Raw genomic sequence first — 144,179 nt, forward strand, 5'->3', positions numbered from 1 at the left:
CCGCTAGGCTAATTTATACAATGTAAAATGCCATAGGCTTGTGCTAATAACATTAGCATGTTGTATTTGTTTGGAAAATGTGTTTAGTATGAGACAGGTTGGGGAGACCTATGGGTCAAACAAACACAGGACTTTACCCCAGGAGACCAGTGATTGTGTCTCGTAGCAGGGCAAGTGCTAATGCAACTTTATACAATGCTGCTACCGTACCGCTGAAACCAGTAAACCTGGATATTCGAAGGACTTTTATGACAAATCAGTTTCATAATTATATGCACATTGTCCACAGAAAGTCTGAAAAATCGTGTCTGAACGTCAGCCACATCAGCAACAAATATGTAAAGTGTGAAGATGCACAACACAGCAGAGGGAGGAAGTTGTATGGGGTGGCTGCATTAAGAACCCAATAGTACTTTTTTGCCCTGGGGCCCACAAACAGGTTAATCTGGCCATGCTAGCAAAGTGTATCTGGAGTAGAAATCTGGCAACTGTGAGTGTAGAGTTTGATGACCTCAGGAAATGTACAGCATAGCTCTGCTCAATTTAAGAGGACTAGTCAGACAGAATAATTGTGAACACCTGTTTGTACATGCAGGACCTTTAATTAAGCTCAAAGCACATTACTACTGTCTAGTAGCTACAACTCTAAGGTTTTGTCCCCTTCTTGATAGAATAGAAAATACTAGACTGTTACTCCAAACAGAAAAATTTGATAACCTAATGTATATTAATACAAATATTTTTGCACATCCTGCACAACTGTACAGCTTGTTTATTCTGAAACAACTATATTGTGTATTGTTTATCTTAAAGTAATTTTCACAGTATTTTTGTTATTGTAAATTTTCTATTCTATATTTATGTTCTTGCAGTACTTTGCCTTACTTTGCTTTCATCTCGTTTATTGCATGTTAAATCTATTTAGAGAGAACCACACCAGATTCCTCCTCAGTGGAAACCTGCTCTGTAATAAACTTTATTCTGCTTCAGATTCAGAAAAGTTAAGAGTTAAGGATAACATTTGAGTGTATGATGAAACACTGCAGCCATGGAGGAAATGCTGAATGAATATTCAGTGTGTTTTCTAATGCAAACCAGCTGTTGGCGCCCTGTGTTCCTTTAAACTACCACATGGGGTCGCTGTTTGACACTACAGTGAGCGGTGACGCAAATCTCCTGCGACACCAGCTCGTGCTTCTTCTTGAGTCGCACGAAAACACTATCGAGTGTGAGCGGTATCTGGGAGCTAACACTGCGTCTGACACATTAAACACTGTGTCGAAATGACAGTGTGTAGCTTTTTCCTCCAGGGCCGCTGTCGGTACGGCGACAAATGTTGGAATGAGCACCCGAGAGGAGGAAACAGAGGAGGAGGTGGAGGAGGAGGATACAACAACAACAACAACAACTACAACCGCTCCTCAGCTCAGCAGCAACCCAGAGGAGGTGGAGGAGGTAACGACAAATAGAAATAAAAATAGCAAAATTTAAACTTAACCCTGTAGCTGCTCTCTTGTATTGTAAACTCTGCGTTTTGCTGGTTTAATTACAGGCGAAGTTACAGAAGAATTACCGTCGTCTTTCATTCACTTCACTGAAGTTAACTTTAGTTTGTGAGTCCTAACGTACATCAGCTAGCTAGTGACTGAAGATGAACATTTGGATACTTAATCTGAGCTAATTTATGTCAATTATATTATGAAAAATATTACAAACACTCTCGGCTTCAGCTGGCAGAGTCCAACTGCTTCCAACTGACAAAATTGCTAAACTAGCTTAGCTAGCCGTATACACTCACCGGCCACTTTATTAGGTACACCTTGCTAGTATCAGGTTTGACCCCCTTTTGCCTTCTGATCTGCCTTAATTCTTGGTGGCATAGATTCAACAAGATGCTGGAAACATCCCTCAGAGATTTTGATCCATATTGACATGATCGCATCCATGATCCACATCCATGTCCATGAATCTCCTGCTCCACCACATCCCAAAGGTGCTCTATTGGACTGAGATCTGGTGACTGTGGAGGCCATTGGAGTACAGTGAACTCATTGTCATGTTCAAGAAACCAGTTTGAGATGATTTGAGCTTTGTGACATGGTGCGTTATCCTGCTGGAAGTAGCCATCAGAAGATGGGTACACTGTGGTCATAAAGGGATGGACACGGTCAGCAACAATACTCAGGTAGGCTGTGGTGTTTAAACCATGCTCAGTTGGTACTAAGGGGCCCAAAGTGTGCCAAGAAAATATCCCCCACACCATTACACCACCACCACCAGCCTGAACCGTTGATACAAGGCAGGATGGATCCATGACGCCAAATTCTGACCCTACCATCTGAATGTGGCAGCAGAAATCCAGACTCATCAGACCAGGCAACGTTTCTCCAATCTTCTATTGTCCAGTTTTGGTGAGCCTGTGTGAACTGTAGCCTCAGTTTCCTGTTGTTAGCTGACAGGAGTGGCACCTGGTGTGGTCTTCTGCTGCTGTAGCCCATCTGCTTCAAGGTTGGACGTGTTGTTGGTTCAGAGATGGTCTTCTGCAGACCTTGGTTGTAACCAGTGGTTATTTGAGTTACTGTTGCCTTTCTATCATCTTGAACCAGTCTGGCCATTCTCCTCTGACCTCTGGCATCAACAGGGCATTTTCACCCAGAGAACTGCCGCTCACTGGATATTTTCTCTTTATGGGACCATCCTCTGTAAACCCTGGAGATGGTTGTGTGTGAAAATCCCAGTAGATCAGCAGTTTCTGACAGACCAGCCTGTCTGGCACCAACAACCATGCCACGTTCGAAGAAACTTAAATCACCTTTCTTCCTCATTCTGATGCTCGGTTTGGACTTCAGCGGGTCGTCTTGACCATGTCTGTATGTCTAAATGCATTGAGTTGCTGCCACGTGATTGGCTGATTCGCTGAGCAGATGAACAGGTGTACCTAATAAAGTTGCCGGTGAGTGTAACTATCTATTTAGAGCCAGTGTTTGGTTTGTACGTTCGGGGCGACTGTACCGAAACATGGCAGACTGTGTAGACAAGGACCGACTCCTTATGTAGCTGTAAACGGCTCACGCTAAAGTAACAAAATCCCAATGATTATATACCAAGGAAAAGATGGGTTTTATATTATATTCCCTTTGCACCAATATATCCCCCCAAAATCCTACACACAGGACCATTTAAGGGATTTACACTTTGTACAACATCCAGCAGTCTCTATCCTTTGACCCTCAGTTCTGGAGGACACACACACACACACACACACACACATGAACCCCGTTGTTTTAGCTGAAATAAGGGGAGACAGAAGGAGGATCCGTATTTAAGGACAGACAGCCATGCAACAGGTGTCATATGTACAGAGTAGACAGAAGTGACAGTAGTAGAATTATAATATGGACAAACAGGATGACTGTAAGTGTTGAACATCAACCTGTTTTTCCTCATCATATATGGTATTTGTATGCATGTTTGTTTCAGGGTTTGGAAACCGAGTTTGGGTGAATCCTTCCCAGCAAAAAGGAGGTTTTATCCAGCCTTCATCTTTCTCCTCTCATGGAAGTGATGACTGGGGTCGAGGAGGAGGAGGAGGAGGAGGGAATGACTGGGGCAGAGGAGGAGGTGGAGGGAGAAGAGATAACGTGAAGAGCTCCGAATTCAGCTTCTCTTCTCAAAACAGATTTTCAGCACTCAGTACTCCCAGCACCTTTGACAGGGGAGGTCGAGGAGGAGGAGGACAGCAGGTAACAGCTGGTGAGGAGGATGACGACAAAAAACTGTGAGTACACCCTCTTTTTTAAAAGTTGTGTAGCATTAAAATTACTGTCGTCATAAGGAAATAATCAATGTAACGTCTGTCTCACAATCACCCAGGGAGATGATTCAGATAGACATGGACATTTGGGAGAGTTCAGGGCAGTGGGGCTTTTCGTGTTACTCTAACTTCAGGACATCTTTATCTGGTCTGTATTACATACACATTTAATTGCATGATTTTTTTTTTTGTCATTTGTAAACACTTAGCTTTGAACATGTTTTGTATTTCTCATCTACAGGTTTCGCTGATCTCTCTCCAGAAGAGCTCAGGCTGGAATATTACTCCACAAGAGCTTCAGGAGATCTGCAGAGCTATGTAAGTGTAGTGACAATTGTCAATACCATGCCTGATATTTGTCCTTATATTTGTTCTTCTGATTAATAAGAATGTAAAGAGGATGAGACTTGACTCTCCTGCACTGGCACAAGTATTCTTTCATTGAAGATGATGGGTGATATCTCAGTGTTTTTGAGTCCAAGAAATCCTTGTTTCATGTGTGTAGGTGAATGGTGTCAATCAGTTGCTCAACCAGTGGAGAAGCAGAGTCCAGGAACTTAAGGTTATGAAGCCAGCCACGCGCACAGCGTTGGTGAGACTCAGACACACACAGTTTTTGTAACAGTACTCCCATGAGGGGCTTTTTAAAAAATACAGTCAACATGTTGTGATGTTTATTTTCCTCGCAGCTCGCAGAGATGAACAACCCAGATCCTCAGGCATCTTCAGGTGGCTTTGGTTCAGCAACAGTGACTGGATTTGGATCCTCAACATCCAGCTTTCAGAGCGGAGGTGAAGATTAAGTGTTGCTTCACTGTTACAAAAGAGGAGTAAAGCAATAGTTCAACATTTTCAGAAATGTTTTCTTTCTTGCAAAGGATCATAGGAAGTGTCTGCTCCTGGCCAGGAAATAGTCCGGCACATAACTTCTCGTCAAACCAGAAGTTGTTGTACTTACAGTTCGACTCTCTCAGGGTTTCCACGGTCATGAAATCCCTGAAAAAGTAATGAAATTGAATTTATTTAATTAATTTAAATGATTTGGAATTAGTGGAGCATTTTTGAAAAGTTTTGAGTATACATTGTTTTGGCTATTGTTCAAAAGATGTTCTTAAAAAGCCTCCAAACAACGTTAGGAAAACACGTTCCTTGTATATCTAATTCAAAATTGCCAAAAATGATTGGTGTATGCAGCTAGTTGGCGGCAGGAATGTGACAAGCGCGTAAAGCTCACATGGGAAGTGTGTGTTTAATAATAACGCCAAACACCTAATGTAGGTTGAAAATGATGTCAGACGGGTGAAGACAGGGATATCATGTACTGACGCTGAGTGACAGACCTGTCAGTCTACGTGTCATTCTCTTCTGCTAATTCTGATTTAATACTTTTCGCTATGTCTCGTGAAACTCTTGTGGTTTTATTTCTCATACCAATGGTAACCATGGCAACTGGAACAATCCCTTTTTGTTCTGGTTACATGTTCAACACACAGTTGCTGAAGACAAAAATTTAGCTTAGACTGGTTGTTAGTTGTTACAGACACGGACAGTGCAACAGGTACCAGAGCTCCGCAAAGACATTTTAGAAAATGCTAAGTTAACATTAGTTAAATATTTGTTAAATTACTTTTGAAAAGAACCAGCGTTGGCGGTTAGCCACGAAGAGTAGCCACTGGGACTAACCACAGACAGTCTATGGAACTAACTGGCTTACTGCTACTTCCGCTATCTCACTGGAAGTTGCGCACATAATCATTTCTACAGTAGTGCCCTTAGGAATAAGATGGGTAAACAAAAAGGCATTTCATTTCATATTCCATGCTGTATGTTTGCTACAATTTCTGTCTCAGCACACTGGAATATAGGGTTGCAGCTAAGGAACAATTTTGTATAATGCTCATAACAATTTCCCAGAACTAAAAGTGACATCTTCAGCTTGGAGAAGAGCTTTAGAGGTGCATCATCTAACACTCTTTAGTATCCTTTATCTCTCATGAATACAGTACAGATAATTTAACTACCTATCCTGTTTGAATATGTTGATCAGATAATCAGATCGGTAGTAGCCATTTCTCCGGTGTTAATTCTAAATCTTTCTGACCATGTAGGCTTTGGGGCTCCAGCACCGGCCCAGGCCAACACTTTCAGTTTTGCTGCTCCAAGTGGTGGCTTTGGTTCCTCCGCAGCACCATCATCCTCCACAGGTTTTGGCAGTGCCTCAGGAGCTCCTACACAACCTCCTTCTGGGTTCGGTTCCTCATCTGCACTTCCAGCTTCGTCTTTCTCCTTCGCTGCTCCAGCTGCCAACAATCCAGCAGCCACCGCAGGAGCTGGCTCTGCCGCTGGGTTCAGTTTCTCCTCGACACCGAGCACAGCAGGAGGCTTTGGGAGCGGATTCGGGGCTGATGCATCTGCTGCAGCAGGAAGGGGCAGTACTTTTGGACAGGCGAGTGGAGGGTTTGGGACAACCTCTGCTCCACCTGCAGCAGGAGCCGGGGCTGCTGGTGGGGCATCGGACAGTCTGTTTTCACAGGAGAGCGCACTGACTCCAGAGGAACTGAATCAGTTCAAGGCCAAGAGGTTCACTCTAGGCCAGATCCCATTAAAGCCTCCCCCAGCGGACATGCTGGTGTGATGACCCTACCATTGAATTTAATGTGATTTTTGAAAAAAAGAGATCATTTATACAAAGAAAATATTTCCCTTTTCAACCAAAGTCAGTCTACTAATTTTTAAGATATGGTAAATGTTTAAATACTTCAATTCCGGCAGGGAGAATTCACTTTGGTTCATTTAAGAGTTTTTCATATATGCAAGGAAAACTTTACTCACAGATGTCCAATACACAGTACCTATTTTTAGATGATGTAATTTTTGTCATATAAAAATGCAATTGTATTTTCAAGAGACTGAATGTCTTTCAGGATTATTCTGAATCGCCAATTTTACCTTTTCCCATGTGTTGATGCTGACAGGAAGCTTATCAGCTCATGAACAGATTTTCTGAAGCTTCATTTGCATGGTTATGTAATCAGACATAATCTTTATCACAACAAAACAATAAAACATGCATAGAACTTGGTTGGAAACTTTTATCTGCACAAAACTCCTCCAGCAGTTCAGACATAGTGTCTTCCTAGAAATCCCTCTTAAAAGGTGACTTAAGTATTTTCCAACCTGGACCTATTTCCAAGTGTTTTTGTTTCTATGTGACTAATGGAGACAAAAATGTTGGTGTAGTTGGTCCAGTAATGTTCATGGGTAGTTGTGCACCGTCAATGTACGTCAACTAAAAGCATCTGACAACATTATGGAAAGGATTTCTCCCGAGATATTACCCAAAATCGCTTTTGCCAAACCCACCAGATTCCATCGGAATAAACAAATTTTATCATCACAAAACACTCTTAATTTAAAGTTGACAGAAACAAAAAACGTCTTGGTTTCTCTTTCCACTGTTCCTACAAGTACAAACTCTGGTTAGGTTGAAATAAACCCTTATTTTACTCAGGTGTGAAAATGTGTTGTCTCTGTACACTAAAATTAATGTTTGTTCAACTGGAGTCTGGTGGGTTTGCTGATGGCAATTTTGGATCTGGCTAAACATAGGTAAAATGATCTTCCATCCATTTCCATCTGCATATCCAGGGTCAGGTCGTGGGGGCAGCAGACCAAGCAAAGCACCCCTGATGTCCCTCTCCCTAGCAAAGCTTTCCAGTTCCTCCTGGGGGACCCTAGGGGAATGATCACACCTACAGGTGGCGCTAGAAACGCAGACGCTTCAAAGACACTTGAAATGCCTGAAACGCCCTTTCAATGAGTGCTCCTATGAGGAGCGCCTGTAGAGCGAGGGTACATGAGCAACCGGGCGATCAAAACATTGAAAATGGACCCAAGACAGAGCTATGGTGCTACTGACGCCCAAAAGTTGAGATTATTTCAACTTTCAGCATCTACAAATGCGTGTCTAAAAAGACGCCAGAAAAACACTCGTCATAAAAAATGCCTGAAAACCAGTCAGACGTGCTGTATCATAGGGAATCAATTGTTTTCTGGCATCTCGTTTCTAGCACTTCCTGTAGGTGTGATCTCCCTGTAAGGTGTTCCCAGGCCAGATGAGATATGTAATCCCTCCAGCGTGTTCTGGGTCTGCCCCGGGGCCTCCTCCCACTGGGATGTGCCCAAACTCCTCCAGCGGGAGGCGCCCAGGAGGCATCCTGATCAGATGCCTGAACCACCTCAACTGACCCCTTTCAACGAGAAGGAGCAGCGGCTCTACTCCGAGCTCCCTCCAGATGTCCGAGCTCCTTACCCTATCTCTAAGGCTGAGCCCAGCCACCCCAAATGATCTTACTCTTTAATAATAAAAATGTCTGTCTCTATAGTGATCCCTTCTATAATTTTGTCAAACATGGGAAAATAAAAAAACTCAAGTTACCCTTTAATGATAAAGCAACAGAACATTTTCATGCTGTCGTCATACTGTATTTGTGAAAGGTGTAATTGCACAGTATGCCCAGGAGATGGTGACAGAATATCACCAAAAAATCCAGCCTTTTACCATTTTAGTAAAGCACAAACAGATAAGTGTAAACTTTGATGTAACTTGAAAAGAAGAGGTAGTTCAATGCCTCAGGCTGGGTATTATTCTCCCTCTGCTAATGCATGCCTCAGATTGTAACATGACAGCAAGGCCATCAGTCTAAAACCATCCGTCTCCATCAGCCTGCAGGTCTGCAGCCACTAAGAGATAGGGAAGTGGTAGTGTAGGGATGACAGTGAGTGAGTAAGCTATTCAATACGTATTCATTAGGTGTTGAACACCCGGTGGGACCACAAGAAGAGGAATACGGCGACAAAGAGACAGCAATAAGCTATTCTGCTGCTATAGGGGATTACGGCTCTGCTGACTGGAGCATATTTTCAGCTGACAGGGAGTTTGTGATATCGGCGAGAGGTGAAACTGAGCTGGAGCTGCCTCCTGTGTGTGTGTGTGTGTGTGTGTTTGTCTGTGTGTGTGTGTGTGTGTGTGTGAAATGATGTCAGTATCTCATGGCTAGGTCAGAGGCAGTGTGAATTATTCCTAATACTCCTCTTTCTTACTTCTCAGTCTGTCAGCAGTAACCTCCCACCCACCCCCCCGCCAGCAGATAATACATTAATAATTCAGCAGATAAATGAACGATTGAAAGAGGCTCGTATCATGAAAAGGCCCTTGCATGCTCATTTCAGGGAAGCTTGTTTAAATTGCCATCCGGTGGCTCTTAAATACATCTAAAAGAAATATAGGTGTTTGTGAATCCTTATTTCCCCAACAGCAAATTAAAGCAGATTTAATCACTAACTGCTGCGGCATCAAATTACCAGCCTGCCTGTGTTTATGTAATGTATGCATGAGCTGCACAGTGTGGATCAGGGCAATATTAAAGATGAGGGATGAGTGTGTGGATGCCTGTGCGCGCACACACACACACACACACACACACACACACACACACACACACACAGCTAGACACACATAACGTTATATCAAAGACCTGTATATGGTTATGGTCAATTGATGCTTGTTTAATAGCGAGGAATATCATTTGTGAGTGCAGTCACATCCTCCTCCTTCCCTCTTGGGGACTGCTCAGTATTCCCAAGAGGGAGCTTACATCTTACAGGATGACATACGAGTTAAAATGAGCACACACACATATGCACACCTGTCATGTCTGCACACACTGTCCTGCTTCTCCTTTAATCCCCAGTCTGCCCCACCCTCTTGTGAAACCACAGCTTACACATACCCGCTCGCATGACCACCATGTGTGCTGTAATTCAGTTGACCGTGACCTGACTCCAGCAACGTGGGCCGGTCATGCAGTACACGGCGCTCCAGTTTACTTAGCACACTTTTCCATAGGGGTAACAGGGGTTGCGTGTCTTGTTAATTCCCTGTTTGCTGGTGTCGTGAATGTATGTCAGAGCTCTGAAAAGATCAATCCTTTGAATTATGACTGTAACCTGCAACTATTAAATTTCCTTCTCCCTGGCTGCCTTCTCTGGATCAGATTTTTTTTAATGACATGCAGCACCTAAATGTGTGCATTGTGTTCTTTGCTATTACACAGCCATTGTGGTCACTACATCAGCTGATGACAGCAACAGATGCTACCACCACCGCTCGAATCCCGCCTCTCTACAGAATGCCAATGAGTTGATTCGGATTCAGTGCTGGTATTAATGTTTGATGGGGCTGATTCCAGTCGACCCTCCTTACTGTTGCAGCAGGGAACAAGAAATTGATTGTGTTGTGCCACAGCAGTTCGCCTATGGGAAACAGGGCATTGATCCAAGGCCTGTGATTTATGCCTATTTGAGTGGCTTGCGCATGGGTGACTGAGTGGCACATATTTCTCATGCGAGGCTCTGGACCCGAGTTTATGTGCTGCAGATGTTTATGGGTTCATATTAGGATCAGTGCACCATGTTCTTCTAACACACTGACAGTAATAATACACTGTAGTGGGTAAATACTGTCAGTACAGAGAACACACTGTGTGAGACATAAGTAAGAGAGGCCTGGATGATTTGAACTACAGTGGCACTAAGAGGCTGAGCTGATAATTAGGCTACATTACATTAATTTTATCTGTGTATGCAGATGGTGCTGTGTGCTCCCTAAGCTTATGCATGTTCTGCATCAAAGTGCAAAAGGCAGTGCATGTTGAAGCATATTTAATACAAATTACAAAGACTTTCAATGAGGATCATGTCTGCTTTTTTTTCCTTAAAGGAACATGACTGTGGTGAGGTGATGCAGTGCACACTGAGCAACAATAGTGTAACTTTGACAGCGACAGTGTGATGGATGACTTTTCTCAAGCAAGTTTCAAGTCTCCAAGTTGAGTTTTATAAAAAACAGAAATGGAAAAACACATTCAAAGATAACATATCCTATCCCTAAAGCACTGAACCCAAATAAGCTGCTGTATCCAGCCCAGCACAGGTTTGCTTAGTAGCTATCTGGGTACTGAATTTTCACTCCTGCAGATGACGACAACTACCAGAAATTTGCACAGTTCTTAACCGTATTACAGAATTTATACTTCTATGTTGAATTGACGCTGTAGCCTGACTTGCACTCCCCCAGAAATATAACTACAAGTTGCAGTGACGCAGACCTCCTGTCTATTTCTGTATACTGAAACCATTTCCCTCGGTGGAAACAAACCTTTTATTTACTTTAATTTCACAGATAAGAAACGATAAATTGTGAAGACAATAAAGCCTCCACAAAAATAACATTTTAAGTCTTGGGTGTGATTTATCCTGGCTTCATATGAGCAGAGGAAATCTCCTCTCATTGCTAGGCTAATTCATACAATGTAAAATGCCATAGGCTTGTGCTAATAACGTTAGCATGTTGTTTAGAAAACATATTTAGTATGAGACAGTTGTTTTGTCAGTGAACCTTGTGAGTTGATATGGAGCCAAATTTTGTAACGTTATCTTTGTTAAATGTTGCTGTTGTCCCTGGTTTTATATGAGAAGAGGAAAAGATCGCCAGCGGCTAGGCTAATTTATACAATGTAAAATGCCATAGGCTTGTGCTATTAACGTTAGCATGTTGTATTGGTGGGGAAAATGTGTCCAAATAAAGACAAGTGTTTGTCTGTGAATGCTGCGAGTTATAGTGAAGCTGATTTGTGTACTTGTGTTTGAAATTGTCTCTATGAAGTCATGTTTAATGTGTGTTTAATGTGTTTAATGTGTGTTTTGAATCAACTAAACTTTATAGCACTTCACAGAAATCTCCGCTGCCAAATAGTGTTTTGGAGGTGTAACTGCAGAGTGACACAGACACACCGCCGCACAAGTATAAATGTGCACAACGATGTAGGGTCTGCTGCACAAGTATAAATCCCACTTAACTGAAATGATCCAGATTATCAGAGTCTCAGTCCTCAAAAATGATAAATCCCTGCCGACACAGACTATGATAACATTATTGGATAAAGTAGCTTTAGGCCTGATGATAAACAGAACAAGATTTACACCTTTAAAATCCCATTAGTGTATGCTAATTATCAGTTGGCGCCGAGTGTACACCAAATTATGTGGCTTCTCTGTGCAAAGTATTCGTCACCTCATCATGGCTGGAATACCTATCAGGCAAAGCTGGCAAATGGCCCAGGACCCCAGACCTTCAGGGCCCATTGTGTGTCATTTGATTAATTGCAAGATATAGATTAAACACATGAGATATAACTGTTATTAAATAAACCTGAATTACATGTTTGTTTGTTTTTATGGGGTGCTGTTTGTAAAGTGGCTCACGCTGAAAATAACATCAACATTTTGCCACATTTAGCTTCAAACAATGTTTAAAAAAGTATTGTGAATTTTTTAAAGTCACCTTTTACCACATTTACAGCAATATTTGTTAACTTAGAAATATATTAAATAGTTAAATCTAAATATTAAATGTGGCACCTAAATGTTAAATCTAAATATTAAATCTAAATGCTAAATCTAAATCTAAATGTTAAATCTAAATCTAAATGTTAAATCTAAATATTAAATCTAAATCTAAATCTAAATGTTAAATCTAAATATTAAATCTAAATCTAAATCTAAATGTTAAATCTAAATGCTAAATATAAATCTAAACGTTAAATGTTAAATCTAAATGTTCTGGGTGAAACTAAATGTTTAGCTAATATGCAAATTCACACTGCCCGTCACCGGAAGTACCAAAATAAAAGCTCGAGATGGTCAGACTGTGTTTATAGAATCAAATAACGAATTAAAACCAACTTATTGGGGGAAATGAACACTTGAACATACATTAGCGTGATAATAACTACCTAAAATAACAAGAAACATGTTTGGAGAAATTTTATTTGACGTGTACTTTGAGTTTTAGTCCAAGAGTCGCTCTCTGTTTTTGGCCTTCACCGTCTGTGTTGCCAGGTAGTCGCTAACTGTGTCTGCCTGCTCTTTGGTGCTGAGCACATAAGAAAATAATTTGAGCCTTGAGACTGAACCACAAAAGTAAAGTTTGGTTGAACTGTTGATACAAGGCAGGATGGATCCACGACACCAAATTCTGACCCTACCATCTGAATGTGGCAGCAGAAATCCAGACTCATCAGACCAGGCAACGTTTCTCCAATCTTCTATTGTCCAGTTTTGGTGAGCCTGTGTGAACTGTAGCCTCAGTTTCCTGTTGTTAGCTGACAGGAGTGGCACCTGGTGTGGTCTTCTGCTGCTGTAGCCCATCTGCTTCAAAGTTGGACGTGTTGTTGCTTCAGAGATGGTCTTCTGCAGACCTTGGTTGTAACCAGTGGTTATTTGAGTTACTGTTGCCTTTCTGTCATCTTGAACCAGTCTGGCCATTCTCCTCTGACCTCTGGCATCAACAAGGCATTTCTGGACCATCCTCTGTAAACCCTAAAGATGGTTGTGTGTGAAAATCCCAGCAGATCAGCACCCATGCCAGCCCATCTGGCACCAACAACCATGCCACATTCAAAGTCCCTTAAACACATTTCTTCCTCATTCTGATGCTCAGTTTGAACTTCAGCAGGTCGTCTTGACCATGTCTACATGCCTAAATGCATTGAGTTGCTGCCACGTGATTGGCTGATTAGCTATTTGTGTTAAGGAACAGATGAACAGGTGTACCTAATAAAAGGGCCGGTGAGTGTAGGTGAATTTTACAGGACTGGTAGCCTATAGGTAGTTGGAGGCTGCCCATGAGAGGAAGAGGGCAAAATATGTGGACCTGGTGGCAGAGTGCAGGGAAGGAGGATGGAATGCCAAGCTCTTCCCGGTGGAGGTGGGAGCCAGAGATTTTGTTGGAGCCACAACAACACGGTTGCTCAAGGCTCTGGGGTGCCGAGGAGCCGGGCTGCATAAGCAAACCAGGGAGCTGTCAGAGGAGGCTGAAAAGGTGAGTTTCTGGCTGTGGATGAGGAGACGGGATAAGGGGTGGGGAGCAAACCCTGCAGGGAGTGTCAGGGAGACGTCCCTGTTCACTGCCCCGCCACCAGGAGATATTCAGGGTTAAGGGGCGAAACATCAAGAGCGGTAGTCCCTAGCTGATGACCATGCAGCTAACCAGAGCAGGCACCGGTGGAGGTGCAGCAGGCCTAAGGTCATGCAGGAAGAACACTTGTATAATGAATACCAAGCTACCACAATCAGGGGGTCCGGCCATGCACCTCTTTGGCGTACCTGACCTATAGGTGGGCTCTGTGGAGCAGAACTAGCTGCTTTACTTTTAAAGCTTTTTAAACACAGGCATCCATGTGCAATTAACCTGTTGATGTGAACCAACTCAGGGCAACATCCTGATCCCTCCATGTCTGTCACTACACATCCACAGTATTTATTCACGCTTCACTCACATGGCCACACGTTGTCGCTGTTTGTCATGCTGCTGAAAGCAACCAGGCCTAATCTCATCTCCTCTCCTCTCCTCTCCCCTGCACTCCCTCCTCTCCTCTCCTCTCCTCTCCTCTCCTCTCCACAGCAGCGCGCCTCTCACCGCGCCTTGGATGCCGTGTGACCAGCAGCCCTGAGCGGAGCAACCGTCCAGCAAAGCGCCGTGCAGCACAGCAAAAATAAAACCCAAACGATGACCTTCTTACAGATACGACAGAAGCAAACAATCATTTGACAACTTCCGACCCCACACCTTGCCTTCGCCGCTCCTTGCTGTAAGCGGTAAGTGCTCTGATTCCCCGTTTTTTTAATTGCAGGGCTCGCATTGCTCAGTTTCCGCACAGGGCAGTGATAGCGCCAATGTACTCATATTCTGAATCATGCAACTGATAGTAGATGATCAGTGATAAGAAATGCATGGCTCAAACTGGGCACAGTCATGTGCATTTGTCTTTATTGTTGCAGTGTATGTGCCTGGTGTAGAGGCAACAGCTGAGGTGATTAGTATCAGCTGGGTTCAGACTTGGTTTCTTCTTTCATACTCTCACCTTTTCAGCATTAGGAGCCTTACAATACCAAGATGCGCTTACAGGTTACAGTTTAATGCCCTCTGCTACTCCAGCTAATCACATTAACAGTTTAAAGGGATTGATGTAGTCATATGAGATGGTGTAAAGATAATGCACAGTAAGCCTGTAGGAGAGTGACTGTAATGTGACCTAAATACTCAGTTTCTTTTATTCTTCTTTTATTTTTGATAATGAGTAGCCTGTGTTTTGCAGTTTAAATGTGCTCTCGTGTAAAAAATGGAAAACTAATTGTCTCACACAGGGACAAAGTTCAGCATGTCAGTGGTCAGTTTTGCATTTCTGCTGGTGATGTTTATTAAGGTTGGGGTCAAAGGCCTAAAGGTGCCTCAGGGTACGACAGCTATGCACTGCTACCCATTTTTGATTGCGTTTGTATGTGTGAGTGCATGTGAGCGAGGGTGACAGCAAGGGGAGGAGGGAAGGGAGTGTGGGGGGAAGTATAAGCATATTTTGAGATGCCTGTCCTCTGCCAGCACTCAGGTCAGGCCAAGTGCACGCTGAGGTGTGAGATTATATCAGATGGCTTCACACACAGACACAAACACAACAGTGTCCAGATCTCAGCTCAAACTGTGTTCCCCACCTGTGGATGGGGGCAGAAACACATGATGGGGCTCCAGAGCGTCCCGTGTCTTTCTCTAAACCTTTTTATTTTGTAGAAAATCTAACAATCTGAAAGCTTTTTAGTGTTTCTGACTCGTGTAATTGTCAGTGTTAAGCACATTGTGTGAAGAGCGTTAACTGGCACGAAAGGAGTGTGCCCTCCTTGGCCCGTTTTAAGGAGAACGAGAATAATTATCCACGTGCTTAACTCTTGAAATCTTTGCCTGACTCACACCTGATCCTCTGAATAATCCATTGAGATAGTAAAAGCTGGAAAGAGACTCAACCCTGTCCTGTGGAAAGCCGTGTTTCTGTATCTCCATTTGCACAAAACTCAAAACATTTAAACGCTGAAGCCATTTTCCACAAATTCTACAATCTATACTAGTACAAAAAAAATTGTCATCCCATTTGACGTCCTCAAACAACTGTGCCACACAGCTCACATGACAGTTTATGAAGTATTTATGCGTTTGTGTCACAGTTTTGGTCACGGGTGTGGTCACCAAGCAGATTTGAGATGTGTGGCACACAAGTTCAAAGGGCAGACCAACCCCCTGTCCTCCTGAAATATTCACTAGGGTGAAATATATGTGCGTGCGTGTCTTTGAGTATGCGTTTGAGTCAGATTGTATCAAATAAGCTGGCTGCTCAAAAGGCCAGCCTGACCACTATGCACTGTATCATCTTCCATCAAAGAGTCTCTGCTCACACGCATACACACACATACACACACTCTTTTCAAAACTGATAGCTGGAAAGGGCAAAGGCAAAGTCCAGTGCAGCACACACCCACACACACTCACTGATGCACTGACACATCTGACCACACGTCAGATCTGTAGCTGGCAGCTGCTGGTCCTGGTCTTCTTTGAAATGAAAATAAAATGAAAACAACCAAGGGGCAGAGCAGACACTTATCATAGTAATGAGCAGGCCTCAGTGTGTGCGTCTATGTGTGTGTTGTTGTTGTTGTTGTTGTTGCACTGTGGCTGTGTACACTTGTAGACAACCATCAGCAAGGCACAATTCAATGGCCAGCTGGTATGTATCATCAAAGAGAGTCGCTGTGATTGGTTTACAATGAATGCTTGGTCGCTTTCGCGCCTCTCTTCCCACTTCAAATCCGACTTGCTAATGAGACACTATAGTATTGTGGGAGGTTATTTTTGCACAGTCAGACTGAAGAGTTGGGCCCATATGAATGTGGATGTATGGGCTTTGTATGGGCCTATATTTTTGAAGTGAGTATTTTTCATTACACATACTCAGAGGAGCATCCAGTTGAATGCCGCTGTACTTTTACCAGGCCGTATTGGACTCTGCAACAATGGTCCTCGGAAAATCAATTCCTCTCAACACCTGATACGTGTTTAAAGGCTGCTGCTGCAGCAGAGGTGACCTCCATCATGTGCACGAGTCACTCACTTGTTAACCCAAAGCCTGTCTCTGGGACAAAAGTGTGCCATGCTTCCTGCTAAAATAAATTCTAAAAAATGAAAAGAGATATGACAATAATCAGAAGACCTTTCAGCATTACAATATCTGTAGCTATGTGAAGGCAGTTGTCAATTTGTTTAGTTTGTTGGGTTCACAGAGGACTGCATGTCAGTAAGAATTCACTTTCAAATTATTTTTTAAAAATTTTAATTTTGAAAACATAATTGTGAATTGAAAACAAAAAAACACACAAAATGAATGCAGTGGTAGACAAAAGAGACGTTCCTAGCGACTAATTTCCCGTACGTTTAAACAGATGTTTAAATTTAGGACGCATTCACACTGGCGCTATTTGGTCCACTTTAAATGAACCCTGGTCCTCTTCCAAGGATAGTTTGGTTCGTTTGGAGTGGTGTGAATGCTCGAACTCTGGTGCGGACCAAACAACGAACCCTGGTCCTCTTGAAAACTGGGGGTCTCGGTTCACTTGCAAGTGAACCCTGGTGTGATGTGCTTCTAGTGGGAAATGCAAATGGACCATCCAGTGAACCAAAGAGAGGAAGTGAACCAAAGAGAGGAAGTGACGTAGAGCACAGTGCATTTTGGGTAGAAAAAAAACAAAACCAACACCGCAAACCGGGAGAGGCAGAGGTTAAAAAAAAAGAAAAAGTTGGAAACTGTCTCATGGGCAGATGTGGAGTAGTGAGGAGGTGCAGGCGGTTGTTGATATAAATTTGGTGTTGCTCCATTGTTTCTGTGGTGACCAAACTGGCTGAAGGGGATGGATTTCCGTTTTCGGTCCTGACCAATCGATGAGCCGAGTTTTCTTCTTCCTCATGCTTTTTTTCTTCCTGGTCAGTGGTTGTCTCGGGCAGTACTGCCCCCAAACGAGCAACTGCTGTAACTGCGTGAAGTTGTCCAAGCGGTTTGGTCTGCTTTAAAAAGTGCAGTGTGAAAGTGAACTGAACCAAATGAAGGTGTGAAATTTTTGGGCACTCCCCACCCAATAGAACCAAGTCCCTTGGACTATTGTGGTGTGAAAGCGCCCTTAGACTGTTAAACTAGGCAGCACAGTGGTGCAGTGGTTAGCATTGTCGCCTCACAGCAAGAGGGTTCCTGGGATTGGGGAACCCTTCTGTGTGGAGTTTTCATGTTTTCCCTGTGTCAGCGTGGGTTTTCAAGGGTACTCCAGCTTCCTCCCATAGTGCAAAGACATGCAGGTTAACTGGTGACTCTAAATTGTCCGTAGGTGTGAATGTGAGCGTGAATCGTTGTCTGTCTCTATGTGTCAGCCCTGTGATAGTTTGGTGACCTGTCCAGGGTGTAACCTGCCTCTCGCCAATTACAGCTGGGATAGACTCCAGCCCCTTGCGACTCCTAACAGGATGAGTGGTTACGGAAATTAATGAAAAGTAAAAAAGTAAGTAAAAAAATAAAAATAAAAAAATGGTTAATGTAAATATATATATATATATATATATATATATATATGGTTTAAAAAAAAAGGTCAGTGCTGAAATGTGTGTAACTTTGCACATTATCCTACAAAACAACTCATTCAGTAAAACATAATAAATAACATTTATTGAAGACAATATTCTTTAGGAAAATAAATCTTCAGGAAACACGTCCGTTTATTAAAATAGCATTTTACTTGAGTGAACACATAGTAAACAGCCTAAAAAAATTAGTCGTCAAAAAATGTCTATGTAATTTACATGTGTACATTATTTTAATAACAATGATTTTATTAATAAGGTTAACTGACTAGTATTTCTGGTGCCCAGCTTGTGAGAGTCGCAACGTTCTATTGACTAGTTGCGCATATCTCTAGTGGACACCAATGAAAGCTATTATTTTAATGGTAAATAACACAGACTAGTTGATATCCTGTTGTACCAAAAAACCGCGATCTGTCTGACAGATCAGCCAAACACGCAAGCAACCTTAAAAATGAGGTCACACATAAAAGCATGATAGGAGAGAAATGCATTAAAAGCCTATGTCAGAAGTCTTAAAAACAAAAGTGCAAGAGAGATAAATATACAGCTCTTATCTTGTCCTCCCTCAGGGTCTGACGTTCGCATCCCTTTCAGAGGTTTAGCAGTAAATAAGACAGAAAGGCGTGCTTTGGTTGACCCCAGCCGTGTCCCCACTGGACTGTTTTAGCCCCCACCTCAGCAGCACACAACCAATGCTGTGTAAGCTGGGACTCAGTGATCCAGACATGGTAAGTGGGGTGAGGTTGTGTGCTACTCTGCTCCAAGCCTGCAACCAGAATCCCAGGTGGAGTGGAGAGATGGGGCAGGGTGGCTGTGGGGTGGTGAGAGAGATGTCACTGACCACATTAGTCACCAGAGAAAGCAGGCCATGAGTCAGGAAAGCTCCCAGTCTCATCCATCACGCCCCTCTTAACCCACTTTCCTTCCAGTCCAGCCACTTCGGCTTTTTATTTTTCTATTTTCTGCTGGGTCTCCATCCCCCTGCTGCTGACAGTAACCTTCCCATCCTTCTTTTGATGGTGATGAAAAGGAGAAGAGGGCGCAAAGAGAATGGCTCAGTGCAGGACGGGTTGTGGCAAGAGATGAGAGGGAGAGGAGATTTAGGGCCAACCTTTGGAGTGCAGCAAGGGAAACAGTCAGGACTTTCTTTTTCACAAACAACTTTAACATTTGCGTAAAATAGATTTAAGTTTGTGTAATTTTTGTCACTGTAGGGAGACAAAGAAGACGACACAGTGACACAGTGTGTCGCATTTTCACACTATGGTGGTGTGTGGAGAGAGACCCTGTGAGCTGGTGAGACTGCTGTGGGTGATAAGTGATGATATGAGAGAAGTCTCACTTCTCCAAAAGGCTGCTGGCTCAAATCCTGGATGAGGTTTTTGATTCACTGCTGAGACGAAAACAATGTATTGCTAGCTCAGCTGTGGAGGGATTAGCGTGGAATGTGGGGGAGGCTGTGGATGAGTGATTGAACATTTAAAATGATACTCCAGGGCAGCGATTTGATTGTTATCAATGTGGCTTTATGCCAAAAGTATTTTCATATACAGGTAGCACCTACCTCCCAAGTGAGAGTTGGAGCTTGGCTTGGTGTTTTTGTGCAGCATGATGCAGAGAGAGTAGTAGTGTGCACCAGGAGTGGTTGCACATTCACACCATGGCTCTGTTACATTTCAGTATATTAAAGGTCCAGTGTCTAAGATTTAGGGACATCTGTTGGGGGAAATGTAGTTTATAATTACCTAAAATAAAAATTAATAGTGTTGTCTTGCCTTAGAGTGAGCTTATATCTACATACAAAGTGGATCCTCTTCGACAGAGTCCGCCATGTTTCTACAGTAGCTCAGAATGGACAAATCAAACACTGGCTCTAGATAGGGCCATTTGCATTGTTGTGTTTTCACATTGGCCACTGCAGCTCTGCTACATGCTTGGCGCATGGTAGAAGTTTGAGTTAGTTGCAATCTGCAACCTTACTGCTAGATGCTACTGAATCCTACACACTAGACCTTTACAAAATAATTTCAGTTTATTACAGCTCAAATTTTATTTATCTGTCCCTCATTTCAACATTGTAGCATACGCAGCGAGTTAAAAGCTGAGATCTTGGAATGCAGCAACTTTGCTAAAAAGAGGTCTGATAGGGTGTAACGTCCAAATTAAGTAGCATAGATATTTTTGTTCTAAACTTTGGTGAGTACAATATTTCATAATCGCCAGTGTTGAAGGCCAAAACTATGAAAATAAGTCCCAAGTTGCAATAAACCATTATTACCTCTCTCAGTGACAGCTCGGAACCGTAGTTGGAAACACGCTGGCTTGTGAACTTTAATTTAACTTGGCTCATTATTAGCTGGTAACTAGCTTCTAGTGGACCACTCTGCAGAGGGAAGGATAGCGAGGTGCTGTTCACCAACAATGGCTTTATTGTAGTCTTCACCACACAACAACAAACATGGCCTTCTCATGAGGTTGAGCAGTAGCCCTGAGCTCATCTAGACACTTGATTCTGCTGACTCTCATCACTCTTTGCTGCCTGCCGTCTTCACCATGACACAAAGCCACCACCTTTAAAGGGGAAAAAGAGTGAGCCGATAACATGATCATGATCTTTTAATGAATAATGTTTTAGCATGATAACAAATATTAGCATCTTAAAATGTTTAATAACAAGCAAATTTTTGTTCTGATTCCAAAAAGTAGCAATAGTAGCACACAAAAAAGTATGTTAGTATCATAGTGTGGAAATCATGATAATAATAATAACATATAACTAATAACAACATGTAATTGAAACCACCCATGTCTAATGTTTGTGCATGCTAACAAGTGTTTTTTTTTGTGCTCCATCTCTGCTGCGTGGAAGCAGGTAAACACAACCAGCAGAGGTTACAGTATAGTGTCACATGTAATTCAAGTACGCATTAAAAAAGTACTATTATAAATTCTGTTTCAATGACAAGCGTTCTGTAACTGTTATTTTCTGATAAGAAGTTGTACGTAGTGTAGTTTGTTATAGCTTAACGCTACCATTTACCTTCTAGCAATAGCATTTAAAGCCCTATTTGGATGGGATTAGTTTAACATGGAGACGTGGGGTAAAGTAATTATTACCAGGGATTTTAGTCCTGTCAAAACGTGCCATGTCTGTAATCATTACAGATAATGTCAGTAAAAATTCCAGCGACTTTTACTTTCTGTAAAACGGTCCTGAGAAAATACCTCAGGTAATATTAATCCCGTGCCAATGCGATTCTCCGTAAAAATGTATGTAAATATTTCGTCACGTCCTGTTTACAACCATTTTTCCGTGTTTACAACTAGTTTTCCACATTTTTTCGATGATGGAGGCGCTTGAAGAAGCATTTGGTGTTGTCGGCAGTCGTGATAGTGGACATTCTTCTAATGATTGCATGGCCCTACATGGGAGACCAATCAAAAAGTTCGGGAAGAAAGCACTTTTCAGCACTTTTCCCATTGTTCCGACCATATTAAACCCATTGTTCCTAAGTCCGTTTCGAAATCATCATGATGCCCTGTGGTTAAGGTCTGGTTAGGTTTAGGCAAAAAAACCACTTGGTTAGGGTCAGGAAAAGATCATGGTGTGGGTTAAAATGAAAAGGAAAGTGGCAAATACATAAGCCGTGAGCCTGCTCTGCCTCAAGCCGGTCGCGGCGCACCATACGCCCGCCGCGAGCCGTTCAGCACCGCGGACAGTCGGACTAATGGGCTGTCGAACCAATGGGCTGTCGAACCAATGACATGGACCCAAGCAACATAGCACGCACATGCCGACAGGGAGGTGACGCCAGGGTGCATACCGAGTTACCACTCCCATCTCTGGTAGAATTACAGAAATTTCTTGTCCCGTGCGAATTGGACATTTATATTACACACATCCTGTGGTAAACTGACATTAGTCCACATCCCTATGCAAAACTAATCCCGGCCGAATAGTACTTAAGTTAGAAAATTATAAACGTTGTGTTAATTTGTGAAGATTATCTTCCTGTAGAAAACGCGTTTTGTTTGGCACAGAGCTTGAAATGAAATCATTTTATGTAGGATTGTTTTTATTTAATAGGAGAGGTATCCTCATAATGCAATGTTTTAACTTTTAATTTCTTTCTCTCCTGTATTTTCTATACATGTAAGTGTAAATAAAATAAACTTATCCAAACCCTAAGGAAAAAATCCCATTGACTTTTTGACGAGGGAACAAAAAACACATCATCCCTGCAGCACTCGAAACTATATACTTTTCTTATTCAAGTTTTTATTGAGGTTTTGTAATGAACAAGTACAAGAGACAACAAAATAAATACATAAACGTGAACTGAAACATCTCAGATGAAACAAAAGCACGGCATCATCTCTGCAGTGTTCGTGCCATTAATGATTCAGAGGTCCGTCAGCACGGCACCAGTCCATGAAGGAGTCATCCAGTGACCCATTTTACAGATCAAACTTAGAAACAAAAGAAAAGTTCCAGTGGCACACCCTGAGTAGAAGGAAGTTGTTCATTCATTAAAAAGGACATATTTAATTAAACATGAGCCACACATCCAAAACGCATATCCTCAAAAGTTTAATGTCTTACTCCTTTTATAAGACATATTTCAATACTACATTTAAAACAATGTGAGACAACTTGAGGCTAATTTGACCCTTTAACTGCAGCTGTGACGGAGAAAATGTAAAGCTTTGCTTCTGTCGTGGCTGATTCACCATGATCCTGGCAATTTGTGTGAAAACATGGTGTGACGGATCGAATTTATGTCTGCTGTCAGAAGGTGATGTGGAGGGAGTGACTCAATGACTCACCTCATTAAAGACTTTATTGGATAAAAATTTTGATTGGACCAATGGGAGAGGCAACGTGAAAGCTGCTTATGAACTGCTTTTTCTGTTCATTTCATGGCTGTTAGCATTTGATTCAGATTTGTGTGTGTGTGTGTGTGTGTGCGCGCACCGGGCATAATATTGCTCTGCAAAGTGTGAAATGGGAAATTTGTGAATATCTTATTGCGATGTGACCGTATGTGGTCAGTTTTTTCTCTGACACATTGTACTATTTCGGGCATTGTGATAGTGAAGAATTCAAATCTGTGTCAGAGCGGAGTGTTTTACAGAAGACTTGGATGTTAATTCAAGTCCATCAGCCAAGACATCGGTGTCAGCGGCCTCTGTCATTCAACATTTGGGCTCTTTTCTTCTGCCACACTCTGGCTCGTACATTCAGTGCAGCATATGTGTGTTTGCACTATGCTGGGTTTCTCTGTGTGGGATTTTGTGTGTGATCCATTTGGCTCTCAGTCGTCTCACAGCCTGGCACTGTTTGCTCTGTCTGTGTGTGTGTAGCTGCAAAACCAGCCTTCTGTCTTCTCGCCTTAAGAGACCCCTTATGATCAGAGAGATACATCGGCCACACGCGCACACACATGCACAGGACACTAGGCCCAACACAATGGCAGCAGGCGCTGGTCCGACTCATACAGTATCATAACCTGGGACGTTTCCATGGTAGCCTCAACAGGAAGTGCATTACAGCTCCTGCCTGTCCGTGTGCACTGCCACTGTGATTGTTCATCATGAATTTCTTCTTTATTCCAGCTATTTTTCACTCCTGCAGTCTTTGCAAGCTGCATGAAAATAGCATGTCAAGGATATAAACTTTTTGAAGAAAAAAAAAATATTAGCAACGTACTGTTATACACTCACCAGCTACACCAATACAAATTATTTAGGAGAAAGAAGGACGCACACATGACCTGTTAGAACACAAACTCCTTAATTTACTTCAACATACTGTAATGTTTCAGCCAGGACAGCTTTTATCAGATTAAGAGTGACACATGGCAATTACACATGCAACATGAGGCGGCTGTTGTTCAGAGGTAGAGTGGGTTGTCCACCAATTGAAAGATCGGCCCCAACAGTTTAGGGTTCAGGTGCTCAAGGATACTTATGTCGAATTATCCTTGAGCACTTGAACCCCAAATTGTTCCTGATGGCTGTTCCATTGGTGTGTGAGTGTGTTAAAAAGCTGAGTAGCAGGTGGCACCTTGTGTGGTATCCTCAGCCTCCAGTGTATAAATGACTGTGTGAATGGGTGAATGTGACTCGTAGTGTAAAAAGCGCTTTGAGTGGTCGAATGACTGGAAAAGTGCTATACAAGTACCATCCATTTACTTAATAGACAAGACCAATGACGGAATATAAAGATGGACAATGCATCTCCACTTCCTGCCAATGTAGGGGTGAGTTCGTGTACAAAAATCTCTAAACGTTTAGAGTGGGTCATTTTCTTCGTGTACACGGGTTTCACTGCTGGGTGGTGCTATTGCATTATACCAGTAAAGCCCCAGTTATCCGAATACCAACTGAACGACCAACGGTTACAGGCCGCCACACCAAAATATTGCCATTCCGACGGTCCGCCATCCCGAATTCTGGTCCCTTAGACCTGACAGTAAGCTATGGCGAGTCTGTAGAAGCCGTATTTCCCATGCATGTCAGCGATTTTCACCAGGGACACACATGAGTAATTCAGGCTGACATTACCTGTTCTTCAGCGAACTCTTCATGGTAATTTTATTTAAAGACATGGCATATAGGTCCACAGTAACTTATTATTATTATTATTATTATTATTATTATTATTGGGTCTTACAAGAGTGGGCTACAATGAGTACTGGGCCATTAAATCACAGCATCCGCGGTGAGAGGACACAGAATTTTTTTAAGCAGCACAGAGATACATGGCTCGTCCGTTGGTCTGTCCATCCGTAGCACAAGTCATGTATGCCACTTCACCACCGACCCGTGCATAAAAGCGCAAATAATTCCCTGTTGTCTCCCCACGAATGCTGTGATTTGATGGCTCGTTGTAGCCCACTGGCGAACGACCCCCTTAATGAACACGCCGTTTTAATAGAATGGAGCACGTAGGCTACTGACCTGTTGCCAAACCCGGTCTCACACCATTTCTTGTCATATTCACAGTCTATCACAGTTAATTAACAATTAGTGTTACCCCCCTCCCCCCTAAAAAAAAAAAATAAAAAAAGTTTTTCGTGTACTAATTTTTCATAACCGCTTATGATCTCAAACACATGTAAACATGTAAAGGTGTACATGGACTCACCCCTATGCCGATGTACAAAAATGAAGCCAAAATGTCCCAGATGCGGCCGCCACCATCTTGCACTGGTGATGTCATTTGGAGCCAGAGTCTGCACAGTCACGATCTCAGCTGTTTCAAGTCCCCGCCCAAACACTGAACAATTGCGAGCAGTGCCATCGATCGCATGTGACGTGAACTTTGATTTTTAGTTCGGCCCATCCACTAACATAGAATGGGCGGGGTTTATGACCTATACTGCAGCCAGCCACCAGGGGGCGATCGAGATGTTTTGGCTTCACGTTTCAGGGAGCTATAATGTCGTTCATCTTTATATACGATCTATGGCCTAGGCCAGGGGTTGGCAACCTTTACAATCAAAAGACCAAAAATGATTTTAAAACAATTCTGTCTGGAGCAGCAGAACATATTTTAGCCTTATAATGGATGTAACGCATTAACACTATTGACTAAATTAACCTATTAATATTACTGATAGGCTACTTTGCCTTGGGCGATTTATAATTATTTGGAACTTTGACTTTGCAGAGTTGGCAGTGAAATCAAATCTATCTGTCCACACAATATTAGAGTTTTACTTTTTGGATTTGGAGTCCATAGCTAGCCTAACAACAGAGACTCTAGACTGATCACTGCTACTGAGGTTTGGCAAAATCTAGAGGAATAGGCGGCAGGCTATAGATGTATGATGCACATTTAAGTAACTTAAACATTTTTTAAATTTGCTGCACAGGTGCCTAATTTCTTTAGACCTACAACAGTGATACATAAAAACTAAAATGTTAAAAAACAACTGTAGTCCATTTTCATATGATTTTTTGTCAAAGCCACAGGGAGCTAGAGGTGCTATAGAGTCGCAGGTGGCTCCAGACCTCTGACCTAGACATATCTCTTTCAGTTGAATAAGATGCTGATTATTTGCAGTTTAATGTCTGTTGACATTTGACCGATGACCAATGGCCAGTGCACTGCTGAGACATATTTTTTTTCTGTTCATTTAGCTATGATTCAGCTCAGCTCACTCTCTACTGTCCCACATGGGAAACTTGCTGCTGCTTGCAGCAGCCAAAAGCACTTGGCAAAGCCACATCAAAACACACTCATCCAACAGCAAACACAGCAAAATCCTCAATTAGAAAAAAGAATAACATGCAATAGTAAAAGCAATAAATGGAGGCCATAGCAGTAAAAACAAATTAAAAAGAGGTAAAACAAGTTTTAAAAAGCCAATTAGACAGATGCTGCTGTTTATCGCTTCACATTTATGTTGATATTGACTCACCTTGGCTTTATATTGATTGGTTTCTGACAAGACACTCAGACCTACAGTATATCTTTACCATCTACTGTCCAGCTAAGTTGTAGGTTAATTAACAGACCGGCAGTGTGGCCTGCATACGAGAGCAACTTTAAGGAGACCATTAATGGATTGCTCAGCCATATCTAATTACAAGGTTGTGGCTTTTGTGTTTATGGGAGACGCTGAAAAGTGAGGTCACAGTTTTACTCTTTGCTTCTCTGCATCAGCTTTCACTGACTGCAGACGGTCATGCTTGGCTGAATCCAACTGAGGTTCTGTTTTGTGGTCTTCTGCGCTGTTAGTTTGCCAATAGAGTTTTCTGCTGGGTAGTTGGTGTAATATAAGACCAGCGAACACTCCCAACATTCAGGGCATTTTGTCATTTATACAAAGAACGTGTGGCTTCGTTCTTTTTCATTGACATGGGAATGACAAAAATTAACATTGTGAATATATCTTGTTATTGCATATTGTAGTCCTTGACGGTATCTTCACGCGGCACCCAGCTAAACGTAACTAGTGTCGCCATATTTCTTTTGTCAAGCTTGTCGGACCCTGCAACAGTAACTAATGGTGGTGGGACTTAGGATTGGTCAAGTGTTAAAGAGGTGCTTTCACATTTTGGGAAATAGTCACGTGAAAGAATCGTCGACACCACTCTAATATCTCTCTGTTACATATGAAGCTGCAGGCAGTTAGCTTAGCTTAGCACAAAGAGGTGGAAACAGCTAGCTTAGCTCGGTACAAAGGTAAAAACAATCCGCCTAACTGCCTCTAAAGCTCAGTAACATATTTTATCACCTTTGTTGATTATTTAAAGTTTATGGCCACAAACCTGAGTAAAGTGTGTCTTTGCATGGGTGCATCTGCAGGATTTAGCTGCTGCTCTGCTAACACGCTGCTCACACGACGCCTCCTGTGCAGACACATTGTAACAACATCAACAACACATACAAATTAAGAGGCCAGATCTCTCACAGCAGGGGTCGGTGTTGGGCGGAGACAGGTGGTGTTGAGGTGCGGCTGAGGGGCTGATGGCCACCAGGCTGGGTGGAGGGGGGGACAGTTTGCTGACGGGAGGAGAAATAAATGAGCTCTGAGATGAGACGTTAGAGAGCACAGAGACATATGGCAGGGGAGATGTCTGGCACGGAGATGAAGATAGATGGGCTCCTGGTTGTACCTTTAGGTCCAGCAAAACACAGTGCGGGGACAGGTACATGGCGACATCTTTAAAGATTGAAATACTCTTAAATGCAGGTGTGGGTGTTTTTTTTACATAAGCTATTATTCATGTCCAACATAACAACAGAGTTTATACCTACAGGCTGATTTTTCTTTATTTGAACTTAATATTGACAAGAGTACTCCATGCCCCACTTTGAATTAAATATTTTATTGTCCTCTGTGGCTTGATTCATAAGCTACGGAGTTCACACAGCACAAGATAAGAAACTCTTTGAAAACTTAGAAATGTTCTACCTCTATTTACTCTGCCTTTTTTGGCCAAGAATGAATACTTAATAATTGGAAATATATGGAAAATATTGGAAAATATGTTTACATGACGTACTGATTGTCTAACTAAAATCATACTCAATCGAATTTCTCAAAGTCGGACTAACGCACCGAGATAATGCGATTGGGAGTTGAATTACACCTGCTTGTATACAGTCAATCGAACCCAAACTGGCCTAGATGCTCTGCACATGCTCCACAGTTTACGTCCTGGGCTTTGACCTGGAAGTCAAACAGCATTAAATGCATAACAGAAGAAGACACCAGTAACAACATGGTGTTATCTACGTCCAGAGGTGTGCATCTTTGGACGGACGAGGAGACACAGTTCATGCTGTGTCAGCTGAAAGAGTTAAATATTTCAAAGTACATGGATAGAAGGAAAACACTGGTCTGTGATGTAATCGGTCAGCTAGAAAAAGGTACTAACAAGCTGAAAGGGGGCATATCGCCACCTATTGTAGCGGAGTCGGACATACTTGAGTTAATAAATCGATTCCCCTCTCGTGCATGTACACGGGGACAACGACAATAGTCCAATTAAATGGTCTAGTCGAGCTATAACCGTAGCTCGAGTTAACTGTGTAAGTAAACAGCTGACTGATAAGTCCAAGCAAGTAGACCTCAAGTCTGAGTGTACACTGGATCCTTTACAACCGGTACCTACCACACCAAATCACAATGCCGATTTCAGTGTCTCATTCCAGTGCCAGATAGTGTGCATAGCAAGTGTGAGGTTGAACAAAGAGAAAGCGAGCATGTGTGTGACGTTGTGAAGGTGGGGCTGCGGCAACTTGAGCAGAGAGAATGAAGTTAAATTTTCCAGGGAATGTTTGTACAGTTGTGGCTATCTGACAGTGAATAAATGCCACAACTCTTCAAGACCCAAGCTGTGTTTGTGTGTCTTGCTCGCCACCTGCTAATTAAAGTGAAGAGCGTTAGCCACAAAGTAAACAAACAAAGGTAGGCTGGATCCATATGTCCATACTTTGCAGACTCCCAGACTTTGCGGGTGCATTTAGACTGACTTCATTTGACTCCGATGCCGATTCAACGTGTTGAATCGACAGAAAAAAAGGCGACTAGTGTGGATGAGGGTGGCAGATGCTCACCAATGGCCGACCATTGTCTTGGTGTGTCAGGGCCTTTAGGGAGACAATTATTAATCCCAACTCAAAATGGATTTTGCTGTTATTAGTACTGTCACATTGTTATTTAGTGTAAATCATTGCAATTAGGTCAGGGTTTTTTGGCACTGGTATTGGAAAACATCCAAATGATACCCAGCTGTGTTTTCTGATTGTCCACCATCTCTAGCTTCAAAGTGTAAGTTAAACTATGCCTTTAACTTGCTAAATATCTGCACATCAAACTCACAACTAAGCAGTGAATCTTCAGCTCTGTGGATATGAAACCAACACAGCCACCAGTGTCACTTGTGTGTACATGTCCTCTGGGCAAAAACATATATACTGTACAGTATACACTTGAGTTCACTCTGTTGCACACACACTCACACACTCACACACACACACACACACACACACACTCTCAGACCGAGGATCTCATCATTAAGAGGAGAACAGGAATGGATGCATGTCTCAGTTGTTGTCACTATCACGTCTCCCTCTTCTTCTCCTGCTTTCACTCCATTAATTCTCACAGATCAGGCCCCAGCTTCCTGCAGTGTTTTTCTCTGTGTCCATTCATTATGAAGCATCCTTTCCTCCCACGTCTATCACCCTGTCCTTCGTCTTCCCCCACTTGTTCTTCTCGGTCCGCGTGGCTCTCTGAAAGCAGAGTTATTCTGTTTGTCCCCTTTCTCTCGCAGCCTTCTCTGTCCCTCCTCCATCCTCATTTTCTCCCGCTCTGCTCGAAGTACAGAGACCCCCCAGAGAGCCACAGAGAAGTGCACATGGGCTGGAATAGAAAAGAGAGGGTGAGAGGGGAAGAGAGGGAAGGCAAAAAAGACAGGAGAGGAAAATAAGGGCATATAGGCTCACCTGACGTTCAGATTCCCTGCCCCTACCTTCCCTCTCTCCCTCTTTCTTTCCCCTCGGTACCCTTTTCCACTCATAACAAATGTCACGGCAGTAGATCTTTACAAAGCACGCAGTCCACCACTTGGCTATTATTATGAGTTTCATTACAAAATGCCAAAATTTGCCCTTTGCTACATCAGTTCATTGTCCCTCAATAGCACCCACTTCGGTTATTGTGGTAATGCTAAATGAATCTCCACAAAAACTGTCGGTCAGCAACATTTTTTGGGCTGTAAGCATCATGGCTGTGTTTGTGTGACAGAGCAGGACGATGATGATGATGATTTACAGAGACATCTGAAGCACAGGGCATTTACGTCTTCAATCTGAAAGTCGCATTAAGGACAAATTCACTGTACTGCATATGTATTATTTATGACTGAGTGCTTTAAGGAAGTTGTGCAACATTTCGTGCGATTAGAGGCAGATTATTTAAACCGATGTCCTTTAGTTGCATTAGAGGCACATCTCAAGAGATGCCATCGCCAGTTGGGTGGGTGGTTGGTATTTTAACAACTGTTTCATGGATTGCCATGACATTTACTGACATTCATGGTCCCTGGATGATGGATGTTTTGGTGATCCTTTGTCTTCATTCCGTCATGAGGTTTAAATTTGCAGTTTTTTGTTAAGTCTCAACAGCTAGAGACGGGCATTTATTGTCATTGTTATTAAGAACATAATGGGCTTGCAACATTGTGTCATCAATGCAGAATTATTCTTCATCTTCTGAAGACAACATAGTAACACAATAAAGCTACAACGACCTGAAGTCAGCATCCATATGGTAGTCTAAAGACAACACCATATAACCGCGAATAAAGCTACGATGACTCGAGGATGTTATTAATACAATGGTCTAAAGAAAACAACATTTAACGGACAATAAAGCAATGATGACTCTTAAACATCTATATGATGGTCTGAAGACAACGCCATGTAACACAAAAAAAGCCTACATGGCATGGCAACAAACTTGCTATGGTAATATGAAAAATGCTTGAGTGTTGACATATCTGTTGCGATATTGCCCAAAAATTGCCTTGAGTATCCCTCAATATTTTTCCAATGCCTTTTAAATATGAAAAATATTACATCTGCTCTAAAGTGGAAGTCAACAAGTTTTAACTATCTAGAATGCTAGCTAGTTAGTTATTGCTGTCTGCTTATCAATTGCTAAAGGATAAAGCAATTATGACTTGAGGTCAACATTGATTTGATGGTCTAAATACAACATCATATAGACGAAAATAAAGTAATGATGAGTAGAGGTCAATATTGATTTGATGGCCTGAAGACAGACTGCTAGCTAGCATGCTACCTAGCTAGTTAATGCTTTCTACTAATCAATTGCTTGATCATTTTTTTTGCCCACTTCTCATTTAAAAAGGTCATCACACAGGTGTTCTTGGTTTATCATGCACTTTAGATTCATTATGCAATACTTTTTGACAACGGGCACAATCCTGAAAGAAAATTAAGGATACAGTTGGCGGGCTAGCACGCTAACGCTAGCGTGCAAATTCTAGCATGCTAATACTAGCGCACTACAGCTAGCTCACAAACTCTGGCAGTCAGAAACCAACATCTATGACTCCCTGTCCCTTTGACAATCCAATTAAATAACACATTTTCTTGTAGTGGCCGTTCTAAAATGAGCTGAAATAAAAGTTAAAGTTAGAGCATTCTGATATGATCAAGGAGTTAATACTAAGCAGCTAGCGTCCTAGCTGGCTAACTGTTAGCTCACCCTTGCAAGGTAATGTGAGCTTACTTCCATGGTGGCGAAATACTAACAATTAATTTAAAAAGCAAATATAACTTTTAATTTCTGTAGTAGCAGACTAGTGTAAACTAAAGTAAAACTTGCAGGTTGGGTCAACAACCGCTTGGCAAAATCAGGACGCACATTTGACGTCAGTGTAGTGGTAGGGAAAAATACATTTTTATTTGTACAATGCTTCGGTGTTCACTGTAGTTGTCAGCTGACATTTCACAAATTTGAAATATGTTTGCAGTCCCCCTTCTGCTACATAGGCAATGGTGACCCTTGAGGGTGAGCAGTGTCCAACGTTCCACACTCCACCATATGGGTACTCATAGTGCACTGTGAACACGCTTATTTATGCCCTAACAAATCACATGTACAGAAGTATGTGATTTGAGCCACGGCATTAGTCATGTTAAATGCCAATGCATAAAACGCATGCTGGTGTGTTGAAGCATATAAACCACCTGAGCTTTTGCAAGGCACTTACGTAGGTTCTGAGACAGGAAAAGACTGCATTGCTGTACTTTCTGTGTCAAAAAAAAAAAAAAAAACAGGAGAAGAAAGAGGACAAAAAAATATAGCGGGGGCCATAATGATAAAGCAGGTGGCAAGAGAAGTTATATGGAAGAGGAGTAGTGAAGAACGAGAACTATTAAAAAAGCAGTGTGAAAACACGATGTTGGCCACAGTGCATCTGCATATTTAATGTTCCCTTTGGCTGTCGGTTTAGCTTCAGTATAATCACTCTAAAGTTAGGGGAGAGAAAAGGAAAGGACAGACAGAGGACCGTAAAGGAGAGCGATAGAGATGCTGAAGGATAATAGTCCTTTTTTCTACAGAAGACATTTTGACATGTCACATTAGTATAAGCACAGGGGCAATAAAATTTAACGATGGCTGCTTCAGTTTCAGATTCTGGCTCACTGTCATGCTGTCAAAGCTGAATAGAACGGAGCCATCAATAAGTTATTAGTAACACAAGTGCTTTTCCTACTATGACATGTCAAAATGTCCACTGTGAAAAAAGGCCTGTTGTAAGAGCTGTACCTGTGCGTGCATCAGTGAGATTTATTACGAAGTTTATCAAAGTAAAGCAAGAGTGTGTGCACACACACTGTTGTCCTCCCAGGATTCAGCCAACCAGTGATGACTTGAGCTGTAGAGTTTATCATGTGTCACTGTTTAAGGTCAGACACAGAATAAGAATCCAAAAAAACCCACACAAGACAAATACCAGCTGACAGGGTCACCCCTCAACAGCAGGCCAGCCCTGACATTTGTGTGCGTTTGTGTATGTGTGTGTGTGACTTGAGACATTTCTTAACTCACTTGAACAGTCTGCTGCCATCTGCACTGTCCTCGTCTGCTGACCTTTGTGTTCTTTGTTTCCTCAGTTTGCAAAACTATTTGAGATCAGAAAGGCTTTTCGGAGCTTTTCGCTTTTTATTTGTCTTTTATGAGATAGGAAGTCATTTCTGCTGCCTCGGCAAAACACGGCAAATTTTATTGAAAACCAAACTGTGGTTGAAATTCAAACTGGGCGTCCTTCAGCCTCGGGGAGGTGCTGCAGCTGTAAGACAAGCTAGTATTCTATATTTCATCAGACACACTTCACATCAAGTTGTCCTTTTATTTGAGCTGTTACACGCCTCCCACCTTTAACGTCTCCTCTCTACTTACACCCTCTTTTTTATCTCCCTTCCTCAGCCCGCGCTCCAACTTTCCTCCCCCTCCCCCCAGCCTATTGGCCCTCCAGTCCAGCGGGACCATGATGCTCAGCAGCTCTGTGGAGGTGCCCAGCCCGGGTGGGCTGAGCGGCCTTAGCGGGCTCAGCGCGGCAGCTCGGAACGTGGTGCGCTCTTCCAGCATCTCGGGGGCCATGTACAGCCTGGAGAAGAGTCCGGGCAGCGGGGGACCGGACTCCGCATCGTTGGCTGGCAACAAGAAGCGGCGCTCCAGTCTGGGTGCCAAGATGGTGGCCATTGTGGGATTGTCACAGTGGAGCAAGAGCACACAACAGCTCAACCAGCAAGGTCAGTTAACAGTCTGAAATGATTCTGATGGATGTAAACTCCTTGCGTTAAACTTTACTGCCAGTGCAAGTGTCATTTTGACCTTTGAGTCCCGATCAAATACTCCCAAGATATTTTTCTTTCTTGTCCTTTTTGTGCCATTTGTGCGAGGTCATTGTGACATCTGACACCTTTTGTCCCTTCCTGCTTCCTTTCCTCATCACCCCTCTGTCCATTCTTCTTATTCTCAGCCTCCACTGTTTCCCCTGCCCCTTTTTAGTAGTATGGGAATATCAATCTTTTGTTTCAATTTGGGTTCAGATGTGAAGCTGCAAATCATATTCATATTCAATTCTTAATTTGGTAAGACATTTAATAACCATTCTGGCTTTGCTTTTACATTTCAAAACACTGATGCTCTTAAAATGATTAAAAGCTTTCCTGCTGCAGTTTCATTGTTAAACAGAAGCCAACACTGGTCTGACAGAGCAGTGATTGTTTCACTGTATGCACAATAACATCAGCATAATCCACTCCAAAGGGCATTTGATGCCCTGCCTCTGTTGTACCTGTGATATGTAATTCAACAAGCCCTCAGTGGCTTTACCTTTTGTTGTAATGTAATGAGTTAATTTTAAAAGCCGCTAACACCAGCGAGTGTTGGAGGAAGCAGTGGCACATAGTATGTATGATGGCAATGGTGGTGGTGTTATGTGTCCTGTGGGGTATAATTACATATACTGTGCAGCAGCAACAAACATGTTTGTTGCTTTGTGCCTCGGCAGCGAGCACAAACCCTCTTGCTCCTGGTGGGAAATGGGGAAAAACAGGTCACACACCGAGGCTTGGTACAGGCTGAGGGGCAGGGCCAGGAGGGGGCAGGGGATGCAGCTCATTTCAATACAGTTAATTTCTTTCTTCATTCCTCTGTTGATAAGAACCACACCGTTCATTTCCCCACATCCTATTAGCACATTCTGTTTCTCCTTCCAGTACATTGAACTGTAACCTTTTCAGAATGCTGTCTGCATGTGTCTCTCTGCTCGCCTGATCGCTTTGTGGTAGTACAGTGTGTACGTCTCTGTGAGGACACTCAGTCTTCTTACAACATCTGAGGGTTGTTGCTTGTCTTCGTGTGGCAGACTGGGGACCTTTTTAATCTTTTCATTAGTTTCTGTACCAATGCTAAAGTTATTTCCCTAGTTTAAGCCAATATACTGTTAATATGTGTTTATCCATTTATTATTATACAAACCTTAAATAACTCCGTAATTTCTGTGAAATTAAAGTGAATATATTTGGGTTTGTTGGTCACACCAACAAGACATTTAAAGCAGTCACCTTGGGAGCTGTGTAACCAGTGGACTCCAGTGTTGTCTGTATTGTGTTGATATGAAGAGGCCCAGACTGTGGATATCTTTGGAGGCGATCTTTGTTTATCCCTGACAACAAGAGGTAAAAATAAAATCCTCTGTCAAACACGACCATATAAGTCGAGCCCCTACACAAATAAAGTGACACAGGATTATGTTAGCATAAAATGAACTTATAAACAGCGCTAAAACACGGAAATTACCACAAGAGCAATGTCACTTACCTCTCCCATGGAGCGAAACAGAAAAAGGGGAGAGGTAAGGCAGGAGACACCCCTTTATAGGTGGGATACCCCCAAAGGTGAGTGTAGGGGTGCAGAGTATCAGATGTTCCACATATTGACTATGGAGGCCTAAGTGTCAGGTAATGGTAACTGAAACAAATTTTGTGTAATTGTAACACTTAATATTACAAATGTGCATTTGACTTTGTTACACATGTTACTGCACTATAATTGACCCTGTAACAGTTGGACTCTGGGAAGTTGTGATGACCATTTTTCACTAGGGAAGCACCGATTTATTGGCCAAACATCGGTATCAGGGTGATTCCTGCCTTGTTAGCTGCCATCAGCATATTGGCAAACAAGATGTTGAATCACATCAGTGTTGTGCAGACTAAAAAGCAGAGCTTGATGACTAACTGTGTCCCTCCATTCTGGGGACAATAGAAAACCTGTTTTGGATGAACAGAGATCTTCCCCAGAACAACAAATTAGCGGGATGTTCAAATGTAATCTTGAAAAATCTAGTTTTTGGTGAGAAACTTGAAAAAATACAGCTGTTTGAAGGAGAAATGTATTTATTTATACAACAATATACATTTGATATTAGAGAATTATTATACATATAGTAAAAAGGCCTTTGAAGCAGTTTTTTAAAGATGTTTTTCATGTGAAAGAAGGTTATTTTAAAGGTTTTATGAATTCTGTACGTCTGAATTTGTGCTCATTTAAAGCGTTAAGTGTAATGATGGACTGTATGACTTTAAAACAGATTCCCCTGGCACAAAAGGGGAAATAAATAACAACAAAAACACAGTTATTTAAATAAACATTGGTATCGACCAAAAATTTCCACAATCGATAAATAAAATAATCTTTAGGTGCAGCATGAAATCACACACAGCTGCAAAAATGTCAAGAGTGACACCATAAATTCCAAGGCTTATTGTAACAGTGGTTCTTAATGTAAAGAAAGTAGAGATAACATAGCCCAGACAACATTTTACTATCAAATAAACCACACAATAAATACAATCATGACTAAAATTGGTCCAAGTGAAATAAATTTAAAAACAGTCACATACAAGTTATAACTGTAACAGTAAAGTTAAACTTCCAAGTTTCCCATTAGAGCTAATATATCTTTCTAATTGAACCCACTTAGAAAAATATGGTAAACCACACACACCAATGCTGAATGGTGTCTTTACAGAATCAGCTGCATTATATGACACATAAAATAAAATGAGTGACTGGTGTCCGTCCTGTCGAAGCAGCTCTGTCCTTTCTAATCTGAACTTTTTGCATAACTTCTGAAAGATTCGTGAGAGGAAAGAGACCATTTTAGAGGAAAGGAATGAGGATGAAAACATTAAAAAAAAAAATGTGTGTGCTTACTTGAATCATACATGTTATCATGCCAGCTCTGACATGGCCACCATATGGCTAATGGGCAGTGTGCACAGGAACAAACACACGCAGCCGATCACATGCGCACACACACTTACCTAAATCTTGTATCATTATCTTGTATCATTACCTGTTTTTAGCTCCCATCAGTGTGAGATGGCTGTCGCTCTACCACTCAATACACACACACACACACACACACAAACAAACACAAAGAGCTCAGTGCACTGAGGCACAGCTGACACTTGTCTGACGCAGGGAGGGCTGTCGATATTTTCACCACAGGGGCTTTCGTGTCTCTGTGTTCGTGGTGATGAGGAGAGCACAATGGAGGGGAAAGTGTGGATGAGGAGGCTAGGAGGGGCTGAGGATGTAGAGAAGAGGAAGGGGAGATGAGGGGTGTGTCTAAATTTAGATGTTCCCAGCTGCCAGAGGAAGACATCGCGCCTGGAATGAAATCACAGTATCATGCACCGCTCCTTCCTATTCCATCCATACCACATCTCTCCTTGTTATAGCCGGATCATCTTCAGCTTCCTCATGACAGGTTTCTTGGGAGAGCATTGGTATTCTTATTGGCAGGCAGCCTGAGTTTCCGTATTGGGGAGAAAAAGTCAGATTGGCTCATCCTTATTTGGCATTATCTCAGGTAGGCTAAAAAATAATGTTTCAATTGATTTAGGTTAAATTGAACCACATACCTAAATGTTACGTTAATTATTTTGCGTCACAACCCAACAACACATTTGTGTCACTGTTGTACTAGGAATTGACCATGTCCTCACAACTTTACAAGGCCGAGCCAGGGAATCTGTTCCCGGAGACAAACAAGGCTGTTTACTCAATGACCCGGAGAGGCCGAAATGGGCTGCTCTATTCTGCTGTTTTCCCTTCCTCATAATTCATACCAGCTAGAGGCAAAAAAAAGTGTATAATTAGTTGGGTGGCCCACACAACCAGACAGACAGACAGAAGGTCACACGGACAGACGAACAGAACGACACAAATATACCTCCTCACCGGGTCGAGTTCCATTAAGATCCTCTTTGTGTTCCTTCCTGGCAGTCGTTAATGGCCCAATCTGGTCAGCTGTCGCTGCTCCATGTTCCGAGTGACACGTGCATTGATTGGCTGATTGACTGGCCCAGGTGCCGTCACCACGCTGTGCTCGGTTGGTCACCTAATAGGCGATAAGCCACAGGTTGAATTGGTCCACAGAGACGAGGTGTGTGAGGGAAGTAATTTGGACTTTGGATGGGAATAGTAAAAATAAATGGAATGCAAAACAGCAGAGACCGACCGTATGTCTTGTGTCGTTAATTACTTTATTGGTACCTGATATTATTGAGTAATTTGTTGATGTATGTTATGGTGGTTGCATCAGGAGAAGAGAGACTCAAAGCACTCCACTAAGTCTATTAAATGCCTTTATTCTGTTTTTTTTATAGTTATTCTAAATGCATTGCACCCGTTTCATGACTCTAAATAAGTCGTCTCTACTAAAAATCGTATTATTTGTTCTTTCTACGTTAAATAATAAGATTTATAGTGAGTGACTAAACAGAATGAATGGGGAGGCACAGAGAAAGTGACAGAACACTGAGGCGGCTGATAGAGACGCAAAGATGTAAAAAAGACAAAGTGAACGGAGACAGTGGGAGAATATGTCAGCGTCTCACCATTAAAGCGCTATTAGGAGATAATGTGGTTATGGTGTTGTTATTGTGTCAGAGTTCCTGCAGGGTATGTTCTAGCCGTGATCCATTTCTTGAATTAGATCCAGTCAATTTACAACTATCAGCAGAATTTGTCCCAGTAAGCTCTTAGGTAAGCAAAGCAGGGGGGTTTGTAGAACTGTAAAAAACGCAAGTGTCACATTTATTTGAACTCTTAAGAAGGAGAATTGTGTAGTTACATTTTTATATTAAAGTTTATTGCTTTAATTTATCATTATGAGATAAATGTTGATTACACTATGTAATGGCTATACTGTAAAGACACCATCTGTGTTTTGATTGGTTCCCTATAAGCCTCACTGTCACTGTCACTATGCAAATTTGTCTTCCACCAGGGACGGTCTTACTGAACATGATGGCTTGGTTCACGGCACAAAGGAAGTACGTCAGTCATTGCAGACAGAACGAGGACAGCACTTTTGTTTTTCCCGGTAACTAGCGCAGTCATCCCCACTTAGCAATGAAAGTTCTTTGCTGTTATTACCTACAGTAGAGGAACACCTGAAGTAACTGCAGACTTTTGTAGTTGCTAGGCTATGAGGAAACCAGAAAGTGATCTTGTTGTCTTTGCGGCAATGATAAAACCACTTGAAAACGCCAAAAGGGCAGAAGTTTCCACATTTAGGCCCCTTCCATTGGAGGTTCTTAGTGGGCTTCAAACATTTGGCAACTGTGGCTTGATTATAGTCCAGTACTCGTTACAGTAGTCCTTGTTAGGGGTATAGTGGCTGTTTGCTCACACCAAAGTTCCTAGGCCACTTAGTTTGTGAGGTGTCTCGGTTTGGACTCATGTTTCTGTTCCTTTTCACAAGATCCACAGTATTCGCATGAGGCAGGGAAAAAGTCGAACAAAGTTTATTGAGAATACAAAAGTAGAAAAACAAAACAACAGGCCAAGTCCTTCCAAAAGTTGAGCATAGTGTTCGTTGAGGCAGGACACAATGTCAAGCTCAGCTCACATCCCAGCTACATCAGCTGATCTCAAACAGACCAATCAACAGATGGAGCAGCTTATGGATGGAAGGGAGTCAGCTGATAGATCACATGATTCCTTTCTATGCAACCAATTGGCGATTCTCATTCATGGCGCCCTATTTAAACTGCTCTGGCCTGCCTACTGTTGCTGCTTCCTCTGCAAGCTGCTTTGCAACCCTCCTCCACCCCAGCTCCTCCTTTTCATGCTGTGTCTGACTTATCAATGTCATTTCTGTTTGTCATTGATGCTGCTCTGTTCTGTTCCCGGGGGGAACAGAACTGCCTTAGGCCTTTCATGTAGGCGCATGGAAGGGCAGGGAGGTGTGCTCTCTGCCTCAGGCTTTCCTCATTTGCATGTGGAAGGGCAGAGAGGTTTGCTCTCTCCGCCTTAGGCTTTCCACGTTGGCGTGTGGAAGAGGCTTTCTGCCTAGGCCCGAGGAAAGACAGAGGGGCCCCAGAACAGAGCCATACCACCAAATATAATACTGCAAATGGAAATAAAATTTTCTCTGACAAAAGTGTTCCCGGCTGAAATACATCTCGTATGGTCCACTACCAACTCTCCTTTTTGTCATGTGCACTAAACTACCTTACGACACCATACCTGGTGTAAATGTGCCTGTATTCTAACACATAAATAAAGTAAATATAAACATGACTTTAGTGCAGTCCACCACCATACACTATTCAAAATATACAGAAACGGTTGTGTAAACTTATGACAGCAGAACCTATATGATACGTCATATCAACACAGACATTTTTACTAAATATAAATATAATAAATAATGCTTAAATAATGCTTAAGTGGCTCTCACAAGGGGTGTAACAATATTTTCTATCTATAATGAGCTCCTTCCAAAATGTTATATTCCACTGTAAAAAGTAACATTGCAAAAAGCATAGAGTAAATGTCTGAACTGATGTACGGCATTCTGCATGTGACAATGGGCCACAAACTCCAATTTAAACATCTTCTCATCCACTGACTTCAGACGTCTAAAGTAGGACAAGGACATATTTTTTTTTTAGACTGCAGCCTTGTCAACATTTTCAGACAGCAGCTGAGACCTGTGACAGTTGTTAGTGTTAATTGTACCCTCTGGTGTTTCCAAACAAAAATGAGTAACTTTAGAGAGTCATAACTCAGATTTATTCCTTATTATGAATTCATTTGGCTCCTCAGAATGCTTATTTTAACTTTTTATAGTTCACATGACTCTACACTTAAGATGTGAATTAAGGTGCTGATGAAAGAGTAGAAACACAGGCTAAAGAACAAACCCTACGAAGATGAACACGGATAAAATACAGACAGCATAGAAGATAAAGTTACATTTGATTTTGTTGTATCGACACACTTTCAGTATGCTTTTCACAACAGTGTTGTTGTTATATAAGGTGTGCTTCCATATTTAGATCCTTTGATACAGACTATTTTAATGCATTACTACATACATGATGTATGTTCCTCTCCCATGGTGTAACTCCGTACATAGAGCCGACTCCCACTGTGTCATTGTCTCATTATTCTGGGTTTTGTAACAGGTGAGTGTTGAGGATGGCATTTCGGGTCTGTCTGTGTTCTATTTATTACCTGCTATTATTGGTATCGGTGAGGAGAGAGCACACACACACACATACACACACACACACGCGCGGTTTCCCAGGTTTAATGGGTGAGTCACTCCTCCGCTGAACACTGTCTTATCTCCTGAGCAGGTTTATCCGTGACTGTGAAAACAGGGCCAGCAGAGCGTCTCTCAGCACACTGTCAGTCTGCACAGAGGGACGCAGAGAAACAAGCGCCTCTGATGAGATGCAGTGCACCAGGAGAGTTAGATTAAAGGACACCAGGCGTGGATGTGTGTCTGTTTGTGAGAGGCTTCAACTCTGAGCTTCCCGTCTCTGGTTTATATATGTGTGTGATTGGCTGGTGCACATTCACACTCAATCACCTCACTCTTTTCTGCTCCATTTAGCTCTCACAACCCACTCAGCAGCCATCCTCTTTATTTTCTCAACCTCGCTTTGTCAGTTCCTTTTTTAAATGTCCTTAATTTAAATCTCTGTCTTCTGCGTGTTTATTTCTGAGGTGCTGTAGATACTGTAGGAAATAAACCAGAGACGTGGAAAAGACACAGAGGCAGGGACGGAAAAATGTGACACAGGAAGAGAATACTTGTTAGTTTGCTTATTGAATTGATTCCAACTTTGTTCTCAAGACCCATAGCAGCCACATGTCTGGGTGTACTATTGAGTTGGCTGACTGGAACTCTAGCTCCAGCCTGGGAGTGAAGATATGTGAAGGGGCTTTCACCACTGCCAGTAATGTTATGAAACCCATTTTCCAGGTTTCTGACTCAGTTTTATTTTGTGTTGCAATGAAATAAAACAGGTGCCTTTGTTTTTATGCCAAATACTATAATTAAATCCTTGTAAGCTTTGTTTCTGTGTGTAAAGCACATTTAAGGGGTGTCTGCAGGTCCTTAAAGAGCCGTAAAAATAATACTGTCCTTTCACTTTGTACTTGCACTTACCTGTTGGCAAAATGTAGATTAACCTAACTCAGTACTACTTATCTTTATACTTACTGTACATCCATCCGTCCATTTTCATCCGCTTATCTGGGGCCGGGTCACAGGGGCAGCCGGCCAAGCACAAAACTTCAGACGTCCCTCTCCTCAGCAACACTTTCCAGCTCCTCCTGGGGGACCCCAAGGTGTTCCCAGGCCAGATGAGACATGTAATCTATCCAGCATGTTTTACTCCGAGCTCCCTCCGGATGTCCGAGCTCCTTACCCTGTCTCGAAGACTGAGCCCAGCCACCCCACGGAAGAAACTCATTTGGGCTGCTTGGATCCGCGATCTCATTCTTTTGTTCACTACCCAGAGTTCATGACCATAGGTGAGGGTTGGGACATAGATTGACCAGTAAATCAAAACCTTTACCTTCCGGCTCAACTCCCTTTTCACCATTATGGTCCGGCGCAGTGCCTGCATCGCTGCATCAAGCCACACCAAACCGCCAATCCATCTCAAGCTCCGTTCTACCCTGATTCATAAACAAGACCCTGAGATACTTGAACTCCCTCGCTTGAGGCAGTAACTCTCTTCCAATCCAGAGGGGGCAATGATCCATGCAGTGCTGGAAACAGCGTTGGAAGCAGGACCTTGTTCATTACTATAAAAGGTGCTTAGTGACGCACAGAGCCAAAAACATTCAACTGCTTTATATAGAATCACCCAGATGAACGGCGCTGCTTCTGCATCATTTAGCCCATAGACAAAGCGCACCGGAGACTTCCAGTTTAGCACTGCGCTAACTTTGATGAGGATAGAAGTATGTTATCGTGTTGGTCTTCTAGACTCTCCAGATGTTATCGGACCTAATGGATCAAAATCTGAAAGTAAAATGAGTCATTTCGTATCCACTGATTTATCCATGTCTTTTTCCCAATGTACGTCTATGGGAAAGTGTTTTTGGGCCCCATGACATCAAGCGATGGGCTCGGAAATTTTAATTCTACCATTCCACTGTAGACCCCCAGATTCAGTGAAGCTATGCAGCTTTCACAACTATAGAAAGTCCTCCTAAACTGCTTTGGAAACCGTATGCTCACAACATAAATCTTGATATATGACTAGCTTTAGTACGCCTTAGCATCCAGTGAGCATTTCCGTTTTCTGTCCTTAGCTCAAGTTAGCCTGCAGTTCTGGTTATTATTACTGATAAGCAAAGCAGTGCTGATACTGTGCGGAACTCTGTTGATAGGACAATGTTTAGCTATGGCTCTGTTTCGATCAGTTTGCCTGAACTACAGTGTACATAAAAAGGTCTTTGTAGTTTCCTAAATACTTGCAAAGTGAACATTGTGCTCCCCCACATCGAGATAGCTCCACAGAACAGGATGATGTAATGCAGATGGGAGATAGCTGAAGAGTCTCTGTTTCTATCCCAAATAAGTAAAAAGTGTTGGGTAATCTCTTCTAGATAAAGTCCTGTACCATGTGTGTGCAGAGCTTCCCTTTATTCATTGTCATGACATGTTATATACTGTGGCTGAAGGTCTTTGTCCCCTGTAATACTCAGATTTACAGCTGCAGCTTATTTTCTGCCTCATTACTGAAGATGTTGTGTATCGTGCACGTCCGACAGGGAAGTTGCCATATCTCGATAATCCTAATTGTAATGATTGAGCAGCTTTGTGATATTTAAGCATGATGAGGGATGATTTGGCAGGAGAAAGAACCCCAACAATAACACAATAAAAGACCACAGATTACAGTAGTATGTCCACAGGTTAAAAGCAGCCTCTACGTGGTCTCCTACACCAGAGAATAGACCTGGCATTTTAGTGCTCAGGGTGTTTTCGGGGTGACTCACTCATGCCCTACTTCTAGCTCTGTTTCTGAGTCACAGTTAGGAAACACACTGTAGGAATTTTGGCAGAGATATTTTGGAGAGCTTACGGTGATCAGATCCTTCGAGGGAAAATTCACGCCTAAAGAGAAATTCTTACATATCAAGACGGCTCAGAAAAGGCTCGTGAACAAAATGAGCAGCAGTGGGTACAAAGCTGTGAATTCTCAGAATAGGAACAGTGGAAGTTGAATCACTGCAGCATCTGACCTGTGGTAACCGCGCTTTCATAATAACTATTTTACAGGATGACTACACTTGATAGCTATTCATATTCTCTATGACTAACGGAAAAATCCTCCTTGAGTCTATTGAGCTGCTATTTCAGGTGAGACTGCTGCTCTGTTGTCTCCCTCAACCCCCCTCTCGCTCCACCACCTCGTTTTTCTTTTGAAGCATATTGAGTCACTGGCTCTCCTGACACATACAAACTGAAACCTCACTCGTGGCTGTAAAAGCTTTCTCCTCCCCACTGGTGCTTTTAGAGGTTACCAAACACCAGCTAAGCTTACCGGCGATCACTTTCTCTCCCTTCTCTGTTTCTCATCTCTCGGCTAGCGGCACTCCCTCGTCGTTGTCTTTGTGTTTCTTCCAGCTCACTGACATCTTAATTTTCCCTCTCCTCTATCTCTCATCCCTTCATCTCCATCTTTTTTGCTCTCACTTTCAGTCACAGCGTCTATCATGTTTTCCCAATCTCTCCCACAGACTCCTCCATAGTCCGTGCTCTATTCTTAGCCAGACAGATTGGTGAACCAATCGACTGTGAATCTCTCTTTCTTTATGTCTGTATACCTGCTATAGTGTGCAAAGGAATGTGTGCGTCTATAAATAGCTTATGCATATGAAAACACTGCCTCTCAAGAAAGTGTTAAACAACATTTATATAAAGGGATAAGTTGCCATTTTGGAAAATATACTTATGGTTTTCTTGGTGAGAGTCACATGAGAGGATTGGTACCAGCAAATATGAAGAAACCGCAGCAGTTAGCTTAACAATGGCTGAACTGAAGCAAGCCTGTGATCAATTGTGCAGGCCACAGTCATTGATCACACATATCAATGCACACCCATGTGCACTAAGCATGATGCATGGACATACATGTGCGGACATGGACACACACAGACCTCATTCTTATAGTCATTGTTGATTGTTTTTTGTCTCTGGTCTTATTGTAGTCTCCTCTTTGACTTAGTCTTTGCCTGTATTCTGCTGTATATGTTGTGTTATCTTGAATTACTCCATGCTCAGTAGTCTTACACTACACTAATTCTAAAAGCCAAACCAGGGACAGATGGCACATATGCTATGGCTAGACACCTGCATGCATTGCATCTACTTTGTGTTTTACGTGTGAATCAATGTCTCGTGCATTTGTTCTTGTCAAATAAACAAGTAAATAGATTAATTAATTAGCAAATGGAGTGGAAACGGGGGGGAACCAGTTAGCCAGGCTATGTCCAAACATAACAAAATGCACCTACCAGCACCTCCAAAGCTCAAGAGGTGACTTCCTGGAGTCTGGTTGTCACTGTGAGGATGCCAGGCAACCAGCAGACAATTCAGAAAGTAAAGGCCTGGCCACACCAGCGCTTAAAATAGGAAAAGTTGAAAGAAGTTGCAGGAACTGCCATTTGTACTCCGACTAATTAACAATTAGCAAGCTCGTTACCGCCGAGAGATTTTGTTCCCATCTTTATTAAAACTCTCAATTAATGAAATTATGTCCTAGCCCTAGCATGTCCCAGAAGGCTAGCGTGTTAGCGGTCAGCTTGCCAGGCATAGTTCCCCACATGTGAGTGGTCTCTGCATCACCAGGATCAAGATCCACATATTTTATGTAGCCTACTTTTCTTCACCTGGCCAAGAAATAGAATCCCCCACAACAGAACTCCCCGCAAAACCACATTTTGTTTTACACTGTGGCTTTTGTATGTAACAAACGAAATATAACATGTTAAACAGTGAGCTTTCGAGATGCTGGTTAGCAGATATTTTTTTGTCCTTTGCACAGAGCCACTGTAGCTGTTTCCACCTGCTCCTGGTGTGTGTGCTAAGCTAAACTAGCCTGCTTCTGACTGTGGCTTTAATTTAAAGATTTTTATCGGCTGATATTCGCCTTGTTGACTTCTGTTGGCCTATTGGTAAATAAGATAGCATTCATTAGGGGTGGGAGGAAAACTCCATACAGTATAATATTGCGATATTTTTGTGAGGCAATATCGTATCATCAGTGCCAATGAATTATTAATGTTAGAAATACAAATTAAACTTTAGGTAGCCTACTAGAATAACATAATCAACTGCTTTGTCGGTCCACTAGGTAGAAAAAAAATGGTTGAAGTGAGATAAACAGACTGAAAATGTTATCTTTTTAGATAAAACAGATGTTGACAAAGTTTTCCTTTGGGGACAAAAGTTACAGTTGAAAAAAGGAAATAAATCGCAATATATTGTGATGTATTGTATCGCAATACTCAGCATATTGCAACAAATTCATGTATCATGGTATCATGATTATATCAAATGGTGATTTCCACCCCTAGCACTCACGATGCCAGTGACCAGTGTTTTTTCATTGTATCATCAGTTTTGCGCAGGCTAAAAAGGAGGGCTCAAAACTAACCGCTGCATCCTGGGGACAATAAAGAGTGTTTAGGATGAACAGAGATCTTACCCAGGATACCACTGGGACAAAAGAACACAGTAAACTCATTATCGAGACGTCAGGGTATGCACGTTATTGCCAGGAGAGCAAGTTAACGACGGCTGTCTGCTGACCGATGTTTCATTGAGTTATATTATGATGCGTTCAAGGTCTCTTCAATAAAAATGAGTAGGCTATTAGACAAAGGTAAATTAGAATGTTGTCATGAGGTGTTCAAATCTTATCTTGAATAAATACAGTTGTTTGAAGGAGAAATTTCGTACTGTTTTCACAGCAATATAAAATAGACATTAGAGAGGCAATTATGATATCATAAATCTTTGAAGAAGTTATTTAAAGAATGTTTTTTTATGTGGAAAAAGTTGTTTAAAGGTTGTATTTTAAACATAGGTATCGGCCAAGAATTTCACAAACAGTTCATCCCTATTGAAATTACTGTCTGCAAAGAAACAAATAAGCTTCAACAGTAATGCATCTCTCAACTCAAAGCTTGTGCTTCGTCGGAGCTCATGGAATTGCCATTTTTTTCTTATACTACATCATGTCAGGGTTTTCACACAGCCGAGCCAGCTGAGGTGTCATTTCTCATACGTTGGGGGCTTTTAGCTGATCTGGCAAACTGCGCTAATAGAGTAAGAGCTCTCGGCTTTAGCAACCCGCGTCGAAAATGACTAAGAGCACTTATTGGCTCCCCTGCAAGGCTTTAACAGGCAATAAGTCGCAGTGTGTGTCACAGAGCTCAAAAGTGTGTGGTGAGTCACCATGTTGTGTGTATGTGTAGCCTATGTATGAATGTCTGGGCGTAAAAGACCTATAATCAGGGTGTCATTACCACTCCTCTTGACACAGAGTGCTGTAAACACACGTATTCAGACCATACATAAGCCTGCTGCCGTCTGCCGTATGGAGCTGTAAAAAAAAAAAAAAAGGTGGACTGGAGAGCTGCTTTTGGTGCATAGGAGCAACACACACACACACACACACACACACACACACACACACACACACACACACACTTGTAGTTCTTTCTCAGCCAATGCAAACATACAGGTTGGTTTCTAAATCTGTGTCATGGCACAGGGAGGCTGCTGCTGCACTGCAGGAAGCATCGACTAAGAGATGTTGTTTGGTTTTTGAGAATTAGAAATGTGATTTGCTCCTAAATCAGAGAGCACAAATCTGCCAAGATGGTCAGATAATTTCCCTTCAGCTCAATATGCGTTGATTTGTCTGGGGGATTCTCTTGACCTAAGTGTAATTTTCTTTTGCAAAGTGTAATTGGCTTCATTATTCTGCCGACAGTTACCTGAAAAATAGATAAATTAGATCAGACGGAAATGGAAATACCTCAGTGGCAGGATTTCGATTTTTGACTTAATAAGACAGAGATTAACTTTTTTTTTCACAGTGTACCAGATATTATCCTGAGCTGTCTTTGTCTCGCCTGCTCTGTTAACAGAAAAATATGTTCAGTGCTTAATGGTAGATTTTGTAAAATATAAAATGTTTTTGTTAGTTTCCAGCCATCTGATGTCATCTGCACCTTCTTATCTGCTTCTTTCATTTGAATCGTCCAGCCATGTTGCATCATTTGCCCATCAGCCGCCGGGTTGAGTAATCAAGAGGAAATTACATCTGAATTAGATTACTCTTTTCCTCATTGTAATTAATTGTCATTAGACAGGAGCCCGTGTGGCATATTAACTCACTGACAGACATCCTGCCGTACATGAAGGTTTTAGATTTCAAGAAATCATTTCCTGTGTAACGTGGTGCTGAGAAAGGCTAATCGCCTCGCAATGACCACTCCCTGGCTTCTGTCCCTGCCTGAGCTGTTTATGTGACTCTCACACACACTGACAGCGCACACACACAAAGATAACACAGCAGATTAGTTTTGTTTAACTCCCATGCATTATCATTAAAGACTGACAAACAGTTTGCATACTAAGCTACACTTAACTCCGCCACAGTTATTTGTTTTTGCATGCTCTGTTAGAGTTAAATAACTGTCCTAGAGAAGTATACTGCTGGCAGCGTCCCATAAAGGTTGCATTTTAAAGAGCAAGGTTTTAAGAAGGGCACAAACACACACCAGGCAGCCAGGGAAGACAGCGCAGCCGCATGATTGCACATATACGCACACATACATAAGTACATAAAAAGGTTCCTTAAACTCTTTGCATTACTTTATATTAGCATATAGAGTATAACATGAGCAAAATCCAATGAGATTTTCCCATTGAATTTTGGATTATTGCAGAAAATAAGCTTTGTGGCAAACAAACGTTTATGATACTTGTACATGCAGTCAGTAGACATAAAAAGCTAATGAACGAACTTCGCTGCAGTTGAATGACTTTAACATCACTCACACCACAAGGCTTTAAAGCTGTTTTTGGCATGATTACATCCTGTAGCCTCATGTAATCACTTGTTAGCAACCGAGTCGGGTATTCATTGACGTATTTTATGTTGCAGAACAAAACATGAAAGTTGCTTAAGCTTGTGTTAACCACAGACTTTAATACAGGCATCAAACCAATAACTCGTTCAAAAAACATTTCATTTGAGACGAGGGAAAAGGTGTTCCCAGGCCAGATGAGACATGTAATCCCTCCAGCGTGTTCTGGGTCTGCCCCGGGGCCTCCTACCAGTGGGATGTGCCTGAAACACCTCCATCTGGAGGCGCCCAGGAGGCATCCTGATCAGATGCCTGAACCACCCCAACTGACTCCTTTCAACACAAAGGAGCAGCGGCTCTACTCCGAGCTCCCTCCTGATGTCCGAGCTCCTTACCCTATCTCTAAGGCTGAGCCCAGCCACCCCACGAAGGAAACTCATTTTGGCTGCTTGTATCCATGATCTCATGTTTTTTGGTCACTACCCAGAGCTCATGACCATAGGTGAGGGTTGGGACGTAGACGGACCAGTACATCGAAAGATTTGCCTTCTGGCTCAGCTCCCTCTTCACCACAAGGAGGAGCTGGTAGTTGATATTTTTTATCTTTCGGCAGTCAGGCTAACTGTTTCCCTTTGGTTACAGTCTTTATGCTAAGCTATGCTAACCGCGTGCTGGCTCCATCTCAAAAACTTAGTTAACCTGTTTCATCAGGACTGTATGGATGTGGTTTGGTCATATTTGATTTACAGTGCAGAGGATGCCATGAACAAAGATACATTTTATAGTGGATGACTCAGATATTCAGCTGTATTTTTTCAAGCCAGTGTACAGCAGAGGAAATGCACTGGAGAGGCCAAAACTGCGTCTGCGAGAGCATACAGTATGGCTGGTGGGGACCATCCAGAACCTGAGCTGCTGAAAGTAAACACCGACTGGTGGTGCCTGTGCTCAAACTGCCCTCCGATGCCAACATAAACTGAATCAGTCAGCTGTGATGGATTTCAGCATGGGCAGGTTTTGTTGGATACCATAGCAGATGCCAGGGCAGTCTGTGTGTGTGTTACTGTGCATTGAAGTTTTAATCCTCACTCTAGCACACACTGAGGAATTTATTGCTTCAATTGCAATCATCAGTGATTGGACATCCACATAAAAGGTGGCAAATTTCCCCTTTATGTGTAAAAAGTAGGGATTCACTGATTTACTGATCACGTGCTGAGGTATTGGCCAGTATTTGCCTTGTTTACTGTCAACGGCAGACAAGATGACATTCACAGATGGCAGGGGTTGATGCTTTCTGTTGTGTCACATCATTTTTGTACAAGGAAAAAAGCAGGGCTCAAGATGAATGGCCACAAACTTAGATTAATGAGCAGGTACAAGAGGAGTACAATGAAAGCTCTTTGATTTCACTGTTGTGTGACGAGTTGGCTTGTAGCAGCCAGCAACATCACCAGCAACAATAGTGAATGTATTTGAGACAAACAAAGATCTCCCCCCGGGACACCTTGGGACAAAGGACGCAGTAAACTCAAGATCATTGTGTAGGAAGACGCACCTTATTGTTTCCTTTATAATGCTGCATAGTGGACAAAAAATCTGTGTTAAAACCGGCAGAAGGAGAGCTAGTTAACGTTAGCCCTAAAGCAGGATTTATTTGTTGGCTCTAGACAAAACCTGTGCACGTGGCCTACTCTGTGGTGAGCATTTATAGTTGTACGATGGTGTGTCTGTGTGTGGTACACCTCCAAAACACTAGCTGGCAGTGGGGTTTCTGTGATACAACATGCTAACGTTATTAGCATAAGCCTGTGACATTTGAAATTGCATAAATTAGCCTAGTGGCTAGCGGACTTTCATCTACTCATATGAAACCAGGATAAATCACACACTAGGGGTGTGAAAAATATCGATATGGCAATATATCGCGATACTTGGCCACCCAATATAATATCGATTTTTCAGCTCCTAATATCGATTTTTTATGAAAATAATGATTCATGTTTAATTTAGATGCGCTGTGAATACAGTAGGACCTCCGCGCCTCCACTCCAGTAGATGACGCGGAAGAGCCACTGCTGTGCGGCGCAGCACATTGCTGTAGTAGAGGCAGCGCGTGGAAACACTTTGGATTCCAAGTCAAAAAGGGGAGTAAAAGCAACGAGTTGGATAAAGAAAATGCCGTTTGCAAGCTTTGTCTCACTGCCATGAAATATTGTGGGAACGCGACAAACTTGAGAACTCGTCTAACAAGACACCACGCCAAGGTAGTAGCACAGAAGCAGCCGCAAAAACGTGTTCAGCCAAACCAAACTACGCTGGAAAACTATGGTGTAGGCTACGGCCTAGGCTACACCTCGACACAGGGCCTACGCTGTTGGTTTAAATCCAGCTTAAGCAGCTACTGGCCACGACTAAATGCTGACAGAGGTTGCACTGAGTTGCATTATGATGCGTTCAAGTACTACTCAGTAAAAATGACAGTTGAGTGAAGATAAATTAGAATGATCTCATGATGTGTTTAATGTGATCTTATCTTAAAAATTATTGTTTAAAGATATTTTTCATGTGAAAGTTTATATTAAATTTTGTATGTTTTGTAAATTTGTATGATTGAATTTGTACTAATTCAGAGACAGTGTAATAAAGGGCTTAATTACTTTAGAACAGTTCAGTTTTTTATAGTGTAGCTGTCTTTCTGTTTCCCTGGCACAAAAGGAAGAATAAATAACAAATATAAAATACACAACAATATAAAAACATCAGCATTAGTAGAGTATTATTTTAAACATCTGTAGCAGTATTGGCCCAGAATTTTGAAAATGGTGCATCCCTAGTAAAAGGTGATATCCTGCCAGCTGAACTGTAGGCATTACTTTCTATTTGTAATATAAATGAGTTTCCTCAGGCTGTTGATGAGCAAAGCAGCTGGTCACACTTGTTGGTTAACAGGGTTATATTGTGTTTTAACCAGGAACGTCTTGGAGGGTTAAAATCCATATGCATGAGTTTTAATTTGTCAATATGATGCATGTAATTCCTTGTACCTGCCATATAAAGTGCTATAATCTGTTTAAAGTTACATGATGCTTTGCAAGATTATTGTAGAGAAGTTTAGTATCTATTTTTATACTATGATTCTATAGTTATGCTATACATATAGTTATACTCTACCTATCTCTATCTGTCTATCTATCTATCTATCTGTATACCCAGTGAATCACTGAATCACAGGCTATGCACTTATGTAACTGTATGATACGTGGATACGGCTCTGAATCACTGATTTATAAGCCGTTGTCCTACTTCTTCTACCTTGAATCCTCCTTTTGTCCAAATTTAGCAGGCGTCCAGCGGTAAAGATAACCACAACAGATCTTTCATCTCCAACACTCATGCCTGGTTACTGTTGCTATGCATGGTGGATCGTTGCCGTCACCGGTGCATCCAATAGGCATGTCAGCGCAGCCAGGGAGTCTAAAAACAGCATTCTATATTACAGCATATAATGAGAAAGGCTTCATCAGTGTTCTCTCCAAATGTCAGAGCAGCTTTAATGATCTACTGAGCGCGCACGCACACACACAGAAGCTGTGTATCATGTGCAAGTGTGCGTGCACTCGCAGCGTGTGGCTCTTTTCTGCATTGTTGGCGTTCTCAGTAATCCCACCTTTCTTTATTCTCTCCACTGAAGCTATTAATTCTTTCCATCCTGATCACTTCTGTCCTCCTCTCATCCTAATCTTCCTCCCTGTCACTTGATCTTGTCTTATCATGACTATCAAACATGTGGCTCGCATAAGTAGTTTCAAAGAATGCCTCAGGTTTTTAGACATGCAACAAAAGTTTTGTGCATGTGATCGCTCCCCTCACATTTCTGTGAGAGTCATGAGAGTGTCTTCAGGGACTGAGGTATTGCTCATTGTAGTGAAGCCAACAGGAGACACTTTTAATAGCCTTGTAGCGCACAAAGAACAAGAACCCCCCCTCCTCTGGCACGGTAAAGCACAACAGCTTATGTAATGTTGTTATTTTAGCTGCTCAAATGGCATATATGTCAAACCACCTCTAATTACTCCTTCCAGGATGTGTGTGCATTTGATGTTAACACTGTATAACAAAGTTAGTTCAGCAGAGGGAGAGGAGGAAATACACTGAATAATTTAGATGGGATGGACTGAGAGAAGAGACAGAAGTTGTGTGACAAAGACGGACTGTGGCCAGAACTATAAGAAAAGAGAGTGATTTGGGAATGCACATAAAGCAAACAAAGGAATCAGTGCATGTCAGCGGGTATGTATAGGAAAAGGGGGGGAGCAAGGATAACAAAAAAATGACAGCAAGCTAACAAAGAGCTTTAATAAATGAAAGAAAGGGTGACTGGAGATTGGATTTGAAGGCAGGGAGAGAAAGAGAAGTGGTGGCTGATTAAGGAGACTCATGGAGAGGACAATACGAGCGAGTAAAGACACAGAGAGAGGGGAAAGGCTTATGAGCGAACACGCCAGCCGGGGCTCTTGGTGCAATGCAGACGGCATTGCCATGGAAACGAATGGAGGGAAAGCGCAGACGAGGAGGAGGGGATTAAATAGGAAGGAAGAGATCACTGCTTCACACCAAGGTGTAGAGAGGAGGGGTGGACAAATGAGTAACAAGTGTGGATATAAAGTTAAATGAATAACTACTTGATAGCTCAAAGATGGGTTCACAGTTGGGGGATGACCCACACTCTTAAAGTATTGTGACAGATTCACCATCATTATAAACACATTTAACCATCATGACACTTAGATCACACACACTTGTAGCCGTAACTCTTCCTGAGCAGCGGGCCTGTGTGCTTCAATAACGAGCCAGACGGGTTTCAGGTTACTGTTGCAGTGATGGTGTTAGTTTGTGTTTCAGTCAAAAGTGCAGGAGTTTGGTGACATGTCGCCTCGAGAAATTAAATTTATAAAATGCAAAAAAAAGGAGACCGGAGACGAGCCTGTCGCCATGGCGCCATTTGTCTCAGGTGGCATTGTCTGGGTCCAGATCCGAGGGCGGAGGTTGTCATGGCAGCAGGAGAGCATGGAGTTTGTCTGGGTGTGATGCTGCAAACATACACACTCTTTCTCTCACACACACATGCACTGTGTGTTAGAAATACTCTTGACTACAGGGTTATAAATAGAAGGCGGCAGAAGGCAGCACCCCTCTCCTCATTTCTGCACCCGTGGGACCCCATCATTCTCATCTTCCTCTTCACCCGTTTCTCCTCGACGCTTGCATCTATTTGTCCTCTCTCTTCTGTTTCACTCTTGATCCCCCTCTCAAAGCCCTCGCTCCTCTCGTGTTAAATCTCCTCCTTTCAGCCCCCCAAAGTCTCATCAAGTGGCTTTGTTTGCTATCTGTTTATCTCTGTAGTGATGGTGATGATGCGGGGTGTCTGCGGTTGTCATAGAGATGAGATGGGCACGGCGAGGATGCTTAATGAGCTTGGAGTTGCTTAGTCTAATGAAGTGGGACGGCTGTACCTGGGTGTGCGCTTAACTGGCAACAATAAGCAAGCGCTTGTTAAAAGTCTCCTTTGGTGACTGCACCATTCATCTATCTGTTCTCCTACAGAGGAGAGATGTGCGAGTTTCTACAGCAACTGCAGTCATAATGAGCTGCACGGGTGCAGCAATAAAACACAGGAAGTTAGTCTGCTTTTCTTGTTATTGCTTTGTTAACCAGTGATTTATCCCCAAATTAACACATTGAAGGGGAAAAGATAGAGGTGTCTGTAAAAGCTTTAAAACATTTGCAAGAACTTAAACCCCTACTGCAGGACTTCAAAAAATGTGCCAGCATAGAAAGCTCCTGTCAAAGGAAAGTCCTGGGAAATAAGTCGGAGACTTTGTAGAGGTCTTTATAAAGCAAGCTTTGCCGACACGACGACTCACAGCAGCTTTCTCATCCCCTTGTTTGAGTAAACTGTCACCGTGTTGCCCCGACTGCTCACGTGCAGACACTGTGTGTGTGAGAGTGTAAATGTTGTACAGAGGTGTGAATACACAGACACTAGTGCTATCTAGTGTCAGCATGCACTTGTGTGTGACTGTGTGTGTGCGTCTCTGTAGATTATTGTGTTAAACAGTTTGGGGAATTTGAAGTTTTTATATTGTTTTATTGTTTACAGTTGTAGATGTCGCGGAAAATGAAAGTGTTTCTTTTTATTTGTCTCTTTTGTTTTACATCTTCTTCCCTCCTACTATCAGCTTCAGCCTTTACAGCTGCGGTAGACCGTTTTATTTAGGCGTCACTGGGCAAAAATCCCACAACAAACTTTGAGCATATTGTAATTCAAGTGGACTGGAAGAAAACTAGACTTCTGCATCATCTTTAAGCTCTGTTTTTTTTTTTTTCAGATTTAGAAAATTTAGCCCATGACCGGAGACTTTGAACAATCAAAGACCATTTCAGAGAGAGGTCGTTCCCGTTGTCTGTTTTACAAATGCAGATACGTTTGCACGTCCCATCAGTGAAAGCCTGATTCAGTCAGAGACAATAAAGGGATGAAGAGAATATGTTGCCAATACTTTAACCTTCTGCTAATGGGAGCCTAAAGCTCATGACTCTGGCATCAAGTTCACATTAATGCTAATGTTAGCCAGTGCCTCGCATTATAATGTGTCCTTCGCCTCACTCCCTGCCACAACAGACCACGGTGTTTCCCACAGAATAAGAGTGTATGTGTGGCAGTAGCTGACTCCAGGGGTGGACAACAGTCACCGACAGCAGCCTGTGTGTCCTTTTGTATCATTCTGTGTCCCGTCTCTAAATTAAGAGGTTCTTGTGGGTCCCTGAACGCAGCACAGGCAGATCTCCATCATTTCTTTTTTCCCTCAGCAGCAGTTTGTGACTTGCAGGGTGGATAATTGGTCTGTCCTTCCAGTTAGAGCTGATCAGATCTGATCAATCGATGAGAGGAGCAGCTGCTGTGAGTGAATGCAAACTTTTAGACCAAGCAGAATGAACAGTGAAGTTCACTGTCAATGTGCCTAGCAGTCTTCTGCTCTGTCTGTGCCTCGAGTGTGCTCTGCTCTTCGACGACAGTAGTGCTTTTAATAAACGGTCCAGCTTAAAAAAAAAAGACAATTTCTATGTGGCGGCAGAAGTTTTAATCATGCCAGGCCACCGAAAAATAAATGAATGTGTGGGAAAGCCTTGTACTACCTCTCCAGGAGGAGGCCGGGCCAGCAGCCGCAGCACCACAAATCCAGCTAGCGCAAACCTGCAAGCCACCACAGTTGCCGACCAAAAGTCCATCTCCAGGGCTGCTGCCCACTTTCCTCCCAACGAAGCAGTCCACAGTGGCTGGGAGTGAGGCAGAGGGACTATGGAGTGGCTAACTAGCTAACTCTCATTTTAGGTCTGATAAACAGAGAGCAAGAGAGAAAGGGGCAAGGAGGGGTTGAACAAATTATGTCCATGGTCATCTAGTGGGAGGGGCTTAGGACAGAAAGAGGAGAGCTGCAGGAGGAGGATGTATTTATTTATTTATTTTTTTTGCCTTTTACAGATTTCTGCCGACCCTAATGTTTTAACTCCAAATACCAATTTGCATCCTCTTGCAATGCACATACTCAGTGTGTGTATATACAAATGTAATTCATGATTCCTGTGATAAATGCACTCATTAGGGCTGCAACTTATTATTATTTTCATACATTTCCTTTAATCTGATTAGTATTTTCTTGAACAATCAATTCAGTTTTTTGGAATATAAAATGTCAGGAAGTATTAATTAACTCGTGTTATAATTAAATTAATAAAAGAGAATATTTGGCACTTTTGCTTGAAAAATTACTGCGATGATAACTTAAAAATATGTCAGTACCTCAGTGTGTGTTTATGTCTTTGTTGCCCTGAGGTGCATCAGTGAGCCTGCAGTGCCTCTTTGGACCCTGGGTAATGTTGCAAGAAGAATAGTGGAAACAAAATATAGGAGTGATGGCAGGGATAAGGGAAGGGCTGTCTGCCAAAACTGCACGAGTGTGCAACCTTACATGTCACATCCTGAACCCAAATCACATCGACTGTACCTTAGTACTTTGAACTCAGCATGTCAAGTCACACAGAGATACAGTGTGTCATTACAGGGGATGATGCCCTGAAAGCTTCTTTTGGGGTTAGCAGCTCGCCAGCTCGCTCCTCTTCTCCTAGCGTCAGCAGAGCTGTAAAGCCTAAATACCTTCGCCTCTTCCCCCTCTCAGCTCAGCCTCCTGACTTTCTCTCTACGCCACCGCTCGCAACATTCCTCAAGCTGCCAATTTGTGTGTGTTTCTACCTTGCAAGTCAGGCTCAGGAGTCCCCCTTTGAAGCTTATTGCCCCCCTGCTCAACAGCCATTGTGAAATGGGCTTTACGTGTTTAAAATGGGCTGTAGTAATACCTGCGAAGTGGAGAGATTTTCCAATAGCACAGGGACGTCCCAGTGGAATTTAGGTGAGATTGCCTTCTTGCTTGAGTGAACTTGTTTCAAAATAAATAGTAGAGAGATGGGTGTTCTCAAGGCTACACTGAATTTTCCTTATTTCTGGTGAGACGTTTTAAAAGCGAACGTAGTGGATATTTCCCTGTACAGCTTATCTCGCAGACTTAAAATGTTTGACAGACACATCCATCTTTGCTCTGTTTTAGGTGTGTTTTTAAAAACTCTGTACCAAAGAAAGCATTCACGGAACAGTATGAGAACCTCTCGCCTGAGGAAACATCTACTTTTATCTGCAGAACAAGATACGTAGGGTTCAGATCTTATCGTATTTGCGCCTAAATGTACAGGAAGAACATCCCTCATGTAGATACTGGCCCTGTGTAATACCTGACTTACTTATCAGACAGACTTCCTCTGATTATTACGCTTAGAGGATAATCCTGCTGAAGTAAGGGCACTTAAACCAGGAGCTTTGACCTCTGTTTTTCAGATGGTGGGACGAAGAAGCTTCGCAGCACCATCCGACGGAGCACAGAGACTGGCATCGCCGTGGAAATGAGGAACCGGGTGACACGGCAGGGCAGCAAGGACTCAACTGACGGCAGCACCAACTCAAACAGCTCCGACGGAACGTGAGTATCCGAACCGCAAGTCATCCACCCATCTGTGCACGTTCAGTATCCATCCGTTTTATCGTTATTCTGTTTCTTCTTGCTCAGGTTTGTCTTCCCTACCACACGCCTGGGGCCTGAGAGCCAGTTCAGTGACTTCCTGGATGGACTAGGCCCCGCTCAGATCGTAGGCCGGCAAACACTAGCTACACCCCCCATGGGTAAGTCAAGAGTGAAGTCGACCAACAGCGCCATCTTTTCCTGTTAAGTCCATCTCATTCTCATCTAGATTCCCTTTGTGATTTCATGTGATTCTTTGCACTCATGTAGAAGCAAGATTTAAGCGTGTATAACAACGGCAAAACAGCATCACTTTTAATGTATCATCAACCACACAATCATCGATAACTAAAGCTGTAATATGTGAGGATCTAATGTTGGACTGCAGGATGACAGAGAATCAAAAATGCAGCCATATACTAACACACAAACTGTTAGATGCACAGCAGCATCTAGGAATACTGCACAATACTCGTGTATTCACTCAGCAGGGATGAGGTTATTCTTGCATGAGGTATGAATCTTTCATGCAAAGGTCATTGCTTGTGAAAAACAACAGAGCAGAGCTCCGCCATACCTGGTTGTAAAGAGAGACTCACAGCACTGTGTCGCCCTCTGCAGGTAGATATTGGCTATTACAGCCTCAGTTGGTTCTGATTATTGGGTTGCTATAGATGAATTGTTTGTCCTCTACAGGGGATGTCTATGTAGGCATGGTAGACAGAGGAGGGCAGCTGGAGGTGGAGGTCAACCAGGCCAGAGGGTTGATCCCAAAACCAGGCTCCAAGAACATACCAGGTACTCTGAACTGACTTCACCCGCTGCATTAAAATTCAATTGGCTTTGCCCCTTTGTCCGATCTGTACGCTTGTGTAGGAGTTTCACTGTGTTGTATGTTGTCGCTTTGAATGCAGCGACTTACGTGAAGGTGTATTTGCTGGAGAATGGCGTGTGCCTGGCCAAGAAGAAAACCAAAGTCGTGAAGAAGAATCTGGACCCCACCTACCAGCAGGCTCTGTTGTTTGATGAGAGTCCTCAGGGGAAAGTCCTACAGGTATGAGATTTCTCTGCCTTCCTTCCTTTATTTCTTGAACATTTTTTTATTCCTTCTGAACATTTCTACACACAATACACATAACACGATCGAATCCTTCTGTCGTGGCAATTATTATCAGGTGTTAAAATATGTTTTTGCACCTGTTAAAAGATTTCTAGAAATTCGTGAAACAGTGGCGTTGTCACTCACTTTGTAGTAAAATGTCCCATGACATGGACTTGGCTTTTTCATTAGTGAATTTGTGTTTTTCTGCCCGAGTGTAGTCTTTAAATAAAAGGAATCGGAACATTTTATATTTGTCCCTAAAAACAAGGTGCACTCAGCAAGAACATTTGAATGCCTACAGGAAGTTAAGTATGAGAAGGTATTTATTTATCATTACATTTAAGATTTGTGACAAAGTAAGCAACAATCAAAGATAAGAAAACATCCTAATGTATTGTTTATGACAGGAATACTTCACCCCACAAATGACCATTTGTATACCAGTTACTCACCTCATGTTACGTTGAATTTAAACGAAGAATACAAAACTAGAGAAAATTCTTCATGAAGTGAAGTCAAAGGGGTGTGCGTTTAACACGAAACCTTTCCATTTAAAGCTGAGGTATAAGTGAAAGTGTGCTCTCTTCAAAGCCAGACTCCATTAAAAAAAACATACATTTTACCCCACTGAACACTGGTGAAATTACTGTTTTTGTCAATGGAGTCTGGCTTGAAAGTGCTGTCTGGTTGGGAAGCACTGAGCATATGACTGGATAAATGAGACTTGGATTTTACTGCAGGAGTTGTGTGGGAGTTTGTAAATGATTGTTTCAATGTGGTTTTGCCGTTGTTTAACATGGAGCCCTGTAACTTAAATTTATCAGCGATTAACTCCGCTTTTGGATCCTTCACGACTCACATGTGACCTCAACAATTCTGTAAGGGTTCACACTCACACAGAGTTTAAAGCCTGCCACTCCGAACCAGTCAGTAAGAACTGAGGAAGCTTCTTAGGTCCTGTTTATATGACGACGTATGGCGACATTTTGAAAACCGGTTCCAGATTGCAATTTTTTGGAAACAGCACTGTCTCCATTGTCATGTAAACTTGCAATATGCAGTTCCTCTGAAAACTGAGACTTTTTACGCATGTGCATTCCAGTCACTAAGCATGCGCAAGAAAATCCACCATCACAAAAACAATGGCGGACTCCTGAGCTCTGTTTGTGCTGCTCACCCTGTTGAATTTATCAACACTTCTCCAGCAAAGTGTAGATTTACTGTAGCAACTCCACCTTGTTGTCCGTCCAGTCAAATGTTCGTGTGGTCGTCGTTTTGTTTGTTTATACGTCACCGCTCTGTAGAAGGAAGCGCGTGTTGTTTGATTACAAAGTCACACCGCCAACTACTGGCCTGGCATGTATACTACAGCGGTTTTGGTCATTTTTGTGAATCCGTGTGCACGACAATTGTTATCAAAACGTTGTCGTCTGAACGCGGAACTTTTTTCAAAACAAAAATGAGAAACAATTCAGTTTTCAGCGGATCGCTTTCCTGTAAACATGGCCTCAGATGAGAGGTGAAACATCTTCAAGAAACGCAAACAAGTCCAGTTGCCTACGATATAGTACTTATGATCATGCAAAAATAACAAAGTTTTCTTCACAAATTTGACGCAACTCTGGGTGAGTAATTGATGTACAAATAATCACTTTGGTATTCAAATATTTTATTTATAATTGATAACTAGAAAAGAGATTGCATTGATGATTCAAATGTTGCTAAGTCCTGACTGGTGCCATAAGCATGTGATCAAACTCCCTTCAAACCAGTTGACACACAAAAAAGAAACCTCTTAGAACCTTTTCTAACATTGGCAAACAATAAATAATTAAACAAACCATATCTTAGTGTTACATGTATAATTTATTCTGGGCCTCTCTGTAGGTAATCGTGTGGGGGGATTACGGGCGTATGGACCACAAGTGCTTCATGGGAATGGCCCAGATCCTTCTCGAGGACTTGGACCTGTCTGCCACAGTCAGCGGCTGGTACAAGCTGTTCCCTACCTCCTCTCTGGCAGATCCCAGCATTGGACCCCTCACCAGACGCCTCTCCCAGTCCTCCCTGGAGAGCGCCACCAGCCCCTCGTGCACCTAGACATCCAGTAGACATGCACATGCACGGGCACAGGCAGAGTCATGCAGACACGGACACACGTACTGTATATACACAATGACTGTATTAGAAGTGCAAGACAGGTAGGCATACACACACACACACACACACATACACATACACACAGATAGATGCAGGTAGACACATTTGACATACAGGTGCAAATACCTGATCTCATCCACATGAATACACACTGACACTACGTCCATACTCTCACACACTGATCAGTATTTTAGTTGAGAAAACCGCGAGCAAATCCAACTTGAAGTAGACTTACGTTACCAGAACATGTAGCATTTCTCGCCATCCCATTTCGACATCTCCTACCATGACACAGCGATCCGCCGGGTGCCATATTCTGCATTCCAAGGTACCAGATATCCGTGGCACGACTCATCCCAGGGCCATCCCGATGCCAGTTTCTAAACTCTCTATGCCAAACTAAGAAAAAAAACTTTATTTTTTAAAACCAAAGCAATTGTTATTGTTGTTCTTATTGCTATAGGTCGTAGGTGAACTAGTATACAATATTAAGTATGGATATGTAGCAGAGTCAATGACTTAGATGTAATGCAAAAAAAAAGAAGATACACTCTACACACACGAGCTGAGAACAGCAGGCCGAACACAAACACACCTGGGCAACAGGCTTGGATGTTCACATAATGGCTATTATGTGAGGTAGCAGCACTGCTATTCTATAATTTTCACAGGGCAGAGTTTATATATAGATATACATATATATATAAATAGATAGTTAAATACTTATTTGTGTTTATGTATGTATCGGCTGCATTCTGCATGTTTGCTTGCAACCCTTGTAGAGACATTTTGGAGTGCTTCGATTTTTTTATTTCGCTTGCCTCGACCAATGTAACACGAGTATAGCGCCACTTTATTTTGCAAAACAGCACTGCACTGAGTTAGGGAGAATGATGGGTGACGGGGGGAGCGCTATCATCGCCATCTGCAGAAGAAGAGAACAAATTAGTCAGCCAGCTACCCATTCACTGATGAACAAAGTTTCTGATCCTGCCTTCATGTTTTACAGTAAAAGACTGTTGCACCACACAGAGCACGCAGCACAAAGGCAGTCTGGGATATGTGTTCGGCTCCAGTCTGGGGCTCTTGTGTTCCACATCCAGGGGGTGCCACAGTCACACTCTTTCTCTCTCTGTATACCAGCACCCAGACTTCCTGTTGATTTCCCTGTTTTGATGTCATTTTATTTCTTCCTGATTTACAAAGGGGGGCTGGAAGTTTGCCTGTGTCTCACATGCAAACACACACACACACAGCTGGTACCAACTTTAACCCTCCTACTTTCTCTTGGGTCACCCCTCTGCGTCAGACTGACTGTAACTAAACCTGTTGTAAATGTTGTAAACACGTATTCCAAATGAGTTCTTCTTTTTGATATCTGACTATATTACGCCAGTGTTACTTTTCTAGCAGGTCGATTGTGAACCTGCCATGTACGGTAGTTTCAGGTGCAACATGCTCCTCCTCATATATCCTGTCAGGCAGCATCATTGTGTTTAAGATAGCACTTTACTGTAATATCTGTGTTATGTTTATGAATCACAAACATGCAGAGGTCGACCACCTGTTTATTTATTTTTTATTTTATTTGGTCAAACTGCAGTGTGCATCTCTGAGTCTTTTAATCGAGTGCCAGCATGGAAATGTAACTCCAGTGTGAAGGACAGCTGAAACAGGTCAGTTCTGCCACTGATTTTCGACATCTGAGCAATCGTGATCGTAAATTATTTGCAAAAAGCTTCAATCTTTTACGACATAAGCTCTTAAAAAACACATTTTTGTGTAAATAGGTACATTTCACTCTTGAAAACGCATGTCTTGAAGGATAAGGACGTGTGTCCATAATTATATATAATTATATATAAAGAAAATTCTTGTGCATTTTATATATTTAAAGTTTCTTCTTTAAATAAAAAACAAAATGTTTTCGTTAAAGGTATTCTATGCAGGATTTTCCCTAGTAATTCCTTTCGATTATCACATGAACGACTAGAAGTGTGATGCGCTGTATTTCTGCCTCTGTTTCCTTATATTCTTCTTATTTTGCTTTGTTCAGGACATTGTTGGGCACAGCGCACAGGTGAGGTTAAAGGGAAATTTCGGTTTATTTCAACCTGTCTCCTATCGTTCTAAATTTATTTCAAGTGACTAGTGACATAAAAATGATAGTTAGCATGTTAGCCGTTAGCCTAGATACAGCTGGGGCGCATAGTAGCTTCAGACCTATTAAAACGTAAGTGAACGGGCAACCTTCAAGTGCAAAGTTAGTCCACTAAACAAGCTTTTTTTCCCCACAAAGACCGCCTCATATCATTAGGATAAATGTCAGGGAACATATAGAAAACGACATGTAAATGTGTTGTCTTACCTTACCGGTGTGCTGCCATGTTTGTTTATCATCTAGCTCTGCTTTCCAAAGCGCAGCCGAAATATCGCAAGAACAAGCAGCGATCTCACACTATGCCTGAAATCTCGCGAGCTCTAGATAAAGCCCAGCTGGATACTACTCCATAAAGCCCAGCTGGATACTACTCCAGGTGGAGGTGTCTCGTCCTCGGTCACATCCAGACCTTGAAAATAAGGCTGCAACCGGTCCCATTCCTTGCAACAGAGGCATTCCTCTTCTGTGGGCACTGGGGCACAGCATTCACAGATACACCACCAGTCTCCAGAGCTACACAGCCTTGCAGCAGCCATTCCTCCTCTCTCGTCCTCTACCTGTTGCGCCTCTCTCTCTCTCCTCCTCCGTTCTTCAGTTTCACGAAGTTCTTCGTCAGTGTATTCTGGCCCAAATAAATAAGGGCGGCCATCAAACTCTGCAAAATCAAATTCCTCCTCCACAAAGTCGAAGTCTAGCAAAAAGTCAGCCATTATTCTATAAATCTTTCATAAAATAAATGAATGAACTTTTCAGGTTACTGTCTGGTTCTGCCTTCCAGCTGTTGCTGCTTGTTCTCATGAGATTTCAGGCACGCTATGAGATCGCTGCTTGTTCTCGCAATATTTTGGCCACGCTTTGAAAAGCAGAGCTACATTGTAAACAAACATGGCAGCACACCGGTAAGGTAAGACAACACATTTACATGTCGTTTTCTATATGTTCGCTGACATTTATCCTAACGATATGAGGCGGTCTTTGTGGGGAAAAAAGCTTGTTTAGGTTCACTTGAAGGTTGCCCGTTCACTTACGTTTTAATAGGTCTGACGCTACTATGCGCCCCGGCTGTATCCAGGCTAACGGCTAACATGCTAACTATTATTTTTATGTCACTAGTCACTTGAAACAAATTTAGGATGATAGGAGACAGGTTGAAATAAACCGAAATTTCCCTTTAAGACTTTATAAAAAGGTAATGACCGGTGACATACCGTGAGGAGGAAGCTACAAAAATTGCGGACACAGCAAAAAAACAAACCACAAATACAGCGAACTCGTTCCAAAACATCAACTGACAATTCCTGTGTACTATACCTTTAATGTTTAACTTGCACAGTTACCAACATCACTTTTTTCTTTGCATTTAAAGCATATTATTTTGCATTTAAAAACACAAAACAAGGTAAAACTGACCTGTCGGCTGTTCAGGTAAAATGTGCAATGGTTGAGTCTTCACTGATGACAGAGGAGCAGCAGGGCAAACTGAGCTACTGGTGTTTACTGTTTTCTTTAAGATGAAAGCTTCATCGTTCTCTTCAGTGGTTCAGAGTGTTTTCGAATCTGTCTGTCTTGGGACCAACGTCCAACCTTGTGTACGGATAAACACACCAGAGTCATGTTTTAGTAGTGTTGTTAGCAGAGATGACAGTCTCAAGTTATAGGCTATTAAAAGCGTGTGCGTGTTTACGAGCTCACATTTGGTTTTATCACCGCCACATGTTGTGTCATCTGCTAAGAACTGTGTAGCTCATGCCTCTCTTCATCTTTCGGCAAAAAGGGAAACTCCGAGGCACTTTGTCTCGTCAGCACCTCAGACCAACAGAATTCACATTTCAGCGCTCTTTGAACTTTGGATAAAGGGATCTCTGACATTCTTGAATCTTTTTTGGGTTGGGGGGTGAAGGATGATGGTCATTTTCTTGACCCTCCCATCGTGTATACAATCCTTTCCCCGAAGAACCATCAAGGTCTGGGTTCCACTTTCTTTTTACCTTTTTGGAGCTATTCCTTGCTGATCTGTAACTGTATGGTCATGTATATGAAGTGATTTTATGTACCTTGTTAATTTGTATCTATCTATTTTTGTGGACAGCCGGCATGATGTAAAATAAGGACTTATACTCTTGGTATTTGCACACATTCTCTTCTGTGCGCGCCTTTTGTGAGGACAAGAAAGCTTGGTTGATGACAGAGAAATGGAAAGAATATAAAGAATATCTAAAAGAACATCCTATATAATAATGTTTAGTCCTTAGCAGACTCTTTAAAAATGCTGCCACTTTGAAGCTTATATAAGACCCTATATGTCCCTTTGCTGTACGTTGAGTAGCCCTAAACATTAAGAGTTCTAATGATTGAAAGCAGAAAAAGAGACAATGCAAAGAGATGTGAAATTATTCTGTAAGGAGTGTTTCTGCAGAGAGCATATGCCAAATTTGTCCAAATCTTTTAATTCCTGCAACCAAAAGGAAAAGTTGAAACATTGCCTTTATTAGAAGTGCAGTGTGGGTGTGTGTCTTTAAATGAGATCTATTTATTGTACTGTGTGATGCATAATAACTATCAGATAGATGTGAGTGAGAGAAAGATTTAAATGTGTAGATATTTATTAAAAAGCCACTCATACACTGATCAGCCAGAACATTAAAACCACTGACAGGTGAGGTGAATAACATTGAGCATTTTGTTACAACGCATTGTTCTGCTGGGAAACTTTTGGTTCTGGCATTCATGTGGATACCACCTGATGCACTCCACCCACCCAAACACCGTTGCAGACCAAGCACCCCCCCGAGCAATGGCACTCCACAATGGCGGTGGCCCCCTCCACAGCAGGACAGTGCTCAAGACATCGACCTGTCCTCCGAATTCCTCAGATACCAACTTGCATGAGTATTCGTGGTACACGCTGGTACAGCAGAGACACCACTGAACCACAGTGGGGCCCCCATGGTTCAGACTTGGCCCTGACTTGTCGAGACATGGACACAGGATCTCTGGGAGTGCCCTGTGGTGTCTGGCACCAGGGCGTTGGCAGAGGATCCTTTGAGTCCTTTGGGTTGTGAGGTGGGGTATCAGCATGTCCCACAGATGCTCCAACGGATTCGGATCTGGGGACTTTGGAGGCCAGGTCAACACCTTGAGCTCTTTGTCACATTCCTTGGGTCATTCCTGAACAGTTTTTGGGGTGTAGCACGGGGCATTGTCCGGCTGGGGGGCCATCGTCTTCAGAGAGTGTCATTGTCATGAGGGTTGGTACTTGATCTGCAACGATGTTCGGGTGGGTGGAGCGCATCAAGTGGTTTCTACATGAATGCCAGGGCCAAAGGTTTGCCAGCAGAACATTGCATTGTACCAAAAATAATGGATGTTATTCACTTCATCTGTCAGTGGTTGTGGCTGATCAGTGTAAACTCAAGTTGTGGACCACAGCGAGGAGCTTTTAAGGATCAGGGTTTTCAGATTTGAACATTAGCACCTCTCGTCATTGCATTGACCTTAGATTAGAACAAACTGACTGTAGTATTACATGATCAACATGCATTGTCTCATCACATTTGATTTATTTCAACACTACTGTTTTAAGGTTGCGTAAGGAGAGGTAGAAGCCTCACAAGCAGCAGGGTTAATAACGGCAGGGCGGAGTTAACGTGAAGGTAGCTGCGTGTAAGCAGGTCGCTGACTTGTTGGATTAATCAGAGTGTCCATTAAAGACACTTTGGCAGTTTGGAGCATGTAGAGCTTGATACACAGACTGGTAAATATAGTGTTAGCTTGGGTTAGGCAGTATCTGGCTCAGCTGAGGTGTGAATGTAAAGGCTGAGGATGCTTCGGAATGTAAACTCATACTCTTGCTTGCTTCCCTGTAAAATCCACCATCCAACTTTTATCGTGTGCAAAACTTTTTATACGTATCTTCAATCGACCTGATTCGTCTCTTGAGTGCTACGTTGGAAATGTATTTTATTTTTGTAAGGAGAGCGGTATTATTCAGAGAAGGAGGAGAGAGAGTCAGAGAGGCAAAAACCTGCCTTGAGATTTTCGCGAAAATGAGGGCTTGTTCATTTTACAATGGCCTTATTTTGTGTAGGAGACATTGCTTCACTATTGTAGCACACAACTGAAAGTTTTGACAAATGTATTTTGCTTGAAAATATTGTACCGAAGTTATATATGTGTATATGTATAGTTTTATGAATGTATTTCTTAATCCTTACACCAGGACTGAGTGTAATTTTTTTGTCATCTTGTTTGCTATACCGTCTCTCTGAAGACTTTCCAGGGACCTCGCCCGAGTTGGTTCGGGCAGCCCCGACTTTTACCGTGCTGTATACTGTATGTCTTATTCTTTGTGTGTTCATTTTAAAAAGAACAGCTCTGTGGTTGAAACAAAGCATGAATTCTGTCTGGCGAAATGCTTTTTTATTTATTGAAATCGCCATGATGACTTTCAAGCTGAAGGATTGCTATTCCCATCCTGTACCGATTAACTCGATTTTATCTACCAGGCTGATGGAATTGTTTATGATTTTTGTACTTTGAACTCGAAAACGTTCGCCGCATGGTTACTCTGATGATTTTCTTGTATTTAATCTTTACGATGGTATGATTATGATGATTATGATAATTATGATAATGACACGTGATGAGAGAGTCAATTAGACCCAGTACAATGTCATAGGGAAATCACTGAGATGCAAAAAAAAAAAAAAAAAAAGCTGTATCTTAAAGTAGCATGGACTTAGCTTTCCACCTTCTCTTCTGGCAATAACTATTGGCTGTAGCCTGTTGCTGAGGCCTTCACCTTTGGCCTCGGCCTCTTTCTCACTCATTAGGTCGTAGCAACCTCAGGTTGACTCTGCGTCAGCCCGCCACCACGACAAATTCGATAAAAAGTCAGATCACATTCACAAGCACTAGAAGCAATTTAGACTCGACAGAGCATGAGATGCATTGTGAATAACTGCTATTTGACAATAGCCCCCATGAGCAACACATTTTTATTTTTAAAATTTTTAATTGACTTTCTTTCTCTAATGAAGCATGCATTCCAAATGTCTGTTTGCCAATGTAGCAGCTGTCAACGAGAGCAAAACAGACGCTGATTGGAGTTTTTGCTGCTGAATATGCTAGTTCGTCTTCATCCGTGTCTATAAATGTCGGTAATCACAGCACAAGTCTCCTGAGTAGCCATTCTGTCCTTTTAGCTGTCTGTCAAACTATATTAAGGCCACTGTAGCTCCCCTCCCCACTATCAAGACAACCTTCATCTTATCAAGCCCAGCAAAGCACATTTGTAACGTCCAAAACTAAGGTAAATCTATGACGTGATTTAATGGACCACAGTGATACTCCCAAGCACACGTAGTAAATGGATGCAGTGGAATCAAATCTGAAGACGGATGGAAGCATCTGGTGAAATAAAACAAAACATTCAGCCCAGTTAAATTGGATTGCTGGTGTTGGTAGATGAGCGGTTGTCTTTTCTTAACCGGCCTTAACCTTTCCACAGTGGAGCGTTCACAGAGTAAGTTTTAAAGGGCAAAGCATAGCAGACCGTCTGATGAGAGGATGCTTATAAAGAGGAAAAAGGGAGCTGTAATTTTATACCTGTGCTTTGTAAATGTTTTCTATGTGCAGTATTTGATAATGTAAAACTGGTATTTTTGTGGTTTGTACGCTGCAGAATTGATTACTTAAGGTGCACGTAGTTTTCTAAGAAAATAGAACCAAATGGAGGAAAAAAAAGAGATAAATTTCTGATTCAGAAGCCTGTATTTGCATGCCCTTTGACATCTGGACGAAAAGTCAATAAAGTTTATTTGAATCACAAACATTTGTCAATCCTTATTTTGATCTATGTATGAAGCCCATTTCCAGCAATGATATTTAAAAAAACAAAAAAAAAATAGGTGACCTATTTATCTTGAAATAATGACTTAGAATTGCAATATAATGAAAAACATTCACAAAATAAAGAAAAACATTCTCATATTAATAATTTGTTATTCTGAGTTATTTATTATTTCGAGACAAGTAAGTAATTATTTATTATTTTATTATTTTTTTTAAAAATAAATTATTTTGAAACATTTCTCATTATTTTGAGATAAGTAATTATTTTATTTATTTTTATTATTATTATTGAAAAATGTCATTATTTTGAGATAAGTAATTCAGTATCTATTATTATTTTATTCATTATTATTTTTGAAAAGTTTCCCATAATTTTGAGATACTAATTCATTATTTTGAGATAAGTATTTATTTATTATTTCATTTCATTCATAATTATTTTTGAAAAAAGTTTCATTATTTTGAGGTACTAATTCATTATTTTGAGATAAGTATTTATTTATTATTTCATTTCATTCATAATTATTTTTGAAAAAAGTTTCATTATTTTGAGGTACTAATTCATCATTTTGAGATAAGGAATTAATTATTTCTTATTATTTTATTCATTATTATTTTTGAAAAAAATCTAATTATTTTGAGATACTAATTCATTATTTTGAGGTAAGTAATGCATTATTATTTTGTTCAATATTTTTGGAAAAAAGTTTCATTATTTTGAGATAAGCAATTAATTATTTTATTCATTATTTTTGAAAAAAGTTTCATTATTTCAAGATAAGTAATTCATTATTTATTATTATTTTATTCATTATTATTTTTGAAAATGTTCTTATTATTTATACTAATTCATTATTTCAAGGTAAGGGAGTCATTAGTTCAATTAAGTTTCTCACTATGACTAACGAGATCTTTTTTTTTCATCACACTGGTAAAAAATCACATACTATTCTGTCCAAGGACAAAAAGTGTGGTTTGTATTGCTTTAAATAATTGTTCTCAAGTCATGCATAGGCCTCACTCAAACAGGCGAAAGAATGTTAGTACTTGGGCGGGACTGATTGTGTAAAAATTTCAAATCACTACAATTTATAGAATTTAATCAAAACAATATTTATTTTTTATGTTTTCACAGAGACAAATATCATATGTTACATATTCTCAAATTGAAGTGACTAATCGTGTCGACATGAGATCAAAAGGGGGCGAAGCATGTGAAAAAAATGCAGAACTAATATACAGTACATGTTCATCCATCTTGTTTAAGAAACACAATATACAGAGATATTCTGATAAAGAATAAAGTACACAATATCTTGATTGACAAGTACATAAAAAGATACATTCCTTTAATTGCTCTTATTTCACAGAAAATATACCAGACAAAAAAAGGAACTGATCACAAGCAAACTAAAGTTAAAAGATGATCACAACGTAAAGAGCTCAGGTGAAGCTTCATCGCCCACAGAGACAGATTTCTACTGCTTCTCCAGAAACATCTCGTCATCTGCTGACAGATCTGCTGTTACACTGCAGAGATGACACATTGTCTTATGGTGATATTGCTCTCAGCAGAGAAAGTGACTGCTGCTGACACACTGTTGCCTCCATTGCCACCAAATGAGCTAAAATTGAAAGAAATACCTGGAAGGAATGGACGAGTTTCTGAGTTGTGAAAGGCTGTACTGCTTGTTTATTGGCAGCAGTTAGTTTGAATCTTATTATGCCAGAGTATGTTAATTTATTTCTCTTTTAGCTCCTACCCGTCACATTCAGAGTGGCAATTAACACCTAAGTACTCCTACGGAAAAACAGAAAGACAGATTATTTACACAATGGCTTCATGCAATTATAAGAATGAACATCTTTAGAAACGCTCTCAGAGAAATCAGGACACAGAGAGATGGCGTGTGTGGGCGAGGTGTAGAAGGGTTAACTAAAACATCGAGAGGTGACAGATTGTGGTCGTACAATCGCTTTTCGCTTCACAATGTGGTTTGGCCAAATTGTAAACGCCCCCGTTGAGTGACCTGAAAATGCGTCAGCCTGGTCACAGTTTGCTCCTAGTTTGACGATGAGACAGGTACATTAAAACTTACAAACAGGACAGGACGCTGTTGACCACAGGACATTCAAAAGACAGTGTACACGAGTCGTAGAATATCAAAAACAGACATTCATTCGTTTTGTGTGTATTCAAATGGAGTCCAGTTCAGTCGTGAAACACATTCAGGGCGCACATTCGTTGAGACATTTTGTTGGTCTTGGTCAGAGACTGATCAACATGAAGAGAGAAACATTCAGAGAGACACATTCGGATATCTTAATAAACATACAGTACATATAATCAGAGCTAGATAAACATTCTCCTCATGCAATTCAGTGGAAGAATCTGAAACGCGGCTGATCTGTACCTTAAAGTTTGTCTCTTTCCACCTCTCTCACAATCTTATTTACAGACATTCAACACGATTTGAGGCCTCTATTGTACAAGGTAGATTAACTCGAGGTGCGTGAGCGTTACCTCAACATTTACATGCATGCAAGTGACTTTGTAAGTGTCCCACCCTTGCTGAGGAAATAGCACAGTGAATTGATATGCCCAAACATTCATCGTGTAAGAGCAAGTGTGTACTGTTAAAGGACTGCTTAATTTGATTTCCTACTAATCACTAGTTGTGTGGCTACACAGATGTAACAAAGCATTGGAATACTGTACAACCTTAATAAAGCTAGCTTGATCTTTGGTCTCCCAAAATCCAGGTTAGGACTTTTGACACTTAAAGTCGGGATTAGATATCGAATCTAAAAGAAGCCCTCTGTAAACTGAGTAGAAGACATCATGAGTAAGGGCTGATTAGGTAGGTTTTGCTGCTGCTTTAACTTGTGAGAAACTGAGGCTCTACGAACTTATCAACAACTAAAGGGATTTCTTACATTTTACTATAGATGTACAGATAGGATAACTTAAGTATTTAGGATGGAGATACATTGGTTTTTGGAAGATTTTACGATTTTTTCCTACATACAGACCCAGGCTAATTCATTCCTGCTTTTCCCTACTTGCAGCTTGACATTGTGTGATGAATTAAGACACTAGCCTAGCCTAGCCTAGCTTGATTTACCTATAATAATATACTTTGAAATGATTGTCACCGAATGTATCAAACTCTTCACTGCTGTGCGCATGAAAGCTGGCTGCAAAAATATCTGTAGTTCCTCCTTCACAAAAATGGTTGCAGCTAAAATTAGGCTAATAGCTAAAAGGTTGATATTCCCAACGACCATATCTTTTTTTCTCTCTCATGTTGTCTTTGCATTTCCTCGTAACCTACTCACTAGCTTTCTTAGCCTAGGTGACCTCTAGAGTTCCATTTAAAGGCAGCAGTTGACATCACGCTGTGTTACAGGGGCGCCATCTTGCGAGGATAATGCTGTGTTACCTGTGGCTGCTACAGTGGTCAAGCAATGGCAGTTGAATAAACTAATGAGGATAAACAACATAGATCCATATGACTTGGCAGCCCAACACTGGATTACAGTCTCCGATGCACACACTAATCTAGAGATAACGGAGCATGTTCCTCACAAAATGGCGCCCTTGTCCTACACAACGTAATCTACGTTCACATTCTCTATCTTTTGTGAAGAAACATTTTTAATGCTAGGTTAAAAGAATTAAGAGAAGAATAAATTTTGGTTTTACATAAACTGAACGTTCATTTGCTTTCTTGCCAACAGTTACACAAGAGGTTACCACTCTTGTGTCTGCATGGTACGTGAAGCTAACACTAGCAGCAAGTTAGCTTAGCACAAAGACTGGAAGCAGAGGGAAACAGCTAGCCTGGCTCTGTCCAAAGCTAACAAAATCCACCTATCCACATATCTAAAGCTCATGTGTTTTATCCATACAATGCCTGGCAACCTCATGGTGACGGCAAGACTCCAGGAAGTTACTGACCAAAAAATAGTTCCCACATGAAACCCCAATGTGCCATTTTTACACTTTGGTTTTTGTATGGATTAAACAAACTAGATATAATGTGTTAATACCTTAACATTGCCTTTGGACAGAGTCAAACTAGTTGTTTCCCCTGTTTCAAGTCTTTACGCTAAGCGAAGCTAACTAGCTGCTAATGGTAGCCTCATATTTGGCGCTCAGACCTAAGAGTGGTATCAATCTTTTCATCTTACTTTAAGCAAAAAAGGCAAATAAACATATTTCCCACAATGTTAAACTATTTAACAAATTAGAAAACATTAACCCGTTAGCCTTGCAACACAGTATGTTTCCCTCATTTTAAGAGAAATGAGTCTTGATTCAATTAACGCCAATAATCAAGTACCTCTTCCAATTGAGTTAAGCTCGACTAAGCTGTTCTCTGAGTCCTGATTCTGATCAAGTAAGAAAAACGGTAAAATTCTCCTAAAAACTACTTTTAAGTCAGCAGTTAGTTGACACCCATATATAGCCGATGTGCGTGCAAACACTCGCACATGGAGGCTAGATACAAAGAAAGATGTGTCGTCCTAACCAGAGAACCTCTGAACCCTGTTGTCTTGGTCATCATACCAAAGTGTTCTGAAGGCAAGCATGGAAATATGCAAAACATGGCCATGGATGGGTCGAAAAGAGGAAGCATGGGCAGAGAGGAGAGAGAAAGAGAGGTAGTAGTGGTTTCCCAAACCTTCTTCTTCTTCACACCTGTCTCCTCCTCCTTCTCCTCCTCCTCCCTTGCATTAGAAAATGTCTCCCGGAGAGTCTGATCCACAGAATCCTACGACTCAGTTCCCCTCTCTTTTGTGGGTTATTGGCGTTACATCACTTCCTGGATAGATGAGATCATTTCCAAACGTGTGCTGTCATGTGCGCTGAGCTCGGAGTTGTCGAGCCTCCCATTTGTTGACTGCTGTATCCCATCATGCCATTGGTGTTGTAGAGATTCATTCCCGCCATGTGCTGAGTCATCTGAGAGCCGAAAAACACACTTAGTTATAAACAGACCTTTAACTACCTTCAAAATTCATATGGTCCGAAACAAACACACACAGACCTGGGTAAGGTTCCACTGCAGCTGCTGGGCATGTTGCACGCCATACATCTGCTGATGAGGTACACCTCCAACCTGCTGCTGCCCCATCATCCCACTCTGCTGCTGTACCATCATGCCAGTCTGCTGCTGTCCCATCATGCCCTGGGTCATCCCTGTCATGTAGGGTGACGTCATGACGCCACTAGGCTGGGCCATGACACCCTGGGCACCCATTAAGCCATTCTGCTGTCCCATCATGCCGTTCTGTTGAACTCCAATCATGCTGCTCTGTTGCTGGCCCATCATGGCCATCTGCGATGTCATCATGGTGCCTCCCATTCCACCTGCCTGGGCTAAAGAATGGTACGATCCATACGGGTGTGTCGGGTATCCCATTTGGTTCATGTACAAGCCTGCAGAAGACAATCACAGACAGAGAGCGTCCATTTTGCTAATTGTAAAGCAATTAATACTAATTCTCACGTCTCTTTGATGAAACTAACCACCCATTGAATCAAGACTTAAGGACGCGTAGAGAAAAGAACATCAGAGAAGAGGTTTTTCAGTTCTCACCGTGAGTCGCCATGCTGCTCGCGTGTACCGACGGGGTAGAGGCGTACAGGGAGAGTATAGAGTCCTTGGACAGTTTCTTGACAGTGCCCTCTTCTGCTTTGGGCGTCGGACCCAGGAACAAACTGAGGTTTTCAGGCACCGAGGCAGTCACTCTGCTCTGAGGCATGGAGCTGGAAACAGGCTGGAGAGGGAGGGTGTGGCACGGATAGAGAGATAGAAAGAAGGTAGGAGAAGATTATCAGCAGTGGAAGGACTGACAGAAGGGCATCCCAAAAGGAAGATTTGAACAAGACTAAAGGCCTTTGCACACTGAGTCAGTTTTTATTATCTGAAATTGTTGCATGTCTAAAAATAAGTATGGCCTTGCGTTATGTCAGTCACGTTTGCCCACTGAGTCTTACACTTTCGTCTGTCATTCAAGTTTTTGGAACAGGTTCGATATTCTGCGTCTTTTGCATCCGTCAAAAGTCTTTAGAGACATTTGACCAAGAATCAGTGAAGAAAATGTGGTGGGCTGCACAGTATCCTTTCATAACTCAGATAGCTTACTTTAAACAGGTCAGGTAGAATATGATGCTGCAGTGCCAAACACAAGTCACAGGGAGAGAGTGGTGACAGCTAGAAAAGTAACTCCAGTGGAGAGAAGCAAGGGAGGAAATGTGTCTTTACAATTACAACAATAAAATGCATTGGACTCAGTGTGCAAGGTTTCTCTGGGTACCTTTTTTTTTTTTTTACCTGGATGACGGATTAAAAACACGTTATCGGCTCTACTTAGGAAGAGTAGTGCTTTGAGCAAAATGCTAACTTGCACACAATAAAAATGCTAATATGCTAATGTTTAACATGGATGTATAAAGAGAACTGGATACAGCATTGGAGCCAGGACCCATTTCATTCCTATGAAAGTTGCTCAATGGCGCATGAAGCCCCACTATAAAATTATCCAGATCTTACGCATTGTGGGGCCCATGGAGCAAGCGCACTAGAGACTTTGCCGGCCGAGCGACTAACTTCCACTGGCTAAGCGGCTAACTATCTACTACTTTTATTCACTGATTTACAGACAGCTCTTTCACAGTATAAGTCTTGGGGAAAAAGTTTTTGGGACCCACAGTCGTACATCCATGGTTTGGCCACTATGTTAAACTGGCTGCAAAGCCTGGGGGCTTGGTCTTCAACAGAAATGTTCAACATACTAGTTAAACATATTAACATGCTAACATTTGCTATTTAGCAGAAAACAAAGTACAGCTGAGGTTGATGGGAATGTTGTTAGTGTTGCAGGTTTTTGGTCATAAAGGACGAATTGAAATTTTGACCTGATGATGGCGACAGATGAAACGTCAGCTGATCAGTTAAGTAATTACAGTTCATCCTGAGGGCTAAATAACAGTCTGTATTTATTGGTAATCTAATAATCTTGATGCAAGAGAAAAAGATCACTGACGTCAGTAGAATTCATCCTCCTGGGACCATGAATGTAGATTCAAGATTTTATGGAAATCCACCCAAGAGTTGTTGAGATATTTCAGCCTGGAGGTGTTGGACTGACTGACAGATCAACATTGCCATCCCTAGAGCTGTTGCTGCTAGCATGGCCACAAACATAAGGGTTTGGTGGAGAGCAGACAGTGCCCAGCATGTGCAGAGTATTACCGTGGTTTTAGCGGAGGAAGCAGAGGAGGGTGCTGGCAGGGAGCTGAAGAGATCCAGGGCAGAGTGCGCCAGAGCTGGATTGGACGCCGCTGGGCTCTCATTACTGTCTGGAACACATCCTCCACCATTAGACACTGCATGACTAGGAGCAGGGGCATCTAATAGAGATGGTAGACAAAGGCACGGTTCTGATTATTCAAAATTATTCAGGATTCAAATATAACCCATCTATTTTGATGTCTTTCTCTTCTCTCTTAACTGTCAGTGTGTTCACGTGTGTGAGGTGCAATACCTAATCCAAGCAGGTCTGTGACAGACTGGGAATCTGTCTTGGGGCTGATGTCTTTTTTCTGTCACAACAGAGAAGGTTGATATGAGTAATGCAATATGTCTGCATTGATTAATGAGCTTGAGTCCAGAATCCTATTTTTCTGCAGACTCCCTGGTGGTGAAATGACCTTCCAGAGTTACTCCCAATTTTCCCCTGCTGGCTGAAAACCCCTCTCCTCAAGGTGTACTTCCTCTCCTGTCACCTTGTCCTCACTGACTGACACACTGTCTCCGCTTTCTTTCGTTCATGTCTTCCTCTCTTAGCGCTCTCCAGCTCAATCTAATTCTGCACTTTGCATCAGCTTATATTAAAAATCTAACAAATTAAGGGCAAGATACAACCAGAACTCACCAATTTCATCTTCTCAAACACAACAGGTTCCTTGGGAATATTGTCACAGCTCTTTTCTTTCTGTACAGAGACAACAAGTGTTTTTTTTGTTGAGCAAGCAGGCGCTTCAGGTGCTGTGGCCTTGTTCAAGGGTATCGTGACAGTGGTAGATTAAAAAGAGACCAGACGAAAGCTATTTGAGACCAAGCACAAAGCCTCGTCTTCTGTGCGTGCGCGCGTGTGTGTGTGGACTCACCCTGAGCATCTGGATGTCAATGACCTTATCCATGTACTTCTTTTTGTCATATTTGTCCCTGATAAAGATCTCTGCAGACTGGTCCGTCTCTGGGCGCTGGAAGCACTCAGGTAAGAAAGCCTCGTAGAGACGTTTGGCTTTGGCATTTCCCATCTCCTGCACACACTGGTGACACCGAAACACAACAAGCCATGTCACATTGTTAAGCAGTCTGATAAAGGACAGATACAATATCCAGGTACTGCTAATAAAATAGTGTGAATTCTCACTGTGGATGTCGAGAAAGGAGAAAAATAAATGTGCTGACTACAGGAAAATGATCACAGTGGGAAGCATAATGCTGACTGTCTTGCTTATCAGACCCAGACAAGATGAGCTGCATACTGATGAGAGAGTGTCTACTTCCCCTTCTGTTTGTGAAACCGCAAGTAAAATCCCAGACGGACACAGTTGCAGCAACCAGGAAGGTTGTCATTTTTAAACCAAAAATGACAAGAATCAGTTTTACAGAGGAAGGAGCCACGCTAACTGTTTCTACACTTTATGCTTAGCTAAGATAAACAATGAGGTATTCTTTCTCAACATGCCGAGTAGACATTGGGTATGTTGTTCTACCTTTTGACGGTCAGATCTATTATTATTGTCAGCGCTGAAATGTAATGTTCTGTTTCCTGTTTTATTATTTGGAAGTCTGTTTGTCTCCCCATGTCCTGTCAAGTTTCCTCCCTGATTGTCTGATTGCCTTCACCTGCGTCTAATTATTTCCCCTGTCAGAGTGTATATAAGCCTGTGTCTTCTCTTTGTTCTCTGCTAGATTGTCTTGTCATTCGTGTGAGGTTTCCGGTGTTCTTCCTAGTGTGTATTCCTCGTGAGACTGACCTTTTTTCGTATTTAGACCAGTGAGTTTCTGCCTGTTGATTTGGTTACCTCTGCCTGTGCTGACCCGGACTGTATCAAAAACCCTGAACTTTGGATTTCGTCTCAGTCTGCATTTGTGAATCCAACACTGTGTCTGATAATTATATGCGAACCCAATCAGTATCTTGTGAAAACCTTGTACTGTGTGTCACACACTAACACATATAATGTCCCTTTCTGTGTCCTCTGACCTGAACCTGCTCCTGTGTCCACTGGTCCAGATTGACAGACTTGACCTTGGAGATGTGGACCCCCAGGTTTCGATGGATACCGGCACAGCGGATACAGATGAAGATGCCCAGATTCCAGGATGCCCATCTTGGACCTGGCAGAGAAGAAGGTAGTGTTTAAAGTTCTACTCTCGGCATCGATTAAACTGCTACAAAGTTGTCTCTGTTCATCAAGATTACGGGCCAATCCCAATTCTCTTCCCTTTACTTTACCCCCTGGTTTCAATTGCACTCGCCAGATAGATTTCCCTCAACGGCGAAGGGGTAGTGTTGAGGGGTAGGGAATTTTACCTACAAATTGGGATGCCACTTCATGCAAATTAGCGTAACAGACATGTTCACCTACATCACGTGAATCGTCGACGAAGGCTTCTTGCACAGAGAACTCTGTAGATATTCATGTCGGCTACATCGTGAATTAGCAATTTTCAAGCGTTCATATTCTTTTTTAAATATATTTTTTAGGGCATTTTGCCTTTATTGGGCAGGACAGGTAAGTGTGAAGGGGGGAGAGAGAGAGGGGGGATGACATGCAGCAAAGGGGCCACGGGCTGGATTCGAATCCGGGCCGCTGCGGCAACAGCCTTGTATATGGGGCACCTGCTCTACCACTAAACCACCGACGCCCCAAGTGTTCATATTCTAACTCAGTGCTTACAGATAGCAATGCATAATGCAGAAACATATTCCAACATATTTTGGAATTTTTGCATGCTTATTTGGGAAAATAGTACTTAAATTGTGCAATGGCTTTCTCATGGAGGCTGCCATCTTCCTGGAAGACTCGCCTGGCTGGATAGTTTCGCAATGCATCCTGGGAAATTAAATCTTCCCTTCAGTTGAGATGGGTTCGTAAGTGTGCATCGAACAGCCCTTCAAATTAAGTGGGGATTTTAAGGGCTGGAAAGCACTTTGCTAAAGTTTGGGACACCCTAGTCCTTTGCAGGAACGTGCAAAAACAAGGGCTAGGGCCAATTTTGAGGGGAAGTATGAGTATTGGGACGGACCCTAGTTTTTTCCATAATAGATATAACAGATGCACACATCCACAAACCATTTAAGGCAGGTGCTGGACAAAAATAAAAGCCATAAACAACAAAAAACTGTCCAAAAACTGTGGCTCCCTTAAGTGTTATTTAACACGCATCCACAAGTGACCTTGCAAGCTAGGGACTTTTTGTCAAACTAGTCTGGCAAACTAGTTTCTTCCATGCCATAAAATGTCCTGGATATTACACTACATTCACCTCATTTAGTATATGGCTATATGAATATGCAACTTAAGCCCCACCTCTATCCCCACCCACACCTGAGCTGCTTGCCTGCAGCTTGAGCGTACCTGCAGACCTTTGACTCTACTCACTGCTCTCTACAATGTTAGAAACGTAATCATAACAGATAACATGAGCCTTGGCCTTGACTATGTTAAACAGCTACGTGCTAAACAGAGAGTAATGCGTTGTTAATGTCAGATAAACCATGTTCCTGATCACCAGCTCTGACAAGCTGAAGTCAAAAGTAGCTTGCAAAATACTGATATGTAGTTTTGCTATAGCATTATGCTAATGATATAGGAAGCCCCACCCCCTGAGTTGATTGGATTGGTTTCTTAGGTTTGTGACATATGAACTCTGGCTGTCTAAATCCATGTATGTGAGACTGTCATTGGTACACTGAAGCTCCAAGGCTGGAATGTTCAGCCATGGCGTTACTGCTTATTTTGATCATGGTATGTCTACAGCCCATAAGAACACCATATGGACATGTAACAAGGTTAAAAACTTGATTTTTAACTGTAAGGAAACTTTAATACTTAGAACAGATGGTCTTTTCAAGCAGTTGGGCGACATAACAAAAACTAAGGAAAGAGATGGAGAGTGAGTCAAGAAGTATAACAGACAGGTAGAGTGAGCAGGCGAGAGGACTGGGTGAAGAACAGTGCTAAAAAGCTGATTAATTTTAGTCCAATTATAGAAAGACGAGCCTGAAATTCAATTATGAGTTTGAATTCAGCTGGGAACTCATCTAATCCAGTGTAAGTCATGCGGTGTCCTGACACATAATAGGATCCAATAGAAGAGTTAGCCTACATAACTGAGATTGAGAGGAGAGAGGGGGAGTAGAAAGTAACACAAACACACACACACACACACACACACACAGAGGCGATCACACACACACACTCTGGATACCTGCAGGGATGATTACTCATTTGGTCATGAGCCTGTGTGTGTGGGTGCGCGGTTATCTGAGTGGGCCATTTTGTCCATCTTGCTGCCATCTCTGTCTTAATGGTTACATGTGAATGTTGCATGCCCCATATTCACCCCCATGCTTCGTCAGCTTAAGCTCTCTATCATGTTGTGTGTGCCTCGCTGTCAGGGAACTCTCAGGAACTCTGAGAGGGGAGAAATAAAAACAACACCGTCAGGCTATTTTTCTGCTGAAATTATGCAACCGTCCTCTTCTGAGAATACAGTCAGCTTCAAAGAGAATACTGGTGCTCCTCTTCCCCATCTCTCCTCACATCTTCCTCTCTTCTTGCCCCTCCTCCTCCAACTCTTCCTGCTCCCCCCTCCCTTGCTTGCTGTAGTTGGCAGAACCACCCTCTCCGCTCATCTCCGTTATGAGCCCTGGCTTGCAACCTTGCTACAAGTTTATGCACTGTGGCCTTTACGCCACTAGATGGAGGAGCAGCTTTCGATTTGGATTTCTCATTGGCCTCTTCTGTCTTGGCAAAGTCGCTGCTCTGAGTTAAAGGAAGGCCATTTTATGCAAATGAAAGAGGAAGTTGAGTTTCGGAAGAGAAAACACAAAACCTTCCTCTTTACTGCAGCTGCGGAAACACTATCTGGGTGCAGAGTCAAAAAACAGCTTTGTGTCTTGGTTGCATCCTGAGCTATAGATGCTAAATCTGTTTGCACCATTAACAGGAAATCATCAGACTGGCTCTGTGTTTATTTCTAATCTGAATAGTTTGCAGGTTACATTTTTAAAATAGCAAAAAATGCAAGAGGGCAAACAACAATAGAGGGTCACCAGACAGACAGGCAGAGTATGTCCATCACCTTGACTGTCTGGCTGCAGCATTAGCTGTCATGCCGGCTAATAGTAGCATTACTCCGCAAAGCCTGCTTAACTACTGTAAACACTGCATGGCACCAGTCGAGAGCAAGAGAGACACTGTCAATCGTGTTGAACTCCCCATACGATGGAATTAGTTTGTCCTTCTCATCCTTATTCTAACGCTCCTCTGTGTCCTGGTCGTCATTTCTTATCTCTCTCATTCACCACCGCTGCTTCCCTCCTGCTCTCCCCTGTCCACCCATATCTCTCTCCCCCAGCTCTAATTCTCCTTTCTATTGCATTCTCCACCCTCGCTTTCTGGGGTTTCGCCCAGTTGCTGTCACTGTTGCCTTTTTTTTGGCATGTCGTACTGAGTTTTTATCTCTCTTTAGCCAGGCTAGTGGAGAGGCTCTTGGAGTGGCCGTTATTGGTCTGTTGGTCCACCGCTTTGGACCAGACTCAAATGTCTACCCATGGTACCCCGAAGGTTGAATCCTATTGACTCGGACAATCCCCCGCCTTTTCCCCTAGCACCAGCATGAGTTTGACATTTCGGGTTTTTAGTGAGACTAGTGCAAAACATGCCTGATCAGAGCGGGCCAAGTGGTACTGCTGCTTGCAACAGCTGAACACTCAAAACTCTGCTTCACTGGGTCCTGAGCAATACAGCTGGGTCCAAACAGCTAGATTTATTAAGTTAATGGTTTTACTTCAGAAAAAAATAAAGTGAGTACTTCTTCTAGCAGCCGACCAACATTCCCAGTTAGAGAAAGGGTGAAAGTAAAGCAAGATGGTGTTTGCCCGGAGCCCCCAGATCACTAAATCCATCCCTGAAAAACACTCAAGTCACAGCTGTTTGCAGTCAGAAACACTGGTGAAATGCATTTACCGGTGGTATTAATTTACAAAGAAGTATATTAGTCACTTGCTTTGGCATTGCAACTGCAGTTAATAAGCAGAGCATGGATTTAATTAGCAGAGGCATTTTGCAGACAGTAACATTATTAGTGTTTTAAGTCAGTAAGGCAAAGAGAAACACACCGAAATTGCAGCAAGTTGCGGTCAGGAACACCGGTGAAATACACTGACATTTTCTTTCCAAACCGTGTGTGTTGATGTGTCCAGTGGTGTAAGCACAAGTGTATTTCTAATCTGCTTACAACAGAGTCAGGTGCTCAGCTGTGAACAGGAGTGTGCTGACCAGGTGAGCCAAGAAAGAGGGAGCAGGTCAGAGGTGAAGGTTAGTTATCTAAAAGAGAATCACACCTGCACACTGCACCACAGTACCCTCTTTGGTGCTAATCAATGCAGAGCCTGAGTAAGAGCCCATACACAGCTTGTCTGTCCAGCAACAACAATGCACACCTCCAGGTACTTTGAACAGATATAGTAGAGAGTAGGAGGGACAGACTTCTAAAAAAGGAAGGAAGGATTGAAGAAACAATCTCTGCAAATCAGATTCTCCTTGTTACAGGGATGGATTGCAGCATGCATTTCTCCACAGCTGAGTAAGAGTGATGAGCAAACTTCCTCTTTTCTTTACGTCATCAAAGAACAAACACCGTCTTTTGAGGTATAATTAAATGTTCCAGGTTTGACTGATGAATTCAGTTTTATAGGGCTAACTACCCAAAAGTAGAATGTTTGCAAAGGAGACTGATGAATCATCCTGGCAAAAAGAAAAAAAAAGTGTGGTTGTGGTTGTCAAACATGCAGCTTGAGGCACATCAGGGGATGATGAGAAGGCAGCGCCGGGGCGAGAGCCAAAAACAGAGACAAACAAGAGGGGATTTTTATAGTCATTAAATGGTGGACTTTAGCTGTTTGATGGCCTGCTGGGATGTACAGGGGGTATGACGAGCAGCGAGCGAGTGCAAACAGAGATCTATAATGAACCTCTCTGTCACTCACCCACACACACATTTATGTGAATCACAACACTTGTGAGGACCTTTACTGGCTGTGCTCATTTTGTAACCCCTCACCTTTAGTGTTTCTCCCTCAAGTACCCTTCATCTTTAATCCTTCCCTTCAAGAAAATGTTACATTCAAAGGGCAATGTCAGCGTAATAGAGATTTTTAGGTTAGTAATTTGCATTTGTGTTGACATTTTTAGTGATATTGCATTTTTAAACGCATGTTATATGGTTTCAGATTTTGTATGCATTCTATCCACCTTCAAGGGTGCCATTGATTCTTATTCATTTTCATATACGTATGGAATTAGCAAACTAAAGACACTTAATATGCTAATAAGTTTGATGAGTTCAGGGTTATCTTCCAGGCAGCCACTGACTTCAGTTTATTTCTGTATGGTATGGAAATCTGTTAGCAGGCTCTTAAGAAATAAAGTCTGTATTATTTTTTGACAAAATAGAATTTTTGAATGCATGTTATCCACCTACTAGGCTGTCATTGATTCCCATTCATTTCCATATAGTATGGAAGTAGCAAACTTTTGATTATATAAATAAAGTAGACTGGACTTGTGTAATCCACCGCAGAAAAGGTCAAGTTTGCATTATTTTAGTCAATATTACAATGTGCGGTAAAACTCGGTTGTGGCTAGATGGCAACCCCAGATTTGCGAAACTGTTTGGAAATATGGGAAAACCTATATTTCATAATGTGACAATGCTGTAGTTAAAGTCTGGTTCAGTTTACATACAAGAAGCTTGGATAGGGTTAGGGAGAGATCATGCTTTGGGCTAAAACGATCTCTTGAAACATGGAAAAGGAAATCTTGCAGTGCTTTTCGTGAATGTCGGGTTGCCATCTTGCCATGACCCATTTTTACCACACAATGTAATGCTGACTAAGGCCCAGTGTACACAGTGTGATTTTGGGCTGTCCCAGACAAAAGATAACCATTGTGAAAGAAACATGGCGATATCTTTCAAGGATGGACATGGTCTAAATAAAATTCTGACTGTCAGAAATTTGGGTTGACCATCTCACAATGTGACTGCTGTTATGGCCTACGTACATTTACTAACCAAGTGATAGAAATGCTGCATGAAATGATGCACTGGTGCTACACCAAAAAAAAAAAAAACCCAGACGGATAGCAGCTTGTCATTGGAGGCAAAATGTGCTGAAAGAAATGTGCAAGATTCCAGCAAAGAGGAAAATCTTGTTGAGTTGTGACAGCAGAAGCCTTGCCTGTATGATATGACCTCCAGCTCTTACCATGATCACATAAAGAAGGACGAAGCATGGACGGAAATTGCGGCAGAGTTGCAGCTGCCAGGTGAGCAACCTAGCATAACTAGCAAACACACACATTGACACACTGCAGTATAAAGTGCCCACAAAACTTTACATTATTTAATAATGTAACCCTCTATGTTGCAAGCGTGCAGCACTCTTGCGCACTCAGTGTGTGAAGCTATCGTACATCATAGCTTGTGATTCAGTGGTCGTTGTCATTGTACAGTCTGCATACATCAAACTTATCGTACCCAAGTTTATCAGATCCATGTCGCATGATGTAGCCTGCACTTAAAATGATGCAAACTTGACATTTACAGCAGTGGATTACGGAAGTCAAATTTACTTTTATAACCAAGAGTTTGCTAATTCAATACCATATGGAAATGAATAGGAGTCAGTGATGACTTTGTAGGTGGAAAAAATGCATACAAAATCTGAAACTGTATCGCATGCAATCCAAATGCAACGTTAACACCTCATAATGGCAATGCAACTTTGATTTTTTAGAAGGCTGCTAACAGATTTTCATACCATACAGAAATAAATGGAAATCAATGGCTGCCTTGTAGGTAACCCTGAACTGGGAAGAATTTCTCTCATTCATCAGATTTATTAGGATATTAAGAGTCTTAAAAATAGAAAGAGAGCAATACAAAGCACTATGATGCATTAACAACCACGCTCACAGCAGTATTTCCTTCGATTGATGAGATTAGATTGTTTTATTGCTTAGATTTGTTTCTGCAAAGCCCTTTGTTAGTTTGTTGTCAGTAATCTGGATTAGGAGAGCACAGCATTATAGACCCAGGGAAAAGTGAACAACAAAACCGGGTCTTTGATCAGAAAAGCTCATTTAATTGATAAAAGGAATCAAGACTCTTGAGTTGTTCTCCTGCTGATGAATTGCTTTTACTACTCGATCTGAAACATAGAGGCGTGCTGTAAAGGTCTGGGTGAAGAAGCAATTCCAACTGGTATATTTTAACAGCAGAGCCCCTGAGTATCTCAAACACCAACATGGGTACCTGTTCATTTACGTCCTGTGGCTCCAGCAATTTGATATTGTGTAGGTTTGCTTGATTGTATGATGTTACCTGGTCACCTGGACTCTGACTGGCATCACTCCTATCAAGCACCCCACAGGCACAGACAGTTCTGTAGTTGTATGTGATGCCTTCCTTCTCATAATGTCAAATAAACTAAGCTAAATAACAGAATCATATATTCACAAACATATTATTAACGTCTTCCTTCCCAGGGGTGGTTTTCTAGCACACACCTATAGTGACACCCATAAGCGCGCATGTCATTCCCAAACATATGTATTCTCACACCCGCACACACACACAAAAGCATGTGCATATGGCTCATTAGCCTATATCCCACAAGGATAAACGGTGCTCTCTGCACGCATCCAGTTAATCCCACAGAGCCTCAGTCATCGGTGGATCCTACGCCCTCCTACACCACCGCACAAACACACACTCGTGTACAAACACACTCATCCCGTTCTCTAGCCCTTCAGCATCTGAAGCACTCCAGAAACCCCGAGGCCTCCCCGTGACCCAGTCCCAGTCTGAGCTAAACAGATGGACCCCTATTGATAATTTACTAATACACTCCCACCATCTGTGTTACAGCGCGACTGTCACGACTGTGATCCTGCAGGTGAGTCACTGAAGTTAAATGGGTTACACATCAAAAGACGAGCAAGACACACCGTCACTGTAAGATTTAGATTCTTCTCAGAAATATACTTGATTTTGTACTTATCCTGATTTCATTTTTATACTTTCTGCAGTTATATAATTATTTCTGTACTGTGTATGCATTTGTGCATTAGTACAGCTGTTTGAGAACTTTGCAATCTTTTGGAGAGTACCGTACAAAAGTCTTATTATACCTATTATTTACCGTAATCTATAAACACAGAGATAGATCGATGCCATGCCAACCAACAGCAAAAATACTACCTACAATACTCCATATAAACTCATCCTTTACTGATTTTTACTTGAAAGCTACAGATGGTGACACAAAATGGGTGAACGACATAACGGCACCAATACAATAGCCCTGCAGTACCTGCTACCTTTGTGAATGTGCCTTGATATTGTTCCTGTCACATTTCATTGTCACTTTCCAGGTAACATAGGAATAGTGGATTGATGACCTTATCAGACTTTATGTGATAAGATCTATGCTCCATCCACTTAAACACCACTGCAGACCAGGCACCCCCCTTAAAGCAGTGGCACTCCCCAGTAGCTGTGCCCCCCCCAGCAGGACAATGTGCCATGCCACACCACAAAAACTGCTCAGTGGCCCGAGGAAAGTGACAGAGACCTAAAGGCATTCACCTGGTCTCCAAATTCCCCAAATCCCAGTCTGATCCATCATCTGTGGGACGTGCTGTTACCCCACCTCACAACCCACAGGACCCAAAAGATCTGAAGCCAACGTGTTGGTGCTAGACACTATAGGACACCCTCCTGAGGTCCTGTGTCCATGCCTTGACAGGTCAGAGCACGACGCGCCCACTGTGGATCGGGGGTACCTCTGGGGTACCAGCACATCCCCCAAATGTTCGATCAGATTGGGATCTGGGGTATTTGGAGGTCAGGTCGACACCTTGAGCTCTTTGTTCTGATCCTGGGGTCATTCCTGAGCAGTTTCTGTGGTGTGGCATGGTGCATTGTCCTGCTGGGGGGCACTGCCATCGACAAGTGCCGTTGCCATGAGGGGGTTTACTTGGTCTGCAACGGTGTTCGGGTGGGTGGAGTGCATCAAGTAGCATCTACATGAATGCCAGGACAAAAGGTTTCCCAATGGAATATTGCAATGTAACAAGATGATAAATGTTATTCACTTCACTTAAAGCCCCACTTGAAGTGTGCAGGGGGTATATTTCTGCAGAGACTCTGTCCTTTGATTGCATTTTCTTATTTTCTGTATGGGATGTTTATGGATGTGTATCGGGCTTTTACACAAAAGTAGCGACCAGGTGCCAGACTGTAAGCAGCATCCAAAAGACACAGCACAGGAAAAATGCAAATACAGCAAGGTGAGACACCAAACAAGAGTGGTGAATCTGGGGTCGGCTTTTACTTTCACTTTCACTAGCGAGCGTGTTTACAGACAGTAACTGACAAATTTCCACGGTATACCTCGAACGGAGCCCTATTTACTACCTTATCTTCAGTCCATGTATTATAGACGGGCCCTGTGTCCTTTGACTCAGTCCTTTCGTTGATACTGTTCTTACGTGTCTTGATATCTAATCAAAAAACCACACAGCAAACCTGTGACCATGTTATATTCCAGGAATAACGTGCACACTGCACACATACTGGAAGGATCAGGGGAGTTTACAGGGACCCAGAATGTTATGTTTGCCCAAGGGCCCCTTGCAGGTTCATCTAGCCATGGCAGTATATACACATACAGTGATACACTATACTGAGCCACCCTCACCTTGGTACTGTGAGACTCTGAACTCCAGCCAGGGGACACAAACAGCCAATCACCTCCTTCTTTCAAGGGAAATCCCTGCTGCCCTCTGATTGGATGAGATTAAAGGGTGTGAGGGGAGGGGGGCTAGATGGTGGTGGTGATGGAGGGGTAAGGCACGATATCACCAGGTGATATCTCCACGGCAACTGTGGCCCGGTGTGCGCGTAAACACAAGTACAATGGAGACAATAAAAGAGGGAGGCTTTTATGCAAACACACACACACAGACACACACACAGCAGCCCCTTGAGACTGAAGCCAGAGGTAGAAGTGTTGACTACATTATGCGCCCGCCTCACCCTCTCTCCCCCCATCTCTTCATTATTTCCTGGCACTGCTGAGGATTTACAGTAGAAGTGTCACACTGTGAGGAAGTGATAAACAAATAGTACAGTACGTCACGTGGTACAGAGGAGAAGAGAGACAGGAAGTTGGGCAGCACAGGCAGTAAAATAGAGATTTCCCTTCGATAGGGATGACCTAATGGCGTTGTTAATGTGTTTTCGTGTGTTTTAACGTGCCAGTGTGAGCATGCACTTGGCTCCACATGTCTCTCCACTTCCTCCTCAGTCAGCCAGTGGGAGGAAGGTGATAAACGCACAGTAATCTATGTCAAAGCAAACAAGATTAGGCCAAACCCCATCACGAGCCATATGGCCAAAAGCCTGACTTGAGAAAGGGAAGGGGAGGGGCCAAATGCTTTTAAGGTGTGCACATGTGTGCACAAGTGTGTGGTCGTGAGAGAGCATGTGCTTGTGAGCTAATGCACAGAAGAGAAAGACTTACAGATTCAAGAGAAAGTGCAAATCAGGGTGGAGTTAAAATACCTCTTTTCAAGGACCAAGCTAGTTTATGGTGTCACCTTATTAGCACAGATTCATGAGTGAGTGATGTGTGACCTTTCAGTTGGTGTGGAGCCGTATGTTATTGCATGGTTAAATAATAAATGCAAGACATACTTATTTGCATAATTGACAGAAAACACGCTTTAGATGGTAGCAAAAGGCCACTAATGATCAGAGGGAAAGTCACTTTCCTTTGGATGAAAGCTAGAGCTTGGTGTATATCTGTATGAGTGTGGCTGCTATTTTCTCCGCTAACCCCTAATCTCATCTGCAGTCTAATTAGACCAGTCTGTTGCACAGTGAAGGCACACCAATCAAACAAAGAGGCAAAGCACAGGTTTGCTTCATGACCTCGTGTTTGAGTGTGTAAGGAAAAGGAGGACAACAATCAAACCTAAATGATTTTTCTTTCCACATGTCCCAGATTTGGGGACATGACCGCTTCACAGGACCGCTTCACAAATACGACGCTGTATCCTTTATTTTCCTCTGCTTTTGTCGACTGTCTTAGAAAGAACAGGCATAAATTTAGATGGGCTGCGAGAGTCTGATCACAGTTTGCTTTTTTAAATTGACTTCTGAACAGTCACAAGTGCGTTCGCCTGAAGTCTAACACCGTCTGCAGCCCTATTTATATCTTATTAAAAAGACCACCCAAAGGCCACGTGCGCTGGAACAAAACCTTGTTTTGTAAAATGAAGCATTCACGTTGGTGTACTGACGTCTGGTTTGAATCTAACTAAGACCTTGACATCACATGTCATCCTAACAAAGTACTCCACTAATCTTGCAGTTGTCTACGTGCTGTGCAGGGTTTGATGAAACCTTATTTCACCTCTGACGGGGAAGTTGGATTTTTGTGTTTTAACAGGAAAATTAAGCAAGAAGACAGAAAGCAGAGAAATGAAGAATCCATTTTAAAAGGACATACTAAAGATAAAGACTGGGCAGGTGATGGATTTGCTTTTACAACTAAAAAAAAAAATAACTTTTAGGCTTACTACACGTTGTGGGGAATGGGTTTCAGAATTTTCTGTAGTTAAAAACTAGTTCACCTCTGGAAAGATGATCTTTTCATAAACCTAGGCTGTCTATGCTGTGTATAGACGCAAATATGTTCAAAATCGGTGCGACATGACCAGAGAAAACAAAGGAAAAGGAGTGTAACATTTACCTTTGCTCAAGAGGCAGAAACCTACAACCCTCAGAATGCACTACTGGAAAGTAGGCAACAGCAGAAGAATCAGCACTACCTAGTTTTACCATTTGATCCATTCCTTTTTTCAGCCTACCTTTTTACAATGCAGGAAGCAGTATTGCACCCACTTCCTGTTTACACATTCTCATATTGCAGCCAAACAGTGCACTGAAATATTATTCTAAAGACATTTTAGCCAAGAAATAGTGCAGTAACATAATCTTGGTTTATAGCCTATTTGATTCACACTGCCAAGTTTTACAGGCTGATCTGAGTTTGGTCTGCATTTGAGTGAATGAGGGAGAGAGGTGGCTCTCTCTTGATCCGCTTCTATGTTCATAGTGTCTGTGGTGCGTTCATAGTCCAATCTGTAGTTTAAGCAAGAGCCCAAAAGCCAGCAAAAATCCAAGCTGGGGGATTTGGCTGCCGGTAAGATAGAGGGAAGTTTACCATAGTTTATTTACACATAATACTCACATTATTATGATAAAACTGGGTGAAAATCTGCAGATTATCGCTTGAACTTTTTATTTAACTGTAGGCTATGGTAGTGAATCTGTATCAGTGTAATGATGTTATTTTATGTTACGTAAGGTTTAATACCAAAAGAGAAATCATTCTCTCTACATCCGCATTTGAAGGTTGTTTTTGTTTTCATCAACCACCTGACCAGCTGAGTCCCTCTTATGAAATATTTGTGATGCCAAATTCAGCACCTCAGATCATTTTTACCAGCATTTGGCAGATACAAAGACGCAGACTGTTGAGAATGAACAGAGACCAGACCGATTGAGAAATACAAAGAGAGACAGAGAACAAATGCCCAGACTGACCTCCACTTACTGGAGGTAAAAAAAAAGAAACAAAACAAGCGTCTGTTTGCACTTTTCTGAGTGTCCCTGTCTACAACAGAAATGTTTCCCCCTGTCATGACACAGCCTGGTACTCAAATCCAAAGTAAAGATAACTTATTGATTTTGCCTCTGACTGTGCTTTGTACACATCAGGTTTCTCTGCTGTTGTTTGCCTGTCCATTTGTCTGTTTGTCTGTTTCTGCGTCTGTTAGGAAGCAAACACATCTGAACCACGAATGCAAAACCACAGAATACATCTTAATCCCTGTTAAATATGGGGAGCTGCTTACACATATCATTCATGAAGTTTTCATGAGGTATCCCAAGGATGTCTCCTGCGTGACAGCCTGCAGGGATTTACGTACATTCGGGCCCTCACTTCAGAATTTATGAGTGAGGTGGGAGCAGTGGCAGTCATGTGGAAGTGGAAACGTGACATGCAGCTTCCCCACTGAATCATTTCGGACATGGTATGTGGAGAAGCCAATCTCATCAATCTCAGCAGCAGCAGTGGCGCTGGGTTACATCAGAGCCAGTTTGGAATCTAGCATATAGGTATGAAATGGACTACGACTAAAACATGGCACCAGCACAGCATATATTTCTTAAAAGTTTTCCATAAAACCTGACATAACTTACAAGAAGCAAGTCATTTTAGCCACCTGAGGTTTATCTTTAGGAGCTAACGCTGTTTGTGAAGTGATTTTGTGTGCATGACACTGCATCTGTGTGGACCCAGAGAGCCACACATGGATGGATTACTGGACAGGCCAACTGGGCAAAGTCCCAGGGGGCCAAAGTGTCAGGGGCCCCCTGGACTTCACTGGCAAAATGTCAGTTGAAGAGAAACGTACCAACCATGAAAAGGCTCAAAATGACCACGAAGACACATAAAGCAACTACAGAGAGACACAAAGAGATGCAAAACAGCTGAAAAGAGATGCAAAGAGACTTGCAACTACAAAAAAGGGCAAAACAACCACAAAGAGACATGAAATGACTGTAAGGAGATGCTAAGCAAATAAAGAGACACAAAACAACTACGAAAAGATGCAAAATGACAACAAAAAAGGGGCAAAACAATTGCAGACACATCACGAGTACAAAGAGACACACAGCAACAATAAGGAGACATAAAATGACTACAAAGAGACACAAAGCAACTACAAAGAAACACAAAACAACTACAAAGAGACACAAAATGACTACAACAAGGGGCAAAATAACCACAAAGAGACATGAAATGACTATAAAGAGACAAAAAGCAACTACAGAGAGACAGAACATGACTACAAAAAGGGCAAAACAACCGCCGACACATAAAGACTACAAAGAGACTCAAAGCAACCATAAAGAGACACAAAACAACTACAAAGAGACACAACATGACAATAAAGAGACATGAAATGACTACAAAGAGACACAAAGCAACCATAAAGAGACACAAAACAACTACAAAGAGACGTAATATGACTACAACAAGGGGCAAAATAACCACAAAGAGACATGAAATGACTACAAAGAGACACAAATCAGCCATAAAGAGACAAAAAACAACTACAAAGAGACGTAATATGAGTACAAAAAGGGGAAAAATAACCACAGACACATAACGACTACAAAGAGACACAAAATGACTACAAAGAGACACAAAACAACTACAAAGAGACACAAAATGACAATAAAAAGACATGACATGAAATGACGACAGAGACACAAATCAACCATAAAGAGACACAAAACAACTACAAAGAGACGTAATATGACTACATAAAAGGGGCAAAACAATCACAGACACATTACGACTACAAAGAGACACAAAATGGCCACAAAGAGACATGAAATGACTACAAAGAGACACAGAGCAACCATAAAGAGGCACAACACAACTACAAAGAGACACAAAGCCACAGAGGCTAAACAACTACAAAGTCTGTTATGTGAGAGGTGGAGGGGCCCTCTGCATGTCTGTGCCCAGGGCTCCACTGTCTCATAATCCGCCCGTGGTGGCACATGTTTGCATGTGTGCACGTTACAGCAGCAGATATCATCGACTTATTGACAGTTTATCCTAAAACAAAATGAAGATAAAAAGCTGGAGAATCAGTTTGTTGACTCAGTTTCACACTCGGTGTATTTGTGACCAAAACAGCAGCGTTTACCCACCAGCATGGTAAAACAGGTTCAGCAAATAGCTGATGGCATGGTTCAAGGCCTCAGTGAGGCTACAGACGGACTGAAGGGTCAGTGGACACGCATAAACACAACTGAGAGTCTTATAAAGTCATTGTAAAATAATCTGTGGTAATCAGACGGTTACCACACCAACATCCCCCCAAAAACATGAGGGACAGTATGACCTCTCTACAACCAATTACTTAATTCACTGTAACTACAACACTATAAGTAAGTGCTGAGGATGACAGACTGACAATGCCCGTGGTTAATTCCATTATAATGTGAGAATACTGTTGTGCCCTTTTGTGAAGAGTTGCCCCATCTGCACTCAGACTGCAGGAACAGTGTGTTCAGGGTGACTCAAAGTCAGTGTGTCTCTGTGTCTGCTGTGTCTCTATACCGGGGTCCAGGGAGCCTCAGGTGTCTGCGATGCTCCCAACAGCTGGAGTCATTTCACTAATGATCTCATTTGCTTATTTCATCCTGTCATATAGTTTCCAGCTCTTATAATAAACAAAACCCTTCTTAGATGAAAGGTATTCCTTATAATGTCTTTATCTATTGTGCTGCCTGCTATTATGGACACCTAATGACTTGGTGATGGAGCAGCATGCCATGCTCCAGCCTTGTGAGGATGGAGCCCCGTGTCTTGCACCATAGTACAATGTAATTGGTCGAGGGATGATGAATGCAACGCCGCATTTTCCAGCGTAGTAAATGAGCAAGAGGGTCGATTCATGCCCTGGCCATTAGCAGGCATGGTGAAACAAGACATCTGTAGTCACCTACCTTTTGATTCGCAGTCAGCGCAGTATTTGTTCTCCTCCAGCGCCAGTAAAGAGTTGAGGACAGTCTGGTATCTGTCAACGTCTTTTACAGATTTGCCCGTCATCATCGCACCGGTCCACCTCCTCCACAGCCCCTGCAGTCCGTGACCGGCTTTGTCAAACAGCCGCTTATTAAGAAAAATTAAAGCAGTGTGTGTGAGTGTGTGTGTGTAGAGCCGATGCGATTGGTTCCTCCTCCTCCTCGATGTAGAGCAGGGCGAGTTTGTTTCACCAAGATGGGATGACTGCCTCTCAGCCAACCAGCATGCGGGTTATTCGAGGTGCAAATACTAATACTAATCAAGACGCAACGTGGAGGAAAAACACCATGCGGCTGCCAAGCTTCAAATGTGAGATCGGCTTCAAAGCGCATCTGTAACCTATCAGTGATTGGTACTGAATCATCCAGCCCTCTCTCTCTGTCTGTCTCTCTCTCTCCTACACATACACACACACCTGCGCGCGCGCGCGCGCACACACTCTCTATAATACATTGTTCTCCAAATACAGCTGCAAAAAGTCCCAATATGTGCATGATCTCTATATATTTTTATGTATATATATTGTTATAATATATTTTTAAAGTTGCATTTCCCTGCTTTACAAATAAGTGTTAGGCCGTTTGGTTTATTCTACTGTCAATAAATTACATATACCGCCATCCTGTGGTCAATTATAAGAAGTTTTTGGGAAGTAGGTTTCAGTGTGGCCCTCAGTTCCCCTCCAAGACGCAAGGCGGCGATATAACAACCTGCAAAGAGTCAGTGAGACAGCTGACTGAATCAGGCCACTAGTAAAGTGAAGCAAATATACCGGAAACAGAATTATTGTGTCGTCAAAATAAAGCGCAAAATGTGTTTTTAACCTAAAAAGAGAACACTCTGTGCAGGAAAGTGATAACAACAGTACTTTGCTTTTATTTACAGTTTCTTTTCTCAAATACGTTGCGTCTTTTAACATATATTTTTTTGTATTACTCGACATTTCATTTCAATAATTATTTTATTCCGAAGCACAACCGGAAGTGCACGTCTAAATCTAGCTGGTTTGACGTGAGTGGAAGTGCGTGACTGAAGGGGTGATTACGGAAATAACTGCTTAGCCAGAATCAAATAAATAAAGGATTAATATCGAGTCGCCACCTGTGTCAGCCTGTAATACTGTCCACAATGTCCAGGCAATCCAACCGAACAACAGACAGCAAGAAGATGGTAGGCGAATCCCGCAGGATTAACATCAGTCAAAACCTAGCTAGCATAGCTAGCGAAAATGCTAACCGTAGGCTAGTAGTTAACATAACATCTGTCTACATTATATTTCTTCGAGCTTAGCTACTTGACAGTCGTACATCTTTGTTTGACAAGTGCGGCTGTAACATGAAGAGCATTTAAACTAGTTGAAGTAGTATTTCATTCATTGTGTAACACGACTGGCTTTGACAGGAAGTGCAGTTCGTCGTAGCACAGAAGCTAAACAGTTAGCCTCAGTAGCTGTGCAAACATTTAAGATAACTCTTCAAATGCAATACATAATATGCAATTATATCAAACATGCATATGTAACGCTACAGGTCTGTTATCATGTTCAACTATGAGGCAGTTTTATTAACATTGTGAAAGTAGTTCCATCACAGTTTGACAGCTGCAGTGAAGACATAAGCCTTTGGTTTGAACACTTAATATCATTATACATTAAAGTGATTAAAGTGTATATAAATTGCATTTTATTAATAATTTAATAGCAAATGTTTAATTATTGTTGTCAGACATTTCAGCACCAGGAACTGTCCTTAGCATTAGATAATAATAGTAGACGTCCTGATGCAGATAGTAGCCCTGTATGTTTTCACAGCTCTCTCCACATTGAATATATTGATTATTAGATGGCAAATTAATGGGGTTTTTAAAGACACACTTTGTCCAAATATAAGGTCTTTCACAAACTGAAGTGGGGCAGTGAAGTTATAAAATATATGTTATGTTATATATGACCTTGTTATCATTTTTACTACTGGGCTACTGGCCACTATTTAAATGGTTTTTTAAAACTAATTTTACTAGGATGCTTTCTGCTTTATTCGTCTTATCCTTGAGGTTAACTTTGTGTCATAATATGTAAGAAGAACTGAAACATTTTTCTCCCGACCTGTTGTTGTAGATGTACGTATATGTTTTTGTCTTCGATAATTTAAGGATCTTTATTTTTATGCTAATTAATATTCATTACAACAAAATACTTTGCTGCATTCTAGTGGTTAAATGTTTGACACCCTTATTCCAGTGTGATTCGTTTCATTTTATCAGCACAAATAATGTGAGAATTCTCTTGTTTTCTCTGTTGTAGAACTCTGAGCTGTTCACCCTGACCTACGGGGCCCTGGTCACCCAGCTCTGTAAAGACTACGAGAATGACGAGGAAGTCAATAAACAACTGGACAAGATGTAAGTATACCCACTGACTGTCATTAGCTGTGTTCACACCCAACTGTACTTGACAAATAGTGTAGATACCAAGCAAGTGCGCTAGATTTGCTGGTGCAAAGAAACAAACAAATAAATAAATATCTGTTCATGATTTATTTTATTTCATCATAATGTAATTTCTTTTGTTTTATTAATTGTGTGGCTCTTTTATTTACCACTAAACATCTGTTTTCACCCTCTTTTATAATTTAATGCATCATTATCAGCAAAAGGTTTAATGTAAAGCTAGACGTAGGCTAGTCTAATAGCAGATACTTGTGCTCATCAGTTCAAATCACTTTAATAACTAAGCTGGTGGAACTTCTTATGGGCATGCAGCAGCAAGGCTTCAGTGTCACAATATAGGTCACATACCACCTTCAAATGTCCAGCAAAATACCACTACCAGACCATACTGAAGTAACCTACAGTACTGAATATATTGTACATGAACTATTACAGGATGCAGCCCTGCTGTGCACGTCCATGTTGGGTACATAAAATGAGATGCTTGCTTCAACATGTTTAAATTGATCTTTTTTTATCCATGAATGAATAGAAGTGATGTGATTTTTCTGGCCTGTCGAATGTCTCCCTGTAACGCACACTTTCACACTGCTGCCCTGTTCATCATATATGTAGACACAGAGAGATGGCATAATCAGATTCCTTTTCTCACACTCCTGTGTCAGAGGTTACCCTCAGCTCTTGTAGCTTCTTAGCACACATGGGGTGTTTAAAGGAGAGCACACTGATGTTTTTATGAGAGAAAAAAAATGTCTGGAACGCGATGCTGGATCCCGTTCTCCCACAAAATAAGATTAAGAGAAATCGATGGGTTTATAACTCAAAAATTCAAGTCATCCCGTCACGCTGACAGGACTTTGGACTGGATGTGCTTTGCTTTCCTGGTTGTGCAGCAACCTTAAGCTCTCTCCAAGCCAAGTCATGATGAGACTTGTCTTACCTGGCCTTAGAAGGCAGTGAGTGTGCACTGCCCACTCCGCTTGCTGGCCGCCAACTGGTCAGAGGCAGACCATGTTAGGAACAGGACGCATCAGTTGGCTTTAGATTCTGTAGTTAGGATAAATTGACTTGACCGTCTAATCATAATTATCATCATTTGCCAAGTCTGTGACCCAAAAATGTTCGGAGCATTTGGACCTGTCCTCTGTCTCATTACTGTAATTTTTCCTCTGTACTTTTCTTCAGTTGTGAAGGCGGAGAATGACTTTATCTCTGCTTCTCTTGCCTCTCTTTCTCTCTTTCATAGGGGTTATAACATTGGAGTGCGTCTGATCGAGGACTTCCTGGCACGCTCCAGCATCGGCAGGTGTCAGGATTTCCGAGAAACAGCCGATGTCATTGCTAAGGTAATTGGACTTTTCCAAGCCAATCAGAGCGTGACGGTGGACTTCTCCCAAAGATGGGAGGGAGAGGGAGAAGGAGGGATGACAGAAAAAGAGAGATTAGCGAGAGTTGTTGATAAAACATCCCAACAATTGATAATGGAAAGAAGGGGAGGATGTTGGGGAAAACTGCTGATTGTGACTGAGTAGATCAGAAAATGTCCCAGTCTGCGGCCTCTAAACTTGAAGCCAAGATCGCAGTCTACGTCGCTTGACATGATTAGTTACCTTGATAGTCAGAAGGCGAGGATTCACTTACGTGTGGAATGAAATGTAATCTCATCCGTCAGCAAGGTGATACACATTCAGTGATACCCCTTCTCTGTTTCACTGCCCAGGTGCTGGTAGTTAAGCTTTAAAACAACCATAGCAGACATATTAATGTCTCTCTTGTTATTTACTGAATCACCTGGCCGATCATGTTACTCTAAGGATATGTTGTACTTCCATTTTCCTCTCTGTATTTATCCCCAGCCTGTGGATTTGTAACATATCCTTGTCTGGTTTTGCAAAAGTCCAACTCCCCTCATGATTGATGGACATAAAGATGCATGTGGACAGTGAAAGCTGCTCTCAGGCCTGAGTGTGTGTTCAGCACTGCAGCTGTTTTCAAGGTGTTACTGCTGCCTGCTTGGGGAGTCATTCCACAGATGTAACCCCACACTAGCTCAGGGAACTGGCTCTCGGTCATGAGGAGAAGGGTCGTGTCTGTAAATGGAGGACCACTGTGGGGCAGCGGTTTGGAGGGTGCCTTGATAGCCTTGCCCGAGGATATCATGTGACCTGTAGTTAAACTCTGAGACCACCTCAGTCATTGGTCAATAAAATATATAGTATATGAGGGAAGTCAAAAACAGAATTTTGAGATCATGACTTTGCTTTTCTTGGAAGACAACATTTATTCACACCTCTTAAGCTGTGGAGTTATTAACTAATATTCTGTTTTCAGTGTTTCTAAAAATACTGGCAAAGTCAAACCATTTTACATATTTTAAAAAAACACCCAGTGTCAGTGAACATTTTCATTGCTGTGACTTCAGTTTCACAAGCCTGGGTGAGCTTTGATTTGTGCGTGCGTGAGAAAGTATGCCGACATCACAGGGACAAAGTGCTGCGGAAGAACAGAAGCAACAGACATCAGGTGTATGTGCAAACAGGATCAGGCTATTCAGCTAAATCCAACTGAGAAATCCTGCACTGTTTCCTTTTTTTCTAATTCACTCCTCGCTGTATTTTGGTTGCTGTAGGTCGCATTTAAGATGTACCTGGGAATCACCCCCAGTGTGACCAACTGGAGCCCGGCAGGAGATGAGTTCTCCCTCATTCTCGAGAACAACCCACTGGTAGATTTTGTGGAGCTGCCGGATAACCACAGCACGCTGATCTACTCCAACCTGCTGTGTGGGGTCCTCAGAGGAGCCCTGGAGATGGTATGGTCAACATCCATTACTGTACATTTAAATTAAACTTCAAGTCAGTTGATTTTTTTGTGTAACCCTGCAGCAATTTCACCAAGAGTGCAAAGAAATGTGAGCGTTTTTTGTGTCTGATTCAGGTCCAGATGGCCGTGGATGTGAGATTCGCTCAAGACACTCTCAGAGGGGACAATGTGACAGAAATCCGCATGAAGTTTATCAAGAGGATCGAGGAAAATCTCCCAGCAGGAGACGAGTGATGGAGACAGAAAGCTCCTTCACTCAACTTCTCGTGTCTCATTTCGGGAGGACGAGGAACACCCTCACATACAGACTGAGAAGACGAATGAACTGTAGGCAAAACTTCAACACTCTTCAGTTTCTAGTATCTTTGTTGTTGGGAGAGTAATGCGAGGAATTAGAAGAGACTATTGAGATTCAAGAGGAAAGAAACACTGTACACTATTGAAACACAACACAACATCATAACATGGCCCTGCTATCTGGAACATCTCATGAGTAAAAAAAAAAAAAAAAAAAAAAAAGCTCCTTGGCACTGATCTGTGGTCCAGTTTGAGGGGAAAGTTTTTGTAGTTCTGTGCCTGAATGGCAGCTGTTGCTGTTGATGAGAAGAGAATGCCTTGGACCATTTATCCGTCACCATGAAAGTCACTTTTTTTTTCGTTTATTACAAAAATAATTGTTGCGTTTCTTTGAAGAATGATGTCTTTTCATTTGGCCATGTGTTGACTGTTTTTTTGTAGCGTGGCTGGAAACCCTTACATCATCATGTTTTAATGTTTGTCTTGTTTAAACGTTTTGTTTTTTAAGAAATCACACTCTATATTGCTGCCAATTATATGGCATGTTAATTTATGTTGGTGGATGTGTCAAATAAAAGTGACATATTTGATGCGATGCTTTTCTCATGTGTTTGTGACAGTGGAGAGACTCGCAGTTTGCCTGTTGGGCAACCTGGAACAGTTTTACCTAGTCACACACACACATATACACACACTGAGTCCTCTGTACCACCTTGTCAGTTCTGCTTTAGTGTACTGTGTGAGCGTTACTCCTTTGGAGCACCGCAGTCACCCAGCAAAGGCAAACAATAACAGACCTAATGCCTCTCTTATGTTTGTTCAGGGTACATGGAAGCAATCTGTGTGTGGGTGTGTGTGTGTGCGCAGAGAAACGGCAGGTTGCCTTACTAAAACTCACCAGTTCTTGGTTCTGGTTGTCACACCTGTGAATGGCTTTACATCACCCCGAAGTAATGAACAGAACTTCTCATTTAGACCGGCTGCACACCTCGTCAATAACTGAAAACACAGGCGCCCATTCACACACACACAAACACACTAATCATCCCTGGTCTTTCTTTAAAAGCGAAAATCTGGTCTGGATACCACGAAAACATTAGCCATGTTTTTCTTATTCTTCGTCTTTTTTTTGTTTTATTGTGTAACAGAACAATAACATTAGTACCAAACTCACGAGTCTGCTGAAAGCACTTAAGAGGATGAGATTGTCAGATAAGGATTTCCTTTTGGAGAAATCTGTCAGCTATTAGCTGCTGGAAACCTTCAGGCTCTACACATTTCTATTTTACAGCTGCTATTACATGAGCCCATTTCTGCTTTTACAGCTTTAGAATTCAGACACTTGAAGTAAAGTTCTCCACAGAGCCACCAGAGGTTGCTATGTACATGACGTTCCACAGCTGCAGGCAGCATCGTTCCCAGTGCAAGGCTTAAGTGGGTATTGTGGGAGCAAAACATTCCCTTTATTTGTGGGAGTTAAAGCTGGAGCTGCCAGAAAACATAAATAAAAGGTTCATTTTCAGATTATGAATATGGGAAGAGCAGACAATTCGCAGTAGTTGAGCGGAGTGTCCGGTGCCAATTTATGGACTCTAGCTTTGATTTGGCTGGAGATTAGACAAACGATGACAACATGCAGTCTTTGTGCTTTGTAATGCCGGGGAAGATGTATTAGGATGGGATTTCTCAGTGTTATTTACTGTCTTAAGCCTCTGCCCACTCCTGTCTGGGGTAGTGCTCATTTAAAGGGATAAAGAGTGGAAAGTGGAAGCACCCCGACGACAGCCGTCGGCTTGCAATAAGCCCGCTGGGCCATTAGGCGAGCTCTCAGCGCATTACGTGCTCATATCTATGCACCCTGTAGGCCCGTGATGTGGATGTTGGATGGAGAGTGGGCAGGAAATAGTTTTTGTGCAGAAGCTCAATGTAAATGACTTGGCAGAATTAGAGCCGTGTACCTGGGGAATGGACGGACAGCTGGCTTTGTGTACTTGTGAAAACCTGTATCACTCTGCCATATGCTCACAGGAATTTGACTCGACAAACACATGAACCACGCTGTACATGGAGGCCAAGGTGAGGGTGAATTTATTACAACCACTGTACTCACAGATAGGTGTTAATACACACTAGAAGGACCTTGTCCAAACACGCCAGCAGGCCATTTTGTGTCTCCCACCACTTAAAGGTCCACCAATATGTCTAGTGAGAGTTTTGTGTTGATTGTTTTCACTGTTTTACCCATTAAATAAGAAGGTATTAAGACTACAAACTAACTAACGCTCTGTTATGACTTCACTCCTCATAACCTGTCCATCTGTGATTCCTATTTGCGAGCCTGCAGATGTTGTGGCAGAATGAAAACACAAGGAGGAAAAAAAAGATGTTGTTGTGGAGGCACTTAAGACTCTCTCTCTCTCTCCGAGCCATGAGGAATTGCTTCGAAGATGCTATTTTTATCTGTTGTCTAGGAGAGTGAAATTTCCCATCACTTATATCTCACTTGGAAACAGTTTGGTGTCTCGCATCTGCACACACATTGTTTTTATTTTGCTTTATTTTAGTATATGTTATCATCATTAATGTTATTTATCACAGCTGCCTATATTTTTGAGAAAACTTTATTAGGACAGGCCTAGAAAACAAGTAGCAAATGTTACGGGCCCGAGACAACGTGCGCCGATCTGCTTTAAGCCAGCTAAACGTTTCCATGTGGCCTTTATGGGAAACAAATGGTGAAAGGCACGCTGTGACAGTAAAGCCCAGCGCACAGCCTGGTATTGACCTGCACTTATTGAATACCACATCCCTTTCTTCTACCTCCACTCCATCCATTTCCATCCACCGCTTCTCTTAGTTTTCCCACTTTGTTTTGATCATCCCTGCTTTCTTTCCATTTTCTTAGTCTTGGTAATGTTTTGCTGATGTGCTCAAGGAAAAAGCCAGCAGTCTCTAAATCAAACAAAAGGATGTGTGATAGTCTTTTGGAAATGTCCCGCGCCTGATGGGAAATGTGTTGTCTCTCAGGTGAGGTAAGGACCGGCTGACGATGCAGTCACCCGGGATTTCCAGAGGTTTCCGGAGTGTGTTTTGTGTCTGGTCAGTGGAAAGAGTGGAGATGACAGCAGGATGGACAGCACTCTTTGACAAGAGAATGCAGTGAGTCAGCAAACAAGTGTGCTCATGGTAAAAATCCCAGACGGACTGAATAATGTTCCCGGGCAGTGAAGCGGTGGGAAGAGGTGGTTGATTTAATGAGCGTGTCTCTGGTGCGCACCTGAAAAGATGCTCACATGAACACGAGAGTTGTTACATAATTCACAGGCTCTACACTTGTCTGCTCAAACACATCCTGTTGTCTGGGGTGAAAGTGAGAGTTTAGCGGTTTGAGGGGATGTTCGTTTGGGATCTATGTGCATAAACACCAGTAAATAAACGTGGATGTGGTTTTGAGGGGTAATTATGAGTTGATTTGGTATTCAGTCACATTATGTACCCACTGAAATCTGCTACAGCATCTGCAAGCCATTTGGAATATGAATCATCACCCACTTCCAGACAAACTGTTGAGCACTTCCTATAAATCTAATAACTCATGCATTGCTCAACCGTTTAGCACGGACCACACATCCAATAGAAAGTGAGAAGTTTTTAGGCCTCCCGAAGTTATGTTTGGGTCATCAGGATTGTTGGCAGGAAGGGTGAAATGAGAAACAAAACGAGTGAAACACACCTCTCCAAGCTCAAAAATAAAAGCATGGATCAGATCCAGCTAACCCGTTCAGTGAAATCCTGGATCACCAGTGTCACAAGGGATTCGTGTTAACAAAGAAAACATCTTTTCAACAGGAAGACATGTCAGGTTGAAGTTGGTCCAAAGCTGGGTCTCTTTTCTGTCTCGGCAGTGACCTGGCCTGTTCCACAAGGGTTTCAGCCGGAGCCCTGGACGACGCCGAGCCATTTAATGCCTTGTTTTTAGTTTTTCCTCCTTCCCTTTCTTCCAGGCTTTTTGGATGGGAGCTGCTAAGCTGCCTTCACTCTGCTTCCAATTTCCTCTTGCTCTTTTGTTCTTCCTCTTTTCTCCAGGATCTGATGAAGAGGAGTTTTTAGACGTTCCTGATGATACAGGTTTTACCCGTTCCAGATCCTCTTTATCTTTCAGCCTCATTTTCCCACAATACGCTCAACTTTTGTCTTGTTTTTCTCCCTCTTTTCTTCCCCTTTTTCCTGACCCCACAGCCGTTCGAACTCGAGTTTATGTAACAGCGGCAGAACTTTCCAGCTTGGAACGGCCTCACTTGAAGATGGAGCAAGGAGAATGAGTGGGAGAGAAAGAAAGAAAAAAAAAGTGTCATGTAATATTACACTGGCGAGCGCTGAGGGCAAACGGCACCTCACCTTCGACTTCATTATTCCAGGGCCTTTTCCTCTGCATGCACATATGTAAGCATATATTTATATCACTCTCCCAGGCAGTTACAAATACGTTAATTCCAATTGAAAAGCAGGAATGTGAAAGTCCTGGTTTGCCCTGGACCAAAATCAAACCAGGCTTCCCTCCCAGAGCACAGGACTGCCTGGAGGCTGCACACCAGCTGCACTGGACGGGATATCACCGCTCACCACTGCCAAGCATGAACCGCGTGTGTGTGTGTCACATTAAAATTTTGGAGTGACAAAACACACACCATATATTGATTAGAGCGAAGCACTTCTGGTGACGCATGTCTCCCCAGCAGGTCATCTATCTAACTCTTAAAGCATGACATCCGAGCTAATATCACTGCATAAATCCAGACACCAGCCCAAAGGCTTTATGTCTTCAGCAAGTCATTTATTATCCGCCCACTTCAAGCACCTTCGCCGCTAGTCAAAGTGATTGTAAGGGGTCTGGATGTCCTATTATGCAGGCTAGACATTTCAGTCTGTGAGTATGACTTTCCATATAAAACACCTCAAGCTGTCACAGTGGAGAAGACTGACTGGAATCTGACGGGTGAAGGTTCATGAAAAATTCCCATAGTGGGAGACGCGTGATGCGGCATTATGAACTATATTTCCTTTCAACTTTTGTATGAATTTTATCTTTAAAATGTTTCCAAAGAAAATGAAATGTACGTGTTCAATAAAGCTTACATGTTGACCCGTATCACTGTCAATTAAACACATTCAATTCAAGGCTTTGAAGAAATCAGGCAGGGGTAAAGATGAAAAAGAAATTCACTTGGGAATATTTCAGTCCACTAAAAATTACTGCACAGCTATGGGTTCCCTTATTAGCATTAGAGCTGTTACTTTCCCAGACAATAAAGCTTGAAAGAAGAAGTAACCCATCATTTCCTCAGATTAAGCCCAGTCCAAAACTGGCTGTATAATAGACTTTGCTCCATCCACTCAATTCAGAGGTTGGTGTTGTTCATTCAGCATCCCTTGCAAGCTCCCCACATTTTGTGTTAGTGAAGAGACTAACAATTGGGAACATGAGCCATTTGTTTCCAACATTTAAACAATACTTGGAATTTTGAATAAAACGTGATTCCTGAAACTACCATAACAATAGATAGGACATTTGTGGGACATTGTAGTGGTCATATGAATTGCAAACAACAGTCAAGGAAATGCTTAGCTGTTGAATAATTTGTAGCCAGACATACCGAACCTGTCACCATTTATTTACCAAGTTCATTTTCTTTGCTAGTCATTGTGTCATGACAAAGATTTCTTTACTCCTCACAGTGGAAACAGGACTAACGTTAGTTGACCGGTCTGACAGCAGCTCTTCGAGGGTGTACGTAGGTGCAGTGGTGCTTTGAACATAATGCCAACACCAGGATGATAACATCCTCACAATGACAGTATTAACATGCTAATTTGTTGCAGGTAAAATTTACCATGGTCACTATCTTAGTTTAGCATGCTAACAATTGCTAATTAGCATTAAACACTAAGTACAGCAAATGAATAATGGCAATGATATTAGTTTTGGTTTAAAAAAAAAAGTGCTGGAGGAAATAAAGCTTTGACCTGATATTTGACCTAATATTTTGTATTTTTCTAAGTCATGTCCAGGCAGTGCTGCTTGGCCACACTGTTCAGCAAATATTTTCTGACACATAGTTTTGTGCTCAAAGTGAAAAATATATTGTTGCTAAAATGGAAATATGACATAGGACTAAAGTAGAATCTGCAAGTCTTAAGTCATCCTCCAAGCTTATAAACATAATACACATCGTTGTAAGCTAGCCAGTCAATTAATCTTGTATTTTACTATAGTTGTAGCATTATTCATATGTCTCTGTGTAGTTGTGTCCCGCTTAAGTTTAGTGTGTTGGTTAGTTTCATAATAGCATTCATACCCTATGTGCAGTGAAGGGCTGCAATCAGTGCAGTGAATTTCACAGAATCCCAGCGGGAAAAATAGCACAACACAGCGAATGTCTTCCTCATTCCCTCTCTTCTTTACTCTCTTCTTGGCTACATGGCACCGCAGGATGGATCGACACATTACCAAGGTTTTGGCACATGTTGAAAGTTTGCACCGTCCACCGGACAGTTAGATCCTCATCCTCTTTAAATTTATTCAAAGCCCGGCTAAAAACCCATCTCTTTGCCTTAGCTTTTGGTGATTCATCATGAGAACATATTGTTTGATATACATCTTTTTCAATGAATTTGCTCAAGACAAACTCTACTGGTTGATTATCTAGTCAAAAAGTTGAAAAGTCCCATTAGAGTAACAAAAAAATAAAATGAAAAAGAATCACACTGCTGCCTGGGGCGGTGTTGTTACTGAGCTGAGGCAAGAGCAGCCCATGCCCCTCCAAAATGTCCCATAACTACGTTTCATACAGCAGACCTCTGCAACAAGTCTGCCCTTCCTGCAGTGTGCTGTGCCATTGTGCAGTGGTGTGACTCCCCTGTGCAGCAGCAGCCAAATGGCACCTCATCAATACGCAACCAGCAGCTGCAGCAGGAGGAGATGGTAAAAATGAGAGCAAGTGAAAGAGAGAGAGTCAGTGTATTTTGCTAATTATTGTCTCATTTGTGTTCTGATAAACAGTAGATTAATCAAATTAACTGCATTATTGCTGTTTTCCAAACTACTGCAGCCGCAAACTCTTTGGTATAGTAATGGATTAATGTTATGTATGACTATTAACCACATCCCCATTCAGAGAGAACGTTAATTCAGTCAGGAATACTCCGTCATTGATTTAACCGTTTATTGCAACAAGTGGAAATACAGTTGTGTTTGGTGCTGAGGGCTCCGCTCTTTAGGTGCTCCCTGGATTAGACAAGCGGCATGCTATGCCAAAATAGGGAGCACAATGCAGGAAACCCCCTGGGTACACAAGAGTGGGCACAAGCAAGACATTAAATACAATGTTGACCTTAAAGCCATGTTAGAACTCTGAATTAGTGAGATGGAGGCTGTGGTGGTAGAGGTAAAGCTTTGCCAGCAGCAGCATTGGTGTAGCAGGGATCAGTGAGTAGGTTGAACCGCCTTGTGTGGGAATGGGCTGTGATTGGTGTGAGACTGATAATAATATAAGAACAATGAACCAACGTGAAGCTTCATCTGTGAAACAGGAAGTAAAACATGCTGGAGGGGGGCTTTTAATACAAGGTTAGGGGTCAACAAAGTTCTTAAAATCCATCCTTTGGGAAATGTATTTCTCTACAGAAATTCATGGCAATCATTCTCCAGCTTGTTCACTCAAATGTCAACCTGCTGATGAATGTCTGTACAAAATGTTGGGCCAATCCATTCAGTAGATGTTGGGATATTTTACTGGATATGTGTAAAACCTGGTGCAAGAGAAAGAGTCAGGGGATTACCAGAGTCAGCAGGATTTATCCTCTGGGGACCGTGCATGAATGTCATGAGTGTCCACCCAATAGCCTGAATGTTCAGATATTTTCGTGTGGATCAAAGTGGTGGAGCGACTGGCATTGTCATCTCTAGAGCTCTGTCGCTAGTGTGGCAAGTAAGAGCAGTGCATTTGTCCTTGTGACTCTAATTCTCTGCTTTCTAACCTTTGTCATTAATGATGACACCAGACAAGTGTTCACACTGTGACTGTAGATATTACTTTGATCAGGTGAAGTGTGTTTACATCCCAGTTTGGCTGGAGTCTCTGGTGGCGTGTCTGCCCAACTGTAAAGCTTTCAAAGTCTTTCTCTTGTTGCTGAGTTCAAAAGCTCTTGTTCACCTGCTGGGCAGTGATACAAAGGCCTCAGGGTGATGAGAAATTTTATGTTTTGGGTCGTGTTCATTGGACAGACCAATATGCACAGAGCATGATCCATGTGAAAGATGTAGTGCTCACACATCTACTACAGCAGGAGTAATTTTCTCAGCCATTATATGACCTGTCATGAATGTCCTGTGCTTCCAGGTCTATGATGTTGCAAAATATATGGTTTTAACTAAATGTAGCTCCAGTATGATTTATGCTAACAATGTGGGTTTGTGAGCCGCCATTAGAGTGGATGTTGCCGATACAGGAAAGGAGTTGTACTTCGCCTTGTATGTGTCAGAGAGAGTGCAAGAGGACATGTATGTCCTTCAACTACAACTCATGCATACATATATTGCTGATGCATAATGGGAGTGTATTCCCAAATGGCAAGGTCCGTGCCAAACATGTGTAGCTGAAGGTTCAACTTTTGCCTTTCCCATTTCCTCGCTCATGTCATTCAATAATGTGAACACCGCGCCAAAAGTTCTTTTTAATTTTTATGGCGTTGAAATCATGATGTTTGTGTCGGCGTACATGCATACATATTGCGGAGGATTTCTCCCTACACACGTGTACATGTGTGCATCTGCTTCACCTCTGCGCCTCCCTGTGTGATTTCCTTACTCATTCAATACGGAGGTGCTGAAAGCGCTCTCGGCGGGCCTCATAACGCACAAACCTTTTTTCAATTAGCCAGCCAGGTTGGGCTCAGTGGTGCTTAGATCTACTGTAAATCTGACCCAGACAAAACACCCACTGGGTCCTGCTCCAAGGGGACAGATAGAGAGAGGAAGAGGGAGGAAGCTGTCAAGAGCGGTGTAGCATTTTGTCGGATGGTTTCCGGGCCTCTCCTGCTGTAGGTCAGCGTCTGGCCCTCCGACTGTCAGCATCCACGTCAGTTCGCCAGTTAAAGGACAGTCATATGGTTTTATGAAGGGAGAGATTAAAAAGCCAGACAGTTTCTGATCTGTGTGGAGATGTTACAGCCACACACATGTACGCATGACGCCACAAACAGTCCCACACGCAAGTATCACATCTCTCTTTGTACTGACTGGACAAGAACTAGCTTCATGTCAGCAGGAGAGTGTCTTGTTTTTAGTAAACAGCGCTACAGCCGACCATCACCCAGTGAGATTCTCTTTGTGTTTGTTAGTCTTTCCAGCTCGCTGTCATCTGAGCACGCTGTGGTTTGTGTTTCACAGTAACTATGAACCGATTTTGTTGTTAATATGTTGAGAAACCATGTAATTATTTCCCATTTCCCCTTCTTTAATTCTATGAAAGCGTTTCTTTGATTCAGAAATTCAACCATAACCAGTTAAACCAAAATTGCATTCTGAAGAAAACAAAAGAAAGTGAACTGTAATCACTGAAAACAATCTGTTTTCAGCATACCGCATTAGGTTTCTTTTGTACTCGGTATGCAGCACGTACCATGGAGACATTTCTAGTGGACATAAAAGCCAGTGGAGCTGATTGAATGAGACCTGGATGTCCTCTGAGATGTACTTTGGAAGGCAAAAGCATGACTCCAAGTGCATGGGAGCATCCAACATTCACATTTTTCTCTCAGCTTTTATCTCTCCTTTGTCCTTCTCTGTTTTATCTAATTCTTGGCAGGTGTGAATGATTTCAGATAGATGATGCTGTGAGAAAAATGAAGACATGCTGTAGCCAAGATCAAAGTGATGACACTTTCCTTTGAGCGATATGTTTATCTGGCATGAGCATGGACTGTATAAGAGAAGTGGACGTAGCCTCCAGGTCTGAAAAGTGAAGCCAAGGTGGAAGTGCCTTAAACCTGCATTCTTTCTATCGGCCAGCAGGTTGTGACTCCACTGGTTGATGAAAGAAGTCTGACTGTATAGAAGTCTCTGAGAGAATGATCCTACTTCTGGATTTATGACCTCAGTAAACATTTTTCTCAGGAGTTTATGGTCTCAATTTTGCCTGTGTCCAGACCTTGAATCTGCCCACTCCGCTGAGTTCGAATTGACTGATTCTGGTTTGGCATTGTGACGTGAATCAGCGGTTTCTCGGGTGAAATAAACAACCAATTAGAGCTACAGGGGGACGAACGATGAACCAATCAGTGTCTTGGGCAGGACTAATGCAGTTGTCAAGCTGTTTTCAAGCGTAGGCTGTAGTCTGTGTGCAAGTGTAGGCTGATCCACACACAGCTAAAGGTTTGCTGTTATTTTACAGTGAGTCTTTTCCATCACTCAGCAGGGTAAGTAGAAGAAGTTTACCTGTTGGAGGTGAGCTGTTTGCAGAGGTGCAGTAAGAGCCTGTTGTCTGCAGCTCTTCATCAACATCTCACTGTGGCTGTTTCTGATTTTACTCTTCCTCCTTGTGGTATTAGTAGACTCTTTTTTTTATACAGAAAAGTCGCTAATTTGACAATAAACACATTTCATTTCCTTAAAATTCTTCACAATAAAAGTCCACTGTTATTTTGCTATGTAAAAGCTTTTATTGTGAAGCAGCAAAATATGAAAATGTTGAGTTTTCATTGACAGTAACATAACACGACTCTCAAAGAGCTCAAAGCGAACATGAAAAAGTAAAATAAAGCACATATCTAAAGTAAAAACAGGACGCAAGAGAGAAACTAAACTCCAAACCGCAGAGATTCAGTTAGAAGCTACAAAACTACTGAGAGCTGAACACACAGAGCCTTTAAAAAACATCTTCTCACTGGGCTCCTGCACAAACAGGAGCTGAGTGTGGCAACGTATGCTCGTTTGAGGGGGAGAAACGGGACATGTCCTCTCAATATCGCCCAACATCGTAGTTTGTTTCTCTGCTCAGCTCCACTCTTAAAGGCGCTGTATGTAAGAATGTGGTCAAAACGGTTACTGCACTCAAATTCAAAATACTGCCGCGAGTCGTGTCCGCCCCCCCTCCCCTGCAGATTCGAGGTTGCTGGACAGTGGCACGCTGGAGACTGATTTGTTTGCCCACAGGCGGCTGCTGTGGCAGGGCCGCGTCGCTGCGTCCTTGATCTTCGGTTTTCCAGAGGACCGTTCGAGCAAGTCCGGCTTCTCTGCTGCTAACGCTCATGAGGAGCCGACTGCTGCTAATGCTATGTACTGGGACACTGCTAATGCTGCTTGCCGTGCTGCTGCAGCTCAGTCGTAACTTTAACCAATATGCTGAGACTCTACTGACTGCGTGACTGGTAGATGGCGGTGGGTGGTGCAACAGGCCAAAACACAAATTCAAAACATAAACATGATTTGCGGACCGTAAAATGTTTTTTTAAATGCGAATATTCTGGCTGTACTATTGTTGTCAGTGAGATCAGTATGTTATATGAACATTATTCCTTAGTCTCTGTGACATATTAGGAGGATTTTATGACTATTTGCTTTAGATTTCTTACATATAGCTCCTTTAAAACCCCATCAGGTATGTTGTCATGGCTACACATCAGTGTAGACTTAGAATGCGGTTAGATTCAGGTGGATACATTGGTCTCCTGTGACTGGTTAAAACTGAATCACCCTCCTCCACAGAAAGCGTTAAGATTGGACGCAATGTCAGACTGAAAATGGAAACGTAGTCTTCTCTGATATCAGTGAAGTCTCAGTTGCTAGTCTTCTCCATAACTGCATGATGTTCATTCATTAAATTTTGGTCCTATTCAGAATGAAATAGATGATAAAGCAGTAAATGCTTTAGAGCTTGCCTACCTTGTAAATGACAAGTCAATACTATGACAGTGGCCTCTCCAGATATTTTTCACACCAAAACCAGTCATAACTGAATTTCAGGAATCCGATTATGCTACTGAAGTATAGAAACTATTTGAAGGCTATGTCAATATGAAGAGTTAAGAAGTTGCATATTGATTTACTTTGGTTTCCCACTAATTATCTCCATACAAGTGCATAAGATTATACCGGTACAGTTACCATTTTGAGTACCATAACGATCCTGTTTTAATGTGTTATGTGTCTGTATATACATGTGTAGGGTGATTCATTGTTCTTCAAATAGGCTTGATGTCCTTTTCTTTAAAAAGACAAATTTACAGCTTTAATTTGAAGGAGTACATTGATTGTAAGGAACAAAACATTTACTGGGAACAACTCTAGTTTGGGGGAGACTCGTAGATACCCATAGAACCCATTTTCTTGCAGATATCTCTAGGTTGGTGTTCAAAGGAGCCTTTTAAAACTAGCTATGGCAGTTTTTCCCTCACCAAGATTTTGCCTAAGTTTGGAGCATTATTTAACCTGCTTTTTAACAAGCTCTACCAACATGTATGGTACCAGTGGATGCCTTAGGCTGTGTATCTCTCACTTCACTAGCTTAAAAAATGAGTGTGCAGCAGCTTCTTAAAGACATTAATGTTAGTCTTCGATTATTTTTGTACCAGGGGTCCATGGCATATAATCCCAAGCTCTACTCTCCCATCCAAATATGGTGCCCACTGGCTTCAAAATACCATGACGATGACGAGCAAAATGCCAGACATGAGGCTATAAAACGTTAGTCCACAAAGCAATAGGTCAGGACGTCCACTTCTTTTGTACAATCTATGGGCATAAACAGCCAGTTTATGTCTTTGTCCACATGGCAGTGATTCCAAATTTTCTTCTATGGCTACTTCTCTAACCACAACTCCGAGCCTTTAACATGATTACTCTCTAACTATGTCTATAAAAGCTTTTTCATGATTTATTTCTCGTAAAATCTGAGAATGAATAATTACTGTGTGGCTTTAAGGATGGCATTGCTGGTCAACCAGTTGTTCCACCACTGTGATCCAGAGTGAAATATCTCTAACACAACTGGATGGCCAGCCATGAACTTTTGCACAGACATTTGTAAGATGTTATCCTTTTCCTTTTTTGGTACAAACTGTCAAGTCCCCTCAGAATGAATTGTAATCACTTTAATGATCAATTAACCTTTGTTCAGCACCACCATCATGGTCAAATTTAAATATGTCCATTGTGTTAAGTGCTGATCAGCAAATGTAAACATGCTGACATTAGCTTTTAGCTCAAGGCACAAGTACAGCCTCACAGAGCTGTGAGCATCACTGAGATTTGTTGAACACTATCGAGGGCATCTGTTCAGTGTAAAATGTGATCAGTATCTTCCTACAGAACTAAATCAGGCACCTTGGGATGTGCTCATGCAGCAACCAGAATCAGTTAAAACACTCACTACTCTAACACCTGAGGCCAGAGGCAGCAACCATCCTCATGGCAACACCTCGACCATGAATGCTTGATCCGCTAGGGTGGACCTGGTAATGGAAGCTCAAAGAGCGGACTGTTCAGAGACACAACCCCCCATTCACACCCAGCTCCGGTGCTGCATGGTCTGGTTCAACTTTACAACATGAAGGGGGGTCTTAAAAACATGCCCTGTCACTACTCAACCTCCCAAAAATGTCACACACACACACACACACACACAAACCTGCCCATGGCTCACCAATCTTTGACACGTGCTGGGAGAAAGGTGGAGCTGTAGTTTTAGCAAGGTATTTATGATATCATGACATCATCAGGCCAGGTGATGGAGTGCTGTGTCATGCTTTGTTTGGTTTTCCAGCGCTAACCGTATTAGCAATAACACCAGCTCTGGGAAAACATGTCGGTGGAGGATATAACTGAGATTGGCCCACAACGGCGAGGAGAGGAAAAGAACATAATAACCCGGGGGGTGAATGTGTTTGGAAAAAATTTGTATTTGAATCTAAGTGTGTAATTATAATAAGGTGCAGTCAATCACGGTTTCACCTCCCTCTACCAGTGCCTTCACACTCCAGTGACCCCTGGTCCCCTTGCACACACCACAACACTAACACAGTGCTGCTTGTGACACATGACATACCTCTCAGCACCTTCATATTCAACAAACTGTATAATGGTCACACACATGTACTGTGGAGCCAAATACAAACCTGAAGTTCATTTGCTTTAAAGGACTGTGCAAGTTGTTTGAAATGTTATAGCTCATTTTAACTACAATATAAACACAAATCACATTTACGGCCTCATTTTCAAAAAGAATTTTAATTTATTTTCATATGTTTTTTCTACTGTTGGTTTCAGTTTATTAGTGAAAGCTACAGTAATGGCTTGAAAGAGCGATCTGTCACAGCGAATAATGTATTTTTAAATCAACTTGTTTCTTTATTTTGACAAAGTTATGTGACAAAATAATGGCGCTGCAAGCAGAGCCTGCTCACGGTAAATGTTAATTATTCCAACCTTTTGATTTAAAAACAAAAACACCTTTGACCAAGTTTGCTTATCGTTTGTCCTCTTCAATTCAAAAAAGTGTTTCACTGCTGGAAAGATGGCTTTAATAAAACTAGGATGTCTATGCAGTACAGAGACACAAATACTTTTGAAGTTGGTGCTACAGAACCAGATAAAATGGAGAAAATGGATACTTTTGCTCAGGAGGGAGAAAACCGACATCTACCAGAATGCACTGCGCTGCACCAGACCAATAAGACCTCCTGCTGGTGGGTTACGTAATGACAACACGTCTGTTTTAAACAATCATGGCCGGCTAGCAAGAAACAATGTCATTTTACAGTTAAACAATAAGCTAAAATATGTTTCTAAAAACACTGAAGGCAAGAAATGGGCAATACAGTAACATCATTTTGATATATATTCAATCAGCACTGCCTAATTTTACAGTTTGATCGGATTTTGAACATTTTCTTTGGGCCCGCGGAGACAGTATGGGCAGCGGGCATTACAAAAATGTCTATGCACATGATTTACAACAGGTCCTGAAAGCCTCTGCTCACAGATGCATCACTTAGTGAAAATAGGGACTTCAATATCATTAATGAAATAAAAAAAATACTGTGCTTGATTATATTAAGCAAGTTAAATATCAGTAAGGTATTTTGGTAGTGTCAAACAAGCAAAAACCATTGCAGAATGTGAAATACAGGGGGGTCAGAGGGAGCTTGACGCCTCTTTATAAGACAGGAGTTCCCCTGCAAACATGATTTATGAGATTTTGGTGGGTGAGGGATGGGCTGGGGTCTCTAAAATATTGACAATATGCATTTTTTGCCATGCATTTACATTTTTATCTTGTATCTTGTCATTATGGATTATGCATACAATTAGGCTGTTATTGATGTATGATTCATGCAAGAGGGTGATTCATCACTTATTCACTTTGATAAAGATACCAGCATGCTAAGCTTGCCTTGACTATCAAAGTGCGACGGCACAATATCAGAAAACTTAACTCACTTTAACTCAAAGATCAGAAAAAAATCAAACTTTCTTAGTCCCACTAGGTCTGCACATTTTTCTGTTGTTAGCATACAGATATGTCAAAAGGAAAACAAGGAAACCTAAAGATTTAATGCTCATGAATGCATGTGATTATAGGTTGTTTAACTGTTTACACCTATCCTTGTCTAATATGTGCAAATAAACTATAGAAAAGAGTAGCTACCCCCCTAAAAGAGAATGGGCTCCCACGAAAGCCATGGTATAGTTCATACACTGCCTAAAAGGTAGCTTTATGTGGTATGTAGCTTATACGCTATGACCAGAATGGCTCCTTATGTCCATGAACAGGAATCATTACAAGAGTGGAACAAGCTGGGGTGAAAGGCTATTGGATATAGTAATTAATAAATAAATAAATGAATGGATGAATGGGTTGTCAAAGTGTAACCCAGTGATCTTTTCTATCCATGATATAATCCCTTCTCTGCACAATAAAAAGAAGTTTGAAATTGAGAGAGTGAGCATGACCACCAATATTTATTAAAATAACAGAATGACTGTGGTCGGCGGTGTAAGGTGTGGATGCTTGAATCAGCAAGGAAAGAATGACAGGCGAAGTGGAGGGTTCCACGAAATAAATGTGAGTCATTCATTAGCACCTTTTTATAGAGTTGTGTACCTCCTTTAAAAAAGGTACACTGTTCCTAAAAATAGGAGCGAGTAACATGTTTGGAAAACTGCATCTGAGTTTTCCATTTTCACATCTCGGGCACTTATGTAAAGTGTGTGACGGGGTTAAAACCAAAATGATGGTGGTGTGATGTGTCTTTGACCACATCACACCACCTGTAGACCCGCCCTCACTACTGGTGTTCTAAAGGCCAAGTAGGCCTGTAGCACCAACCAGGACCTCCAAGGAAATGCATCATTATTTCCATCTCCTGAAAGGGTTTGAATCCATATACATCCTCTCGTGTGTGTGTGTGTGTGTGTGTGTGTATAGTGTGTCCTTATTTGTCGGTAATATGGAATCATTTAAGATCAAATACAATCAGTGAACTTTCTGTAAGTCGACAGAGACAGCCACACGTTGGAAGGACAGTGGGATGGTGACAATGTTTCCTGTCGAATGTTTCCATTTCAGGCGCCCAAAGAGGAGGAGTGTGCTGTGGCTGCCTCGGCTGACAGATGCGGTCACTGTAGGAAAAGGAAGAGGGAAGCACTTGTTTGACCTGTCAACTGGGCGTAGGAAATGTGAATCGTCATCTGGGGCCGTGTCGGGTCAGGTCAGTCAGTCTGTGCTGCTACACCTTACGACAGACCCTGATCTCTCTTAGTTTGTCTCACTCCCAACTCGCCAAATCCCGATTGGTCAGTGGCCCCCCGCCTCTGATACTGACACACTGAGGCACCCTTTAGCAACTGTATGAGCTGCACTGGGCAGTGGCATTGTTTGACGCTCTGTGAAACTACTATAGTGTAAAGAGCAAGAATGTCAGCATAGGGTAGGAGTGAGGAAGGTGGATGGATGGGTCAAAGAAACACAGGACTTTCACCCGCGAGACTGCTGTTCATCTCTTGTGTGAAACCAAAAGTCAATCAAGTTATTTTAATAACAACCTAGTGTGCTAGTATATGTAGCATACTGCGCTAGTGATGCATATTACGTGATGTTACGTTGTGTCAGTAACAAACCCACTCATTTAAAGCCAAACCATGTACTTTTGTTGGCTGAACCTAAGGAAGTAAGTTTATTTTGATAAGAGAATATATGCATTTAATGAGCAGAAACTGTACATATCCTGTGCAAATAAAACTTCATTTTGAAAAGACAAATTGCATGCAATGAGCTTAAACTGGCATGCCATCCCTTGATGTCCAAGCTGACGCCGGATGGAATATCTAGAGGTTTGAAGTTTGACGTGTAGGGTCACTGACCAAGTGTCAGTATTTGACGAGTTAGGAGTGAGAATGTGTTGGATTTTTTTTCCATTGAAAGACTGAGGTTTGTATGAAAGTTAGATTTCATCAAATATAGTTAGCGATGAGAAGGATGGCTTTGTCACAGCTAGACTGGGGCCTAGACAGGCCTCAGAAGGTGGCATGAAAAGTCTACCGTCTCAGAGGAAAGACTTGATCATTTTTCAGATGGGTTAAGGCTATGGTAAGAACGCAATGCCTTGAAGGTGTTCACAGTGTTGTACTCCAGGTACGGTGGCTTTCCAGTTTTGCCTTCAGGAGGTGTTGCAAACCAAATTCAGCCAAAACCCTGCCATAGCAAATCATCTGTTCTCTGCATAGGTGGAGAAATTGGCTTTAATGCAGTGTCTGTTGCCAGGTTTATCAGTCTAATCTAATTGAGGCTACTGACTGGTTTCTCTTGACAAACTTTGGTGGGAACGGATCTGTCACAGAGATCCCCAAAGGTAATTATGAAATCAGTGGCGCGAGATAATTGGCTTCTATTATCCTCGTCTGGATGAGTGAGGACAAACAAAGCTGTCCTGCAGAGGAGGGGAACAATGGTCATCCCACTGCCCATATTACCTTAGCCACTTCTGAGGTGAAACTGGAGAAGACATCCCATGCTGTGGAAGATTGTTGGCTCGCAGAGGGGATCAGAGATGGGAGAGGAGATTAGAAGAGAAATAATTTGGCAAAATTGTTTAATAGAGACGTGACACACTCTGGATAGAGGGTGGATTAAAGAATTGAATTGGATGAGGTCTGGCCTCTGTACATGTAGAGAAACCACAGCAAATCTTATATCCATTAAGTCATTCCTGAGCAGTTTTTGGCAAAATCCACTGATTCATTTTCCTCTTTACAATATCCTGATCCGTCCACATCTCCTACTCGCTCAGCTTCCCCTCTGCATCATTTTCTCTCCATGGTATTATGGTTTCTAAGTGATAATTCCAATTTACCTTCATGGTTTTGACACAGCATAAATCTCTTCCACTGGTCTTCAACATGGACTTAACGCAGCATAGCAGGCCCAGCCCAAACGCACTTTCTTTCATAAACCTCTCGATCCTATTTCCCAGACTATTATGCTTGCATATTTCAATCGGCGTGGAGCGCAAGTGAGGGGTGGTGGAGGAAGGGGCAAGAGGGAGGGGGACGAGAGAGGGGAGGAATGAAAAACACAAGGAGGTCAGCAAGAGAGACATTTCTTTCTTTCACACCATGTGTTACTGTAAGATATTCATTTCCTCTGCGATTCCTCTCCCTCCCTCCAGCCTTTTGTTTTTCTTCTCCATCACTGTCAGTGTGCACTGGCTGAGGTAGTCCAGGTCGCATCAAGTCCACTGGATCACGTCTCTATCTTGGATCCATCCCTCTAAATCGGTTTCCCAAATTGTGAACCGTGCAGAGTGCAGCTGTGGTAACCTGAGAGCTTTCTGTTGTAGTTCTGAGCCGCCAAAGCCCATTAAGAATGAGCATGTTTGACTTCTGAGCCTGGTTTTGCGATTTAGCTAGAGGGACAATCTTATTTATCAAATCGAATCTAGATAGAGATCTGTTGACTTCATGTGAGATTTCTAGTCAGGCTTGGATTGACTGTAAGGTAACATGGCAGCAACATGGTCTGCTAACAGGGCTTTTATTTGTAAGCCAATGAAATGTTATTAATCTATGTCAGGCAGTAATTAACAGATTCTTTAACAATCAAGTCAAATGGGGAAAGAATTGAGATTCCCCCTCATTCCCTCATTTCTGTTCCATTATTTTCTTTTTCTCTTTGTCCATTTCTAACCCTCGGCCTGTCCCGCCTCTCCAGTAAGCCCAAAGTTATTATTTAACAGTGCAACATGTCTCCGACTTAAGACATTCTCATCATAAAATCATAAATACACGACTGTGGTTGTACTTCAAAATGCAAAGCATTCTGGCAATCCAACACTGGATGTAAGTCATTCCATGTGGAGGCGAGGGTTGCTGAGGCTCAAAGTGTCACATGCTGCCGTTGCAGCTCTTTGGTTCCCATGCACAGTAGCCAAGGATCCTCATTAAATCTTGTGTTTTCATTTATGTCTTGATGTGCTGTCACTTATTGGTTACATCATCGAAACCAAGCAAAATAAGGAACAGGATATTTTTGACATCCAGCCTGATGCAAATGTAAACCATCTTTGTACCAGAGGTACCGTGTTAAGCAGATCAAAGGTCATAGACACAGGTCTTCACAAACACTTTAATAGTGGTTTGTTCTGCTGACAGGAAGCTGATGTGTCACATCTGTGCCCCATGCATTTCAGTTTTAAAGAAGACAAAGGTGGGAAATAGGGAAACTGTGTGATCCTGACACTCATAAATAAGTTATAGTTGCTAATTTGTCCGGACAAACTGTAGAGGTTGAAGCTACCTAAACAGGGAAAATATGTTTTAGCAAACTACAGGTATTTTGTTGGCATTTTAGCCTTTGGTTACATATCCTGGCACTGTTTTTTTTTTTACCAGTGGTGGCCGTGGTTTTCAGAGTATGACCCATTGTACTCTGTCTCTATTCCAGAGCAGTGTGAGCTGATCTATAGTACGAGCGATTGTCAACATTTAAGGAGTTTGGAGATGCATCTTGTTTAGACACAAGCACAATTGCAAGGAATACATTAAAAAGTGTGTTTATCTGCTGTATTGTAATTGTAATCGTTAGCATGTCTGGCTCACCAACTTCCTTCTTTCAGTCGTAACCAAGCTTTACTTCCAAGGCTAAGGAAGCCGGTGCTTTACTATCATAGTTTAGGCTAATGTTAAGCCCCTTTTACACTGCCAGATTTTCCGCGAATGTTGGGCTGTTTTGCCGGCAAGCTGTGAGCGTTTAGACACACAGGTGCCCAATTTTCCGCCTCGTAGGGATAGTCATATTGGCGGAAACCTTTTAGTTTAAAAAGACCGAGATGGCCTTCCGCCACGGGAGGGGTTGATAAACAGGAAACAGGTGATAGCAGGAATTAGCAAGCAGCTAGTAGCAAGAGGGAAACGCAAACCTGACAGACACTGGAAAGATGAGCAACTGGGGAGACAAGGAATTGCGCGCCCTCCGTACCCTCGCAAACGAAGAGGCCATTAACCGTCAGATGACAGGGACAGTGAAGGACGGGCCAGCTTATGAGAGAATCGCCAAAGGACTGACCAGCCGTGGCTTCCCTCCCACATCACTGTTTATGTTACACGTTGAGCTACACGTTTTGTTACTTGCTCACGCCTTCCATTGCCCTGAAAAAGGCGCATTCTGTATAAACAAAGTAGGTAGGCGGCATTTTGCCACACTCCCCGATTTTGTTTTTATACTGCCAATGCTGAAAGAAGGCTGATTGGGCTTTCCTGCAAATTTGCACAACTCCTGTTTAAAAAGGGCTTTAGCCTCTCTGTCCCACTCTTTATTGAATTTGGGACAGTCAGCTTCAGCCTCAGTTTTTTAGCATGATATCATGTGTGTATTTAGTACATACTTAAAAGTCCTTATTTATGGTTCACATTTTTAAAAAAAAAAAAAAAAAAAAAGACAGCTGGAGGGTTTTCAACCAGCTCATGAAGCGAATGTTAGCTTAATTAGTCCCGATAAGCTGAAAGGAATTTCAAGTAGTAAATCTGCCACTGTTATCGCTGTAAACTGCATATAGTATGTGGTGTTTGGAAAAGCACATCGTTAATCACAACAGAGAATTTGTCATCAGACGATATCGTCGTGTTTTCTGAGGACGTCACCAAAGCATCGCTGGGATAATATTTAGCCAGGTGCTGAATGTGGATTGGGAGACGTTTATAGAGCTGAGTGCTTTATGGAATCCATATCCCTCCTCAGCGGGGCCCTCTTTGGGATCAGAGCCGTAACGCAGAGGTCTGCCTGCACAGTGTCCCCCAGAGAGGGACAGAAAGAGAGAAAGGAGAAGATGGAGTGAAGAGGAAAGAGCAGGACACAATGATGGAGAGAGCGGAAAGAAAGTGAATACCAAATATAGACAGAGACAAATACCTCTGTGTCTGACAGTGACAGTTAAATCCAATACCTTGCGATGTTGTAAATCAGGCCCCTTACTCCTGCTATTTTTGAACAATTTGTAAGGCAGATAATCACATTTTGGATCGAGAGAGCTCCCCGGCACGCTGAAGTAAAACTAAAGAGCTCTGCTAAATTCCTGCCTTTGGAATTTGGATTCCTGTGTTTGGAGACATATGCTTTATATACGAGCCTGGACTGGGCCCACGCACTGCTTTATTTTCTTAACCAGACACCCACTGGCATGTAACGTAACTGTGGTCAAAAACAGGGAGAGGTTTCAGCAGTGTCCAGACCCCACCCCATCTGCCGACGTCCATGCACGGCGCCTCGCCCCACGTGCTCAGCTCGTGCGTATGTGTCCGTGAAAGGGAGAGACGCCGAGAGATTCAGGAAAGAGAATAGTAGGATTTGGGCCCTACCAGAGGGCCACCTCGGTGGCTAGGGTTACCTCCACTCATTCTTCCCTCCCCTGTTCCCTCCTTTTTTCCACATGAACAGGAAAACCCTGGCTCTCCCTCCCTCTGAGTAGTGGTGTGTAACTCTATGTGTCTATGAGATAGAGGTGGGTCGAGCTGGATCTGCTTGGCCTTGGGAAAACCACATTCTCGAGTGTACCTAGCCTCCAACATGCTTCCCACAGAGAAACGCACATCAGGGACATCCACGGCCCCCTCATAAAATCCGCACCCCACTTTCATCTCCTCTATGTCTTTCTTTGTTTCTTTGTACCTCTCTAGCATTCTCCCCTTCTTGTTTTTCTTAGGTTTCACCAAGTTTAGCATTCTTCCTTCCCTTCTTTCTTTCTCAAACGTGCAAACATGTCAGTGGTAATTCATGTTGATAGCGGCCTTTTGTCCAAATATTTCCACTGTAACTTTAACCAAGAAATCAATGGTAAATCCTTTTAATCGAGCTGTTTGCTGAGGTGGCCACAAAGTCCTGCTTTCCTTGGCTAGTTGGAGACGACCTGTTTAAACATACGCCCGTCTCTCTGTTTAGAGTGGAGTTTTGGATTTAACCCCTCAGTCCGCCAGTCATCACACCTGATGGGAACAGATAGGCTGAATCTGCTTAAGCTGTCAGTCAGAGTTGGTCTTGGCTGCGAGTGCAGTGTGTGTGGGAGGTGTGTATGTGCAATGGATCTACAGTGTATCAGTGTGTGTTTGTGTTGTGCATAAGGTTTTGGGGTACAGAATGTAGGCAGGGATTGTGGGGGTCATCTGGATGTACTGTGATTATGTGGAGTGTGATGTACAGTGTGTGTAGTGCGAAGGCTTGCTGATAAGTTTGTTTAAGTTTGGGTTACAAAAATTACTTTGATAAGGTCAGAAATTGATTGTGGCCACATTTAAGAAAAATTGGCTCCAAGTTAAAAAGACTGAGGTCTGGCCTCCTTCCTCACACGTTGTGCTGCTCTATAATATCACGCCACTTTTGCCTTCACTACTTAGAAAAGACAGTTGTTATTTGCATGACTACAAGAAGTCATTTGTCGCATGAACACAGGCTGCTTTTAGCGTTTGAACAAACAACCTGTGTTGTTGTTTCTGTATCTGTAGTGTGTGCTGCAGCGTGTTTAGCTGTGAGCTGAATGCTGAGCTATTAATGGCAAGAACTGCGCCCTTGTATCACGTTTACGTACAGTTGCATGAATGAATGGAAATCTGTTAAAGGTCACAAGAACAGGTTAAAAAAGGATTAAAGAGGAAGCATAGAGCTTTACAGTGCCAGGACACGTAAGGTCTTTACAGGTTACTCCCACTCAAGGGGCGGAGACCCAACCTGGGACTCGTACGGGTTTGGATCAATGTTTTATTATGGTCAAGCGGGTCTGGGCCCCATTCTATAATTGAATATGCATAAGCACTTGCATTTAACTTGCATAATAATTAGTCTGACTCAGGATCAGATAACAAGATTTAAAGTAAGGCACAAGAAACATGAAGCAGCAGCGCCAGCAAGTTGGAGACAGAGTGGAGGAAAGAAAGTGAGCACTGTTAAGTGTATTGCATGTCGTGGACTGTTGTGTTTTGTGTGTGGGGGGAATCAGAGGAAGATAAATTTAGGTACTGTTTTGACCCCAGAGCCTGGGAACTTAAGGGTGCTTTCACACCTAACCAGTTTGTACGGTTTGTTTGGGCTGTCAATCAAATCCTAGTTTGGACCAAACACCTGAACCAAGACCCCTCGAAAAGCTGGGTCTCGGTAAGGGATAGGCATTTTAAGTAACTTCCATATTTGAGTTGTCACACAAAATTATTATAGAGTACTTGAGTACTCAAAAAACAAAATCAAATGTTAGCGTAAGAATGTAAATTAGCTGTCAATGGAAAAGAAGTGCAATTTGAAATTCACTTATTGAACAACTAGGCTTCAGTTTCTCTGTTAAACCAACTGAAAGTTAACATGAAAAATTAGTCACCTTTCCGTCATCGCCCTTAACGTTATATAGGTTAGACGCAGCACTGAAGGTCACCGACTGTTCCCTGGTGTGGAGGTCACACTCCTGCAGCACTAGTCTTAAGATTAGGGCACATTCACACCAGGATTGTCCGGGGGACTCAGTTTGATTGAGCGGGGAATGCCGAAAAATTTCACACCTTCATTTGGTTCGGTTCACTTTCACACTGCACTTTTTAAAGCGGACCAAACCACCTGGACGTCATGCAGTTACAACAGCTGCTCATTTGGGGGTGGTATTGCCCGAAACAACCACTGACCCGGAAGAAAAGAAGCATCAGGAAGAAGAAAACCTGGCTCATCGACTGGCCAGGAACGAAAACGGAAATCTATCCCCTTCAGCCAGCTTGGTCACCACAAAAACACCAAACACCAAAATGCTCTGCACTCTACATCACTTTCTCTCTTTGGTTCACTTCTTCTGTTTGGTTTGCTTGATAGTCCGTTTGCATTTCCTACTGTAAGCACACCGTACCAGGGTTCACTTGCAAGTGAACTGAGAACCCCAGTTTTCAAGCGGACCAGGGTTCGCTCGTTTGGTCCACACCAGAGTTCAAATGAGCGTTCACACCACATCAAATGAACCACACTATCCGTGGAAGTGGACCAGGGTTCAGTTAAAGCGGATCAAATAGCGCCAGTGTGAATGCGTCCTAAGTGGCAGTGGGGCAAGGAGGAGCTGAGTGAATCAGTACACAGCACGTTGCTCTACAATGAAATAAGATTTTACCCATTTTAAATAGTAAAGAAAGTCATGTTCACAAGTGGGAGGGGCAGCAGTGAGTATTTATTTATTTACTTGTTTATTTGACAAGGACAAATGCATTAGACATTGCAAGTAGATGCAATGAATACAGGTTTCTAGCCATGGCTAATTTGCAACCCCTGTCCCTGGTTAGGCTTTCAGAATTAAAACAGTTAGTGTGAGTTGCTGAGCATGAAGTACTCCATACGCTGAGCAAATACTGACACCAGTTTGTTGGTCCATATCTCCTCTCGGACATGCATCAATTCCGGTCTAAGCCTGTGTGTTTTCGAGATTATCAGGTTCAAGAGCTGTGGTTGTTGTGTCAGTGCATTTTCTTTAAATCGTATTTATGTGTGTCTTTTTATATGGGCTCGTGTTTCATTTATATCTTCTCTTATTGCCCATATGTTTCATGTAAAGCATTTTGAATTGCCTTGTAAACCTTCCTCGCCATACTGATTAAGTGGCTGCAGTGATGATGCTCCGAAAAACGTGGATAAACAATAAAGGACACACACTTCTCTATTCTCTCATATGATCCCAATTACAGAATTATATACCCTGTGAACAGCTGCACTTTCCCCACTGACTGATGACTGTGGGATTTTAGGGAATCAGAACTGTAACACTTGATGGCACACACACTCACACACAGAACGACACACACTAATACGTGCTAATACTTGTAATTAGGTGTCCACAGAAGGACCCATGTGTGTAACACATACATGAACTGAAATGCAGTTTGACATAAATCATAACCTTCCCACCTATTCATTCAACCACACACAACCACAATCTCCCTTTCACACACACGCACACACACAGCGCAGTCTGTTCTCATCTGAAGGCTGTCCCAGCCCACAGATGTTCCCTCTCAGGGTGATCTCCAGGATTTGGGGAGTGTTTTGAAGCGTTGGGCCAATGACGCGCTCCAAAGCCCCGGAGATTTCAGTGGCGGGTCCTTAAAGAGTATTTGCTCTACCTGTTGAACTCCATGGAGATGCCGAGCCGCTACTGACCGTGATATCCGAAGCGACAAAAATGAGTGGAAAGACTGGAATTTTCAACTTTATTTTTGGGAAATATAATAAGTTTAGCACAGCAGTACTGCGAGCTTTCACTCTTGAAGCCTGCAGACCTTTTTTTAAGTACAGATTACATGTTGGCAACCTGCCTCTGATACACATGTTTTCTGTTCCTTAATTGGAGAGACTCTACTTTGACCCTATTTACATCTTTGATCCCCTGATAGCTGATATATTTTGTAGACTCGGCCTCTCAAATGTAAGAGCCAATGGGGAATGGAACCAATAAAAACCTGAAAAACCATTTGTATACAAATCTGTGTTTGTTTTGGTCTGCTGCACACTTTGAACTTTTTTTTTTTCATATTTAAATGTTTTTATGATAGTTTCCTGACCAGTGAACATGACATGCGGCAGACTTGTCCTTTTATTATACACTGGAATAGTAACAGGCAGTGTCGGTGAGGGCGGTGGATGAAAACATTTAACCCGGCTAAATTTGCACCATATTTATTTTTTCCTGACATCATGCGACATTAATGTGTTTGCTTTCAATAGACACACACATAAAAAGAAAAAATAATAAGAAAACCATAAAACAATTCAGATTTAACACACTGTCATAAACATTTCACTGAAATTAGGTTCTGAAATAAAAATCTGTGAATGCTTTTCTAATTCATTGCAAGACAGATCCTTTTGAATTTGTGCTTTCAATAAAGTTTTTACAGGCATTGCACAACAGATGGACAGTCTGCAGCCATGCAAGCAGCTCTGTGAAGCTGAATATAAACACAGTAATGCCTTTAGCTAAATGTTAATGTCAGCACACAATGACATTGCTAACATGTTGGCAGGCAGAATGTTTAGCATTCTTGTCATTTTAGTTTAGCTGGTCAGCACGCTAACAATTGCTAATTAGCACGAAATACAAAGTAACGCTAAAGCTAATTTGGTCATAAATCAAAGTACTAGACAACATGAAATTTTCAACTGATGACGGCGCTACAGGACAGGTTAAAGGCTCCTGAAATTATAACAAGTCTAGTCCATACCCATTGGTATCTTTGTCACCTTCTACCTATGCCAGTCCTCAATGCCTATGTGCAGAGTCACATAGATTGACCACGTCAGTGAGTAGAAAAACGTGGGACAGACACAATGACTGACTGACAGAATGACACACTGACAGTTTCCGTGATTATGTACAGCATACCATACCATGATTTAGTCATACCAAAAATTAGAAAAAAACAAACATTGGTCCACAGGGGGAGCCACAGCGATCGGTCGCATTTTAGCCATTTTTAAGCATTTTTCTGTTGTTATAGCGCCACCCAGTTGCCAATTAGAGTTAAATTTCTCCAGTCACCTTGAGGCGTCCTGTTCTACATATCTACCAAGTTTAGTAAAAATCAATATGGCGGTTAAGCCTAGATAAGAAATTAGCTCTGTAGCGCCCCCATTTTGTTTGATGGGGTCAATAATGGAGGGGTCCCCTCAGATTATGTGTGGTCATATGCCTACAAAGTTGCGTGGTGATGGGTGAAACCCTTGAGATGTTATACATCTTTATGTGATAAGCCACGCCCTCCGCAATATTCATTGCCTTATAGAAGCTCAGTTTTAGTGAGTTTTCCAACTTTTGCCAAGAGGGAACTTTAGATATTGGTCCCTAGATTATGTTCACCAAGTTTCATGCAGATCGGTCAAACTTCCTAGGAAGAGATCCATTTGAAGTGTTTTTCAAAAAATTCAAAATGGTGGCAAATCTATATAACCAGAAGTTATGGGTTCTTGGGGCAAATTTGTTCCTCATGAGGAGAGGCATCTCTGTGCAAAGTTTCATGTAATATTGCTTCATTCGCATCCTCCCATGACCCTCTACCACTGTGCCAAATTTCACATGGATTGACCAAGTCAGTGAGGAGAAAAACGTGGAACAGACACACAGACAGAGTTTTCGTCATTATATAGTAAGATTCATCCTGAGTGGTACATGAACGTCTGCACCAAAGTTCATGGCAAACCATCCATTAGTTGTTGAGGTATTTAAGTTTAAACCAAAGTCGTGGGCCAGCCAACAAACCGACATTGCCATCCCTTGAGCCATGTTAATGACACGGTTAAAAATAACCAAACCAAGGGACGACACTGGTAACAAGAATTATCCTGGCCCACACTCAGTACCATCAAGTGTGTTTTGGTTATAGAGAAGTGAAGTCCCTCCCCTCCCCGTGCTGCCCATGGGACCTTATTTTGGAAAACATATTTATGGTAGAGAAGAGCAAGGGACAAATCAGTTTTTGATCCTGTTTGATTTACACCTGAGATGTTTGTCAGTTTAAAAGATATTTTTGCAAGTCAAGAAAATACCAGTTTTTCATAGGCTTGTCATAGTACCTTTTAGTACAGTGTGAAACTGCAAGGTGAACTACAATGTATGTCTCGTCTCACACAGTATATGTCTCCAATACCAGCTAGCTAGCTAGCTAGGTATCCTCGGGTGCTTTCACACCCTGCTAATGAACTCTGGTGTGGTTCGTTTGTGGTGAGAATGTGTTCCGACCTGGATCGGAACCAACTGCAGTCACATGACACATTGTTTGGGTTAAACATGAGCATGTTACAGTCCTGGAGGATTATTAATGTGCACCTCCTCCTGTAATGCCTTAATATGCACATTCAGCACATCCAATGCATCAAAACATTGTTTTCTAGTTGGAGCCGCACCTCGTTTTCAAACTGTATGGTTTGACTAAAATGAACAATGACAGCAATATAGTCCACGATGAGCAGCGCTAAAATCAACCTGCGTAGTTGTCCCTCCATTGTGACATTAGAAAGTGTCACATTTATCTTGCAAGTGTACTCTTCTTCAACGTTTTGTTTACCTCTTGGATTTTTCCCACATGGAAATTCTGACCAATCAAGAGCAGCTTTCTCATACAAGGCATTTTATCTGGTCTGCTTGTAAATGCTGCTGTGAGAACATGATCCAACTCTAGGCAATTATACAACTTTGGAACAAAATTAGTCTCTGATTCAGACCAAAGCAAGACAACTCTAGGTCTGAAAGCGCCCTTGGCTATGTTCCACACACAAATGTAACATTATTTTAGCTAATGTGTTTTATCCAGTGACTCCTGGTCTTTTTATCAGCCGGGAAGGGAAAGAACGAACAAGACTCATTGCTCATGTGAGTACAACCTGATACAGAACACAGGCATAGTAGCTTCAGTAAGAGAGACAGCCATGACGTCACATATGCGACTTGTTTTAGTTGACTTGACTTGTACAATTACAAATTTTGGAGTCCTATGCTTCTCTCGCCATTCAGTTTTTCCTGAAATAGAGTGCCTTGGTGGTCCACCGGAAGGGGAGGGATTTCACCTTTCTGTACACATTCCTTGGTTTTTCCACTGAGTGCAGTACAGACTCCCATGATGGATGATGGTATGAAAATTGAGACATGTTTAGTGCCATTGTGATCTTGCTGTATGGTAAAATCATTTCTGCTCTGACTGTGTGGTTTGATTTTAATCAGAGGCAAGCAGAGTATGCTTGTATTCACTCCCATTTCGGGGTAGCACAGTCTGCGGTCATTCTGGCCTCCTTCCCTTTGGAATTGAATTTTGAATACAGAGGACATTAATGGTTTGATCAGTCCTACCATTACCATGGGAAGGCAACAAGAACTGGTTGTTGTCCAACTCTGGCTGTGGTTCCGCAGAGCCAAACTGGCGGCCCAGGGCCTTTTCCAGACCTTGATTATACACTGCAAACTCTCTGAAAGGAGCAGAATATTAAGGCAGATAATTGTACTCCAAGCTCTCTGAAATGGAGAGCTCCAGAAATATGTTTTCTCACAGCTGAAAGGAATAGAATATCTGTGCATTCTCATTCGGATTGAAGATGGAGGCCGTCAGACAACTGAGACGACCAAGGGCATTTTGTTGCCCTGAGCCTCTTGGTTTCGCAACTTTTGTTATGTAACTCTTTCTGATTCAGCAGTGCTCACTGCCGATGAAGAATGTACACAACTAAAAGAGAGCTGGATTTGCACCAAGGCTTCAATATGTTTCCATTTTGATCCTCAGAACCCACACTGGAAACACAAGGCCTCAGCCAAGACCATTTTTGAAACAAGCGCATATGAGTGAATGTTACAACTTACAAACACGTTTTCCTTTTTGTAACATACAGAATGGAAAAGGAAAGAGCAGAGCACTTTAGGACTTACCATTAATGACTGTCTTTAAATAGATCAACGTAAAGGAGTGTCTGTGACTTTGCTGTCATGAGAACAACAATATTGGCTGTCAGACTACAACACAATATTCTCTATTTCTGTGGGTGTTTGTCTATGATGTGCACAAAAATCCCTTCTGGCAGTTGTCCATATCAACATAAAAACATTAATGAGACCATTTTGCTTTGGATCTCTGACATTTATGTTTAAGTGGACAATTTCTAACACTTCAAACTGAAAAACAGTCAATTGTCTTTGGTTTTAAACAAGATAATCAGTCCAGGAGATGTCCGTTTTTCAAAGACTTTGCTCAGTGTGAAGCTGATTTCCAAATAGCTTGATTATTTTGATACATGAAATTCAGATGGAGGGCAGGAAGCAATAAATGCATACATGTATCCTGCTAGAATGGGAAATAGAGTAATTTGACTAGGCTATATAAAAAGGTTGGATGAACCTGCAGGTAAGTAAATGTGTTACTGGTTTTTATAGTTCAACTCTGTACATGGATACATCTCTGTCAGGCTAACGTTACTAGCTAACGTACTATTTTCTACCTACTGGTTCAACCATTCCCAGAGGTCTGATGAAACACGGGTCTTGGCTAAAAACACGGAGGAGTTGTCACAGCACACTGTAACTGCATCCAACTTGAGACATGTTTAACTCAACGCTTTGACGCTAACGTTTGACATTAGTTTACTCCGCTCCTCCAAACTTAGGATGGAAGTTTTTGATCCACATCTGCTGCTGTTTCTCAGTTATTTTTTTTTAAATTCTCCCCTTTGCATCCTGCTGTTTTCGGGGCTCAAAGTAGCCCTTGTTTTTTCCCAATTTGATCGATTGGGACAGCTGTAAGCAGTGCAAATCATAGTCCTTTGTTCAGTGTTTGTAGTCTTTGCCTCCAGTTGCTTGCCCTCCATCTGGACAGCACACTAATGTATGATGTCATATGCACTTTGCACAGGATATTGTCACGCTGGTGTATGAGTTTGTGACCAAAAATTATATTAAAAAAGCAAAGTACATCCTTCCTAAATGTTCGAACACAGGCATATGTCTGTTTAAGTTTATGAAACCTTTACATCAATGATTGTTCAAGGACCAATCACTTGATACATATATATACATATATATACATATATATATATATGAGTTCTGTTCCCCAATTCTACCAAATGCCTTTATTTCTGTGGTTCTGAAATTTTCCACTGAGTCGACATAGAGTGTAACCATCTCTCCAGGCCATGGTGTGTGTGTGTGTGTGCCTGTGCACTTTTAAAGGATGAGGATGGGATTCATTGAGGTTTGAAATGGGAAACAGACTAGCAGAGACTCTTCCAGGGGTGATTATATCTGTGGGATAGTGGGGTCCATCCAAATGTGTGTGGCGTCTTTGTCTCTGCCTGGCTCCCTAATGCCCCTCAGGGGGTGCAGAGCAGCTTGAGGCCAAAGGGTGCTGCTTCATACCTGTGTCTCTTGATATTCGGTCATTATCATCCTCTGTGACGCTGGCCTGTTTCCTGCTCAGGAATGATTTTGTGTTTGGTGATGTCCATGATCAGACCTAATATTTACAAGAACAGATTATTTGTATCTCACTACGCCAAGAAAAACTTGAATACTAAAATACCAAGAAGCACTCCAACAGAAACCATGAAATTATGACTTTAGGATAGAGTTTATCTTGATAAAATATGAGAAAAGAGATGATAAGTATGTTGACTGGGAATACGATACTTGTGTATCCTGTCATAATTGCGTTACTAACAGTGTGGGTTTCTGGGCATGTCCTTTATTCGGACACACAGTAATAATAACTTCCTGTCTGTTTGCCCATATGATGCTGGTGGTCCTCGTCTGGGCGCTGGTGCCTCCTCTCTGCTCAGAGTTCTGTGGAAATTTTTTGTTTTGTTTTCTTGCAGATCAGAAACAGGCCCTGCATACACCCTGGCCCCTATTAGGAACAAATTCAGAGACTATTTCGCTTTGATTACTTCAAGATGAGAATTTGTGCCTAATCTCTGTTACCTGTTTATCAGCGGTGCGTTGAGACCGCAGAAACAAAAACATGGAGCATTTGCTCAGGAAGAGGTGCGCCTAAGCCGTTATTCTCTTTCAAGTTACAAAAACCATGAAAGCAACCTTTCCGTTGCCTAATTGACATGACTTGATTACACATGATTAGACGTTGAAACAATGAATAATTTCATGTTGTTTTGTGTATACTGTTTGCAGATGACAGCTGGCTTTTCCAAACAGTTTATTTAAAGTCAGATGCATATTGATCTTGTGCAATGCAATGGGGGAAAGAATGGCCAATGGCAGAGTAAACAGGTTTTGTTTGAGCGTGTAAATGTTGTTTGTGCAAGGTGCTTCCCCGCAGGAAGCAAATGTCCCTTCAATTTAAGGTGCTGGATTGAGGCAGCCTGGTGACGCTTTGTTTACTGAATGAACTTGTGTGCTGTTTGCCGACCGCTGTGTCACGCTGCCAGTGGTGCTGAATGCTTATGCCCCTTTAAATACCTTCAGCCACACATTGCCAGTTTTCTTGGATCCACACACGGCTTCTCCCATTAGGATGTTCATGGCATCGAGTCATAATCTGAACCGCATGTCGGAGTCTTGGTTCCATTCGCTACTACCCTCATTCCTTTTGTCTTTCATTCCAACTTCCTCTTACTCTCTCTTCCTGACCCTGCAGCTGTTTTTTGAGGAATATTTCCTTTGTTTCTTTCATTCCCTATTTGATCACAGTGTCTTAATATATTACCTGGTTGGAGAGGGTATGTGAAGCTTATCTCTCACCCTCCGAACCTTTACCTTGTCTAAAACCTCCTTCCCGCTGCCAAGCAAAGGTGTGTATGTGAATATGTGCACGTGTGTATGTTGTGTACCAGTTCCATCCACTCTTTTCGGCACATCTGCGCCGCAGCTGAACGCTCCTTCGGGCAACGTCTGCACTGTTTGGTTTTCAACATCTTGTATGTGTGTGTGTGTGTGTGTAGGGATGTGTGTGTTTATATACACTCTATAAGATAAGATGACCCTGAACAGGATAAGCGATTTAGAAAAAGGATGGATGGATGTCTTTTATGTCTAGGCATGCATGCTAGTGCTTTTTTCCAACTTTACACAATCATAATTACAGTGTGTTTGCTGTGTGCATCTTGCATATGTAGAAGACAGGTGGATGTGACACTCCTTTATGAACCCAGTCACCCCTTCCTCTATGCAGCTTCCATACCGCCCCAGGGCCCTGCAGAGCTAATATTTTATTAGGTAACCAAACTCAGCCAATATGAAGGAACTGTGCACTGCAGTCTCTTTTATTTTTAGCTCCAGGATCAGATCAAGGTCCTAAGGCAGCGGTGATGGCTTTTAGAGAACAACTCATACACGCCTCAGCCTTAAGACTCTCGTGCAAGCTTTGAGTCTTTGGCAGGCATTGAGGCCCGTGTGAGCCGAGCCAGGTGATTGTCTTTTTGCCTGTGTATTTTCTCTGTGATCAGGTATAAATATTTATTATATGGAGAAACAGAACAGAAGAGGCTGTTTGTGTTCATTACCTCAGCCCCCAGATGATTTGCTTTATTCATGTGTTATGGCTTTTGCTCGATAATTCCGATTTGTTAGCATAATTTTAAAATCATAGTAGCAGTACAGAACATGGGGTTTTGCTTTGTGTTTTTCCCCCATATGAAATTTTGAAAAACGTAGTAACTCTTGGGCTGATTTGGGATTCAGTTTCTAAAATTTGGCTGGTCCGTACAAACACACAAGTGCCTTGTTTGCTATGGTCGTTGTGGTATGTTCAAACTTCCTGGCTGAACTACTGAAGTGTTTTGAACATCAATGCAATGCGTGATATTCTGTGATTTGTCTCAATTTTCACACTTTCTGTTTCCCTGTGAGCAAATGTCTCAATTTCCTGTCTTTATTTCATTGCTTACAGTACAAGTGGACAAACAAAACAAAGCTGTAGAAAGTATACACGTTTGTATGTGGCAACGTTTTTAAGTGTGGGTTAGTTTAGTATACCAGCACTTTCCATGTAATCCATGTGGTTTACTGGTCTGGTTGTTGTTTTGCCTCAAGCCTGGCGCCAGCCGTGGCTGAGGGCACTATGATTTCGCGATCAGGGGCGGCTGGCCAATAGAGGGCGATAGGGCGCCGCCCCTCCTTGAGCCACAAGAGAAAAGAAAGATAATAAATGTATGATTATCATCATCATTATTGTCATATATACACACACAATATATTAATTATTCTGATAATTTTCACTTGAAACAGCTCGTCCTGCCTCTGAATATCTAATCAGGTGCAGTGTGAAGTCACGTTCCTGGCTGGAAATCTCCCCGACTCACTCTCATAGACTTCCATGTAAAATGCTTCTTTTTTTCTAAATCCAGATACTCCAATGCAATCTCTATGGGTTCCGGGAGGGCTTGCCCCAACGTGTTTTCGTCATTCGTAAACCACCAAGTATCATTCATGTGCTCCTCAGATGGTCCGATTTCCCATGTCGGGAAGTCGTTCTTACTTCATTGTATGTTCATGAGCGTTTAGGTGGTAATGTGGAGACATCATGGACATAACAAAGAAGATGTGTTGTATTTTATCACTCAAAATGTTTAAAAACACGTCGTCAACCGTTTCCACTGAAATATTGCTTTACAGTCGGAAACTCATTTTTCCGATTATTCCGACATCACGTGAGGCAGCGCCACTGCGCAGCGGTCACATTCAAGATCAACATGGCTAACGTTCCAGCTGATCCAAGAGGCTTTTTAACCTTATAGGTTAAAAAGGAACGACACATAGTGCGCCCAAATTCACACCTGTTTGTTCCTCTCTATGGATTTGTTAGTGAGAAGCCACTCATATCACATGAAACAGCAGAACTGCAGCTTTGTCGGACACTTGTCGGTAGTCCAATGTTTTCACAGCGAAAAAAAAATGATAAAGTTACACTAAAATGATGTATAACAGAGCTTTCATACAGCTTTGCACACACATTACTCTTGGATGGATTACTCGCGAATGCAGGGTCGCACAGAAATGCCACACATATCACATGAAAGTGCAGGAGCAGAGCTTTCATGTGATACCACACACATCATTGTGCTGTAATTCCATCATGCTATACATACAGATTGATTGCCTACAAAATAAAAATCTGATGAATTTCTTTACAATCCATTATACAGATCTTGTTATCAGTCACTTCATATAGTGAGGAATATTGTTTCTTAACACGTCTTAGGCCGGCTTACAAGATGCAAACATCTCCATATTGTCCAGTTGACACTTCATCAAACTTTGTATGACAAGACCAGCCACTTCACCTTTGCGCACCCAGACAACTGTAGCCTAATTGTGCATGCTGACAGGGCAGTAGTCACCATATACATTGAGGGGGACATGCCCCACAAATGTCTCAATATATAACTGAAACTGAAAACAACAACAATGACATGTTCATGTCAGGTCCAAGCAGTCTGATACTATGTGATGTGCATTGTATTGCAAAATTGTAGTGTTCTGCATTTACTCAAACCCAATCAAGAACACAAAATGAATTTCCACTTAGCTATAATAAAATGTTTTCTGATTAAGACTGACAGTGACTCAGTGAATACCTTACTTAATTTTATTTGATTAATGGTAAAACAGGTCTCTGTTTACATTCAAAGGTATTTGTGTGGGCAAACTGATGAAAATTAGTCTGTTGATGACCACAGTGGATTGTTCAGTCATTGCAGAGCTAAATTAATTCAAATTTACCCATTGAATGGGTCACCTCAGCCATCATCACAACAGTTGCCCCCCCTGAGTAATTTGGCAGGAGCCGCCACTGGACCCAGATGTCCGTCTGTCCTACTCTCGTTAACGCGATAGAAAAGGAATGCCTTGAGGGAATTTTTCCCAAATTTGGTATAAACCACCGCTTCGGCTCAACAATGAACTGATTAAATTTTTGTGGTCAAAGGTCAAAGGTCAAGGTCACTGTGATCACACAAAACACATTTTTGGCCATAACTCAAGAATTCATATGGTAATCATGACACAATTTTCCACAAATGTCTAATAGAATAAAACGATGAAGTGACAACTGACAAATGACATTTTATGTCCAAAAGGTCCAAGGTCTGCTTCACCGTGACATCATAATGTTCTGCAAAATCACTTTTCTGGCCATTACTCAAACCCATAACTCAAGAACAGAAGGGGAGACATTTGGTCAGATTCTGATGTTGGTGCATGTTAACAAACTTTATGACAGTTCTGCCATCATGAAGTGAACGGAAAATGTTCCCATGGCTGGACTTTGGACATGCCTGAGTGTGTAACATACAAAGCACTGAGGCACTAAAGGACTACTTGTTGCCAGCGCTTGCTAGACCCCTTTCTTTGTATAATGTGTGATGGACACAACACTGAGTGTGTGGGAGCTGCCAATGACTCAGCAGGTGTTGAAGAAATGTACATGAAAAGTTTTTATTTAGCCCTGTCTCTAATTTGAGCCATTCCACTCGTGATTCAAACCTCCCAGGGGTGCCTCAAACTTTTTGAATGGAATACAAATGTAATAGCCTGATGGGCCAGCCGCATCTCGCATCATATCGGTTGTTAAAAAACAAAAAAATCCCAAGCAAATGAGACATAAGCAAAACTGTGGAACAAGTTGAACGTGTAAGAAAAAAGAAAAAGATGCCTTACTTTTACAGTATGACTCCAGTCAGCTGCACACCACAGAAGTTAAACTTGCATGTTTTGGTCATGCACTGTTCTGCACACACTTTGGGGCTCATTTTTGAATCCCTGAGTGAAGCCTATAACATATTCCCTGAACCAGATCCTCTGACCGCCAATTTTAGAGTAAAACCAGAGCATGCTACCTTTGGACATGCCTGAGTGTGTAACATACAAAGCACTGTTTTACTGGCACTAAAGGACTGAAGCCAGATGGCTGAAAGACATCATGTTTCATCGACAACTAGAAAAGATTAAATTAACCCCAAGGGGGGGGAAGGCTGAGTTCAGTAAAACACAGACCCCATATATATCTTATTTCACTGCTGTTACTGGAATAACAAATTGGAATGACTCATAGTGTTCTCCATATGAAGAAATAGAAGAACAATGGATCAATATCTGTAGCTGTACAGTATGTATGTATTGTTTTTCCTTTGTCTTTGATATGCACCTTTGTGTAATTACTTTGATTATTCCCATTGTAACTATTATTCTCGTTAGGTGTCGACAGTTGTAGCCTGCTGGGGTGGGGTGAGAGTTGGGAAAGGGGAGAAGAGTTTTATATTTTGTATATAAAAGGGTGATTTTATCTTATCTATACCATCAAGAGATATTTAGAATAAGAGGAGAAGAGGAGGGAGTTGACAGCGTGTGTCCTAGCATGCTGGTTCTCAGATGTCAGTCAATCACTACCATGGGAAATGCCCACCCGAGGCCTGAAGCTCAGATGCTGTGTCCACAAATATGTCCAAAAAATGTTGTTGTTTTTATAAATCCGCAATAGCTGCAGTGTCATGGTTTATATTTCTTTACAAAGACAGTGAAGATAATTCAAATTTCATCTCAACTTCAAAAACTAAACTGTCCCAGATTAGTGTTAATGGCTAAAGACCTTTAACAGCTGCAGAACAAAGACTGTCCCCTGGAGCGAGACGCCAAACTGAGTTAGAAAGAAGTTAATAACTCAATAATGGAGAGGAGGCTTTGTACTGCACATTGCAGGGCATTTACCACCAAGTATACACTGGGCAAATGTTTTCGATTTGCCGTGCTGTGTGACTTGTCTTGTTCCTTACCATGTCATGTCGACTGTTATTCCACAATCTAACATTTCTTGCTCCCGTGGCCAAACAAACTGTGGAGTGACAGATGTGAATGAAATGGAGATAGAGGGACGAGAGACAGAGCTGAGGGGGAAAAACTTAGTGAATTTCCTGAAATGATCCCTCACGCTTTCTACACATGATTCCTGTGATTAATGGGCAGGGAGCACATGTGATTTGGTGTAATGGAGGTGGCAGGGAACGGTGCTTTATACATCCAAATTGAGATTAATGTGTAGGACTGTATGTACATTGCTGTAAAGGTGCCCTGCACTACCTCATAGGGTGAGTGAGCTGCTTGCCAAGATTCAAGTCGTGAATGTTGTGTTTCAAGATATATTTTGGGCTCCACTCAGTAATGGCGGAATTGTTTTAAGTCTGCTCTCTTATTTCCACATTAATTGTTAGATATATATTGTGTTTTAACTGAATGGAATATTTATTTGTGTAAGTTGTGCTTGTGTAAGTTGAATTCCTGTGTCCCCCCCTTTGGTTTATATGTGTCTTCTCAGCTTTAACCTAAACATGCACAGTGTTTTATAATGGTCCATTTCACAGATAGATTTCCCTACATTTTTCTGTTATCAACCATGTATTTGTTTAATCTTTCAAAAAGTGTGGGAAGCTAAAGATGGATGAGTGAAATTATTGACCTCTGACCGCCAGGGGAAGCTGCCGTATGAAGGAGGGAGGCAGACACACACACAAACACTGACATTCTTCCTTATCGCTGCCTGTTTTGTGATGTTAGCATGCTGCCGAGGTCATGAAACACATCACTATCAGACCCAAATTTATGACACAGTGGGTTTACTTTGGTCATATCAGTCAGCCCCAGGTGTCAGGCATTCATCACAATGAATGTCACACAAAACTTTCAACGCAGCGAGTGGTCGTGACAGGGGAATGCTAAACCAAACGAAAACATGGAATTCTGGAACAAAGCAGTAAACTGTAAATCAGGAGTGTGTTCTGACCACTGGATGATGGATGCTGGCTGCAGTGTTTGTGTTTACTATGGTATCGAATGCTGTTTATGAGCGAGATGAGATCAGAGCACGGGGGTTACCATGGCAGCAGACAGACCATCCGGGGGTCATGTGACAGAGGCCTGGGGCACTCTGTCATCACCGAGTGGAGCTCTCTGCTTTGAGTTCCTTTATTAGCTCCCTTATGTTTGCCTCCGTGTCTACGTGCATCTGCGCATGTGTTGGTCTGGGTCGATTCACTTCACGGACGCTTGCATCCTCGATGATTAATTTAACAGTGGAATGTTATCCATAAAAAATGACATGACATATAAGAGCATTGTTAAATTTTTTAAATGCAGCCCTCTGGTTTGCTGCGCAGGCTTCAGGCTGTAATCACACATAGAGTGTGTGACAGAGTACAGAGCAGGCCACTCATGACACACACTGCAGACACACAGTGTGTTGCACGTTGTGGTTAGTACAGTACACAGGCCAAAGTCTTAACAAGCTCAATATTAATGTTTTGAAGTTGCTGCCTTTGTGTTGCCTGGTGCTAACGGCCGGATATTAATTCATTTGAATGGAATTGCTGCAGAAATATGGCTGTTTTTCTGTAGAGCTTAACTTTGGTGAATTTTGACATGCAAATTTGCGCTGCTGACCGATTGTAAACCCTTATGACAATTCTGACCTTAACAGAAACAGAGAAAACTAGAAAGAGGAAACAAATGTGTTTTAAATTAACCCACACTGCAAAATGAGCAGTGTTGGAGAAGCTACTTTGAAAGTGAAGCTTTGCACCAATTACTTCACAGCAGGAGTTGAGCTACAGCAAAGCTACCCAAGGAAGAAATATAGTTTAGTTAACCAAAGCTAGCTGGAAAGAGTAGTTCAAACTACTGGGTTAAAAAAACAAATTAAAATTATAATGTACATGAGATGGATCGGCGGCTTTGTCATGGTGAAGAAGGAGCTGAGCTGGCAGGCGAAGCTTTGGATTTACTGGTCCATCTACGTCCCAACCCTCACCTATGGTCATGAACTACTGACAGAATGAGATCGCGAATACAAATGGACAAAATAAGTTTCCTCCGTGGGGTGGCTGGGCTCAGCCTTAGAGATAGGGTAAGGAGCTCGGACATCTGGAGGGAGCTCGGAGTAGAACCGCTGCTCTTCTTTGTCGAAAGGGGTCAGTCGAGGTGGTCCTGGCATCTGATCAGGATGCTTCCTGGGTGCCTCCCGCTGGAGGCGTTTCAGGCACGTCCCACTGGTAGGAGGCCCGGGGCAGACCCAGAACACGTTGGAGGGATTACATATCTCATCTGGCCTGGGAACACCTCGGGGTCTCACAGGAGGAGCTGGTAAGCGTTGCTAGGGAGAGGGACGTCGTGAATGTACCTATAGTTAAACTACTAGCAATCTACTGCAAAATGTGGTTAAACTACGAGTTTAATAACATGTAGTTCACTACTCCCCAACACTGAAAATGAGATGCAAGCAACACCAACAGAGCTTTCTCGTTTGTATCCATTTCCCATGGACAAAACTAGCCACACAACTATAATTACTGTAGACTTAAAGTAGTCACTACACCACAAAGCTTTCAGTTCACCACCTTCTTCTCAGTGTGACTGTGCACTAAGACTGAGGCTCTTACATTTACCCTAAAAGGGTCAACAGAGGTCATCCTGTGAAATGTATCCCTTCAAAGTATTGTGGTGAAAGGTCTTTCCAGGGTTAACCATCAGTTTATTAAAGCATACTGTGATACAGAAGCTTCTAATATGAATTATAAGGAAGCTTGCAGCTCAAAGCGATGTCACAGTCAGCACAAGATTAAGTACAAAATCAGATTTTAACGACAGCGGCAATCAAACCCTCAGTTTCCAAATGTTTTCACAGTCAAAATTCACGGCCTTCACCATGAAATATGTCAATTACATCATTCAGATATGCACATTCTTTCGTCATTGGCTGTGGCCTTGGCTACCTGCCAACTGGGTGGACAACAAAAATGAGATTTGTCATCAGACTAAGACAGGAAAGGCGTCCAGACCACAGAGTCATTTTATTTTAGACTTTAACTGAATGCAGCTATCTACTGTATCTGTCAAACACCAGACACTGCCAGATGAGTTTGGGAAAAACCGAAGACTGAAGCTCCGAGGAGGTGTTAGCAAATACGAAGAAGTCTAAAAACGTTGCTGTTACAGTAAAAATATGACCACGGTTATGTAGTTTACTTAATTAGTTTAGGCGAGGCTAGCCGCACGAGCGAGGCTGTTTCCAAGATTATGAATTATATGGTGATAAACGAAAGCAGAACATTTTTCCATTTATTTACTTTCTTCTTTTTCTGTTTTCTTGGATATATTTTTATTTTCTACTTCTCCTGTTGGATTTTCCAGTTAGCACGTTTGCATCGAACAGCTAAGACACTTTGCCACCACCTGTTGAGTTATATCCCAACTAATGAGATCACTTTTGCCTCCAGAGCGGTTTCGCCTCTGAGATGTTTGTATAACTAAACGTCCAATCTGCTGTTTGCGCCAGAGTGCAGACAGGATATTATGATAGGCCCACTTTCACAAACAGGAAGCATTTTAACCCAAGCGACAGCGCAGTTTATTTTGATTACGGTTTGTTTAGACCTCCACAACATTTCCCCCAACACTATTGTATGCAAATGCATGATTTATTTTGATACGCTTGCTTGCTCCTCCAAGTGATGAAACATGGATGCATGGATCCATTTAATGTGGTGAAAGCTCTTCTTTTTCAGTTTCTTTATCAGACCGTGTTTGGGTTTTTCTGAAAATTGTTTTGCCTTGTCAATCAAGCCGAGCAAGAGTGTAATGAGGACTGTTGGCTGTGGTTTAATCTCATAAAAACATGTATTTAAAATGTGATATTGTGATGGTACTTTTATATCAAATTGTCAGCTGTGGTGCAGTAAAGTTTGCTGCTGAAAAACAATCCTTAAACAGAATTTGCTCCCATAAAATACGAAAATTCACATGCATAAAAGTGACTTTTTTTTAATGGGATTCCCTAATTACTTCAATTCATGCTATTAAACTCAAGCATTTTGTGCATGTGCATGTTTGTGTTTCTGCTCTGCTTTGTGGCAAAATTGATTTCCTCAGATTGTCTCATTACACGGCGAGAGCAGGAAGCAGGAAGTGCTTGTTGCCATGGTGTAGCGTGAACGTTATGTTCTGACAAACACTGCCCAGTGACACTTGGCAGAGAGAGTTGTTGCTGTCTGGACCGCCCGGCGAATGCGCAGACGCGTGTGCGTGTGTCCGCGTCTGTGCGAGTTTTCCTGCCCCCTTAATGCGTCCCTTCCTCCATCTATTTGTCTTCTCACAGACGGGTGGCTGACTTTGCACAGGGGGCTAATGGGAGATAAGCTTCAGAGGTCGCAGAGCGCTCATAAAACACTCTCCTTGTTGACCAGTTCATCCAGCTCAGATGTTTTCAAAGCCTCTCTGGACCTCTACATCACCAAATATCACTCCAGCTAGTGAAAAAATGTAAATGGATATGAGATAAATGTCATGAATAACTAAAGTTTAACACATCTCTGGCTCGGAGAAGCATCAGTAATGGTGCCTAAGAGCAGCCTTATAGCATTAAAGGAATAATCCACCAACAAAATTATCACCTGTACCTTGAGTTCATGAAAATATCTTTCAGTAAACAAAGAATCCAATAGCAGAAAAAATTCTTGATGAATTTGGGAACAAGTGGGGACGTGGTTAACACGGCATCAAAACACTTGTTTCCAAACTCTTAAACAACTTGTGTAGTGTAATCTAAGACCTTGTTTACACCTGGTATTAACATGTGTTCTTGCTGATCAACAGCTGAGTGGACAGCCAGAAGTAATGCGTCCTCAATGCGTCTTGAGATCCAATCACGCAAACCACTTTCAGAGGTGATCTTGGCTAAATGTGGCCACATTCTGTCAGCAGTGTGAACACAAATGTGTCCTGGGCCACACTGACAACCACCTCCTCAGCTGACATCCTTGCTTATCAGATGCCCTGCTATAAAGAAAACTTTTGTTAATGGCGTTACACAGAGGCAGAACCGAAGGACCAAATCTGGAGCTACTTTGCTCCTGGCAAATGGTTAGTTCAAGGTCTGCCCAGTTAGCACGAGCTAACACAGCATCAGCAGCGGTTAGATGGTTGCAACAAACTCACACCGATGGTGAAGCAGTTCGACTCTGCTCACGTTAGCCATGTGATGCTAATAGTTCATGCTAATAGGACTCTCACAATAAACAGAGAGACAGAGAGAGGGCGAGGAGCAGCAGCTAAATGAGATCTAGGTGATTTTATGTAAAGGTCGTAAGTTTGCCAAAAGCGAGACAAACTCCCCGACAGTTAAAAACGACAACAAACTTTGTCTTTGCAAATGGAAATTATTCAGATGTTTGGTGAGATCAGGTCACAAGTGGTCTGTCGAGACGCATGTGGAGACGCATTCTAATGCAGCGTCGGCCCGTTACGTAGGCAGTACAGGTGAATGCTGAGGGCGGCGTCATGCATAGGGGGCGCCACAAATCACAAATAAAAAAAATCACAATGTTTGTGTTTTACTATTTTTACTAATACTATTACTACTATTATTTTGAAAAATGACATAAGGCCACAACAACATAATTACATAGCAAAACCGACTAAATAATCGAGAGGCCTTTTTTCCTGGGTTCCTGCTGCCCCCCAAGCTCCCTCCCCAGCTCCTAACACTTTACCTGCTGTCTGGGGGAAATGTGCGAGTTATCTGACATCATTTGATCCCAGAAACATGCTGTATCATTATCATGTCAACACAACAAAAGCTCTCTGGTGCTCACTCAACTACCACCATACCACTTATTCGAGTGTGTGTGGAGAGAAAGAACATAAAATTGACAAGAGGAGAGCTAG

The 144,179-nt window shown here is 42.1% G+C and overlaps 4 protein-coding genes across 5 annotated transcripts; 3 read left to right on the forward strand and 1 right to left on the reverse strand.

Annotated features, from left to right (window-relative positions):
* Positions 1-1,176: 1,176 nt before the first annotated feature.
* On the forward strand, positions 1,177-6,891 carry nup42 (nucleoporin 42). The gene is made up of 7 exons (XM_049603311.1): positions 1,177-1,455; positions 3,481-3,778; positions 3,874-3,962; positions 4,056-4,132; positions 4,320-4,406; positions 4,504-4,606; positions 5,923-6,891. Exons 1-7 carry the CDS (start codon positions 1,284-1,286, stop codon positions 6,447-6,449), a joined length of 1,353 nt encoding a protein of 450 aa, XP_049459268.1. The 5' UTR covers positions 1,177-1,283; the 3' UTR covers positions 6,450-6,891.
* Positions 6,892-14,278: 7,387 nt separating this feature from the next.
* rims3 (regulating synaptic membrane exocytosis 3) lies at positions 14,279-63,935 on the forward strand. Its single transcript, XM_049603314.1, has 7 exons — positions 14,279-14,533; positions 33,872-34,197; positions 58,341-58,482; positions 58,570-58,682; positions 59,218-59,319; positions 59,436-59,575; positions 61,511-63,935. The coding sequence occupies exons 2-7, from the start codon at positions 33,933-33,935 to the stop codon at positions 61,721-61,723; spliced, it is 975 nt and encodes a 324-aa protein (XP_049459271.1). The 5' UTR covers positions 14,279-14,533; positions 33,872-33,932; the 3' UTR covers positions 61,724-63,935.
* A 7,022-nt stretch (positions 63,936-70,957) lies between these two features.
* Positions 70,958-95,215, reverse strand: smap2 (small ArfGAP2). Of its 2 annotated transcripts, XM_049603013.1 has the most exons (9): positions 94,784-95,215; positions 79,089-79,222; positions 77,980-78,144; positions 77,745-77,804; positions 77,355-77,412; positions 77,063-77,220; positions 75,404-75,584; positions 74,852-75,243; positions 70,958-74,766 (listed from the first exon to the last, which is right to left on the reverse strand). In XM_049603013.1, exons 1-9 carry the CDS (start codon positions 94,887-94,889, stop codon positions 74,641-74,643), a joined length of 1,380 nt encoding a protein of 459 aa, XP_049458970.1. In that variant the 5' UTR covers positions 94,890-95,215; the 3' UTR covers positions 70,958-74,640. The 2 variants fall into 2 exon arrangements, with proteins under 2 accessions (XP_049458970.1, XP_049458971.1); XM_049603014.1 differs by lacking the exon at positions 77,745-77,804.
* Positions 95,216-95,868: 653 nt separating this feature from the next.
* Positions 95,869-101,025, forward strand: trappc3 (trafficking protein particle complex subunit 3). The gene is made up of 5 exons (XM_049603169.1): positions 95,869-96,032; positions 97,165-97,262; positions 98,557-98,656; positions 99,940-100,122; positions 100,248-101,025. The coding sequence occupies exons 1-5, from the start codon at positions 95,991-95,993 to the stop codon at positions 100,365-100,367; spliced, it is 543 nt and encodes a 180-aa protein (XP_049459126.1). The 5' UTR covers positions 95,869-95,990; the 3' UTR covers positions 100,368-101,025.
* The last annotated feature ends 43,154 nt before the right edge of the window (positions 101,026-144,179 follow it).

This window comes from Epinephelus fuscoguttatus, linkage group LG17 (assembly GCF_011397635.1).
Source record: "Epinephelus fuscoguttatus linkage group LG17, E.fuscoguttatus.final_Chr_v1".
Taxonomy (NCBI): Eukaryota; Metazoa; Chordata; class Actinopteri; order Perciformes; family Serranidae; genus Epinephelus; species Epinephelus fuscoguttatus.

Coding starts and splice junctions, on each gene's coding strand:
- rims3 (XM_049603314.1), top strand. CDS start 33,933: ATGATGCTCAGCAGCTCTGTGGAGGTGCCCAGCCCGGGTGGGCTGAGC. Junction 59,320..59,435: donor AGGCTCCAAGAACATACCAG/GTACTCTGAACT, acceptor CTTTGAATGCAG/CGACTTACGTGAAGGTGTAT. Junction 59,576..61,510: donor CTCAGGGGAAAGTCCTACAG/GTATGAGATTTC, acceptor GCCTCTCTGTAG/GTAATCGTGTGGGGGGATTA.
- smap2 (XM_049603013.1), bottom strand. CDS start 94,889: ATGATGACGGGCAAATCTGTAAAAGACGTTGACAGATACCAGACTGTC. Junction 78,145..79,088: donor GGACACAGGAGCAGGTTCAG/GTCAGAGGACAC, acceptor CGGTGTCACCAG/TGTGTGCAGGAGATGGGAAA. Junction 77,221..77,354: donor CACAGACCTGCTTGGATTAG/GTATTGCACCTC, acceptor CATCTCTATTAG/ATGCCCCTGCTCCTAGTCAT.
- trappc3 (XM_049603169.1), top strand. CDS start 95,991: ATGTCCAGGCAATCCAACCGAACAACAGACAGCAAGAAGATG. Junction 96,033..97,164: donor CAACAGACAGCAAGAAGATG/GTAGGCGAATCC, acceptor TCTCTGTTGTAG/AACTCTGAGCTGTTCACCCT. Junction 98,657..99,939: donor CAGCCGATGTCATTGCTAAG/GTAATTGGACTT, acceptor TGGTTGCTGTAG/GTCGCATTTAAGATGTACCT.
- nup42 (XM_049603311.1), top strand. CDS start 1,284: ATGACAGTGTGTAGCTTTTTCCTCCAGGGCCGCTGTCGGTACGGCGAC. Junction 3,779..3,873: donor GAGGATGACGACAAAAAACT/GTGAGTACACCC, acceptor ACAATCACCCAG/GGAGATGATTCAGATAGACA. Junction 3,963..4,055: donor CTTCAGGACATCTTTATCTG/GTCTGTATTACA, acceptor TCTCATCTACAG/GTTTCGCTGATCTCTCTCCA.